The sequence below is a fragment of the Cannabis sativa genome, chromosome 1, assembly GCF_029168945.1.
Source record: "Cannabis sativa cultivar Pink pepper isolate KNU-18-1 chromosome 1, ASM2916894v1, whole genome shotgun sequence".
Classification (NCBI taxonomy): Eukaryota; Viridiplantae; Streptophyta; class Magnoliopsida; order Rosales; family Cannabaceae; genus Cannabis; species Cannabis sativa.
The window spans coordinates 41,151,007-41,264,730 of NC_083601.1; the positions used below are offsets into that span (position 1 = coordinate 41,151,007).

General features: G+C 30.9%; 11 protein-coding genes, 1 long non-coding RNA gene and 7 other non-coding genes across 29 annotated transcripts; 8 read left to right on the forward strand and 11 right to left on the reverse strand.

The window, feature by feature from the left end:
• Positions 1-5,040: 5,040 nt before the first annotated feature.
• Positions 5,041-45,444, forward strand: LOC133033539 (uncharacterized). Of its 2 annotated transcripts, XR_009685658.1 has the most exons (3): positions 5,249-5,547; positions 41,867-41,956; positions 44,592-45,444. It is a non-coding gene; the product is annotated as an uncharacterized LOC133033539 (long non-coding RNA). The 2 variants fall into 2 exon arrangements; XR_009685657.1 differs by lacking the exon at positions 44,592-45,444 and having other exon boundaries at positions 5,041-5,547; positions 41,867-42,142.
• On the forward strand, positions 15,919-18,193 carry LOC133033538 (polyphenol oxidase I, chloroplastic-like). The gene has a single exon (XM_061108370.1). It carries the CDS (start codon positions 16,052-16,054, stop codon positions 17,900-17,902), a length of 1,851 nt encoding a protein of 616 aa, XP_060964353.1. The 5' UTR covers positions 15,919-16,051; the 3' UTR covers positions 17,903-18,193.
• LOC133033753 (small nucleolar RNA R71) lies at positions 21,674-21,780 on the reverse strand. Its single transcript, XR_009685820.1, has one exon. It is a non-coding gene; the product is annotated as a small nucleolar RNA R71 (small nucleolar RNA).
• On the reverse strand, positions 28,187-31,877 carry LOC115698926 (very-long-chain 3-oxoacyl-CoA reductase 1-like). Of its 4 annotated transcripts, XR_009685656.1 has the most exons (4): positions 31,461-31,869; positions 30,332-30,362; positions 29,201-29,365; positions 28,187-28,511 (listed from the first exon to the last, which is right to left on the reverse strand). XR_009685656.1 is itself a non-coding variant. In XM_030626126.2 (3 exons), the coding sequence occupies exons 1-3, from the start codon at positions 30,410-30,412 to the stop codon at positions 28,455-28,457; spliced, it is 303 nt and encodes a 100-aa protein (XP_030481986.1). In that variant the 5' UTR covers positions 30,413-30,636; the 3' UTR covers positions 28,187-28,454. The 4 variants fall into 4 exon arrangements, 1 of the variants encoding a protein (XP_030481986.1); XR_009685654.1 differs by having other exon boundaries at positions 29,201-30,957; positions 31,461-31,877; XR_009685655.1 differs by lacking the exon at positions 30,332-30,362 and having other exon boundaries at positions 31,461-31,836.
• Positions 37,264-39,247, forward strand: LOC115704969 (polyphenol oxidase I, chloroplastic). Its single transcript, XM_061108369.1, is given in 3 exon segments — positions 37,264-38,080; positions 38,083-38,283; positions 38,285-39,247. Coding segments are annotated over 3 exon segments (1,869 nt in total). The 5' UTR covers positions 37,264-37,375.
• A 2,356-nt stretch (positions 45,445-47,800) lies between the features above and the next one.
• Positions 47,801-49,710, forward strand: LOC133029066 (polyphenol oxidase I, chloroplastic-like). Its single transcript, XM_061109894.1, has one exon. The coding sequence runs from the start codon at positions 47,801-47,803 to the stop codon at positions 49,577-49,579; it is 1,779 nt and encodes a 592-aa protein (XP_060965877.1). The 3' UTR covers positions 49,580-49,710.
• Positions 49,711-60,123: 10,413 nt separating this feature from the next.
• LOC115707615 (ESCRT-related protein CHMP1B) lies at positions 60,124-61,421 on the forward strand. Its single transcript, XM_061108371.1, has 2 exons — positions 60,124-60,468; positions 60,593-61,421. The coding sequence occupies exon 2, from the start codon at positions 60,634-60,636 to the stop codon at positions 61,243-61,245; it is 612 nt and encodes a 203-aa protein (XP_060964354.1). The 5' UTR covers positions 60,124-60,468; positions 60,593-60,633; the 3' UTR covers positions 61,246-61,421.
• A 3,662-nt stretch (positions 61,422-65,083) lies between these two features.
• On the forward strand, positions 65,084-70,580 carry LOC115707618 (anoctamin-like protein At1g73020). The gene is made up of 16 exons (XM_030635631.2): positions 65,084-65,971; positions 66,165-66,234; positions 66,387-66,502; positions 66,966-67,092; positions 67,171-67,271; positions 67,358-67,449; positions 67,552-67,656; positions 67,766-68,035; positions 68,256-68,388; positions 68,467-68,580; positions 68,665-68,732; positions 68,847-68,977; positions 69,252-69,334; positions 69,420-69,527; positions 69,687-69,845; positions 69,982-70,580. Exons 1-16 carry the CDS (start codon positions 65,792-65,794, stop codon positions 70,156-70,158), a joined length of 2,034 nt encoding a protein of 677 aa, XP_030491491.2. The 5' UTR covers positions 65,084-65,791; the 3' UTR covers positions 70,159-70,580.
• A 2,176-nt stretch (positions 70,581-72,756) lies between these two features.
• Positions 72,757-78,958, forward strand: LOC115707619 (ras-related protein RIC1-like). Its single transcript, XM_061108372.1, has 8 exons — positions 72,757-73,030; positions 73,434-73,506; positions 73,634-73,681; positions 73,778-73,825; positions 77,380-77,451; positions 77,551-77,706; positions 77,791-77,894; positions 78,014-78,958. Exons 1-8 carry the CDS (start codon positions 73,017-73,019, stop codon positions 78,108-78,110), a joined length of 612 nt encoding a protein of 203 aa, XP_060964355.1. The 5' UTR covers positions 72,757-73,016; the 3' UTR covers positions 78,111-78,958.
• On the reverse strand, positions 78,658-81,731 carry LOC115707620 (large ribosomal subunit protein eL28y). Of its 2 annotated transcripts, none has more exons than XM_030635633.2 (4): positions 81,574-81,731; positions 81,332-81,490; positions 80,812-80,975; positions 78,658-78,957 (listed from the first exon to the last, which is right to left on the reverse strand). In XM_030635633.2, the coding sequence occupies exons 2-4, from the start codon at positions 81,477-81,479 to the stop codon at positions 78,817-78,819; spliced, it is 453 nt and encodes a 150-aa protein (XP_030491493.1). In that variant the 5' UTR covers positions 81,480-81,490; positions 81,574-81,731; the 3' UTR covers positions 78,658-78,816. The 2 variants fall into 2 exon arrangements, with proteins under 2 accessions (XP_030491493.1, XP_030491494.1); XM_030635634.2 differs by having other exon boundaries at positions 81,589-81,728.
• On the reverse strand, positions 79,133-79,216 carry LOC115708477 (small nucleolar RNA R24). The gene has a single exon (XR_004009976.2). It is a non-coding gene; the product is annotated as a small nucleolar RNA R24 (small nucleolar RNA).
• On the reverse strand, positions 79,351-79,442 carry LOC115708474 (small nucleolar RNA R24). The gene has a single exon (XR_004009973.1). It is a non-coding gene; the product is annotated as a small nucleolar RNA R24 (small nucleolar RNA).
• LOC115708475 (small nucleolar RNA R24) lies at positions 79,536-79,627 on the reverse strand. Its single transcript, XR_004009974.1, has one exon. It is a non-coding gene; the product is annotated as a small nucleolar RNA R24 (small nucleolar RNA).
• LOC115708476 (small nucleolar RNA R24) lies at positions 79,818-79,909 on the reverse strand. The gene has a single exon (XR_004009975.1). It is a non-coding gene; the product is annotated as a small nucleolar RNA R24 (small nucleolar RNA).
• LOC115708472 (small nucleolar RNA R24) lies at positions 80,014-80,105 on the reverse strand. Its single transcript, XR_004009971.1, has one exon. It is a non-coding gene; the product is annotated as a small nucleolar RNA R24 (small nucleolar RNA).
• Positions 80,531-80,622, reverse strand: LOC115708471 (small nucleolar RNA R24). The gene has a single exon (XR_004009970.1). It is a non-coding gene; the product is annotated as a small nucleolar RNA R24 (small nucleolar RNA).
• Positions 81,732-83,999: 2,268 nt separating the features above from the next.
• On the reverse strand, positions 84,000-88,529 carry LOC115707622 (uncharacterized protein At1g51745). 4 transcript variants are annotated; one of them, XM_061108373.1, is made up of 5 exons: positions 88,256-88,529; positions 87,473-87,834; positions 86,817-87,114; positions 86,063-86,708; positions 84,000-85,509 (listed from the first exon to the last, which is right to left on the reverse strand). In XM_061108373.1, exons 2-5 carry the CDS (start codon positions 87,661-87,663, stop codon positions 84,404-84,406), a joined length of 2,241 nt encoding a protein of 746 aa, XP_060964356.1. In that variant the 5' UTR covers positions 87,664-87,834; positions 88,256-88,529; the 3' UTR covers positions 84,000-84,403. The 4 variants fall into 4 exon arrangements, with proteins under 4 accessions (XP_060964356.1, XP_030491497.2, XP_030491496.2 ...); XM_030635637.2 differs by having other exon boundaries at positions 87,963-88,519; XM_030635636.2 differs by having other exon boundaries at positions 86,063-87,114.
• An 8,344-nt stretch (positions 88,530-96,873) lies between these two features.
• Positions 96,874-101,256, forward strand: LOC115707624 (uncharacterized). The gene is made up of 11 exons (XM_030635641.2): positions 96,874-97,178; positions 97,958-98,023; positions 98,139-98,206; positions 98,466-98,496; positions 98,592-98,661; positions 99,193-99,250; positions 99,418-99,546; positions 100,017-100,108; positions 100,333-100,411; positions 100,614-100,695; positions 100,852-101,256. Exons 1-11 carry the CDS (start codon positions 97,172-97,174, stop codon positions 100,929-100,931), a joined length of 762 nt encoding a protein of 253 aa, XP_030491501.2. The 5' UTR covers positions 96,874-97,171; the 3' UTR covers positions 100,932-101,256.
• A 94-nt stretch (positions 101,257-101,350) lies between these two features.
• On the reverse strand, positions 101,351-108,130 carry LOC115707623 (uncharacterized). 3 transcript variants are annotated; one of them, XM_030635639.2, is made up of 17 exons: positions 107,812-108,130; positions 106,964-107,092; positions 106,273-106,858; positions 105,789-105,918; positions 105,488-105,689; positions 105,237-105,323; positions 105,024-105,083; positions 104,855-104,941; positions 104,389-104,460; positions 104,141-104,196; positions 103,621-103,706; positions 103,211-103,301; positions 102,976-103,133; positions 102,761-102,852; positions 102,345-102,425; positions 102,117-102,190; positions 101,351-101,855 (listed from the first exon to the last, which is right to left on the reverse strand). In XM_030635639.2, the coding sequence occupies exons 3-17, from the start codon at positions 106,832-106,834 to the stop codon at positions 101,780-101,782; spliced, it is 1,914 nt and encodes a 637-aa protein (XP_030491499.1). In that variant the 5' UTR covers positions 106,835-106,858; positions 106,964-107,092; positions 107,812-108,130; the 3' UTR covers positions 101,351-101,779. The 3 variants fall into 3 exon arrangements, 2 of the variants coding, with proteins under 2 accessions (XP_030491499.1, XP_030491500.1); XM_030635640.2 differs by having other exon boundaries at positions 107,778-108,120; XR_004009759.2 differs by lacking the exons at positions 101,351-101,855; positions 102,117-102,190 and having other exon boundaries at positions 102,341-102,425; positions 102,953-103,133; positions 107,812-108,121.
• Positions 108,131-113,724: the final 5,594 nt, after the last annotated feature.

Sequence of the window (113,724 nt, forward strand, 5' to 3'; positions counted from 1 at the left end):
ATATCATTAAGCCGCCAATGAAGATGATTACTAAGAGACACTTTTATGAGTTCCCACCAGCATCTTTCACTCCTCCGAAAGATACACACGAAAACGCCATAAAGGGAATGACGAAACGGAGGGTGAAAGGTGGTGAAGCAGAGGAAGACGATATTGAAGCTGATCCTAGTGAAACTCTTCCTCATCGGCAAGTGCGTGAACTGAATTCAGCTTTTGCCATGTAGACCATGAATCTTGAAGCCCTTGATCATTTTTCGGCTCCACCACCATGGTAACCGTACCAAATTACCACTTCTGGCCTCCGCCGCCGTACTGATGTGGCGCTCCGGTAGGATCTCTTTCTTACTCCTTAGTGAATTCAATTTAATTTTTTTTTCGTTTTAGTTTTATTAATAATTTGCTTGTTTGTTTGTGTTATGAGTCAAGTTTTTGAATATTAAATATGAGTCGATGAATTGAGTATGCAGCATGATTTGAGGAAAACTTTGATTATTTGTAAAAGTTTGTGTGCTTGGAGAGATTGCATTTTTAATCAACTTCAATTTTGCGCTTTAAGGAACATGTAATAATAATTAATTGGTAATTTTTTAACAATTGAAGTTGGTTTATGCATGCTAAATGTGAAATGTGAAAAGTTAGTTAGAAAAATTTAGAATTTGCTTGATTTCTATTTAAGGAGAAATAATAAATGATGCATAATTAGGGAAGTGATTTAGGAAATTTTTGGACGAATTGTACCTTTTAAGCTATAACCTTGATTAAATTTTTCCTTAGTTAATTTTTTTTTAACATAAAGATAAACTTTTTATTGTTAAACACCTATTTCGAGCCTAATTGAATACTTGGTATTTTTCAGTCCTAAATTAGTATCATGGGCATATAAAAAAAAAAATGAGATTGAATTGTATTGGGTGTTATTCTTTGTAGAGTGGCATTGGCAATAAAGAAGTTCAAGTAAGGATTGAGAAAAAATATATATAAAAGTAGAAGAAAAAAAAAAGAGAAACACAAGAACGAAAAGAAAAAAAAAAAGATTTTCTCTAGTGTCAATTTTTCTCAATCCTTCGAAATAAAAAGGAACTTAGGGTATGTTAAATTAGGATGTTAATGTCAAGATTGGTTTTATATTTATATATTTATGGTATATGTGAGCCTAAATGACTATTTTATCCACCTGTGCCTAAGCCTATTATTACAAGCCTAAAAAGACCTTTTGATTCTTGATTATGCATTTATTTAGTGGAGAATAGTGAGCATTGCAAGCATATGGAATAAATTTTGTTAGTTGATTGATGGTTGTATTTGGCATGCATAAATTGTCTCAAATGTTCGTCGAGTAATATGGTACTGATTATGGTTTTATGAGATGAAAGAAAGAATTGAGGCGAGTTAATGAAGTAATTGAGCTGAAATTCTGTATTAGAGCATATATTTTTAATTTTTGTACAAACCATGTTACTTGGCTTACATGAAAGATTGTGACTCATGCTCGTTTGATTGACTTGATTCATTTATGTTGTGTCGTGTTTAGTTGTTTAGTTCTTTACTCGAGGGCGAGTAAATGTCTAGTTTGGGAGAGTTTGTTAGGACTTTATTAGTATATTTTTAAAGTATTTTTGAATAGTTTTAGATGTATTTTGTGCAATTTTACGCTTTTGCTTGTCAATATTTTACAAGTTCAGTATTGAAGAAATAAAAGTGAAGGAATCTCGAGAAAAAAATTTATAAAAAGGTTATTTAAATAAAGTCTTGCCACTAGAGCACCATCAAATTTAAATCCAAAAGATTTGGTGCGAGTAGAGCTTCTAATACCAAGGAATTAAAAAAATATTGATTAGCGCCTCAACATGAAAATTTAATGTCATGGCCCTAAAATGGCAAAATTTGGCAGCAACGTCGACTTTTGACAAGTCCATAGGCTCCCCTCAATATTTGGGTTCAATATTGAGGCATTGAAATCTTAATCGCTCTTTGCCTAAAAAACAGCTTCAAGGGTGGCGACATTGGCTTGTAGTGTCGCGGCCCATGGGAAAATGGCTTGTAGTGTCGCGGCCTTATGGGAAATATTGCAAAGGAAATGCTTAGAAGACACGGGCTGCAACACTACAGTTGTAGTGTCGCGGCCTGCCTAACAAAATTTCGAAAAATAGATGTTTTCTATTTTTTAGCTAGATGAAGGGGTCTTCTTCAACAGTTTTTGGCAAGAAATTAGAGAGCAGAAGCGACATAGAAGACTTTTTAACAACATTTTTTTGATGAGTTCTTTTCTTCTACTTTCTTCTTATGTTCTTATTTAATCTAGACTTTTATTTAGGGTATTAAGGGAGATTATTTGACATCTTATTATTATTTTAATATAATTTAATTCTTCCTTTAATTTTTTATGTGCATCTATTTCATTAGTTCTTAATTTTATTTAATTGTCTATCAATTAATTATTTATAATTTCGATACAAAATCTAAGAAGTGAGTGTTGATTATGCTCTAGTGAAATATGGATAAATTTCGACATAAGATGAGAGTACATGTGTAGTTTAGATAGCATTTATGGTTTCTTAACTTAATGCCTCTTATATGTTTAAATTTATCACGAGTACAAAACTTACATATAAGTTAAGATTTATATATCCTAGCTAGTCCGAATATAAGTTACTTTAGTAAACTTCTTATTGCATAGAATTTGATATTTAGGAATTAAGTTATATTAGGCTATATAAGATAGATACAATTGAAGTTAATAATCCTAAACTCTAATCATTGTTAATTTTCTTTCTAAATTACTTGCTTTTATTTGCTTTAGATTTTAATATTATTCCTTTTTTTTTTGGTAGATAGAATTAAGAATTTAATTTATTAGTATTTAAGTATAATTCTCTGGAGAACGATACTCTACTTAATATTATATTACTTAAAATCGATACGTACACTTGCGTAGAATAATCTATAACAAGTTGGCAGATGGAGTAGTAAGATCAGGAGAGGCAATAACAAAGTTTAGCTGATAAATTCGCATTCTTGGCTCTGGAGAAGAAACTGAACTTCAAAGAGAGTGATGCGATCCCCCTTGGATTTAGGATTGATAGGGACAGAGCCATATTCGGGTCTGAGACCGCCTAGAATATAGAGAATGAGATTACCATCACTAAATGCTTGACCTGCAGCAATGAGAGACTGTCAGCCAGAGTTTTCATCTTAAGGATATAATCATGGATAGAGAGGGGTCTTTTTTTGAGAGATTGAAAGTGAAATCATAGCTAGAGGATTCGAGCACGAGACTGGGCGGTGAACAAATTCTCTAGCAAAACCCACAAATCACGAGATAATTGGCACTGAAGTACATGAGCCATCATTTCTTATGAAATGATCAGTCTAAGAGCCAACTCAAAACAGCCATGGTAATTTCTAATCCTTGAGTATTTACTCCCTTGGTAATATATGATTTTGATTAGCCTAAATGTTGAGATATTGAGGAAGACAGGGCCGGGTTTGGTGCCCAACAGAAACCCAATGTATTCATGAGTACAAACCGCGGGCAACACTTAAGACTACTAATAGGTGTAGTTTTCCATGTCGAGACGAATGGTAATGAGTGCTGGCAAAGGGACGACTGGAGGTTGAATCGTAGGGATAGTCGGAGTTGGAATTTTGACGACAGACGGAGTTGGAGGAGGAATTGGAGCATTGAAGCCTAAACCTACTGCTTCTTGTCGTGGTTGACTGATTGAGGAGTCAAATTGAGACCCAAAGGAGGCCATTATTAGGACTTAGTTAGTCCTATTTTAATTAGAATTTTTAAGTGTTATTAATTAGTTTTAATTGTATTTCGTGCAATTTTATTTTTTTGGTTATTAATATTTTCAGGTTTAGTATTAGAAAAGAATAGAGCAAATTTGAGAAAAAAAATGTGCAAAAAGTATTAATTAAATGAAGTTTTGTTGATAGAACACAAAGAAAATAATCCAAAAAAGAAATCCAAATGATCTAGATTGATTGGAGCTCCTTCTAATGTTGAAGAATTAGAAAGTAAGGAGTATTGCCTCAACATTGGATTTCAGCGCCAGGTGCAGAAATTTGGCAGCAAGGTCACATAATGCTGGAATCGTCTCTGCCAAAAATCGGGCTTCAAGGGCCACGAAACTACCTTGTAGAGCCGCGACCCGCTATGGAAAAAATTCGAAGGGATCTCGTGCTTACAGGATACGGGCCGCAACACTACAAATGTAGAGTCGCGACCGGCTTGCTAATATTCTAACGAAAAATAGGGTTTTAACCTTAACCCAAAGCTATATATAAATGCCTTTTTGAAAACTTTTAAGGGGTCAATTTTGGAGTACGAAAATTAGAAGCGAGAAGCGGTTCTAAAAATTTGTAATATTTTTTTTTTCGAAGAGTTTTTTCTTTTCCTCTATTTTTTTTATTAATGAAGATTGTTTAACACTTTGTTTTAGTTTAATATAATTATAGTCTTTCCTAATTCTCTTGTGCATTTATTTCATTCATACTTAATTTCTTTAATTATCTGGTCATCAATTAACTAGTAATAATTTCGATACAAAATCTAAAAAATGAGTATTGATTATGCTATAGTGAAATAGACATAGATTTCGATATAGAACGAGAGTGTCTATATAGTTTATGTAGCTATTAGAATTTTTATATTTAATGCCTCCTATGTGTTTAAATTTATGACAAGAGTAAAAAATTTATATATAGGTTGAGATTTATATGTCCTAAAATATAATGGTTGAGATATATATTAGTGATCTCTCACCTAAAAAATAAATTCAAGCTAATGAAATATGTGCTAATATATAACGATCGAGATATATTTTAGGGAAATTATTTCATATATACATTATTTTTAAATTATTTTTTTAAAATTTACGGTTTGAGTTTTTAAAGTGGTTCTTCAGTGATTTCTATGTGGGTTGCTATACAATTTTGGTTGCGATTTAATTAGGTTGCTCCATTAGTTGCAATATAGATTTCTACGTAAAATTCCGTAAAAATAAAAATATATATATTTTAAAGTATAAAAATAAAAAAATCCCAATATTCTAATTAACCAAATCTCAAGGTAAGTTAACAATATTAATATTAGGTAAATACTTTCCATAAAAAAATATTAGGTCTAAGTAATTAAAGTACGTAGTCATGTGTGTACTGCGGATGCATATTGTACTGCATTATAGAAACTGTACTTCCTAAAAGAGGACTTAATTAATACAACGGAAAATTTCTTCATATATATATACACATAATCATAGAACTATTTATATTATTAGCATCAAATCTCTATCAGCTCTTGTTTCTGGCCGGCGGTGGATTATTTTGGATTTATGGTCAAGTTAGCTTCCGAGATAGGTTGGCGTCCGGTCCACGGGACTGTACAGTGCAGTGCTATATATCAATTCTTAGTTAGTTCAATTGTTTTGATCAGCATAATTAATATTTTTGTATATCTATATGTATACACACGTGTGTATATTAACACACGTATATCTACAGTAAATTTCAGCGGCTTAGAAGATCATGGCGTCAGAAAAGGTTTGGATACATATATACAGCATCAGTTTAATTAATTAATTATCGTAATTTTATATCTGTTTTTTTTTTTGAAGAAATTAATTATATATTTTCCTTGACTCTCTTATTATTACATAGGAAAATTATTTGTAGTTTTTATATTTTGCAATATATAACAGATACATATAGCATAGTTATTACAAATTTTACATTTAATTAATTATAACATATTATATATATGTTTAGTATTACACAGAATCAGATTGAAATTACAAAATAGTGTCTAATACTACTATTAAACAATATAAATAATATAATTACTATTTTCTTCATCCACCATATTGTCCAATATTATTTCTAATTTTTCCAAAATCCTATACACAAGTAAAAAACAGAAAATACAGTTGCAGTACTTATTTTGGGCATGACGTAAAGATAAGACAAAGACAGTAACACAGCAAATTTGAGAAAAAAAATAATGAAAATTAAATGTGTTTTAGAAGTTGAGAAAAACAAAATATTTGTTTAACTTGGCACACACATGTACAAAAAATAATGAGAGTTGAATAGTGTTCTGCTACTCTTTAATTATTAGTTTATTATCAATATGAAATAATTCAATTTTTGTTTTGGATATAATAATCAGTGTTTTATTTTGGCCAGTTAAAAGAAGAAAAACAAAGTGGAGTGTAATATGTACACACCGTCTAGCTTTTATTTCATTCCTATCAAGTCATAATTTTTATATGGGATATTGACGGATAAATCACCTGAATTTTACGGTTTGTAACATTTAACCATAAAAAACGAATTTTTGGCGGCTAAACTACTTAAATCCTGGTTCTGTTTTGCTCTGCACACTTTCGTCCAAAAATCATATTTAATTGTCACGGTGGACTGTTCACGTGTACACACTTGTACACGTGACAAGTTTTTAGTAGTCTACGTAATATTAGTTTTAAAAAATAATTATAAATATTTAAAAAATTATTTTTTTTTTCTATTTTTTTTTTCTTTTTCTTCTTCTTCTTCTTTCTTCTTCTTCTTCCTTTGGGTCATTTGGGTCTGTGAACCAGGCGCCGAAGCTGAAACATACAAATCAAAGACTCCCATTGATTTCGTCCAAGTGAATCACCAACAAACATCACTGTTTTTCCTTTCATTTTGAGCAAAATTAAACTCAGCCCCATTAAACCTACCATGAAAACGCTACACCCAAATGACCCAAATGGTGGTGAGCTGAAATACCATATGTACACTTATTCAAACGACTTACTACAATCTGATAGTGCATGCTATGGTGAGCTTTGAATGGACAGCAGCTAAATTCTTCTGGTTCTTCTTCGTCAATTTCTTTTCCTTCCTATATTTCACCTACTACGGCATGATGACCGTTTCCATCACTCCAAATCACCAAGTAGCCGCCATCTTCGCCGCTGCTTTCTATGCTCTCTTCAACCTCTTCTCTGGTTTCTTCATCCCAAGACCGGTAAGTAACCAAGACAAGACCACCATTTTAATTTAAAGAAGAAGAAGAAGAAGAAAAAGAAAAAAAAAATTAATTTTTTATTTTTTTTAAATTAAAAAAAGAAAAAAATTCTGATTTTTTTATTTTTTTAATATTTATAATTATTTTTTAAAACTAATATTACGTGGACCACTAAAAATTTGCCACGTGTACAAGTGTGTACACGTGGACAGTCCACTGTGGCACTTAACTGTGATTTTTAGACGGATGTGTGCAGAGCAAAACGGAACCAGGGTTTAGCTAGTTTAGGCGCCTAAAATTTGGTTTTTGTAGTTAAGTGTTACAAACCGTAAAGTTTAGGTAGTTTAGCCGCCAATATCTCTTTTTATATTTATTAGGTTTGCATGGGTATTAGTGATGTACTTTGTCTCTCTCTATCATGCGGTGATGATCGTAAGACTATTACACATGGAAAATTTGAATTTCTATGCATGCATTACGGGATAATTTTTTCCCTAAACTTAAAATAGGGGGTATTGGTAAAATTAATGGGATAACATTAACTTAATTCCCACAATACCCCCCATTTGAAACATGCTGCCCTCTCTCTCTCTCTCTTTCGCCTCTGTTTCTCTCTTTCTCTCTTTCTCTCTCGCTCGGTGCCGCACCCACACACGTAGACCACCCACCCACGGCAGACCACCCACGACCGATTGGCCTACGTGACCCACGGCCGACCGCCCCCCTCAACCCACATCACCCACGCTGACCGCCCATACCACCCAAAATGTCTAAGATAATTTTTTTTTTTCAATTTTTTCCTTTATTTTTTTGTGCTTAAATTCATGAAATAGAATAATATGTTGCAATTTTGTGTGAAATCTGTTAGTTAAGGTTAGATTTAGGAAGATTAGGAAGAGATTTGTCGAAAATAGAATTTTTCTAATCGGGCACGATGCCCGTCCGATGGTCGAGTCCGATGGGGGCATGGCTGGAGGTTGAAGATGACAACCCGATGGGCCCGATGGCCCGACATAGGGGGTCCGATGGCTCGATGGCCCAATATATGAGGGTCCGATGGGCCCAACGGGTCCGATTCTTTGGTCCCGATGAGTCTGATGGGTCCGATGCCTTGGGCCCGATGGGTCCGATTTAAGTTTAGGTGAAAAGATGGGAAGAGGGAGTTGATGTAATTGGGGGAGGGTATTTTGGGGAAAACAATAAAGTTATCATATATTAAAAATATTAGTGAGTATAAGTTTAGGAAAAAAAATTAAGGTAATGTAAGCATAGAAATTCAAATTATTTGTTTTGTTGAGTATTGTTATATTGGATAATATCATGCTTATTGCTTAATATTTTCATAAGTAGCGTTTTAAAATTGGTTAGCAATATTTTTCAAAATATAATTTAATTAGGGTAAATAGTGGTATAAGTACTCAAAGTTTTAGGTTTGTAAATGGCATAAACCCAATGTTTTCTTTTAGTGGCATAAGTACCCAATATTTATAAAACTGTAATTTTCTTTCAGTTTCATCAGTACAGACTCTGTTATTGTCTTAAACATGACACATATAAGACCCAAATTTTAGATTATTTGGTGTGGACGAAAAATATGTAGTATCAGTTACTTCTAAATCTTTTTTTAATAAATTTAAAACGGAGACGAAAATAGAGAAAAATTACAGTTTTACAAATATTTGGTACGTATGCCACTAAAAAAAATTATTAGGTTTATGTCGTTTACAAACTCAACACTTTAAGTACTTATGTCACTATTTATCATTTTTAAAATATATAAAATTTAATATTTAATTAGAACAATAATAATTTAAGACTGAAAATAATATTAAAGACTAATAGTACATTTTATCAATTATCTATTTTTTTTATTATTACTAATAATTATAAATTAACAATAGTGAGGAGAGACAGATAGTACAATCCTCACACGTGATTCATTACTACTGGGTAGTTGTACATTCATTAATTCATCTTTTACATTTTTTCTTTTCTATTATTAATTAGAGTTCTGCACCACACTGATTTTGCAATTGGCATTATCCTTATGGAAAGGGATCTTACATATGCCTACTTTTCTATTTTCACACCATATCATAATTGCTGCCATCAATTACACCATCTTCAATCTTAATTTTACTTTAAATCATCTTTACCTTCAATTTTTTAACCTTTTTATTCACTTTAAAGTATCATTTCATCTCCCATCACTAGCTACTTTCAATTTTATCAAAGATATTCTTTTTTTATTCTCTTTATTCATCAATATTATGTAATAATTAATATTTAGGATTTAAGACATGTTTATTATTAATAAATATATTTAATTAATAGTAATTTAATTATCATTAATTTAAAACATACAATATAATTATTGTTGTTGTTGTTTTTTAATAAACAAATAAATATGTTTCTAGCTAGTTTATATTTGTAATAATAGTAAGTGTATGCTGTGTTATTTTTTTTTAATATTTTTGTTGTTTTTTAAGGAAATTACTCATGTATTATTTTTTAACTTTTTTTTTTCTAAATTTACCGTTTGGGTTCCTTCGATAGTAGTTACTCCAGTGATTCTTATGTGGGTTGCTCCGTTAGTTACTATGTGGATTTCTATGTGTACGTAAAAATACAAAAAAGAAAAAAAGAACTATTTTAAAATATAAAAGTAAAAAAAAAAAAACCCCAAATTTTTATTTTATTTTATCTCACATATTTACATTACATCCTATATATAAACTTACCTATATCATCTCCATATTATTTAAAAACTAGGGAACTAAGCCGCGCTTTGCCCGATGTTGCCCGATTTTTGTAATTTTTTTTTTTTTAAAATTTGATTGTTTTTACTAATTGTGATATAATAAAAAATGTAATATTCTGATGTGTGTTTTCTAAACAAAGTAATATTTTTTAAGTTATTCGAAACATAATTTCGTAATTTTAAAATACTAAATTATAAGTTTATAAATTTATAATAAACTGAGCTTGTGATTAATGATGTAGTTTTTTTTTATTTAAAAGATTATTTTCTTTTTTACCTCAAAAAAAATAAATTACGTAAAGTAGTTGAGAGATGACTCAAAAAAAAAAACTAAAAAAATTTATTCTATATAAATAAATGAAGAATTTATTTATTTTTTATATAAAATTACAGTTTGATAAAAATAAATATTATAAGAAATTTTAATGACAGATTAGAAGTATAAAATAATAAAAGTAAAAAAAATATTAAATATAAATAAAGAAAATAAATAATATAAAAGAAATATAGATATAATTGCTACCTTCTCTCTTTTATTTAAACAAAAATGTATTGTACTTTGAGTATTTATTTAAAGATAATATAAAAAAAATTTACATGAAAAAAATAAAATTGTATCTTACCTAATATGCTAATTCAATAAAAAAAATTAATTAACAAGTATAAAATATTAAATTTTGGTCTTTTATTTTTATAAGTATGATAAATATATAATTTTAGGCATATCGTAATTAATTTTATTTACTACCTACTACTACTTGTGCAATTAATAATTTAATAACTCTTCTAATTCTTTATGAATCATTTGTTAAAAAAATACTTCATAATTCTTATAATTAATAACTAATTTATATTGAAAAATAATAGCCAAGTTCTTAAATTTATTGGTATTAGTTAATGATAAAAAAAAAATTAAAATTATGATCTTATATAATATTGTTGATCCTTTTTATTATTTCATTATTTAGTATAGAAAAAAATTATATGCAATAATAGCAAGAAAATTAAAATATAAAATATTTTTTGAAAGACATTATATATAGCAATTCTTGAACGATTATTAAAATAAAAATTATGATTGAAAATATTAAATATTTTTGATAGATAAATGCGTAATTAAAATAATTAAATTACACTAATCAATGTTTTAATAAAGATGAATGATATTAAAATATTATTTAGACTTATATATATACTCATCAAAATTATTTTATGATGATGTTTTCATAATTTTTTATATTAATAGTTAAAAATTATTTATTGCAAGGAGAAAAAACTGGAAATATATAATATATTTGAAAAAAGATTATATATATTTATAGAGAATTGCTAAAAGATACTCCTTATTCTTTAACACTCATTTTGATTGGTATAATTAAGTAGCAAGTCCCATATAAATTAAAAAAATAACTTCTAAAAAATATCTTAAACTTATCATAACTTGTACCCAATAAAACTATGCTCATATTTATATCTATTCTATATAAAGTGTGCCTATATAACTGAATTCTTAGTTTATAAGAAATTGTTGACTGATTTTTTTTTTTTAAAAAAATATATATTATTGTGTATTTTTTTTTAAAAAAAAAAAAATTAATCATACATCTATCTAAAATCTCTCTCTATACTCTATTATTATTTTCTAATTTTTTAACCCAATATCAATTTAAAAAATATACAAAAATATCATCCTATAAATCGTGTATTTAAATAAAACTCAAATTATACTATATATAATATTATAAACTCTAAAGTTAATCTAATTAATTTACACGATTTCTCTCTCTCTCTCGGTTAGCTATAATAAAAATTCAACTCAATGTTTTCTCACCGAAGACAATTATTCGAGGTCTTCTCTCTTTTGATATCTTTGTATGAACTTATGATGAAAGGCTCCAAATCAGGTACTCAGACTTTTCTTAATTGCACACAACACACTTTGTTTAGACTATTTTTTTCTTCATCTATGTTTAGTAAAATTTTGTAACCCACCCCAAATTTATTTCTTTATTTACTACTAACAAAATATTATTTTATTTTATGAAAATTGTCTTTTAGTTATTCTCTTTAGTTGATGAAAAAATTGGACAGAAAAATAAAACTAATTAACTTCTTGAATTTATGTGGTAGGTCAAAGAAATTTTTGATATGCATTGGTTCATTGTAAATGAATTTTTTTTATAGGGACATACATGCTTTTGAGTTTGGATGTATGTATATGTGGTAAATTGATTATTTTTTTTTTTTTACTAATGAATTTATATTAATTGAGTTTTAAATTTTGTTTGGATTTAGTTTGAAATTGAAATTTGAGTTTTGAGTTTAAAGAGAATGACATAAGATATACTTTTGATCATTTTTCTTTTCTTTTCTTTTTTTTAATCAAATTCTATTGATTAATTAATATGTAAACAATATATATATAACACCTAAAATAGATTTGACACATTTATTTTGGTGTTGTCATATAAATTGATTATACTGGATATTTTATGCGGATAGATGGAGAAGTTATTATTAAGCGTAATGATGATTTTTGTTGAATGATCACAATATATTTGATACAATGTATTATAACACTACAAAAAACTGATACTTTTAGTGACAATTTTTTAATCACAATATAATTTTTTTGGTGACTAAATGTGACTTTTAGTCACAACAAAATATTATTTGTGACTAAAACATAGTATTTAGTTATAAATTGTTACTAATTTAGTTTTAATCACAACGTGTTGTGACCAAAAAATACATTTAGTCACAACAAATTGTAATTTTTGTGACTAATAATACCTTTAGCCACGGACCTTTTAGTCACAACATAAGAATAATAATTTATAATTAGTCACAATTTCTTCACTTTTAGTGCACAAATTTTGTTGCGACTAAAAGTAAAAAATTTTGTAGTGCAAGAAATAAAAATAAAAATAACTCTATAAAATAGTTAATATTAATCTATACTGACTTAATTACTTTACATTAAAACAATTCAATTAAACTATAAAAATAAATTCAATTACATATATCTATATATAATATGTTATATCATTTATAATAGACTTATATAATACCTAAAATAAAACTAATTATATGTGGAGTAAATACCATTTTGGACCCTGTGTTTTGCAAAAGTTACAGATTGGATCCTGTGTTTTGTTAAATGACAAAATGAACCATGTATTTTCTAAAATAGTAAAAATAGGATCTTGAGCTTAATTTTTGACAGCTTTTTTTTTTTTTTTTAAATACAACCAACTTGAAGACAATGCTTAATACGAACAGATACAAAAAATGTAAACAATTTTGTCATAGCACTTTTAGATCGGATTATAATTAAACTTTATTTTGATAAAAAATCAATTCAGGGTCCTATTTGTACTATTTTAAAAATTACAGGGTCCATTTTGTCATTTAACAAAACACAAGGTCTAATTGGTAACTTTTGTAAAACAGAGGGTCCAAAATAGTATTTACCCTTATATGTGTCTTGCACATAGGGTTGATCTAAAATAAAACTATAACTCGAAAAGTGTTAGATCTCGATTTCAAAATATAATTAATAAATTATTTTTATTCAATTATTTATTGTATCATTGTACATAGAATAAAATTAAGTATACGTGCCAAATACCTAATTTTCTTCTAGTTTATATTTATATATATATATAGACATTCAAACTAATTAATGAATAAGTAATAGGTGAATTGCTGAATTGTCGAGGGCAATTGCATTCAAAGCAGATGTTCATCTTCTACACCTAAGAGCCGCATTCCATGAACATGCATATATTGGGGATGTGTTGGGTGCTTTACGAGACTGTCGAGAGCTGCCCTCTCAGTGGACCCAAGCCATCAAGAAATGCTGGAACTTCAGAGTCGTGTAAACAGCCACGAGCCCTGAATTGTGGACTACAAAGAAGAAAAAGGACCAAAAAAAATGTATCACCTGTATATTAGCAGCAAGCATGTGCATGCAAGGTACATGTCATATGCGGCATTCTGTTTTATTGGGTCCAAGTTTTGGTAAAAGATTTTTGTAACATTATTTATAATTGTGCGTCCATGTTTCCATCGTGACATTATTGAATTCATATGAAGATGCCTCCAGAGCTTGTATATTCATCAAAAAAGAAAAAAAAGAATAAGTAATAGGTAGGAAGGCGAGTCTTTCCTTCCAAAAAGAGTAATTGTTATTACGGTCATGAACAGAAGTTATATATAGTAATCCATCGAGGAGAACAGTACAAAAATAGTACATAATATATTTAAGGATCTAGGTCTTTATCATTGATAAATAATAAGTAAAAAAATGGGTGAATGTACAGACCGATTCTATGGTGCTAAATTCAAAATAATATAAATCCGTGATGAACGTGCTGAAAAATGGGATACGCACAAATAGATGACTATGTATCGTACAATTATTTCTTGCTACCTTATCCGCCTTAATGCATGTGGGTCAGACTGTCATCGTACTATAAAGACTAAATTTTTCTTAATTTACTAGTGTAAAACTTGAAGCAATGACCAAAAACTGTGTTGTATTTTGTAAAAGTTACTCTCAAGTTAAATCTCATTATGAATTCGACACAAACAGTTACAAGACTAAATGAAACAGTAACTACAGATTTACAACAATAACAAACTCTCAACCTCACTTACAATAGAAATAACAGAACTTCATGTACATCTCATAAATCCTAATGAACCCTAGATTTCTAAATATTGAAATGTAAAAACTATATATATACCTGTAATATTGTTCAGTTTTGAGTTGAACCTTGTAAGAGAGAGAAAGACTTCGGGAGAGTGATAGAGAGAGAAGTACATCACTACAACAAAATATTAAAAATAGGAGCGGACGTTCCCGCCTGCAGTATTAATAGGAAATTTTGCTGGTATTGATTATTACCAGCAGCGCCTGCTGGTAATCGCCCAGTCATCAGTAATGAAGGGTTGCAATAACTAATTAAGAGCAGTCAAATCCGATGTCTTGGGGATTAATAGAACAGACCCCCGGTATTAAGTTGCCTCTATTACGTTACAATATATCGGCTATTAAATAAAATACATGCTAGTTGATTCCAATCATGTGTCAATACTTATATAACTTATATTCATTTATTATAATATATATTACATATGCTATTTAAAATTCATAAATCATAATAAATATTATATATACAATACAAAAAATTTTACTTTTAGTCACAATAAAATTTGTGATTAAAAATAAAAAAGTTATGACTAATTATAAAATATTATTCTTACATTATCACTAAAAAGTCTCTTGCCATATGTATTAGTCACAAAATTACAATTTGATGTGATTAAATGTATTTTTAATCACAATAATTGTTGTAACTAAAACTAAATTAGTAAAAATTTGTAATTAAATACTATATTTTAGTCACAAGTAATATTTTATTGTGATTTTTAGTCACAAAAAATTTATATTTTAATTAAAATATTGTCATTAAAACTAACTATTTTTTGTAGTGATAATTATGAAAGAATAAATCATTAATATAATTAAATAAATATATTTGATAATTTAAACATATTACAATTGTTTATATTGATTCAAGTAGATAAAATATTATATACGAAAGAAGTCATCACCTGAAAAACAAAACAAAGTCAATAATTTATATTTGACAAAACATAATTAATTTATAAATATTTTAAATTATGAAAATAAAAGAAAATTACTAACTTGATTTATAACGCATGCATTTATAAATGCTCTCAAAATCAATGAAAAATCAATAGTCAAAGTATTTGATAATGCATCAATAAACATTATATAATAGTAGAATAAAAATATATATAAATAAATTTTAAAATTAATAAAAACAAAATAATGAAAAGTTGGGATTTTTTTTATTTATTATATGTACATATATATTTACGTTTATCAAGTGATTTATTATAGATTATTATATATATATAATTTTTTTAATTAATGAATGAATTAATATTATAAGTTTAATAAAGAATTAAAAACAAAATTAAAAAAAGAAAAACAAAATTTAAAATAATTTTAGAGTGTGATCTCACTATTTTATATCTTTCTTTTATTAAAAGAAAACAACAACAAATATATCGTTGAGTGAAATTATGATATTACTTTACTGTATTTATGCACACGATCATTTGAGTGAAATTATGTATAATATAATTAACTTGCACCAAATGCCAAATAATTATAAAATACCTACGTTGTTTATTGTCTACCTACTTTGTAAAAAGCATATATATTAATATCCTCATGCATGGTGAGTATCTTGCACCAAAACACAGCACTAAACGATATGGCTTCTCTCTCCCTGACTCACCCATTGGCGATCAGTACTACTCCTTCTGCTCCCACTATTCGAATCCCATTTTCCACTAAACACAATCAACTTGGCTTTGTACGTAGAAAACATGCATGCAAAGCCAGTACTAGTACAAGTAACAGTGCTACAACTGATGACGATGAGAACAAAAAAAATCCTAAAAAACTTGACAGGAGAGACATGTTGATAGGCCTAGGAGGACTCTACGGCGTGGCTGGCCTGGCCACAGAGCCGTTCGCCTCCGCAACACCAGTGGCTGCACCTGACCTCTCCACTTGCCACACCCTGAAGGACCCACCACCTTCTGCACCACTCAACCCGGGTGATGTCAAATGTTGTCCCCCATATAGCGATAATATCATTGACTTCAAACCAGCTCGATCATTTACTAGATTACGAATTCGCCCCGCCGCTCATACTCTCGACCCAGACGGCATTGCCAAGTACAAGAAAGCCTTAGAGCTAATGAGGGCTTTACCTGAGGACGACCCGAGAAGCTTCGCTCAACAAGCAAAAATTCACTGTGCTTATTGTAACGGCGCTTATGATCAAGTCGGGTTTCCAAGCCAGTACATTCAAGTTCACAACTCCTGGCTCTTCTTTCCCTTTCACCGTTGGTACTTGTACTTTTACGAAAAGATCTTGGGGAACCTAATCAACGATCCCACTTTCGCTTTACCATTTTGGAATTGGGATCACCCATCAGGCTACCAGATGCCCTCCATATTCGTCGATCCTACCTCTTCGCTTTACGATCAGTATCGAAACCAAAGTCACTTGCCGCCAGCCTTAATCGACCTTGACTTCACAGTGTCTGAAGTTAAGAACCCCACGGCTGCCCCAACAGATGCAGAACAAACCGCCACCAATCTCAAAGTCATGTACCGCCAGATGGTCTCTAATGCCAAAAACGCTACCCTATTTTTCGGCAAACCTTATCGGACTGGTGATGCCCCAAATCCGGGACAAGGTAGCATCGAGAGCATTCCCCACACTCCAGTACATATATGGACTGGCGACAACAGAAGGGCTAATTGGGAAGACATGGGAAACTTCTACTCAGCTGGACGAGATCCCTTGTTTTACAGTCACCATGCTAACGTTGACCGAATGTGGAATATTTGGAAATCTCTACCCGGAGCCAAAAGAGTGGACATAACCGATCCAGATTTTCTCAACACCACGTTCGTGTTCTATGACGAGAATGCTCAGTTGGTTCGGGTCAAAGTCGGTGACTCACTTGACAGTAGAAAATTAGGTTACGTTTACGAAGATGTTGATCTTCCTTGGCTAAGGTCAAAGCCTAGAGCTACTAAGTCAAAGATAGTAAAAATGTTGAAAAAATACGGAGTGGCTTGTGCTGCCGATGCTACGCCGGTGACCCAGTTCCCGATAACGTTGGATAAGACGGTGACGACGGTGGTGGCGAGGCCGAAGAAGTCAAGGAGTAAGCTGGAGAAGGAGGATGAAGAAGAGGTTTTGGTTATTCAAGGGATTGACTATGCCAATAACGTGCCTGTTAAGTTTGACGTTTATATTAACGATGAGGATGATGATGCCGTTACTGGGCCTGAGAAGTCGGAGTTTGCGGGGAGCTTTGCTACGGTGCCACATTCGACTGATTCTGGTGCTACTAACATCAAGACTGAGCTGAATTTGGGGATAACTGAGCTTTTGGAGGATATCGGAGCTGATGATGATGACAAGGTGAAAGTGACTTTAGTTCCCAAGAGTGGTAAGGGCAAAGTTAAGATCGATGGGATCAAGATTGACTTCATCTCTTGAATCTATTGGTTTTATTATATATGTGTATGTTCATGTTTTCCTTCCTACATTTTTAAGCTATGTGATGAACTATGGTTAAGTTTTTTATAAATAAGTGATTGAAGTCCTGGTAAAGTAGAGGTGAGAGTGGATCGATTAATGATGTACCATTCTATAAAGCGAGTCACTTAGTTTCTCTACTGAAGAAAAACAATATAATTATATTTTAGTATGAGCATTATTAGTTACTTTGCCGCCTAACACATGCATACGGATACCGCACGCTGTGATATTGATTAGCGGTTTCTTATATTATTTATTAAAAGTTAGTTAGGATTTTTGTTTTCGACTTTTGACATGTACCAAATCATGCTCTTGGCTTAAACTTTTAAGACCGTTAAAAATTCTCTCTAAACTATTTAAATTATTGAATTTAATGACTTTTATCCAATTTTAGTAAGGGAAATTTAACATGAATGAAAGTTTTAAGAAATATAATTTGGTACAAGTCAAAGTTTGAGAGCATAATTTATTACATAGAAAATTATCGAATTAGTAAAATTAAATGGAATTGGACAAAAATCTTTCAATACAATAATTTCAAAAGTTCATGATGAATTTTTAATGACAAAAAAAAATTAAAGGACATTTGTTATATGTCGAAGACAAAAATTCTAGTTAGCTTTTATTAAATTAAATTATGTGATACCTGATCATGATATTAATTTATACTAATAATAATAATAGTACTTGCGATCATACTGTTAGGCTAGCTCCAACCCTAGTTACATTGGTGAATGTCTTTTTTATTTTATTTTTTAAAATAAAATATTAAAAAACTGACTAATTGAAAGAAAAAAAAAATGACAGAAGCGTAGCTCCTTATATCTTATATTTAAGGTTGAAAAATTAACAATTTTTGGACACTTGGTCCCATTTTTTTACAGCCACCTTTCAATATCAATTGGATTTGGAGTTGCACTTATCAATTCTCCAATTTAGTATAATATGAAAGAGAATTGCTAAAAGTTATAACTGGTGTGTAGAGTTTTGGTGTTTTATTGCATACTAATAATGTAATTAAATATTAATTCATATAATTTAAGAAAATATAAAAAATTTACTGTAATTATAAATCGTAATTAATATCTTTTTAATGTGAAAAATATATCTATGGTATACTGATTTAAAAAAAAAAAAAATGGACATTCATATTTTCTTATAGTTGAAAAAGTATTAAAATCATGAGGATAATAACGTTTAATCTATGTGGTTTGAAAAGTAACAATCGGTAAAAGGTATTGCATGGGGTTCAATTAATAATTGTGAGTAAAATATTATCCCAATATATTTTATAAATAGTATTATTGTTTTCACACAGTTAATGTTAGATTAATATTCTAATGAAACAAACTTAGCAGAATTAGCAGGAAAAAGAAATTCTTAGCATGATATGTATAAAAAAATCCTTGAACTTAACATTTTAAATGGTGTGGCATTAATGTTATCTGGTTGCAGACTGCAGGGTTTGGAAGTACTAAATCTGGATCTGAGTCCTAAAAATATACACAAAAGAAAAATATTAAAAGGTACTAGTTGTGCCTAACACCTTTTTATGTGTCAATATCGCTATTGGTCTAACTAAGTATCGAGTCCTATATAATTTAATATAACAGCTTTTAGAGAGTATCGCTACCCAATCACAACGCGACATATCAAGAAGGTGCTAGGCATCATGATGCCTAAGAACAGCTCCAAGGAGACTGCAAATTGATAGTTTAGTGTATATAATTGATCCAAAGAGGCATCAAATTGAGCAGCAAATTGTAGGATTCTCTACAGTTGTTAGGTTATAATTAACCTATATTTCGAGTCTTTAAAGTTAGCATTATCTCGTCTATTGGTGTCTTTTGGAGCAGTTTTACGCTTGATTTTCATTATTTCAGGTTCCCGGGGTGTTAAAGTTCGAATTCAGTCAAATGGCAAAAAACTGGGACAAACTTGGAAAAAATTGGAAAATTCGGTTCCTGAAGCATCAGTAGTCGCGACCTCCAGAGAGCCAGGTCGCGACCCTTTTTCCTGGTCGCGACCCTGGTCGCGACTTCGTGAGTTTGGCAGAAACTCGGTTTTTCGAGTTTTGCCTGTAGTCGCGACCAGCTTAAATGCTAGTCGCGACTATGTACGGAAATCGCAGATTTGACCTAATTTTGATTTTTCACTCAATTGGAGGCTCACCACTCATCCCTATATAAGGAATACGACATTGAAGGTCAGATGGAAGCAAAAACAGACCTAATAGTGGAGGCAAAGTGGAGAGGAAGCTATCTTGAAGACCCGGAGCGATACCACCTTCTAGTTTCTTTCTTTTACCCTTTTTATTCATCTTTATGTTTGTTTTTATTTCTGAATTAATCATGGATATTTTTAGAGTTATTATGAACTAAATTTCCCAATAAGGGAGGATGATGATTGTTGTTTAAGTTTATGCCTAGCTAATAAATAATTGCCATTCCTTCATCTTATGTGTGAATACTATCTTTATTTGTGTTTAATTTCATGTGCAAGCTTGATCACCTTTTTACATGTTCTATGATCCTAATTCGAAATCTGAAAAGTGAGAATTGGGAATGCTAAAATTTGGATAGTCTAGGTTTTGATGTAAAACGAAAGTATTTACATAGCCGTAGTGACTAATAGATTATTGCTTAATGCTGATTTTGTGTTGATCTAATTAAGAAGTTAATTAGAGAACATATTATTTAGAACCTAAAAGATCTGAACAGAGTTAGGTTAATTTATAATCTGTCTTTCACATTGAGATAAGGATAGTAATTAGGTATTAACATAGGTAACTTATCAACAGGATTCACCTCCCTAATCTCTCATCTTGATTAATCTTCGTTTATTTTCTCTTTAATTTCTGAGTTATTTACTTTTAAAATTGCAAACTTATTATTTTACCAAATAGAATCATAAGTATAGTTTAGTAATACTTAATCCAATTCCCTGTGGTTCGACCTCACTTGCGTGAGATACTACTTGATACGTACACTTGCGTGATAAACAGAATTTTCGTAACAAGTTTTTGGCGCCGTTGCCGGGGAATTGTTTAAAGATTGATATTACACAAAATTATACTAACTTCTACTTTGGTATATTTTCTCTTGCTGATTTTTCTAACCTTTTTCTTGCAATATTTTCTTGATCTATTTCAGGAATCATAAGTGTATGCGCCGTCAAGGACAAGCAGTGATATTACCAGTTGATCCCGAAATCGAGAAAACTTGTAGGAGAAACCGAAAGAACAATAGGCAAGAGGGAGTTTCAGCAACTGCTGAAACTTCAGACATCATGGCTGCCAATGCTGCAAACAATGGAGGCAATAACGGTAACAATGGTGGCGCAGTAGAAGATCAAGCTAATGGCCGCAGCTTGAGAGATTACATTCTCCCTACTCTGACGGGAGTGCAGTCATGTATCAGGCCACCGGCAGTGGATGCAAACAACTTTGAGATCAAACCTGCCATACTTCAGATGGTGCAGTCTTCAGTTCAGTTTGGTGGCCTCCCTTCTGAAGATCCTAATCTGCATCTCTCTAACTTCATGGAACTTTGTGAAACCTTTAAAGTTAATGGAGTCAGTGATGATGCTATTCGACTGAGACTGTTCCCATTCTCTCTTAGAGAGCGAGCCAAGAGTTGGCTAAACTCCTTGCCACCCAACTCTATTGCCACCTGGAATGATCTGGCAACGAAATTTTTGTCAAAGTTCTTTCCTCCAGCCAAGTACGCAAAGCTGAGAGGAGAAATTAATAACTTCTGCCAACAAGATAATGAATCTCTCCATGAGGCTTGGGAGAGGTTTAAAGATCTGATCAGAAAGTGCCCTCACCATGGTATAGAGAAGTGGATGCTGGTCCACAACTTCTACAATGGGTTGGTAGGAAATACAAGAACTTTAATAGACGCTGCAGCTGGAGGAGCCTTTATGAGGAAGAGTGCTAATGAGGCTTATGATCTATTAGAGGAGATGGCTCTAAACAATCAACAGTGGCCAACTGAGAGGAGTCAATCAAAGAAGGTAGCTGGTGTGTTAGAGGTCGATGCCATCACCAAGTTGACAGCACAGGTTGAGGCATTGACAAAGATAATTGCAGGGCAAGCTAAACAAGCCCAAGTTGTGTGTGAGTTATGTGGGGGAAGCCATCACTTTTCAGAATGCCAAGCTGATGTGGATGATTTGCCAATGGATGAAGCTAAAGCCATTGGAAACTATTCACAGAACAACAACAACAACTATGGGTTCAACCAGGGTAATAACCGAAGAAACAGTGGGTTCTATCAGCAACGAAATCAGAATCAACAGTTTAATCAGCAACAAACCTCTGGTGGAAATTCTGGTTTACAGACAGATTTATTGCTACAATTCATGACTGAAACTAGATCTTCCATTAAAGACCTGCAGACTCAGATGGGCCAATTAGCAACTCAGGTAGCAACCCGTGCTCAAGGAAATTTGCCTAGTACAACTGAAATTAATCCTAAGGAAAACTGCAATTCAATTACCCTGAGGAGCGGTAAGAAGTATGATGGGCCTGAATTGACACAACCAATTGATGTAAATAAGGAGATTAAAGTTCAACCAAAGGCTAACCCCAACACCAACAGTAGAGAAGGCTACTGATAGCTCAACACAACCACAACAGTCCCCACCAATCAGTATTGAGCATCATGAAAAGATACCTTATCCTCAGAGACTCCGTAAGACCAATCTAGACAAGCAGTTCACAAAATTTCTAGAGGTCTTCAAAAGACTACACATCAACATTCCTTTTGCTGAAGCCTTGGAACAAATGCCCCGTTATGTGAAGTTCATGAAGGAGATATTGTCTAAGAAGAGAAAATTGGAGGACTATGAAACAGTGGCATTAACTGAGGAGTGTAGCGCCATTTTGCAAAAGAAACTACCGCCCAAGCTTAAAGATCCGGGTAGTTTCAATATTCCATGCTCTATAGGGGGTTCGGTGGAAACTAAAGCTTTATGCGATCTAGGAGCAAGCATTAATCTAATGTCATTGTCTGTCTTCAAAAGGCTAGGATTGGGAAAAGCAAAGCCTACAACAGTGACTTTACAACTGGCAGATCGTTCTTTGACTCATCCTCGTGGGATAATTGAAGATGTACTGGTGAAGGTTGGTAAGTTTATCTTCCCTGCTGATTTCCTAATTCTTGATATGGAGGAAGATTCAACTATTCCCATTATTTTGGGAAGACCACTCTTAGCCACGGGCCGAGCAGTAATAGATGTTCAAAAGGGGGAGTTAAAGTTGAGAGTGCAAGATGAAGAGGTCAATTTTAATGTTTTTGCCCCAACTGACATTCCTACCTGTTGCAAGATTGAGATGGTGAAGGATTCTTTTGTTAAAGCTGATAAGAAGAAAGCAAAGCCTAAAGAGCGACTTCGAACGATTCAGCGTCGTTGGAAAAGATTGATGTGTGGTAGTTCTGAAGGTGAGCTTACTCTTGTGCAAAAATCTGAAATCAACACTATTGGTGGTCAATTTTCTTCATTTAGTACGAGGGCTCTTTTGGATGAAAAGGGTCCACCCAACCCTTTTTGAGAGGGTCTCAGGTAAGTTTCTTCTCTCTGCATATTACTGTATACATTGGGGACAATGTAATATTTAGTTTGGGGGGAGAGGCTTAAAAAAATTTTAAATTCTGCACTTTAATTTCTGCATTTTAATTTTCTGTTTTAGTTTTTTTGTTTTAGTTAAGGAATGGCAATAAGCTTGATGATAGTTGTATACTGCTGATTAGTGTGATGTGATGCGAAGCTCGTAAAATAACTGTGTGCTTGATTTTGTTAACTTTTTGGATTAGTTTGGATGCTTAGAAACCTGTGTTTTTCTGCAAATACTCAAGTTGTGAAAATTGTTATAACTGTTTTACTATGGTTTGTGGTAAGATTGACAGGATAGCTTAGAACTTGTATGTTTATTCTTTTGAGGCGAAATCCTTGATAGTGTTCAATTGGAATATGACTTAGGCATTTGTTGGATAGTTTGAGCCTTTCAAGCCTACCATAATGTATATCCCTAGTTACCCTTTTGAGCCTTAACCTGTTGTGTTTTCACCCATTGATCTGAAATGTTGCAACCACACTATTAATTTTTATTCTCACCATGATTATCAATGATATCATAAGCTACATGATTAGTTTGGGGGAGGAGAAACATTTAGTGTGAGGAAATAGTGAGAGGGAGGAAAACTTGCAAGATTGAGAAGAGAAAAAAATTGTGTAATTCAATGTCACTGAAAAAATATGAAACAAAAAAAAAAAAACAATGAAAAAGTAAAAATATGTGTTCAAAAAAATAATAATAAATAAATAAAGTATATGATTTCAGTGATGTTGGAAAATAGTAAATATATCTTCTCTCAATCTTGGTAGATGTGGGAACACTATGGGGTATTGAAAAAGAAAAGTAAGAAGCCTGTGGGTTCTGTTTGTGCGCTTATGATATTTTGAGCCAAAATTATCTTTTGCCTATCCCTGAATATCTGAGCCATATTACCTAAACTTTGAAAAGACCTAATGATTCCAAAGAATACTGTCAACATTAGTGGAGAAAGGTAAGCATGCAAGCTTATGAGTTATCGGATTGTGGAATTAATGGAAAGAGTAAAACTCTTATAACAATGTTTCACATTTGAGTAGATTGTTGCAGTTGTACATAGTGATTATAATTGAGCATCCGAGTTAATTGTTAGAGTTAGTAAGATCAAAATTCTAGTTTATGCAAGGAAGGAAACAGAGCATGAGTCAGCAGTGTAGTGATTATCTGTTAGCGTAGTTAGTTTTTTTATCTTACTCGGGGGCGAGTAAGAATCTAGTTTGGGGGATTTTGTTAGGTTATAATTAACCTATATTTCGGGTCTTTAAAGTTAGCATTATCTCGTCTATTGGTGTCTTTTGGAGCAGTTTTACGCTTGATTTTCATTATTTCAGGTTCCCAGGGTGTTAAAGTTCGAATTCAGTCAAATGGCGAAAAACTGGGACAAACTTGGAAAAAATTGGAAAATTCGGTTCCTGAAGCATCGCAGTCGCGACCTCCGAGAGCCGTGTCGCGACCCTTTTTCCTGGTCGCGACCCTGGTCGCGACTTCGTGAGTTTGGCAGAAACTCGGTTTTTCGAGTTTTGCCTGTAGTCGCGACCAGCTTAAATGCTAGTCGCGACTATGTACGGAAATCGCAGATTTGACCTAATTTTGATTTTTCACTCAATTGGAGGCTCACCATTCATCCCTATATAAGGAATACGACATTGAAGGTCAGATGGAAGCAAAAACAGACCTAATAGTGGAGGCAAAGTGGAGAGGAAGCTATCTTGAAGACCCGGAGCGATACCACCTTCTAGTTTCTTTCTTTTACCCTTTTTATTCATCTTTATGTTTGTTTTTATTTCTGAATTAATCATGGATGTTTTTAGAGTTATTATGAACTAAATTTCCCAATAAGGGATGATGATGATTGTTGTTTAAGTTTATGCCTAGTTAATAAACAATTGCCATTCCTTCATCTTATGTGTGAATACTATCTTTATTTGTGTTTAATTTCATGTGCAAGCTTGATCACCTTTTTACATGTTCTATGATCCTAATTCGAAATTTGAAAAGTGAGAATTGGGAATGCTAAAATTTGGATAGTCTAGGTTTTGATGTAAAACGAAAGTATTTACATAGCCTTAGTGACTAATAGATTATTGCTTAATGCTGATTTTGTGTTGATCTAATTAAGAAGTTAATTAGAGAACATATTATTTAGAACCTAAAAGATCTGAAAAGAGTTAGGTTAATTTATAATCTGTCTTTCACATTGAGATAAGGATAGTAATTAGGTATTAACATAGGTAACTTATCAACAGGATTCACCTCCCTAATCTCTCATCTTGATTAATCTTCGTTTATTTTCTCTTTAATTTCTGAGTTATTTACTTTTAAAATTGCAAACTTATTATTTTACCAAATAGAATCATAAGTATAGTTTAGTAATACTTAATCCAATTCCCTGTGGTTCGACCTCACTTGCGTGAGATACTACTTGATACGTACACTTGCGTGATAAATAGAATTTTCGTAACAACAGTGCATGGCATATATGCCGTGCACTGTAGACACGGCATGTTGTCGTTTTTTTTTTTTAGTTTTTTAAATAATTTAATTAATATTTATATATATATTTATATTATTATATTTGTAAAATTAAGAATTATTTTTTAGGAAATTTTTTAATACACATTTTTAAAAGTGATGTATGAATTTACTCCTATTTATTTCGGCACCCGACAAACTTTTTTAGTCTATTTTTTTTATATAGTAGTGTATATTATAGTTATTTAAGATATTTTTCAAAATTTTAAAAATTTTAAAAAAATCTAATACGCCAAAAAGAATGCACTTCTTTAAAAGTGGTGCACTGATATACTCCTACCTGTTTCGGCATTCGGGAAACTTGTTTAGTTTTTTTTTTTTTTTTTTTTTTTTTTATGGTCGTGTACATTATAGTTATTTAAGACAGCCTGCAAAATTTTAAAAAATTTTAAAAAATTTAACATGCCGAAAATAAAATTCAAACTTTCTGTTGCGTGACTCTTTTGTTTAGAAGAATACATTGTAAAAGCACCTTATAATATTTTTTTTGTGTAAATTTAAATGTGAATATCATAAATTATTTTTTCTTTTAATTATAATTTAAGTAAAAATTTATTATATTTTTTTTATTTTTTTAAATTAAACAATAAAAATAATTTTTAAAATTGAACACATATTATTTTTGTTAATTAATATGATATTATTTTTTTATTTTATTAAAAAATTAATATAATAATAAGAAATATTTTTTTTAGTGTAATTTTTGGTGTTGTAGTTGGAGTAGAAATAATTTTTTGACACTAAATTTAATGATAGTGTAACACCAAAATTTAGTGTCTCCTTGAAGATGCTCTAATAGCATACAAAAACATGAAAATTAAATTGTTTTTTTTTTGCTGAAAGGAACTCATATATTAAAAGGCTCTAAACCAGAGCAAAAACCAGCAGTTACATGGCCACAAGAGGGGCCAAGTCCTCAGCAGAGAGCACACCAGAAAAAGGAAAATTAAAAGCCCATTGGCATACATTATGAGCCACCTGATTCAGAGTACGTGGGAGCCAAACAAATTCGGCCTGAGGGTGCAAGTCGATAGCATGCAGCAGCAGCCAAAAAGATGACGCCAGGCGCCAATTAGGGGCTGCACGACTATGAATTCCCCTCACCAGCGATTGGCAATCGGAGACAAAAACAACTTGGCGCCAGTTTTGGGAAGCACACCACAGGACAGCATGGTACAAGGCTAAAGTTTCCGCCTCAAGTGGGTTAGAAACAGCCAGCTGAACCGTAAGAGCACCGGAGAAACTTCCATCCGCCTCCTTCATCACTATACCCGTTGTCGCCCGCAAGTCTTTGCAAGCCGCATCAACATAGACAGTTCTTCTTCCATTGAGGCGATCCCTATCAGAGTCCCAACTCACCTGGGCATCGATCCGGACCGGTTCCTCCCAGGCCCTTCTCATAGCCGAACACGCAGAGTTAACTTTCGCTAACACTCCCAAGCAAGTTGGAAACTCCTGTTCATGATATGCTTTGTTTCTAGCATTCCATAGCTCATCACACAGACAAATTTCAAACCTGGAAAAGGCCTCTCTATCCTCTGTACTAGCACTTCCTAAAAATCCAGGATCAAGCAACCAAAGGATAAAATCTCTAGGACAAGAGAAGTTCAGATTCTCACCTCGGATCGCCCATTGGCTACCAAACCAGGTAGCCTTAGCTAGCGGGCAATGGCAGAAGAGATGCAACCAGGAGTCCACACTCTCACCACACAACACACAATTTACACTACTACAAAAAGAGGTATTTTCGTCGGTTTTGAAGTGACATATAAAGATTTTGCGTCGGTCTACAAAACCGACGTATATACCGTAGTCGCAAATAGTTTTTTATTTGCGACGTTTCTTAAGTGACGCAAAAAATAATTCTCTTCATTTTGAAACCGACACAAAATATACAATATTCTTTTTAATATTCTGCGTCAGTTTAGAAATGACGCAAAATCATTTGTGTCATTTCAAAATTGACACTAAAAAATTATATCGTCAGTTTTTTAAATGACGCATAAGTTGCTGAAATGCTCCTTTTTTTTCACCTATTGTGTCTGTTATAAAATGAAGCATACATATAGGTAAGGAAAAATTGTAGATTTCCATGCAATTTTCCCTTTGTGCATTTTCAAATTTTAAAAAGATTTTATATAATACAAAAAATAAAATAAAATAACATTTATAAAACTTACACTCCATGTATCATAAAAACTAACTATAAACTAATTACATTTCATAAAAAAAAAACTATAAACTAATTACATAATGAAAAAGAGTTAAATAGCAATAATCATAAAACTTATTTCCCATGTGTCATAATAAAAAGTGGTAACCTTGTACTCAATTAATAATTAAAGGCTTCACAAATTTAGCTCACTCATCCCGTACTACATTGATCTTCTCGTTAATGTAGGGAGCGTCTAACTTAAACTGTAAAACAAAAAATAAAAAATATTAATCATAATTATATATGCATATAATATATACATTTAAAGAGATCGAGTATAACACATAGATTAATTTTTTTATTAAGCATTAAAAAAATTAACAACTATAATATTGTTTCTCCAATAAAATAGTAAGCAATAATAAATAAACCTACAGAATTCCTAATCTTAAATCACATTGCTTGGTTAATAACATATAGCATAAAAAAATTAAAGTAGATAGATTAGACTAGCTTAAAGGGAGACATATATATGGATTTTGAGAATTAAACTACAGAATCATGATTATACATCACGGAATTAAAATCACCAAGTCATAAATACATGGACATAATTTCTAACTCAAACATAACTTGAAAAAACTTACACTGAATAAAAAAAGTCTCTAAAACAGAGAGCAATATTTCATACAATCAGTCAATCACATACTCCATGTCGATAGACACTTCATACAAACATTGTAAAGTGTAATACTATTTAGAATTAAATCAACCAAAATAAATTAACACCATAAAAAGTCTCAGCAAATTATTGTACAAAAGAGATGAAAAAGAAAGGCCCAAATCTTCAAGTAACAAGTGCAAATATACTCTCCAAATGAGAACATAAACACTTTTTTTTAACAAGGCACACATAATATTGACAACTATGACTGTAGGAAAATGTATGTACCTTTCTGGCAATGCATTTGCCAAAGCCCATAAAAGGGAATGAGGCCAGTAAGTGAGGTTCGTAACCTATCCAACGCATGGCTGCTCGAGCATAGCCATCAATCGATGGAACAAAGAAGGAAGATCTCTTGATTGATGCCATCTTTGTTGCCACATACAATGGAACCTGCATAAAAAAAAGAACAACCTAAGTTCGACATGATAAATAAAGTCCTAATCTTTTGGCAAACTTCCAAAGCATTGTATTTACAAACCAAACTATGATATAGAATAGCAAGCAAGACATGGAATTTGGAACCATATTAAAAGCAAGAAACAAAAATTCTTCAAAGTGATGAAATTTACACAACTGATCAATTTAAACCACAAGATTAAGCATTAGATGAATTTGTATTTGTGCCCTTATCCCAAGTTCAAAGCAAACTTTTAGTATTAGTTCCATTACCTTAAAAAACCAGTCATCAATACAATAAAACAATGTTAATTAACATTTCGTGTGTGTAATATTAACAAATTTAACAAGTCAACCACCAAGAACTTAACCGCAAATTAGTATTATATGCTCCAATAAATTAAAAAACACAAGAGCTGAAATGAGGAATGAATATGCATGCACAAAAAAAGGTAGAGACTCAACACCACCATGAACTACCACAAATGAACATCCTAATAAAGAGTAAGAGAATAGGCAGGCCTTATCCTCATTAAAATCAAAGAGGCTAAAATTTACTACCAAGTCAAGTCATAGCACAATATACTATTAACAAACACAAAGATAAGCACAATAACAAACCTAATAGAAGTATAATATCTCATAAGGGGAGAAGAAAGAATCTATAATAAAGAAAATGATACAACTCCCAACAAGAATAGGTAACCCCTGTACACTCATTCAGTTTACCACTATTCGAAACAAACTAGCTCATGAAACAATTCTAAAAATCTCCCCTAAAATCTTGAGTCCTAACCAATGGACTTAGAAAATCAAGAACTCAGATCAAACATGATTTTCTATTCTAACAAGTAACTAATTTGTTATTTATAATATGTCTAACTATACACACACACAAACAAGATGATAATTTACGTTCCGAAAATGTTTTTGCAGTAAAAGATTAAAGAAAATTATTACCTTGTAATGATACCGAATTTGACATGCCCTGCTGAAAAACTCATTTGAAAAAAACAAATTATAGAAAGAAGAAAAATACATTTCATAATCTCATTATAATTTAGTAACTTTATCCCAAGTTTGATAACTTTAATTCTACAAAAGTTGGTATCGAGCAGCCTCCATCTAATTTATCCAACCATATATTTTACTTTACGTAATGCACAAATAGGTGGCATATTCCAGCTTTTCCTGCTATCACAACCATGAAAAGTGACTTATTGAAAATAATTAGCTTAACAACAAAAAAAATAAAGAGACATTACATAATGGGGTAATCAAAATGATATATCTACTTATATTTTACATATAACTGATTGTTAAGTGCAAAGAAGTTAAACTTATTGATGATTTTTAATTGACCATTTTTTTAGTCGAAACTTAATAGCCATGTATATAATATATATATATATTAATTAGGAGATACTTATCTTTTCTAAGAGCTTAAACACTTATTCCAAAAAATGTCTCTCATCCTTTGGTACTGTACTACCACTTCATCAAGCACAGGCTAGCAATTGCCTCAACCACCACTATTGTTTATCTCCAATCAGACAATACTTAAATTCATTTTCTAAATATTTCTCCTAAACATGGACACCAAAACTTCATTCATAAAGAGACTTGTCATGAGAATCAACAGGGATTTCAATAATAAAAAAGAAAAAAGTTAGGTACAGAAATGATATTGATTTTTTTTATGGATATGAGGATTTACCAAGAACAGTTTGAACTAGAATTTAGATACAGTAAACACATGTATAAACCCTCCTAAACTAATCAACAGATTCTACTGCATACACAATCAAAATACTATTTTAGTTCAAAAGAAAACTACAAGTAGTGTACAATATATATATATATAAAATTATAAAAATATATAAAAAAAGAATTGTATACAAAAATTATTTTTTGATATAAAAAAAAGAAAACTGCCACCAAGATTTGATACAAGATTCAAGCTAATGTATCTACTATTATACAAAACACCCAACTTTTATTATTGTTGAAACAAAAATCAAATCTTCAAAACTTAAAACAATTAAAAAAAAAAAGAATCCAAAAGCAATTGAAAGTGAAGAATACGTACCCATTCAATGTGAAGCCACCAAATACAGTAGAAAGTGACTACTAACAACAGAGGAAGTGTGAGATAGCGAGAAGAGAGATCTGAGAGAGAAAGAGGAAAAACCCATGAAATTTGAAGAAAATATAAAAGAAAGAAGAGAAGGGAAAGGGGAAAGGGGAAAGACTAGAGACTTACTGAGTTGGGTTTTTGTGGAATGGGGTTTTGGTTGGAAAGATCGAAGAGGATAGAGGAGAATCGCTAGAGCGGGGGAGAGACTTCGGAGGTTGAAGACGAAGTGAATAGTGTGTGAATCGATTTGGGGTTAAGGTAGATTATATAAGATTAGCGTAGAAGGTTTGCTTCCCTTTTAAACCGACGCAAAAAAACAAATATATTTTTTTTAAAAAAATATCACTATTAGCATCGGGTATTTTATTAGTGACTAATGAATAACCGACGCTAATTAATAATTTTTTGCATCGGTTTGAAAATGACACCTCAATGTTCCTCTATACTATTCACGTCGGTCAACGCAATGAACAGTAGCGTTGACCGACGTAAAAAGTACTTTTTGTAGTAGTGTTACCGGGTTACCAAAAATCCTTTGCAATCGGCTGCCAAAAGGGAGGGCATCCCTACCCAACTTCCACAGAAACATCTTCAACCTCTCAGTAATATTTAGCTTCCAAATACGATTCCAAATCACATCTAAGTTGTTACCTCTGTGTTTTATAATGGACTGATAAGCAACTTTAGGGGAGAACATTCCATCGGTTGCATCCTTCCACACCAGAAGATCATGCTGAGAGCTTGGGAGACTCTTAATCAGGTGAAGAGAGCTAGTGAAAATTAAATTGTTATCAGTCACTTAAATGAATCGACCAAACTCATATTGACACGCGGGGTCGTCTCATCACATCATCAAACATAACTGTCCAAATGTGACTATGTACTATGTTTAGACATTAAAGCAGATACAATACATTTTTTTAATATAATTTACAATAATAATTACTTTTCAACAAAAAAAAAAATAGAATAATACGTCGGCTAAATTTGACTCATTTAACTTTTTTTAATTTTTGATTTGATTTTATTTATCTTTTATATTTTTAAGTAAATTTTTAGTTACTGTTAATAAAAACTATTTAATTACTTTTTTATATAAAAAAAATTCATTTTTATCACAATAACATTTAACATTATTATCGGTGGGAATATTCGTCGGTAATAATCATAAAAATCGCCAGTATTTATTATTATCGGCGAATACTGCTGGTAATTATTCGCCGATAATAATTAGTCGTTGATACTATTATTAGCAAAAAATCACATTTCCATCAATAATAGTATTAATGCCGGTGGATTCTATCGGTATTAAATACTGTCCTTTCCATGCTAACAGAACAATATCGACAGACCCACTAAAAAATTCAGTCGGTATTAACATGTTTTATATAAAAAAAAAATCATTTTCAGTTTTTAATATTCATATAACAGCAATAATTAAAACACTATATATAATAATTATTTTTTAAAAAAAAATATTATTAACCAATTTCATTATTTAAATTTAAGAAACCAAATATTAATAATAATTATTTGTCCATAACAATATACACTACTATTAACTTAAATAAAATTATAACAGTGTCTTGAAAAAACTTTAAAACAAATACTTTTTCTTAATTAAAAAACTGAATTATCATTGTTCAGATCACTAGATTTTATAAAATCATCTGTATAGGAGTCAAGTCTTGAACTGTCACGATTATTATGAGACTGAGGCGCCGGCGAGATAGGATATAATAAGGTTGTCTAGATTGTTGCGCTGGTAAGATCTCAACAAATTGTCGAGTCTGCGAACGAATCAAAGTACTCTGCGGAGTGAAAATCTAACCATACATAAGTTGTTGTGGTTGTGGAGATCCTCCCATTTAACTATACTCTATACATTGGTTTATTACTACAACAATGATCCAAATTGATCATACACAAGTTGTTGTTGTGATGATCCAAATTGACCATACATATGGTATTGTTGTTGTTGCGATGAGCCTCCAAAATGGCAACCATAGGTTGTTGTCAAATTATTTTTGTTAAACCTTCTATAAATAAAGTTATTCATCATTATATTGATTGTATTCATCAGATCACAGTATCAGTTTAGATGATATTCCAACTAATTTTTTAGCTATTGTAATAATTTGAATTTATTTGATTAATAAAGTTATCCTTCCTTTTAAAATATGTATTCATTATTATATGAGTAAAACTATATTTATGACAGCTAACAGCTACATTCTTTGTGATTAATTAAAGTGGCTCTTAATCACCAAAAAATTATATGATGTAATAAAAAAAATAATAGCTTTATTTTGTTAGCGTGCCTATGAAATTTGTAGGTAGTATTTCATCTTGAATTTGACTCACATAATTACATATATAGTCCATTTAGATTTACGCACGATTTGAACACTATAATTAATAATAGGTTATTATGAGATCATATCTGATGGTCGATCGTTAGAGATAACACATTGACCATGTGTGGGAGCTTAATATAGTATATATCTGAGATGTATAAACTATTCTTCTCTTTGTCAATATATATATACTACTTTCTTCCAAAAAAAAACATATATTCTACTTTAGTAATTAATCCTGATTAGGTTGTTTCACGTTTTGAAATATATATTATACTATCGTTTAATACAAACCTTTTACACTATTATTTTGAAAGATCCTAATCAAATCTATTATAGTATGGAGTAGGTAAAACTACTCTGATGATATTTTATAAAAGAAATGTACATTTTTTATTTCTTTAAATTGGGAAATAGTTGTAACTTTATTATTTTAATTCATATTTTCTTTAATTGAAATGTATAATGAGGGAGTAATTTGTTGTTGTCTATAATGCAAGTACAATATTCTCTCTATATGAGTATATGAATACTTACAATAAAATTATTGAATAATGGACAATATTGAATTATTGAGGAAAATGATTGAAGAATACAAATAAAAATTGTTTAAAAGAATGTTGTGTATGTATGTTACATACAAATTAATGAGAAAATGATCAGGAATGTACAAAAAGTTACTTGTGACTAAAATATAGCATTTAGACACAAGTTTTCACTAATTTAGTTTTAATCACAACAAGTATTGTGACTGTATAAACACATTTAGTCACAACAAATTGTAATTTTTGTGATTAATACTTTTAATCACAGACTTTTTAGTTACAAAGTGAAATGATAATTTATGATTAGTCACAACTTTTTTACTTTTAGTTACAAATTTTGTCGTGACTAAAAGTAAAAAAATTTGTAGTGTGATATTATGCAACTATTTCTAACTAACAGTAGTTAAAAAATCAAAACTTTCCACTATTGTTGTCGGTTTTAAACTAACACACTAATAAAAAAATCTCAGATCTCATATATTTCTCATATATCTAGCTAACCAACAACTTATATCTAACAACGATAATCTCAGATCTAACAATAACACTTAATCATCAATACACAATACGTATATTTTCAATGTACAGTAAATTAATAAAATATATTAAAACCGCTGGCGACTGAAGAACATGAAAACCCTACAAAAAGGACATCTCGCCGTGAGAGAAAAACAGAGAAAGATCTAGATATATATAATAGGGATTTTTTCAATAATATACTTAAAATACAAATTAATTTCAAAAATACCTTAACAAATCTCATTTACAATAATACCTTGCCACGTCTTCAAAAAATACCTTAATTTGAAATTAATATGCCTGAAACGAAATTAATCTCAAATTCTACTTTTTATTTTTAATTTACCTCCGTTTTCAAAAGCAACTATTTGGTTACTTAGTTATAATGTTGATAAGAAACTAATTAGTTAATTTTACATAAAAAAAAAAAAAAACTTCATTTTTATATCATATAATTTGAGATACAATTTGGTTACCTCCAAACTTTATTTGTAAACATCTTAATAATCAATTAATTATTTTTAAGTTATATTATTGTATCTTATTATTTAAAATATATTTTGGTAATCTTAAAATTTATTGAAACTAATGAGTTGTTATGTAATATAATAAGCTACCACTTTTATATACCAATTATTTTGTATACCTTTTTGATACTTTAAAATTTATGTGTTTATTTTTAAATCATATTAAATTATTCAATTATTTTAAACTTTTACGTTACTTTTTATTTTTCTTTTGTAACAACAAGTTTATTTAATAAACTAATAAATTATAATAATAAAAAAAAAAGCTCACATAATTTATTAGTAAAATTAGTAAACATTTAAATTATTAATTGCTTATTTTAAAATTACATTTTTAGTTACCTTTTAAGTTTATTGTAGAAACTAGTTAGTTTTCATATATATAATATAAGAAGTAAGCACAAATATGAAGTAGTTTTATTTAGTATACTTCATAGTTTGAATATTATTGGTAAACTAAATATAAAAAAAAAAAAAATTGAAAAAAAAAAAAACTAAAGAAACTTAAATGTTACCTTTGATTTCGGCTAGCAAAAAAATATTTGTGTCTCACATATCAAAATGATTATCTTAAAGTGTAGATCACAATATGTAATTTTTGAGATCAAATAATTATTAGTGTAGCCAAAAAAAAAATAAATAAATTAAATATAAAAAAAAAAAGAAGAAAGAGAAAATATTTTAAATCTAAATATTTATTAAATATATGTACAGTAAAAAAATATTAGGTGTAGAAGACATGATAATTGATACAAACATTGAGATATATTGTACAAAAAAAATAAAGAATGTACATCACAAGGATAACCAAGAAAAGAATTTATGAACTAAAAACAAAACCAATATTAATGAAAACGTTACAAATATAATAGTAACTTTGATTATTTTAAAAGTCACGTTATTTATGTAATTGAGATGTATTTTAAAGCTCTAGATGTAAATTTCCCTATATAATATATATATACATAGAGATCGAGACATATAAATAAAAAAAAAAAAAAAAAAAAAAAGAGAGAGGGGGGATGATCGAGATGGTACCTATGGTGAACGTACGACACTGAGGACTAGGTTTGTGTCATCGTCGATGTGTTTTCGTCGTTATCGATCATGCATTGTGTGTTGTGGGGGCTAGCCATGGATTATGGAGAGAGAGAGAGAGTGATAAGGGTTGGGGGTTGTTTAGAGCAGTTGAGTGTAATTAATATTGTTTATATATTCATAGGATTTGTAGATTTGTTTGCATGGGCAGAGCTTTTCATTTGCTTTTCTTTTTCTAGCGTCAGTTTTAAATCGACGCTAAGAAGTGGCATAGGCGCCAATTTATAATATATAGCGGTCACTCAATTTTAATAGCGTCAGTTTTTTAAAAAATCTGACATTTTGACCGATGCCCTATGGCACTTTTTGTAGTTGTGCTTAAATATAAAATAGCCAAACGTGAAATCTATCAAATCTACAATAACAGAATCGCAAGCAGACCATTAGAATTGTGTTTTCATATAGTCCATAGCCACATTTAGCTCCAAAACCTCTCAAAAAAACGCATGCATGATCTGTTATATACACAACAAATCTGAAGCCACGAATTAAGAAATACAATAAATCTATTTTTGACCATGTATAGACATATATATTATTCGAATATATATTTCTGAATTCATTCTCTTTATGTAATTGCCATTAAATATTCAAAATAAATTAAATAATATTTTGAAACCAAAATTGAAAAAAAAAAAAAAATACTTTAATTACAATATACAATTATCATAAAAAATTCACTACATTGATTTTATATATAACTAATTTTGAAATTTATATTATAAAGTACACACATTTTACTAACTACCTATTTATTTTGTTTAGACCCACGTGAATCACCTAAATAATTTAAAAAACAAAGCACTAAACCCTAACTAATAATGAAGCTATTTGCTATAAAAACGTTGTGCTGCGCATACCTCTTAAATTCTTGCACCAAAACTAATTCAGCACTAATTAAGATCATGGCTTCACTCTCCCTAACACACCCGCTGGTAATAACCAGTACTTCAATATGTGCACCAACTATTCGAACCGGCCCATTTCCCACCAACAATATTAATCAAGCTAGCTTTGTACGTAGAATTATTTCATGCAAAGCCAGTACTACTCCATCCGAGGGCAGTAGTAGCAAATTTGATAGGAGAGACATGCTGATAGGTCTTGGAGGACTGTACGGGGTAGCTGGCCTTGCCTCAAATCCATTGGCCTCCGCAACCCCAGTTGTAGCACCTGACTTATCAAAATGCCACAACCTGAAAGATCCGCCCCTACATCCACCCTTAGATCCAGCTGACGTCAAGTGTTGCGCCCCATTCTCCGATAAGATTATTGACTTCAGACCATCTCGGCCTAGCCGAAAATTACGTATTCGCCCCGCGGCTCAGTGGCTGGACCATGAAGAGATAGCCAAGTACAAGAAAGCCGTAGAGCTCATGAAAGCACTCCCTCAGGACGATCCGAGAAGTTTCATTCAACAAGCCAAAGTTCATTGTGCTTACTGTAATGGCGCTTACGATCAAGTCAACTTTCCTAGAGAGTACATTCAAGTTCACGACTCCTGGCTCTTCTTTCCTTTCCACCGTGTTGGTACTTGTACTTTTATGAGAAAATCTTGGGGAGCTTAATCAACGATCCCACTTTCGCTTTACCATTCTGGAACTGGGATGACCCTTCTGGCTACAAGATACCATCCATATTCGTCGACCCTACCTCTTCGCTTTACGATGAGAACCGAAACCAAACTCACTTGCCTCCAGCCTTAGTCGACCTTGACTACACAGAAAAAAGAAGTTGGCCACGACATACCCACAACCGAAGCAGAGCAAACTAAAACCAATCTAAAAGTCATGTATCGATCCATGGTCTCTGGAGCCAAAAATCCAACGCTATTTTTCGGCAACCCTTATCGGACTGGTACTCCCCCAAATCCTGGAGCAGGTACCGTCGAGAACGTTCCACATAGTCCTGTTCATATATGGACCGGGGATAACAGACGGTCTAATGGAGAAGACATGGGACACTTCTACTCTGCTGGACGAGATTCCGTCTTTTACAGTCACCATGCTAACGTTGACCGAATGTGGAACATCTGGAAATCTCTCCCGGGACCCAAAAGAGTGGATATATCTGACCCAGACTATCTCAACTCCACCTTCGTCTTCTACGACGAGAATGCTCAGTTGGTTCGCGTTAGGGTCGGAGACTCACTGGACAGTAGAAAATCAGGTTACGTTTATGAAGATGTTCATATTCCGTGGCTTAAGTCAAAGCCTAGAGCTACTAAGTCAAAGATCGTTAAACTGTTGAAAAAGCACGGTATTACACGTGCTGCAGATGTTAATATAACGCCGCTTAGCCAATTCCCGATAACGTTGGATAAGACGGTGACGACAGTGGTGCCGAGGCCAAAGAAATCGAGAAGCAAGTTCGAGAAGGAGGATGAAGAGGAGGTTTTGGTAATTCAAGACTTTGCTAATAACGTGGCCGTCAAGTTTGACGTTTACATTAACGACTAGGATGACGAAGCTATTAGCGGTCCTGAGAAGTCTGAATTTGCTGGGAGTTTCGCTACGGTGCCACATAACCCTGAAGGTGGTCATAACATCAAGACGGAGCTGAATTTGGGGATATCTGAGCTTTTGGAGGATATCGGAGCTGATGATGATGATAAGGTCATAGTTACTTTGGTTCCCAAGAGTGGTTTGGGCAAAGTTAAGATTGATGGCATCAAGATTGATTTCATTTCTTGATGATATATATAATTAATGTGTAACGACGTTTCTGTGTTTTCATGGTTTAATTAATTTTTTTCCCTTCAATAATAAGCTAGAGCTCTCAGCTATTAGCTAAGTGTGATCATGATCATATTATTATGTAATATGTTTTAGTTTATAATATAAATAAAGAATGTTAATTAGTTATTCTATATTGTTTTATTAATAATGATTTAAGTTCTCTATAGAATCTAGACACACAAGTCGAGCCAAATAAATTTTAGAGCTCAAACAAAAATTAATAACTACTTAACTTGTATCTGTTTTCTTTAATTGAATAACATAATTTCTTATATATGATACGATCTTATATTCTTCTTCTTTTTTTTTTTTTTTGGTTTTGAAATAATACGATCTTATATTCTTATTCTCGCTTAGTTTAATTATAAAATTAATCTCCATTTTAATTAGCTTAATTAATACTGTATATATACATTAATTAATTAATTTAATTTGTACACATATGCATATATACGTGATAATTAACATTCAATCCTAAATATATATGCCACAACAAATATTTTGCCAGCACACTCAAAGAAAGAAGAATATCAGAGATATGAAATGGATAAGTGCATCGATCTGATGATTTTAATCATGAATCTAGCTATTATCTTTTCTAATATTTAATTATACATATATCTATATATTATAAATATAATGAGGAATTCAAACATATATATTTTTAAATTTTTCTTAGAAAAGAACATATATTTTTATATCCTTTTCTTAAGAAAATATTACTAAATGTATATAACTAAAACTAGTATATAGATATATATATATAGTATATTGTTACGTGTGATGCACGTATGTTATGTTTTATATTAAGTATTATATTATGAGTTCGGAAGGAAATAAATGAATAAAAAATAAATAATATTTAATTTAGAGAGATTTGAATAATAAATTTAAATTAAATTTTCATGTCCAGTAAAAACATATTGGAAACAATAATAATAAGGTTATAATATATGTTGCATTTGTTCCAGTTCTTAAAATAAGAAGTATTAAAGGTGTAAATTTTACCAAAAGCAATGAGAATTAACAACTGATGATTGCATTCTGATGAATGGGTTAATCGTAAAGATTGTTTAATTTTTTTGGGTTTAATTATTGGGTTTATTTTTTGAAATTTGAATGGATAAAAAAATTTCAAAAATTGTAGTTTGTTAGAGAGATATGTAAGTTAATCTTAAATATTTTTTAATTTTTTTGGGTTTAATTATTGGGTTTATTTTTTGAAATTTAAATAAAAATTTCAAAAATAGTAGGATTTGTTAAAGAGATATGTGGGTAAGATATTTTTTTTTAATTTAAAAAAAGATTGTTTAATTTTTTGAGTTTAATTATTGGGTTTATTTATTTGTTAACGTTTAACGTTAACCGTCTGTTAAGTTAATCGTGTAAGGCTAAATAAAAAAAGAATCGTTAAAGCAAGAATCGTTAAACCAAGAATTACCGTTAGATAGACACTTTTAATATATAAAGATATTAAATGTTTTATTTTCTCAAAAAAAAATTACTCTATTAAGCAAAAAAAAAAAAGAATAAAGAAATTATATTGTATATACATTTTATTTTATTTGTTTTAATTTTTATCTTTATTTTTTATATTCTTTTACGATATATATATACTCACTTTTATAAATAATATCTTTATTAAACATTTTAGGTTAATGTAAATTAGTAGTAGACTTAAACGGTGAAAAGATATATATATGTACAGGTAATACATCTATAAAAATAAGTATATTTTAATAAAATATAATATAAGAGTATTTTTAATTAAAAAATAGAAAAATAATAAAAAATCCTCAACATTAACTACTTGTCTGCGCGTGGGCCACTGGGCGGTAAGTGGCGACTTATAATAATTATCAATAGATTATTACAACTATTAATAATAATCAATGATAAAGAAAATTGGTGGTGTACCCTACTGATCCCCTTTTTAACAATACTGGTAAGAGAGCACATGCAAGGCATTTGCTCCCATTTTCATACAATTTCAAAATAAATTTAATTGACCATATAAATTTTATGAACAATTGAATTGTTATATTGTATTTTTAGTTAATTATTTTTTAGGTTACTGGGTGTGTTTATTATGTTTACTCATGTTTGAAAAGAAAACACATATTTTCAGTGTTCTAATGACTGTAAAATAAGTAATGCTCCGACGGATATTGAGTTTGTCAAAATTCATTTGAATAAAATCCAAGTGAGACTACGTGTTTAAAGTTGGAATGGATCGATAAAACTCGTCTGTACGTATTAAAAAATTAATAAACATAGAATTTTAGTTTTTAATTTAGTATAAGATTAGAAATTTGAGTATCATGTAAACGACACATAATTGTTAATGTTAAATGAAAATAATTTTGAAAAAAATTAGGAATAAAAACTTGTTAGATTGATAAGATATATATGTGCTAACAAGTGATATATGGTGAACACAATTTATAATATTTATCATGTATATCAATAATTTGCAAAAGAATAATTATTATACAATTAATGAAAATAACTGTAAGTAGAGTCTCATGTTTTTGGCATATGTGTTACTGTGTTGGTTTTTGTTTTATTTTCCAGAGAGGACACTCATTAATTTAAAGATTCAATTGGGGTATATCTGTCTGAGCGGTAGTGTTTGCTAATCGTCCAAATCGTTTCGATTATGAGGTTGGTTTCTAATATTTGAATGTATTACAATGTCAATATTATTGTTCTTTGTTGGATGATTTTATTTATATTTTAGGGCTTTTCTGCTGTCATTTATGGAAATGGTTAGGTTAATTAATGAATTTTTTGGGGTGTAAATTCTTATTTAATTATATATTTTCAGCCATTTCTCCATCCTCTTTTCCTCCCTCTAATTCCCTGGGTCGCCAAAAGTATAATTAAAAACATAGGGAGGTGAAATTCATCAACAGGAAATTCTTCTTCTTCTTCTATTTTTTTTTTTTTTAATTTGGTTCTGAAACATATATATATAGGAACGTAAGTTTATATTCCAAATATTAAGTATCGTACATTACAAATATCATATAAAGGAAGGTAAACTATTCAAAAACATCTAATTAATTAATATTGTGGATCACATGAGGATGCTTGTCTTTTGTGTGATGCTAGATCAGAAACGGTGGATCACCTATTATTTGAGTGTGAATTCAGCAGGAGAAACCTAGATCAGATTAAAGATGGCTGCAATGGAGAGAACATCTGAATGTTTTTTGATGAAGCTACTGAGATGGATCTCAAGAACCGAGATATCAAGTCCTTGAATAGGCATTATAATTAAAAAATTATTTTTTGTTTTTAAAAACAAAAAATTATTTTTGAAAACAATTTGACTTGTTTGGCCTTGTTTTTTTAAAACAGTTTTCAAAAAATAAAGTTACAAAAAACAATAATTTTGAAAACAACAAAATGTTATTTTCTATTTTAAAAACCAATTCACTTTTGGTCAATACATATTGTTTTTAAAAAACACTAACCAAACGTGACTTGTGTTTTAAAAACTTCAAAAACTATTTTTTGTTCTTATTTCTAAAAATAATTTTTTGAAAACAAAAAACAAAAAACAATACCAAACATGCTCCAAATTTTCAAAAAAAGTGTTTTCAGCTACTATTATATGGGACTGGTTTATCAGATTTGGATCAATAGAAACGAGTGCTTATGAAATAAAAAAATACAAACTATTAATAAATGTGTTCAAGCAATTTAATTTAATGTGAAGAATAAAATTGTATATGTTAGAAAAGGAAAGATTTCACAAGTGGATATAAGGTGCTTTGAGTCATTGTAAATGGGATTTTGCTTGGCAAGTTAATTAGTCAATGGCAAGCTAGCCTTGTTATGAGCGGCTGTGTAGGTTGTAAACAATTTTAATGGATACAAGAAATAATGTCACTTTTATTAGTAGAATAACTTTTATCGGGAAAAGTCATTTTTGTCAGCGCTTTTTATTTTATCTTGACAAAAGTTCTAATAACGACGTTGATTTGTCAACCCCTTTTTCCAACACATCACAAGTAAATTCTATAATTACCAGCGCAATACCAACTTTTACCAGTACAAAATTGTGCTGGCGAAAGTGATATTTCTTGTAGTAGGAATACAATATATATAACCTGATTCATACAAAAAAATATTGCGGATCACCTAAAGATAGACAATTTTTTTTGGGTAAATACCATTTTGGACCCTCTGTTTTACAAAAGTTACAAATTGGACCCTGTGTTTTGTTAAATGACAAAATGGACCCTGTATTTTCTAAAATAGTACAAATAGGACCCTGAATTGATTTTTTGTCAAAATAAAGTTTAATTATAATCCGATCTAAAAGTGCTATGACAAAACTGTTTACATTTTTTGTATCTGTTCGTATTAAGCATTGTCTTCAAGTTGGTTGTATTAAAAAAAAAGTTGTCAAAAATTAAGCTCTGAGTCCTATTTTTACTATTTTAGAAAATACATGGTTCATTTTGTCATTTAACAAAACACATGGTCCAATCTATAAATTTTGCAAAACACAGGGTCCAAAAATGGCATTTACCCATTTTTTTTTCTTTCCTTTTCATCATTTCAGAACGTGATCACTTAAGGAGGAAAGAAATCCAATACGAATCAACCAAGTAGTCGATGAATAAAAATAAAATAAAAAATCTTTATTTCAGATGGTGATAACTAGGGCGACTGAGAAAGAAGAGCAAAAAAAGAAAATTTAATTTTGATAAAGCCCTAGATACTTGAAAAAGAAAAAGAAAAAATTAATTAACACAAATGGTAGAAAAAATAAGGCAGATGTACAATAATAAGATTTCAGTTGAGAAATCATGATGGTACGTGAGAGAGACAAAGAGAGAACACTGTTAAAAAATAAACATAAAATACAAATAAGTTAAATTAAGAATAAACACAAGAGTACTACGTGTATAATCATTTGTACTGATTTCTGTTAATGAAGACTTTATGTTCAAAAAAAAAAAAAAAAAAAAAAATTTACACCTTAATTATACTATTTTTTCTATTTTATATCAATTTTATTGTTGTAAGAAAAAAAAATTTGAGGATTTCACTCAAAGTGACTAATTTTTTATGGTGTGCCATCTTTAGATCCCTTCCCACATGCATTAAAATCTTATTACAAATTAAACATGTGCAAATCTCAGCAATATGCCATGTGTATAATTCTCATGCTGAAACTACCATCCATATGCACTGCTCACATATATATATGTACCTTTGCTAAATCGTTTTGGTCCGTCTTTGGTACATCTCTAAACACAATTACCTCTTCCTCTGTTGGCAGCTGGTTTGAGGTTCTGCAGATCACAACTAATGCAGATCAAGTTTGAGCTAATTTTCCTCTTTCGTTGGCTGATATCATATTTTACTTTACAAATAAAAAACTAGTGGATGCTCTAATCGATCATGCATAATAGTATACTTCAGAAAAAATAAAAATGAAATATCATGTATAATAGTAAGCAGTTACAATATCATAATAGATTTTGTAATAAGTGTTAATCTAAATGCACACCGTATACCTTTAAATGTTTGTCCTGATAGCATATTTAATTTTTTTTTCCTTTTTATCCTTCCAAAAAGAAAAAAAAAATCTTTTTTATATAACGGAATATTTTTATATATTTAGAATTATTTTGTTAAACCAACAAAAAAATATTAGATAATAACTATTTAATATATAAAGATTTTAAATGTTTACTATTACTTTATTTTTGTATAATAAAAAAGTCATTGAATTTTATAAATAAATGCATTACAAATATATAAAGAGAAAAATGAAAATATACATATAATCATAAGTTTTCTTTGGGTACATAAGTGTGTTTAAAAAATTGGTTATGATTTGTGAAAAAATTAATTAATATTAAACGATAAAAGAAAAAAAAGATATAATTGTGCCATGCATCAAATAAATAAAGGGTGCATGTGCATTGATTGAACATTTCAATTTCACAATATATTATTTCAAATTTAATTCGTGCTTGTTTTTAATATTATAATTTAATTCGATTAATTAATTATTAATTAAATGGATCATCATGCCTTCAAACTAATTATTTATGTCTACCAAATAATTTAAAATTTACTTATCAAAAAAAAAAATTATTAATTTTATTTTATTTAAAAAAGTTCGGGCCGACCATCGAAAAATATAACAATTCCTCGTACTTAATTTTATCTCTTTTTTTTTTGTTTTTTGTTTTTTGTTTTGTTTTTTTTTTTTTTTTTTTTGAAATTTAATCAACTCACCTCATTTTTTAATCAACTTTATCAACTTTATCTCATTGGTATTACTATACCAAGGATTTAAATATTGAATGGATATAAATACTTTAATATATATATATATGTGGCGTGTTAGATTAATTAATATAATTTAGATTGATAAATAATCTTAAAATAAATATACTTTATTTAAAATTTATTTAGTAGACTATAAAAAAAGTTGTTCGAGTAGATTCTTTATCTGTTTTGATATTTATGAGAGCTTTTAGTCTATTTTTTTTTTTCTCAAAATTGCATACGTCACTACAAGAAATGTTATTTTTGTCAGCACATTTTTGTGCTGGCAAAAGTATGTATTGCGCTGGTAAAATAGAATTTACTTGTGATGTGTTGGCAAAAGGGGTTGGCAAATCAATGTTAGTATTAGAACTTTTGCCAACATAAAATAAAAAGCGCTGGCAAAAATGACTTTTCTCAGCGCGTAAATGCGCTGATAAAAGTTAAATTTTAGCCACTGCAAATGTACGCTGGTAAAACTTTGACCTCTTTGCCAATGCAGTTTGTGAAATCCGCTGGTAAAAGTTACTTTTACCAGCGCAGTAGCGAACTGTGCTCGTAAAAGTGACATTTCTTGCAGTGCGTTGTAGTTATTTAAGACCACTTGTAAATTTTCAAAAACTTTTAAATAGTGCAATACGAAAAATAAGGTTTAAACAGTTACTTACCTCGCGTATTAAAAAAAACAATCGTGCATACAACAAAATATGTAAATTTTATTTTTGGCAGCGTAAACCATTTGAAAATTTTTAAAAATTTACAGGTGGTCCTAAATAAATACAACGTACATAATCATGAAAAAAAAAATAAACTAATTAACAACTCTCATGTATGCCGAAACATATAAAAGGTCTACCAAAACATTCCATTAAGGGGTGCACCATAAACTTACTCTATTTTGTATATAGCATGTTAGATTTATATTTTAGATGAATAAAGAATGTTAAAATTAATGCAATTTAGATGAATCAAGAATCATATCTTTTGTGAATGGCAAATTATGAGTTTTTTGTCATCTAAACACACGGTAGTTTCATTTGAACATGCTTTTTAGGGCTCGTTTGGTACATCGTTATGTATTGTATTTGTTTACTCAGAAACTAATCCTGGTGATCTGGACATCAATCTTTAACACATGGTAATAAAGAAAATATTTGAGAGTTGAGTAGTCCTGAGTCATAGCAGTCGACTTGGGAGGGATATCCCTAACCCTGCGCCTAGGTTGACTCTGAAAACAATAGAATGGGTGTTTAGATCGCGCTAAGTTATTTCCAACTCGCCATATTTTAGCATTTTGTACCACGAAGATAAGAAGAATCCAAATCTAAGGACTGGCGCTGAAAATATACAAAACAGCAACATATATGAAAGTCAACCCGGGCGCCTAGCCCCTAAGAAGACATTCACACTAGAGTTTTGGTTTTCAGGTTCATCTTACTGCAAATGGCTCAAATTTTGTACTAAAACATGAATTAGACCTGTCACGAACATATTTGAAACAACAGAATAGATAAGCTTATGATCAAGTCAAAACTCCGAGCGATCAATAACCACATGTAAGTTCACTATAATTAAATTAAATGTGTTTAACTTAACTTATAAGCTGAGAATACAATGCTCTCATTTTTACCATTATATTGCTCAGAAAATTTTTCTAAGTTTTTCTTAGGTTTCATTTTCTAATACTTATACACAGAGTTTCGTTCATGCATTTTTGCCGCCAACATATATTTTAATTTTGAACATTATTATCCTAACATTATACCGATTTGTTGTATTGTGAATGGTTTAACATTTTTTTTTATATTTTATTAAATCAACCGGACCTAAAAATATAATTTGCATCCACTTTAACCGTTATGCGCATGTACATGTTCTTGTGTTATATAAATGACATTTATATATTCACGACCTTCAATTATTTTCATAATATACAGTACTCTATGATGATAAAATATATAATTAATTACTGTACAATCAATTTTAATGTAATTAATTTAGAAAATTCATATTTTTCAAACATCATATACAATAACCCTATAACCCTACTATCCTTATTATTTATTGATTTTGTTTAAACCACGTGAAATAAACTTCACCTACTTAAATTAAAAAAGCAATAACCCTAATGAAGCTTTTGCTATAAAACCGTTGTTCATCCCTCATTGATTTCTCGTACCAAAACCAATTTAGCATTAATAGCCAGCCATGGCTTCTCTCTCCCTCGCTCTCACTCACCCGCTGGTTATAACCACTACTCCATTTGCCCCATTTCCTAAAAAACAGAACCAAGCTGGCTTTGTACGTAGATTTTCATGCAAAGCCAGTAGTCCCTCCGAGGGTGGCAGTAGCAAATTTGATAGGAGAGACATGCTGATAGGTCTTGGAGGACTGTACGGGGTAGCTAGCCTTGCCTCAGATCCGTTGGCCTCCGCAACCCCAATTGTAGCACCTGACTTATCAAAATGCCACAAACTGAAAGATCCACCCCAACATCCACCTCTTGATCCAGCTGACGTCAAGTGTTGTGCTCCCTTTAGCACCAAAGACGCTATTGACTTCACACCATCTCGGCCAAGTGGAAAATCACGAATTCGCCCAGCGGCTCAGTGGCTTCACCATGATGAGTTAGCCAAGTACAAGAAAGCCGTAGAGCTCATGAAAGCCCTCCCTGAGGACGACCCGAGAAATTTCATTCAACAAGCCAAAGTTCACTGTGCTTATTGTAATGGCGCTTATGATCAAGTCAAATCTCCGAACGATCAGTACATTCAAGTCCACAACTCATGGCTCTTCTTTCCATTCCACCGTTGGTATTTATACTTTCACGAGAAGATCTTGGGAAAGCTTATAGGCGATCCCACTTTCTCTTTACCATTCTGGAACTGGGACGACCCTTCTGGCTACACCATTCCAACCATATTCAACGACCCTACCTCTTCTCTTTACGATGAGAACCGAAACCAAACTCACTTGCCTCCAACCATAATCGACCTTAACTACGCAGAAACTGACGATGGGCACCCCTCTAAGCCTCCACTACCAGACCCAGAACAGATAGCCTCTAATCATTATACCATGTACCGCCAGATGGTCCATTGCAAAATCGGTACGCTATTTTTCGGCAAACCTTATCGAACTGGTAGTCCCCCAAGTCCTGGAGCAGGTTCCATCGAGAACGTTCCACACAGTCCGGTCCATGTATGGACCGGAGATTCTAACAGACGGGCTAATGGAGAAGACATGGGACACTTCTACTCTGCTGGACGAGATCCCGTCTTTTACAGTCACCATGCTAACGTTGACCGAATGTGGAATATCTGGAAAACTCTTCCGGGATCCAAAAGAGTCGATATATCCGACCCAGATTATCTCAACTCCACCTTCGTCTTCTACGACGAGAATGCTCAGTTGGTTCGCGTTAAGGTCGGAGACTCACTTGACAGTAGAAAACTAGGTTACGTTTACGAAGATGTTCCTATTGACTGGCTTAAGTTTAAGCCTAAAGCTACTAAGTCAAAGATCGTTAAAATGTTGAGAAAGCATGGAATTGCACGTGCTGATGACGTTAATATAATTCCACTTAGCCAGTTCCCGATAACGTTGGACAAGACGGTGAAGACGGTGGTGGCGAGACCAAAGAAATCGAGGAGCAAGTTCGAGAAGGAGGATGAAGAAGAGGTGTTGGTGATTCAAGGGATTGACTTTGCTAATAACGTTGCCGTCAAGTTTGACGTTTACATTAACGACGAGGATGACGAAGCTATTAGCGGTCCTGAGAATTCTGAGTTCGCTGGCAGTTTCGCTACAGTGCCACATAACCCTGAAGGTGGTCATAACATCAAGACGGAGCTGAATTTGGGGATATCTGAGCTTTTGGAGGATATCGGAGCTGATGATGATGATAAGGTCGTAGTCACTTTGGTTCCCAAGAGTGGTTTGGGCAAAGTTAAGATTGATGGCATCAAGATTGATTTCATTTCTTGATGAACCCATTAATTATATATATATATACACACATGTACACTAACGTTACGTATATTACTGTGTAACGAGGTATATATATATATTTTCATGTTTTTTCATTTCAATAATAAGCTAGAGCTCTAATTAAGCTAGCTAAGTGTGATGATGATATTATAATATATTATGTTTCAGTTAATAAAGCAAGTTTATTATGTGGATTATTATTAATAAATTAATAATTAAAATCAATTTTATTTTAAAAAAAATATAATTATAATAGCAATATACCCGTACTTATAACCATTTATGTTAACATAATTCATTCATCTTATATTATTTTATTTCCACACATTAATAACTCTAATATAGGTTAAAGCTCGGCAACACACCCATCCGAGAATCAAATCCCTATTAAATAGTGGTGTTCATACTGTATTACACCAATTTAAGACTTATAAATCAATTAATTAGCAATAGGAATTCAGTCAACAAAAATAATTAATACAGTATATTTAATATAAATTAAATTAATTAACGTATCAATCTGAATAGCCATTAATTTTCAGTGGCATACAGACATGTATAATAGTGAATTTAAAATTTACCATTTATTATCTAAAATTTTGTGAATTTAATTTGTACATAATTTAGTTGAATCCCAAATTTAAAACAATCTGCACCTCTTTCAATATAAAATGAAAAATAAAAAAAAATGTCGAATTGCAATTGTTTCAACTTCATATTAGGTTAAATATTTTTCAATTTAATAAATAATATATAAAACTGTTAATCACTAATAATACACTATATCAGTATATGATGTTCAGCACTTTAAAAATTAATAGCAGTACTCCATTCAAAATTATACTCCTAATTAATTTAGTATATATTTTTCAATATTCAAATATATAATTAAAAATTATTAATAACCCTTACCGGACAAATAAAAAAATTGCAAGGGACAAGAATTTAAACCTGAGGTTTTTTTTTTTTTTTTGACACAATTTGAACCTGAATTTAAACAACCTTAAATTTGATGATAACAACGACCAAATATTAGACATTAATTAAACATTTGGAAGATACAAACAAAAGAATATCATACAACAATTTGGAATTCAACTCACTTGAACAAAAATATGGTAGGTATCGTTTACAATAATTAGAAAAAATACCTAACACCTTTTCAAAAAGAAAATATATACCTAACATTTTCAATTAATGGGTGATCAAAATTAATGAATTAACATGCAATATTTGAGAGATTTTAGTCTATTTTAAAGGATACGCGTAGTTCATTTAATCCAACTCATAATATTAATCATAGGGTATCTGATATTAAGTCTAAATTTTATTTTAGATTTAATTTAATTCGTACAATAACTCAAATATAATCTAATTAAATCTACAAAGTGTGAATTGAATATTATTTTGGATTGATTACTTTTTTAATATTAAATTATTGAATATTTATGAAAAATATTTTTATACATAACCAGTAACAAAATAAAACAAATTATTATTATTTTATGTTTTTAACAACAAATTAAAATAAATCAAATAATAAATTCAAAGGAAAAAAATTTATGTGTGAGTAAATGTTTAATTTTATTTTAAATTGTATGTAAGAAAAAATTATATATAAAAATGGAATAAACATTTGATGTATATTAAATTTTGAAATATATTTGTATTATATGTATTAGGTTTTTAAATTATTATTTTCCTTACATTAAAATATTAATTATATATATAATTTTTAATTTTTTTTATATAAATATATGTAAATTAAATTGAATCAGTTATTTTTATATATAATCAATATTTAATCGCATGCACAAGTACAAATTTTGTATTTTTTAATCTAATTCAATTCGCACTTGTGCAAATTAATTTGGATAGATTATTTTTTAAACACTCCAACTAGTGTAATAGTAATAAAGAGAACTATGGATGTGATTCATTTATAAGATGGTATTGTTAAAATTTTAGATCTATAGGCATTACTTCCCAAAAAAAAATAAAATTGGTGTGCATTTATTAAATAAATATAACCTTATTTAGAAAAAAAAATGATACTTTTCGGGAAAAAAAAAAAAAACCAGAAGGTGGTAACCTAACTAAATTAATAGTTACATATTATATTTAATGTTTTAAAAAATAATTACATATGAATGCAGTGGTTATCTATCGACATATTTGATATTGACGTGTACCACGTTTAAAAATATTTATAGTGCAGTGGTTACATATTTTATTTTTATTTTTAAAAATAAAATATTTCAATATAAATATTATATCTATATATCAAAATTACATTATATTATTATAATAATACACTATAAAATGGTTGTCAATAAAAATATTATATTATATTTTAGTACAGGGTTTTTTTTCTTAAGCAGAAAATAATCAATTTCATTAACACTACCAATAAAATGACAATAAACTCAACAGGGACAAATCACTCAATGATAATACGATCAGGACTAGAATATGAAGAGCGAGCTAACCAATAAGTTACCTCGTTCCTCAGACCGCGTTTAATAAAAGAAACAACAACATCAGAGAAGTTTTCAAGTAATCGTTTACAATCTGAAATTATTAAACCATTTGGACAAAATAAATCAGTAGAACAAGCTAATGCTTGCACCAACTCCCACCAAAAATTTGATAGCAGACTGCTGGTGAAATCTTCCTGGCACATCAGTTCTCCTCTTAATCTAGCTGGGAACTTGAATTCTTAGTCAATAGCTTCTGCAATCAGAGGACAATCAGATCTTCCCACTGTTGCAGCAGCTTTCAGAATAAGTTGACCAGAATGGTCTTGGGCAATCCATCCAAATCCAAACAAGTTTTCTGCATTAAAAATGGCGAGACATCGATCACAATTAATTTTAATAGAACCAACTTCTAGTTTAGTCTAACGCTCATTCGCATCACTAGAGGCTACTAAATTTGAATGGAGATCTCCTTCATTAGATTGAGCTAACATTCAACTACCAAGATAAGTAATTGCATTAACAACCACCCTTTCTCATTCCAAACACGATCATTTCTCTGGCTTTCCAAATTGCCCAATAAACCACCGAGACCCTCCCAATGATATCTGCAGAATTATTTGCACAAAAGTCCATGAACCAAATATTGTAAATTTCAGCCATATCCATTCTGAAAAAAACCAGAAACTACCTGAGATAATGTTATATTATTTATAGTAATATAATATATAGATTAAATATGTGTAATAAACTAATAATATGTAACATATGACAATGTATATTAGTTGTCATCTTTTTGTAACATTTGAGAGTTACTTGTTACTATGAGTAACCTCCACTATCATCACCAACATTAAGAGTGTAAAAAGATGTTACACATCTTAATTTGAAATTTTTAATGCTATAGGAGTTATGGTGTGTAGGAGTTACATTTGAGTCCATAACATCTATGGGGTTATGAGTTTGAATTTCAAATGGTGATGATATCCTAAACACTATATAAAGAGGTCTAAGGTGCTCATTTTAGAGATGTCAAGTTTTCTATCAAGAAAGCACTTTGCTAGAAAACCCTAAGGCTTGATAATTCCCAAAGCTATTTCCTAGAGAGTTCCCTTAGTGCTTAGAGATAGGGGGAAATAAGCTTTTGGACAAAGGTGTAATACCTTGTTCAAGTCATGGTGATCCCCACTAATCTACACTCAAGGTTGTGAGTGAGTGTTTATATATATATTATTCTCTTGTTATATATATACATATATTATATTACATGTGTTGTAATCTTCTCTTCTACCTTTCATATATATATATAATATATATAGTGTATATATATGTATTGTAGCATATATTTAATCAATCTCTTATTTTAGTCCTTGTATTATTTTACAATAGAGTTGTAATAAATCTTGATTTTCTTCCATTGTTATAAAATCTCTAACAATCAAAAGCTTATTTCTTTTCAATGGAAGAGGTGATAAATCAAGATTGTGAGAATACAAGGATAAGAGATTTTATGTGAAAACCATTCATGGGTGAGCATGGTGGTGTATATTATGTGATTTACTATATTTTATATGATAGTAATATATATGATATATATATGAGTTATATATATATATATGTGTGATCATGTGTTTATATCAAATTATATATATGATATTTGAAATTTATATCATATTATTGTATGTATACATGTGAGATATATAATATATAACATGTATATATATGAGTAATATATATTATATATATGTAGAGCATGTGATATAATATATATTAGTGAGATTAAATATGTAGAAATAATTATTTTTATGTATTTATATGAGACATGCATACATAATATATGTTATATATGTGTATATAATATATATCATATATATTAATGTGTATATATATGTTATATATGTGTGATGTATGTAACATATATAGTTGTGTAATTAATGTATGTATTATGTGTATATGATATATATGTTTATTATAATATATGTTATATATATGAGATATGTAACATATATATATATATTTGTGAATTTAATATTGATATTATGTGTATGTTACATATGAGATGTTATTTAGTAACATACATACTATATTAATATATGAGTTATATAGTATGATAATAATGTTGATAGTAATATAATAGTGTTTATTACTATTGATGTGAAAATTATTATCATCTATTTTGTGAATATAGAATAGATTTGAATTCTTATTCAATTTGGTGGTGAACATCTCACTTTATGAGATAATAAAAGATGAATTTTGAGAAGTTACATCTTTTATTGGATTATAAGAGATAATCATCTCATATTATGAGATAAGTAAAAGTGGACTATGAGAGTTATATTTTTATTGGACTTGCATTGTGATCATAAGCAAGAACAATTAGGATCAAAAGTGGATCCAAACTTGTGAAATGAGCCATAAATTGGATGAGCAATTTTGGACTCAAAATAAAGTGAATCAATGTGGATTCAAAAATAGTGAAAAGATAACAAAATTGGAGAAGCAATTTGAAATCTTAAAAAATCAAAGTTGTGAACAACATTATGAGAATTTTGTTAAATTTGGTATAATTTTGGGCTAATCTCAATGAGGAGATAACCTTAAAATTATGAGTAAAAATAATCACATTATTTTATAAGTGGTGATGTGAGTTTGATATTTTAGTTTTGTTGAGAAAACTAAAAATGTCAAATGGTAATTTTTAAGGTGATCTTAAAAAGTCATTTCAAGAGGAAATACAAAAAGGTGATATTTAATATACACTTTATGGTAAAAATGTGGGGGTGAGCCACAAATTTAATCAAAATGTGTTGGGACATTATTGATTAATTTATTTGATTTTGAATTCAAATTCTAAGTCAAATTTGGCTATGTGCATATGTAAAATTTTGACATATTTTGGTGTCAAAGTTAAGTGAAAATAATTTCAAGAAGGAAATTAATTAAAAGAGTTATAGAGACAAAGTGGTCTTCTATATTTTAAAATTAAGATATTGTCTTGATAATGAAATGTGAAAGTGTGGGGGTGTATACTCTAATATGAGAAAGTTTAGACATACTTGGTGTCTAAAAATAAAATATGAGAATTTAGACATGTTTGGTGTCTAAATTGGTGTATTTTTGATATGTTTGGTATCAAAATTATTGAGAATTTGAGTTGTGTGAAAATTAATCTTTTATGATTGAATTTTCAAAGCTTAAGTACTTAAGGAGAAAAGTGGTCACAAAGTGAACACTATATTTTGGCATGCATGATTCACATGGAATCAATAGTGAGAGGTTATAACAAATCGCTTAATCTCCGTACAAGATTAAAGCATGAATTTTCGAGGGATGGGACCTAAACTCCCTTAGTGTTTCTCTCATTGATGGTAACCTATCTTAACACTAGTAAACATCTAGTCTTAAGTTCAATAGGTAATAACAAGTCAATAGAGTGAATATTGTACTCAATTGTCCCATCTATGGATGAGTACATGTTGTGAAAATTGAGGGTTAAAACCGAAAGGTTTTTTAATGGAGCTTAAGCTTAAGAAAACTCACTTAAGCTTAAGAAGTGTCTAACAAGTGGTGAGACACTAAAACTCCACCTATATGGACTAGAGGTGGTGCCGCCTCTTATGAGAATTGGGAGTTATTCTCTAGAGAGTCCATGAATTGGAATTTTGCACATGGCCATTAACGGTGCAAGAGCGAGACATGCGGTCTCAAGTGAGCATTAGCGAGGGTGTGTGTGTTATCACCGGTTTGTATTAAAGGAATAATGGTTCAATGCTACGGCAACCAAAATTTCATCAAACTTTGTGGTAATTACACTAAAATAAAATTCAAGTCGAAAGACATTTTATCTAATGCACCTAAGCAAGACTTCTTAAAAGTGTGTATTTAGTCAATCAAAGTGGGGGAATGTTATATTTTGATATAATATTTTTGATTGATTAAATAAATGTTACAAAAGTTACAAGTTTGTTACTAAAGAGATAATATTTAATCTAGTGGGGGATTGTTATATTATTTATAGTAATATAATATATAGATTAAATATGTGTAATAAACTAATAATATGTAACATATGACAATGTATATTAGTTGTCATCTTTTTGTAACATTTGAGAGTTACTTGTTACTATGAGTAACCTCCACTATCATCACCAACATTAAGAGTGTAAAAAGATGTTACACATCTTAATTTGAAATTTTTAATGCTATAGGAGTTATGGTGTGTAGGAGTTACATTTGAGTCCATAACATCTATGGGGTTATGAGTTTGAATTTCAAATGGTGATGATATCCTAAACACTATATAAAGAGGTCTAAGGTGCTCATTTTAGAGATGTCAAGTTTTCTATCAAGAAAGCACTTTGCTAGAAAACCCTAAGGCTTGATAATTCCCAAAGCTATTTCCTAGAGAGTTCCCTTAGTGCTTAGAGATAGGGGGAAATAAGCTTTTGGACAAAGGTGTAATACCTTGTTCAAGTCATGGTGATCCCCACTAATCTACACTCAAGGTTGTGAGTGAGTGTTTATATATATATTATTCTCTTGTTATATATATACATATATTATATTACATGTGTTGTAATCTTCTCTTCTACCTTTCATATATATATATAATATATATAGTGTATATATATGTATTGTAGCATATATTTAATCAATCTCTTATTTTAGTCCTTGTATTATTTTACAATAGAGTTGTAATAAATCTTGATTTTCTTCCATTGTTATAAAATCTCTAACAGATAAACATTGTTTAATAAAAGGGCATTCCACCAAACAATGGAAGGTAGTTTCCTTTCCCTCTCGACACATATGACAGATATCTTCCAAAGGAACAAACTTAGCCTTCAGGCTGTTATAATGGGCAAACAATGAGTAAGAGAGCTCTCCACATGAAATTTTTTATTTTTGGTGGAATCTTGAGATGCCAAAATTTACGCCAAAAACTCACTATCTCATCTGCAATTTGAATCCTGAATAAGATTGTAGTCACTCTTACTTAAGCACCAAACGATTCTTTCAACCAATACCAAGAGTCTATATCTTCGTACACTATAAAAAATTTTACTTCTAGTCACAATAATTATAAATTATTATTCTTATGTTGTGACTAAAATATTTGTAGCTAATAATGTATTAGTCACAAAAATCATAATTTGTTGTAGCTAAATGTGTATTAGTTATAATACTTATTGTTACTAAAACTAATAGTAACAACTTGTATCTAAATACTATGCTTTAGTCACAAGTAACTTTTTATTGTGACTAAAAGACACATTCAGTCACAAAAAAATATATTGTAACTATAGTATTTTTTTTGTAGTGATACTATCGCTCGTTGGGATACTAAGAATAAGTAATCTATCCCTTTCCTCAAAGAGATCATCAATAATTTCCTCATTTGACTCTTTCAAACCAATTTTGACATATTGGAGACTTTATTGTCTTGAAGAGTAGGATGTGTAGCATGCACATAAGGATTACTTAGATGAGGAATTCGCAAGGATCGAAATGTCTCGAGCTGAACAAGTTCTCCTTCGAACACCAAGTTTAACCACCCCTTGAACCTCTATAACACTTCTCCATATAAAGCTCATGATAGAACCCAATTGAACATTTAGAGAAGAGTCTCTAGGATAATATCTGGCAGCAAAAACTTTTCCCACCAAGGAATGCAGTTGAGTGATGAGTAAACGTCTACCCTACTTGCCATGACTAAGTTAAAGTCTCGAGGATTCTTAAACCCCAACCCTGTTTGTTCTTATGCAAACACAATGGCCCATTTCTTCCAATAAATTCTTTTTCCACTAAAAGAATTAGAACTTCAGCTTATAACATTGAAAAATTAACTGAAACATATTAAAATGATAAAATAATATATCAATGAAATATTAAATTCTCTTTCCCAAAAGGTCGGCGCAAAATTGGCTGGGAGTTGGGGTTTGGCTGAAGGAGTATCAGGCTTGGAAAAATTGGTTGGTGGTCATCAGCAAAAACAAGAATTGCAGAGAATTTTTATTGTTGTCATGGCTGCCATGATTTATTGGTTGTGGTCAAACATTAATAATTGTGTTTTCAATGGTTACTCAGCACAGTCACAAGCATTGTATAGGATATTAAAAAAATCATGTTTTATAGATTAACAATAGCTAAAAGAGGAGTTTGAATAGACATGAGAGGAACTTCATAGAACATTTATTTTGTAAGTAATTGTTGTGGTAGCAGCTGGTTTTTATTCTTCAGCTGGACTTTGTTTGTAATTGCTTGTTGATTAATAGAGTTGTTCCTTCTTGATAAATAAAAAAATATATATATATAATAAATTTTCATACTCTACCACTTATTCTCTCGAGCAAAAATTAATGAAAAAAATTTAAAAATATCAAGCTAAAAGTATTATCTTTTGGCTAGTAGCAACATATCAACTATTTCTAACTCACCAAAATTTAATAATTATGCTATATTAAAAGGAAGATATAATTTCTTAAATTATTATTAAGGAGCAGATCATTTTTCGAAAATATAAAGTTATGTTCTTTTCATTCCTATCTTAAATCCAATATTGAAAAATGATCACTTTCAAAGAAAAAAATAAAAAATGACAAACCAAACATAATTATTATTATAGAGAAGAAGCCACTTAAGCTCATAAAATCAATAAATCCAATATTGAAAAATGATTACTTTCCAAAAAAAAACAAAAGAAAGAAAGAAAAATGACAAATCAAACATAATTACTATTCGTATAAACAAACAATCAAACAATTTAATTTGCCCAAATAAATTTATATACACATAATTTTTTTTAAATCTTTTATTTTATTAAATTATGTATTTTTTTTAAAATAGTACAAGATAGTGTCCTAAACTTAATTTTTTATAATTTTTTCTAATATAACAAATTTAAAATTTTTTCTTTCAAGAACAGATGCAGAAATATAATCAATCTTATCATAACACCTCTAAATTAAGTATTATTAAATTTTATTTTAATAAAAATTAGCTCAATATTTTAAAAAATACAGAATCAAATCTATCATTTATTATAATAATAACTTGAGCAAAATGCAAGTCCAAAATAGTATTGAAAAAAAGGTCTACTGATGCACTCTTATTTTTTTCGACATGTGGAAGAATTTTTTAGTCCAATTTTTTATGGTTGTTTACATTGTAATTATTTAGGACAACATGTAAAATTTTGAGAAATTCAAAAAAAAAATCAACACGTTCAAAATAGGGTTCAAACACTCTATTTTACACGATTATAAAATGGGGAGTTTTGTTTGCACCCCATTAAATGATAAATACACCTCATTTTAAAAAAAAATATATAAACTTAAATAATTTTAAAAATTACCCCTAATATTTTTTTTAAAATTTTTTCCTCACATTATTTTATATTAATTTTAATACTTATTTTGATTTGATTTTCATAATTTTTTCTAACTCATGTATATATTTTTTTATTTTTTTCTAAGAAAATTTTATATAATTTTTTATTTTAATTTTTTTGTCATAATATTTAAAATATAATTTATTTTTGTTTAATAAGTATATTTTTTAAGAATATAAATTAGAAGAAAAAAGTTAAAAAAAAACTTAGTACAATTAAAGATATAAGTTTTATATAAAATAAAAATTATTAAAATGGGGTGTTTTAAAAATTTTTGGGGTGTAAATAAAATTTTCCTTATAAAATAAAAGACTCTCGCGTGCAATAGACTATTTGAACCCTATTTTTAGAATGTTAAATTTTTTTAAATCTTTTAATATTTTGCAGAATTATTATAACATAGACAAAGATAAAAAAAGAAGAATTTGCAAAAATACATTTCTTTTATATTTTATTTACAATTTTACGACTTAAAATTTTTAATTACAAAAATACTTTATAAAATTTTAAAATTATAAAAATACACTTTACTCGATAAATGATAAAAAAACAATAAACAAAAAATTAATTTTACGACAACTATAAATAAATTATAAAATAATTAAAAATAGTTTATTATTGTTATTGGAGATGTATTTCTATCAATTAAAAAGTAAAAATAAAAAGAATTGTAACTTTTTAAAAAATTTGGATTCATTGTGTAAATTTTATTTGACTAAATATTCTCTCATACCAAAGAGGTAAATGGGGGTGAACACCAAATGGTGCAGTGTTGAATCATCCTATAGTAATTACCTAATTCTTTTATCAAAATTTATAGACATAATTACACAGCAATGATCTACTTTACCACATGAAAATTTTGGTGGTGGTGGTTCCGAAAATTTGATAGACCATCGGACTTTTCGACGGCGGCGGTCATTGAGGAAAAATCGTTTGTAAAAAAATTAACAGCTGAAATAGACAGTACAGTAGATGACGGCCCTTATCGACCGCGTTATGTGATTCGAAATTAGGTCATTTCTTTCTTAGCCGCGTTTCTCCTATTCAATTAGAATATATACTATTTAGTCAATATTCACATATCCAACAAACAATCGCATCTCTTCTCAGCAATTTCAATTTCAATTTCTTCAGCAGAAACCTAGAATCCCAATTTGAAATCCTGAGTAACGATCGCCATGGGGAACACCGAGAAGTTGCTTAATCAGATCATGGAATTGAAATTCACATCCAAGTCGCTACAACGCCAGGCCAGAAAGTGCGAGAAGGAAGAGAAGTCGGAGAAGCTCAAGATCAAGAAAGCCATGGAGAAAGGCAACGTCGATGGCGCTAGAATCTACGCTGAGAACGCCATCCGCAAGCGAACCGAGCAGATGAACTATCTCAGGCTGTCTTCACGCCTTGATGCCGTTGTGGCTCGCCTCGATACCCAGGCCAAGATGTCCACCATTAGCAAGTCCATGGGTTCCATCGTCAAGTCTCTGGAGTCTACTTTGGCTACAGGAAACCTACAGAAGATGTCCGAGACTATGGATCAGTTCGAGAAGCAATTCGTGAACATGGAGGTGCAGGCCGAGTTCATGGAGAGCGCCATGGCTGGGTCCACTTCGTTGTCCACTCCCGAAGGAGAGGTCAACAGCCTTATGCAACAGGTGGCCGACGATTACGGCCTCGAGGTCTCGGTGGGTCTGCCGCAGCCGGGAGCGCACGCTGTGCCTACAAAGGAGACCGAGAAGGTCGACGAAGACAATCTCTCCAGGCGCCTTGCAGAGCTCAAGGCTAAAGGTTAAGACTTTTAATGAATTCCATCCCCTATAAAGAGGACACAGGATTTCATATGCCATCTCATTACATATATATGACTATTAATGTGTATCAATTGAAAACGAAGACTGCTTTTGAGAAGTTGAAATTTCATATGTAAATTATATTGCATTTGGGTATTCTCATTTAATCTTTTTCTTAACAATGGTGTCAATTTTCTCCCATATTGGCCTGACATTTTCTATGACTTTTATGGTCTTTGTGAATAACTTAACATGAATGGAGCAGTGTCTATGAATTTCTTTCTAGGCTTTTAGCTTTGATTAGCTAATATGTATTGTGGATATAACTTCTGCTTTTCTATGTGTTTGACTATACTGTAGTGCTCTGTTAGTTCTCAGTACAGTATTCATTTTAAGTACTTGTGTTTGATTCAATTGCTGGCTTTCAACATGATTGGTATCGTATTTATATATATGTCTAACCTTATCAAACGAAAATTTTCTCATGGTCTCTTTTTCCTCTTGATTTTGTGGTCTAAATTAGTTTCTTATCTTCATAGTTCATAGTTCGTACTTTTGTAGAAAGTTTTTAATATTTGGAGTGAGCCTTACAATGTTACCTTCTATTTATATTTGTCTGTTTAGCTTCGGAGGTTTTCTCCTAAATGCTATGGTGTTGTCTGTCAAATTTCAAATATGTTATGAAAGCTTGCCTTTTTATCAGTTTATTTTAGTACCTCTTAGATTAATTCTAAGTTGGATAAATCTCATTTGATGGTAAAAAAGATAAGAGTGGATTTGAAGAATGCTACTTTGTGAAGCCTCTCTTAGCAGTTTTGAAAGTTCTCTTTTCATCAGATATTTTGAGGAAGCAGAAACTATATTTGATTCTCATCTACGTCAAGTGGATTAGCAATCGGGTTGGGTTCTGTATGTATAAGCTTTGAAGCTAAGTTTGCTGCTCTTTTGGATCTTACACCAAATCAATCAGTTTATGAGTCCGTTTTGTTTTCTCTCTTTGGTACTGTTATGTTCTGGTCGGTTGATTTGGGCGTTTGGTATAGGGTTAGACTTGGTAGAAATGGTAGGAATAGGAATCTGAAACTCAACCAATGTTTCCAGGTGAATCTCACATTTAAGTTTTATATTTGCTTAATCTTTAATCTAAGCACCTTCTAACTCTACTTCCAAATCAAACTCATATAACAAACACATTTTAGTTTTTCGAGTTCAAAAGTACAAATATCTTTGTAATTGTTTGCAGTACAAATAAGCTTGTATAAAATTCACATTTACCAAAAATGTAAATTCTTAGAATTTTGTGTTTAAGAATTAGTTCCTCTTGACATCTAGAATCTGATTCATATCATGCAGTTAAACATTCTCGTAGGGATGCGTAAGAATATCGTGATTGTGATTTGTGGTGTAGATAATCTTTGTCTGCCTTGTTTTTTTTCTCTCTGAATTCCTTATCTGCGGTGTTGTTTTTGGTCAAGAGTCAACACAAGTGAGAAGTCCATCAAAATGAATAATAAAACTGAAAAATGTATCTTATTGAACAGACTAAACTGAACTTAAAAAAATAAAAAAGTAAAGTAGCCTCTATTGGCTTATTTCACAGTTTCATCCTAATTCGTAATCATTTATGATACTTTTGCTGTCAATTTTATTATGTTAGAATAATGAAAAAATAAATAAATCAGTTTAAAATATAAAAAAATCATAAATAATATTTTACTGTAATGTTTATAAAAAGTAATAATGTTTTAATTTAATTTAATTATTTATTTTTAGAACAAGTAATTAATTTTAATTTATAAATTTTTAAAAACGTGTTTATTTTTTTATATTTTTAATTAATAAAAAAATAATATAAAGTAAGTTAAGAAAGAAAAATATATTTTCTACTAGAATGAGGTGTAATTTTTCTTTTTATTTTTCTCTTAATTTGTATGAGTCCCACAAGATTTTTTCTTTTCAAAATTTAGTAAATAATTGTGTGAAAAAGAATACTATACAATCAAATTTTATTCTCCTCAATAAACATGTCATTAATCTCATCTGACAAATATATCAATAAATGTCTATATCTAATTTCTATATGTGGTCACAAATTATAGAAATGAAAATAAAAGAAAAGACACCTTGAATTTATATATTCTTTTCAAAAGAACTGGAAACATTAATGGCGAGGTTCTAATTGAAATCAATCGAAACAAACAAAATAAAATGATCACCACATTTAGGAGACAAACCACACTTCTAAATTTGGTATTTTTAGTATTATTTTTTCCTTAAATTCATTCTATAATAAATATCTTAATTAAAGAAAATGAATTTATTTAAAAATATCCAAATATTAGTTACATTATTATAACAAGTGGATGGATGTTGTTCCAATGTCTGAGGTTAGAAGAATAGATTGAGAATTAGACAAAAGAAAATGCAAAATGCCATAGCAAAGTAGTGACAAGGAAGAAACCACCACTAAGAAATGGATAAAATGTTGTTGGCAACAGCAGCAGAGCAGAGTACTACATAGTAAAACGTTCTCTCCAATGCTCACTCAATATAAATAATCTCAATTTTTCGATTTTATCGCTACATACATACCCTTTCCTTATCTTCTACATCTACCCACTTACTTAAGTATTATTAACCAGTCAACTCATGCATGACCCAATTGCTATAATAACTTTGCAATAACACCATCTAACTCCTGCCTAATTTTCATTATTACTAGGCTTAAATTTGACAATCAAATAATGGAAATTCCAAGTTTTCCTTGTATCTCCACAACAAGTTTTCCTTGAAAAACTAACTTTAGATCCTCAAATTTAAAGGAGAAAATATAAAATATGCTTGAAAAATATAAATCTATATATGAACCCAATTTAAACCACTCAGAAAAGCTAAAGCTTCTAGCTGAAAAATTGCAATTCCTTTTGAAAAAATAAAACCAGAATTAGTAACATAAACAAACATAAAAACATATTTTTTTTTTTTAAAAAAAAAAAGCAAAAATGCTAAAATGAATGAGAATGATGGTTTTTAAACTAATATATATATTATATACATATAAAATATGTATATATATATATATATTTTATAACATAAATAAACTTGCAAATGTGTAATTTATTAGTAGTAGTATAATTCCTTTGAATGAGAAGTTCTAAAGCTAAATCTTGTGGAAAACTAGTTGTCATCTCGAAAGGAGTTTCGGAAGACTAGCTTATTCATTTAGAAGAAGTCTTTAAGAAAATTAATCGTCCTTTAAAAATAAGTTCTGAAAGACCTTTCAAAAAAAAAATTCTTGGATAGTTTGTTTCAATTAGCTTTGTGCTTATCTAACACGTCCTTTTAGAATACGCCTCGTCAGCTTGTAACTTACGTCCAAGAAGCAGGAATCAGCATAGTTTATATTCGGAGAACTCTTTGCCAAAGTTGATTTGAAAATCTCACTTAAAAAAACTAGTTAAACTGATTAAATCGTAACCGAATTAATTATTTAGTCGTTACACCCACAGCCTTAAAACTCATCAGAAAAAGCTAGAGCTTCTAGCTGAAAAATTACAATTCCTTTTGAAAAAATAAAATCAGACTTAGTAACATAAACAAACATTAAAACACTATAGAAAAAAAAAATGCTAAAATGAATAAGAATGATAGTTTTTTTAAAAAAAAAAAAATATATTCTACTGCATAAACTCGCAAATGTGTAATATATTTATTTATAGTCAATCTCTAAATTATTCATTATAATCGAGTCGCGCTAGTCTTTATTTATCAATCAAAAAAAAAAGTAAAGATTTTTTTTTTCTATACAAGAAAAAGTAAAGATATGTTCACATGTTTATGAAATATTTTGAGAATAAATAATAATAATAACAGAAAAAATTTGAGGTAAACAATAAAACTTTTTACTGTTTTACTTTCTTAAACCACAAATTAATTTTTCCGAAATAACATCACTATTTTTTTTATTATTATTAGTAAGTAATGAAATCCATAAGATTAGCAATAAAAGAAAGAAAAAAAAGAGACAAAGGTTGCCGAGTTGCAGACAAGTGAACAGCGTGTCTAGTAGTTTGATTCATCATCATCATCGTATTCGTATTCATAATCGTAAGTAAAGTGTGTCTATTCCCCAATACACGTCCACTTAAACACCTGTACTGTTCTGTTCTGTTCTGCCTTTTGTTCTTTTTCGTTACATTCGAAAATCCCAAACATTTTTCAAGTCCCATTTATTAAATTAATAAATTTGCCTTTACAACATTACATCTCATCAGTCATCTTAATATTAATAAACCCCACCACGGAGGTAGATAGATAGAGACCCATAATACACCCGTTAATACAGAAAGTGAGAAACTGTTGAAAGGCATGGACGTTTTTGAGTTATTTCAACCCAAAACCAAAAGTCTTGTTCTTTCCTTCCACCTTTCTCCGATCCATTAATTAAACAACAGCCTTTTGTCCATTTGTAGCTCTGGGGGTTTGTAAATATTGGTAAAGTTATTTCCTTTTTGAGACTAATAGTAAGGTTGTTGAGGTTTGGCTGGAGATGAAGGAGCCCGAGGAAGAAGAACAGCCTGCGTTCGAGATTGGGGTAGTGGTTCCGAAGAGGAATAATGTGAAGGCAGAGGATTTGAATTTTGATTCTGTGGAGGTTCTTGTACGTGAATTTAGGAAACTGGGTCTTATAGTTGAGAGAGTCATTGGGGTTGCTGATGAGTTTCTCAAGGTTTTTACTATTCTCAATTCCTTTCTTTCTCCATTAAAGCATTTTCCTTTTTCTTCATGGAATGGAATATTCACTTAGTGATATATATAAATGTTTTCCCTTTATTGATTTAATAAATTTTCTAAAGGAACATATTATGTTTTCGTAATTGGCTAACGATAAAGTTTCTAAATTTTTAACTTAATTATTTTAGTTAGCTGCGCCTTTGGAGACTTTGGGGAGAGCGGCAGTCAGTTTGCAAATAAAGAAACGAACCCATATTGGTAATAATTAACATAGCATACAAAGATCATCTCAACTCTTTTATATATGTATTATGTTGTTACAATTTTAAAAATTTGTCCTGTTATACCTTTCGATTTGCATAATATTATAGGAAATATGTGAAGAAATTCATCACAATACCTGATTTCAGGAGTGGATTTGCAATTTGAATGGGAAGAGTTTGAAGCTTTTGTGAGACAACCTGATGGTTCATTGTTCAGTTGGAGTGAGCGGTTTCACTGCTATCAGCACTTAATTTATAGAATTGTAAGTCATTCAGTCATCCTTAGTATGAAAAATACTCATTTACCTTCAGTGTTATAGAGTTTGATATGCTCCATCTTTGTATTTTAATCAATATAGAATCATTCAATGATCCTTCTTTCATATTAAGACATCCATTATTTATTAACCAATCACCATCATTACTTTAGACATGGTTATTCTTCTCCTTATTGCCACCTTTTGGTGTGATGTATCTAATAATTGAGCTTTAGATGGTGACTAATCAATACTTACTAACTTTAACTTGAATCCTTTAATGATGATTAGATGTTTTCCATGCTGTCATTGAATCTGACATAATTTGAAACATTGAATTGTTATGACTGTCATATTATGTATTTGTATGCATACTTTTGTCTATGATCAATAAAATCCTATCAAGGTAGAAGTACAAATTTAATATGAGCTTCTCTTCTATTTGCAAATTCTTCAAAATGTTTAACAGGAGAATAAGAGCCAGTCAGCTATAATACTAAAACATGATGGTAAGGAATTACAGTGGGAAATCGGGGAATGTTTGCTGCAGAAGTTGAAGTCGGAGAGCATTGTTAAAGATGTCTTTCCATTGCATGGTAAGCATTATCCTTTAAGCTATGCATGCATATTCGATATCAACTTAACTGAAAATGAGTGAATTTTTTGGTTCATAGATGAAATAAAGAGAAAGAAACTCATTCACAGTTGGGCCTTACATTGGCGGGACTTCACAAGGCAGCCGATAGATGAGATTTACTCGTATTATGGGACGAAGGTTAGTAATTATGTAGTAAATTATTATGAGCAGATTATTGAGGTACTTGTTTGCGTAACATCTGAACAACGGGAATTTTTTCACAGATTGCAGTCTATTTTGCTTTCCTTGGAATGTATACAAGATGGTTGCTGTTTCCAGCTTTCTTTGGTCTTACGTTGCAGATCATTGATTTCGGGTAATTCTGCTAGTCTACTTCTTAATATCCTATGGACTGTTATCACATATTTGTGCATCTGGTGTGATATTTATCTGTAAGAATGGTTTCTTGCTCTCTTAGGTCATTGCAGTTACTGGTGCTTCCCATTTTCTTCATAAGCATTATACTATGGGCAATCATGTTTTCCCAGTTCTGGAAACGTAAAAATGCTGCCCTATTGGCCAGGTAAATTTTTGGGTGAACCGCCTTTTCATAAATTTCAGTTTACTTTGTCTTAATTTATATAATGTTTTCCTTTCATTTCTTATTGTCTCTATTGGTTTGGGTGTTGTAGATGGCAAATTAGTTATCCGATTGGAGCTGATGATGGATGTAAAATTTTGGGCATGGAGTGGGGTTCCTTACAGTCACCTATAGAAATTATAAGAAAATGGGGAACTGACAACACAAAAGAGAAAGAAGTTTTCCAAAGGAATGAGTGGTTTGGACGAATAAAGAGATTCAGAAATGATGCTTTCGTAATCTTAAGTATTATATGCCTCCAATTGCCATTTGAATTGGCCTATGCTCATACTTACGAGGTTATGGAGTCTGATCTTTTGAAGTAAGGAACCAGGTTATCTTGGCAATGTTTTCGTTTCATACTTTCCAAATCAACATTCAATATTTCTATTTCTTCAGTTTAGGCTTTTCGTTCACAGAGATGGACTAAGTTGCTTCTTTGTTGTATTCTAAGAATTAGTGCATATAACATTCTTTGTTTCGGCTGTGTTGATTCTTATCTGTGTCACGAGAATTGACGTTTCGATTCCCTTTGTGTTCAGATTTGGGCTTACAACTATTTATCTTTTTGCCATTCAATATGTTACACAAATCGGCGGTAAGATCTCTGTCAAGCTCATTATGCATGAAAACAATGAAAACACAGAAAAAAGAGCTGACAGCTTAGTGTACAAGGTATTTAACAGAAAGTCGGGTTTTCCTCCTCCATAAACAATCATTTTCATATACTTAACAGGCCTAGTTTCCTTGCAGGTTTTTGGTCTGTATTTTATGCAGTCATATATTGGTATTTTCTATCACGCGCTACTGCACCGCAGTTTCTTAACTCTCCGCCAAGTCTTGATACAGCGCCTCCTTGTGTCTGAGGTAAACTACATAGATAAATCTTCCTCTTCCTTTACTTTCTTCTTCGCATTCCTTTACTAATGTGCTTGAAATATCTTTTACTAGGTGTTGGAAAACCTGTTGGAGAATTCTTTACCTTATCTTAAATATAGTTATAAGAAATATAGAATCAGGTAAGCTTTCTATTTGACTATCCTCCTGGTACTTCTACATTGTTGGTTAACTTTCTTTGCCTGAACTTCAGCTGATGCATATATTATGTATTTTTTAAATTTTCTCGTATCTAGACGCAAGAAAAAACAAGAGAAGGGATCACCATGTGGGAAGATTCTATTTTCTTCCAGAGTAGAGAAAGAGTATTTGAAACCTTCTTATTCTGCAAGCATAGGCGACGAGCTTGAAGATGGACTCTTTGATGGTGAAATTCAGAAATCATCTTAATACATTCTAATATAATGCTAATCTTGTTTCTTATATTTCTAAGAGTATGATTCCTATAGGTAGAGGGGTGTTCATGTCACTTTCAGAAAACAAGCTTTCTTGGAGTTAGCAACTGAGATAATAATCAGCAAATTCTTATCCTTAATTTTATTGTATGATAATGTGGATCCTGGGTGTAATATGAAAATTAGGAATTTCATGGGATAATTGGATACGTGTTTTGACTAATCAGATCCTTGAACCACTTGCAGACTTTTTGGAGTTGGCATTGCAGTTTGGACTGATCATGATGTTTGCTTGTGCATTTCCACTGACATTTGCCTTTGCTTTTCTGGTATACAATTATCTTAATAACACTTGTATCACCGCTCAATCTGGTTCTTGTTAAATTTTGTTTTCTGAAACTCCACTCCTTGCAGAACAACATCACTGAAATCAGAACAGATGCAGTAAAACTGCTTACCATGTTTAGGAGGCCTGTTCCTCGTGCTGCCGTAACTGTTGGAGCTTGGCTGAACATTTTCCAGGTACTTGGCCCAAAATAAGATACTCTACATGGCTAGTATGTGTAGATGTTTCCATTGTTGTCACAGTACAAGATTCTGGACTGCATATATTTCATTTTTTCATGTTAGTATAATTGTCTTTACTAATGTGAGGATGTTATCATGCTATCCAATTTTCAGTTTCTGGTTGTGATGTCAATATGCACCAATTGCGCACTTTTAGCATGGTTATACGATCAGGAAGGAAAATGGAAAATAGAACCCGGACTTGCTGCTATCCTTATCATGGAACATGTTCTCCTCCTGATAAAGTTTGGATTTTCTCGTTTTGTTCCTGAGGTGACTTTTCTCCTCTTGTGGAGGCATTATTTACCCAAACCTACGTGTCTTTGTTTACAGAGTAGAACTTCATTTGGTGGAAACAAAAGCATAAAACATTTGGGATAATCTAAAATCTGAGTCTGGTTTCCTGTAGGAACCGGCGTGGGTGAAAGCTAACCGAATGAAGAATGCTACGCAGGCTCAGAACATGTGTTCTAAGCAGCTTTTGCGGACCATGTCTGGAGGAGAGAGGGCATTTGCTCAAGGAAAAAATTCGAATCGGGGGAGTAAAAATGTACCCTCATCTGAACCCATTCAAGAAGATCTTTAAACTAACAATAGTATGGAAGAATCAGATATTTCAGTTGTCATGAAGGTGTAGTTTTTATCTAGAAGAACGCCTTTAATTTAAAGAGATCTTTATATGTATACATAGTCTTGGTTTTGTTCATAGCTAAATTATCTACTATGATAATATCATATATAGGATAGATCATTTAAGGGATTTGCCCAAGTTTCTTACCACTAACCCAATGAAAAAGGGAGCTCATTCAGAATCAGAAGGTGCTCTAAAACAGCTTATCCGAACCATTTTTAGAGGAGACACAGGCATTTGGATAAGTTAAAGATTAATGGTTGATTCACATCATCATGTCATATGAACAAATTATTATATGGTTGAATTGCTTTTGCCTATGTAAGTTTTGACATTTCTTGAGACCTGTTGTATCAATCAATACAATTTTTTTTGTACATTGTTATTTTACTATCATGTAAACAATATGTGAAATCTAGCAATGAAATCCTATTATTAGACCGGACAATAATAGTTTGAGCGATATGAAAATCAATGAATATAACACCTAAGAAAGCTTTAGCAGCAAGAACAATAGAACAATTAATGGAAAATGTCTGTAATATACATATATATACATCAATTTGTGGCAGAGCCCTTTATTTTTATACATCAAATACGAGCAGAGAGTCCCTTTTTTTGTACAGTTGAGGCAGAGCTTCACCATTTCTAATACAAATCTTTCCAATTTAAACCAATGCAATAATTCAACAAAACAATAAAAGAATCAATCGAAGTTAATCTAATCCAACTCATATATACATCTGAAATTTGCATGGTGACTATCCAATTTAGATTACCAAAAATATTGCTCTTGTTTAGGTACGGGAGCCTCCAAAACGACCACTGACTTGGCGAGCATAAGCAACTACAGCCTTAGCCCATCTCTTGATATCATATTTCAACTTGTTTGAGTCCATTTCTTTCAAAGTTTTGCCTGCTTCCATCCTCACCTCCATGAAAGAGAAACAACGGCCATATTTCTTACTACGTTTTTCTGAGATTTCACCGCCTTTTACAGCTTCGCCACGGTTTAGAGAAAGAGTTTTCTTGACAGACATGGTGGTGTTTTTGGAAGCCTTTTACTTCTAATGAACCTGGTTAAGTAATTTGATGCGTATTATACGTATTGGGTCTACATTTATATAGGTAGAGAATTAAACCAAGACAAGTAACTTGGTGTTTTAATACGTGTGGCAACATTGACTTGACCATTTCAAAATTCCCATTACATAATTCCAATAAACATAAGGTTTTGGTGTCTAAAACACTTATTACTTTAATACACGGTTGTTTAAAGAAATATATACAGTTCTGTACCAAATGGTAAGTTGTTTAGTTTTATGTTTTAGGTGACTATATTGTCTTTTTATAACTTTGTACTACTTTAAAATATTCCTGTACTAGTAATCTCTGGCTTCTTCCTCTTGGTCAAAGGAATAAACAGTTAGATAAAACATCACACGTTTCATATTACAAATTTACAATGCATTATTAATAGTTAGTTCAAAAAAACCCCATTTGAATTTTCATATGGAGAAAAGTAGATACGTACAATGTATTAATCAAAGAGTACAAGTAATTTAGATCGATAATTTGAAAGGCTTCTATTTCAGATATTCTTGACTTAAATTATCTTTCTAGGCCTAAGACCATTCAAATCAAATCAAATCAAATATATATAATATTCAGTGTAGCAACTGCCAATGATTATAATGATTTGACTTTTTATTTTAATTAAAAAAAACGTATTTTTATAAAGTTCAGTGCATGATTTGGGTGTGATTGGTTCTTACACAAAAAGAAACTTCTCAAAGAACTTGCTGCGGAAGTCATTTAAGTACTTTCTGATGTAGTAGACTAGTAGACTAGTTTTATTTTTTATTAGAGAAAACACCAATATAAAAGTAAACCAAATATTTCCTTTAATTTTAACTCAAAAAATATTCGGCCATCTTTTTACAGATATGTCCTAAACAAATAGAGGGCAATAATATTTACTACATTACAAAAAAAAGTAAAGTGATTGAATTTTTAGCTTTTTTTAGGTCAAATTAGTGAATTCTACCAACACATATTTACAATAAAGAGAGAACATACACACATTAGGAGTTTAGAACTGAGAATCTGAGATCACCTGTCTCATTTACGGTAATTTTAGAGATAATAAAACAGAAAAATATAATAAATGAATAAAACTATATAGTAATTATATATAAATATGTATCTTATCTCAAATAATTTAATTTCATAATTATTATAAAATATCACTATCCAGTATACACTTCTAAATTAAATTTGACATAACTTTGATTCTTTGAATATGTCAAATAGATATTTAAAAATTATGGTGGGTTGGGTTCTTGCATAGGAAACATCTCAATGGAGTTTGACGTCTGTACTTTGGCAAACGTATATTTTTTGCATCATTTTTATGTGTAAGTAATCATCGTATACATTTATATTAGCAAGTTGACCACCAACTACAACATTAAATTAAACTAGTTTTAGTGCTTACATCATATCATATCATATCATCAGTGTCCTTAACCATTTTCTTTAATTCATCTCAAACAGAACTGTTGCTCATATATTAGACAGTACTAATTGGACCTACAAACCAATTTAACCAAATCATTAACGGTGGTCCATAAAAACTCCCAACAGAGAGACTTAGCTGCGTTTGATTGAGTATCAAGTCCTTCAAGTCTTCTTCAACTTCTGACTTTGTAACTTCTCATACATATTACCCAATAATATTTTTGCAACTGGAACGAAATAATTCAACGATTCCTGAAGCGAGCAGCTGAAAATCCTTCATCCGTTACTAAGCTATGAATCCTGAATAGTAATAATCTCTTTTAACACTAAATATATGGCTTTATTGATGATTGATTTGATCAATAATTTGATTTTGTAATTTGTAACAAAGTCAAACCCAATGGTTTTCAAATTTTTAGTATCTGGGTACGTAGCTTGATTAGTTTTAATGGGTTGTTGATTAATTAATATATTTTGTCAAATGAAAGTTGATCATTGTTGGTTCTGACTTTGAACAGTTAGCTGAAGAACCTTGTTTGTTCCAAACATTAATTTAGTACTTTGTGAGAAGAGAATTTACAGAACAATCATGAATTCATGACTAGGAATAACTTTTTTTGGCATAAATATTTATTTCTTATCATGTTATGTTTCTTATGACCTTAAATAATATGATATTTAAAAAAATGATTTTTTTTTTCCTATTGCAGTGATTATCTTTTTAAACTTTTGCTAATCGGAGATTCTGGTGTTGGCAAGACATGTCTTCTGCAGAGATTTGCGGTATTCAATACTTAGAACTTTCTTGTAAATGAAAAACAAATTACTAATGATTGCTGATAGAATATGTGTAGATTGATTAGAGTATTTGTTTAAGTTATGTTTATTTGTTTTCTGTCATGTTTTGTAGGATGACACCTACGAAGAAACTTATATCAGTACCATCGGAGTGGACTTTGTAAGTACAGTAAAGGGCAATGAGTGTTGGAGGTTCCATTTCATGATTATAAGCTCAAGATTTTATTTTTGTTAGAACTCTGCTTTTTCTATGTAGAAAATTCGAACAGTGGAACAAGATGAGAAGACCATCAAACTTCAGATTGTAAGTACATTGTTTTGGTAAAGAAATGATTGTTCTCCATCCTGTAATGAAATTGCTTCACTCTAATACTCAAGAACTAAACCTTCAACAACAGAAACTATAAAACCAGAAAAATTAACATAAAATTGGGAAAATGAATGAGCTTTTATTGAATGTGATCAGCACTTTTACAGTTAGAGATTACAACACACACTTCAAGGCTATGGTGATAAACACCAATTACAACAAAATCACCCTGAGAAACACATGATCAAACACACATATGTTCTATTTACAACCCTCATTCACTCTTGTTTCTTGGACAAAATTATACTAAGGAGAGTTTTATCTAGGCTAGGCTTAGATTCATCTAAGTAAACACTTGGTCTCGAGTTTAGTGTGTCGAGGTCTATGTATAGACTAGGACAATTAGTTAGTTAAGTCTTAACCGTCTAAACTTTCTAAAAGTAGTAAAATGTTGATGTGGCATCTATTAAGTGAGTCAAATTTTTAACAATTCCACCTCATTTGGCTCAATAAACAGATGACAAGAATAGATGTAGGGGAGAAACAATGTTGAGCATATTCAAACATTGCTGAAATTTGTCCTTGGTGGCACTCTTAGTAAAATTATCAGCAAGGTTATCGTGAATGCTAATCTTCTTCTCAACTTGAATCTGTTTTGATGATAAAATTTCTCTTATGAAATGTAGCTTAATATTAATGTGCTTTGACCTTTCATGAAATATTGAATTTTTCATGAAAGGCAAGGCACTTTGATTGTCACAATAAACTATGTTGTCCTAATACTTGAAGTCTAACACTTCTTTTAACCATATGGCTTCCTTGATGGCTTCTGTAGCAGCCATGTGTTTAGCTTCAATTAATGACAAGGCTACTACTTTCTGCAAATTAGATTTCCAACTTACATAACCTCCAAAAGTAGTAAACATATAGCATGTTAGGCTTCTTCTGGTATCTAATTTGCAGCAAAATCTGAATCCAGGTAACCAATTACTTTCTTCCTTGAACTGGTTCTCCTTACTGAACACGATACCATTATTTAAGGTTCCCTTTAGGTACCTCATTGTCCATTTTAGTATTTCCTAGTGTTCAGAATCAAGGTCTAAAATGTACATGTTTACCACAGTCATAGCATGAGCTATATCATGTCTTAAACATACCATGGAGCACATAAGACTCCCAACACAACTAGCATAGGAAACTTTGCTCATCTTGGCTCTATCTGGATCTTCGCTTAGTGATTGAGTTGCTAACAGCTTAAAATGTTGAGCAAGAAGAGTTGCAACTGGTTTGCATTTGATCATGCCAAATTGATCCAGTACTTTTAGTAAGTATGATGCTTGAGAAATTATTAGCACACCAGGTTTAGGTCTCTTTATGTCTATCCCAAAAATACTTTTAGCTTTGCCCCGATCTTTCATTTCAAACGCATCTTTGACAATCTCTGATCTTTCTTTGCTAAGGATCAAAGTGTCATCAACATAAAGTAGCTTATAAGTTTGATGACCGAAATACATATGAATCATACTTGCTTTTAATGTATTCACTGCTTAACACATAGGAATCAAACCTTAAATTTCATTGTCTAGGTGCCTGTTTAAGGCCATATAAGAATTTCTTAAGTAAACATATACCTCATATGGATCCCCATGTAAGAAAGCATTTCTTACATCCATTTGGTTGATTTCAAATTTTAGTTGCCTTAGCCATCATAGCTCTGATTGATGCTTGCTTCACCACTACAGTAGAGAAATCTCATTGTAGTCTATACCCTCCTTTTAAGTAAGCCCTTAACAACCAGTCTTGCTTTGAATCTAGTTGGTTCATTTTCTTATATGCCTTATATTTGAAAATCCATTTGCATTTCGATTTCTTCACTATCACCTAGGTTTTGTTCCTCTTCCAAGATTGCATTTCTTCTTGAATAGCCTACAATCATGTTGCTACATCCTTGCTTCTCATAGCTTCCTGATACCTTTTAGGATTTGAGCTGTCAATTTCTTCTGCAACCATAAGTACAAAAGCAATAAATTCAGCATACCCAAATTTGATTAGGGCTCTTACTTTGTCTCATGTCTCTGTCTCAAGCTAATTAATAGCTACCCAGCTCATGTTGATAGGTATCTGCTATGTCGGATGGCCATCTACTCAGAAGAAATAAATTCAGCATAGCCATCTATTATGTCTGCAATCTCATATTTTTTGGACTTGTGATGATTTTTCCCTCTCAGTTTAGCCTTCAAGGCCAAAGACTCACTTCTAAAGTGGTCGTCCTTCTTGCAATAGTAACATTTCTTTCCTGTAGTTCCATTTGAACTTGATCCTCCATTGGAGCTTCTTGAATTTGACCTTGGATGGTTACCCTTGTAACCATTAGAGTTTTGATTTCCTTTGTATTCCCTCTTTGGAAATTTTCCTTTAACAATAAGTAATCCTTCTCCATTGTTTTCTCCTTTCTCATCTCCTTTCTTATGAATATTTTTTGAACTCAATGCAACCTTAACCTCTGTCATGGTAACTCAACAGGAATATGGCGGCCTAGTCTTCATAATTTATATTCACTCCAAGATAATTCAAATCAAGAATAATTTTGTTGTAATCATCAAGATGCTTTCTTAGTTCCTTTTACTCATCCATTTGAAGTGTATACAACTTCTTCTTGAGATACATTTTATTAGCTAGAGATTTCTTCATGTAAATTGAGGCTAGTTTGTTCCAAAATCCTAAAGCCTTTTTTTCATCAGAGATTTCTCTTAACACCTCATCACCAAAACTGAGAAGAATGGCACTATTTGGTTTGGCCTCAATCTCAATTTTCCTCTTCTTATCTTTGATCAATTTCATGGCTTCTTCATCAAGACCCTCATAGATCTCCTGGTAAAATGGGAATGCTTTTATCTTTATTCTCCATAGACTGAAATCATTTGATCCAATGAATTTGTCCACCTCAAACTTTATTGTTACCATTTTATTCTTGTTCTTGATTGTTCGAATTTGACTCTTGAATTGATGCAGTTGTTTCTTGATTGGTTGGATGCGAATCCTGAAAATTCTTCTCAATTCACCTTTTCTCTTTTCTCTGATACAATTTGCATTGCTTCACTCTAACTTGTTATGATGAATAATAACTCAAGAACTAAATATAAAATTGGGAAGAGAACTTAGCTTGAGTCAATAACAAAATGAATGAGCTTTTATTGAATGTGATCATCACTTTTACACTTCGAGATTACAACACGCACTTCAAGGCTATGGTGATAAACACCAATTACAACAAGCTCACCTTGAGAATCACATAATCAAACACACGTGTTCTATTTACAATCCTCATTCACTCTTATTTTTCGGACAGAATTATACTAAGGAGAGTTTAGATTTGGTCTCAAGTTTAGTGTGTTGAAGTCTATTTATAGACTATGACAATTAGTTAAGTTTTACTGTCTATACTTTTTAAAAGTAGTAAAATGTTGATGTGGCATTTGTTAAATGAGTCAAATCTAACACATCCCTTATTAAATCATTATCTTTTTTTTTCTTATTTTTATTTGTAGTGGGATACCGCTGGTCAAGAACGTTTCCGTACAATCACTAACAGCTACTACCGCGATGCTTATGGCATCATTGTATGTATTAGTATTAACCTCTTCCATTCTTAATTTTGGACCTTATTTCTGAAAGAAACATATACGATTTTTTGTTGTGGGTTCTTTTCTCTCTGCTAGATTGTCTATGATGTAACTGATGAAGAAAGTTTCAAACATGTCAAAAGCTGGCTGCAAGAAATTGATAAATATACCAATGGAAACGTGAAGAAGCTCATAGTTGGAAACAAGTGTGACTTAACTGACAAGAAAGTGGTTTCTTATGATACAGCCAAGGTATTTTAGTTGCTAACTTTTCTTGTGATGTTGATCTTCTAATATATATTTATCAGAAAATTATGATCTTTCTTTTTTCCAAAGGCATTTGCCGATGAGGTCGGGATACCATTCTTGGAAACAAGTGCTAAAGATGCCACTAATGTTGAACAGAGTTTCCTGAATATGGTTGCAGAGATAACGAATGGGTGAGTCTAATCTCTTGATCGTTCATACCATGTTTTTATCCTAAATACTAACTGAAGAAGATTTCTTTAAAATTTTCATTTGATTGGTAAATCAATAACATTTTTTTCCCCTTGCTTAGGATGGTCCGTAAACCGGAAACTTCTGACAAACCTGCTGTTGTGTTGCCTATGCATGGCCAGCCAGTTACTAAAAACTCTTCCTGTTGTTCCACTTAAATTAATACTCTGTGCTGTTGGAAGAAGAGTACAACCAATATAATCTGATTTTTTTTTTTTTGAGTCAAATATAATCTGATTTTGGTTATCCTTGAAGTCGTAAAATTCAGCCGCAAACATTGTTTTCCCAATTGTTGATTTAATTATGACTTGAAATAAGACAGAGAATCATAAACAGTTCACACAGCCTAAAGAAACTCTAATTAACTTCAAATGAATGAAAAAAAAAAAAACAAACAAACAAAAACCTCCGTTTAGCAAGTACAAGAAACTCCTTTATTACCTTCCTGTATGACCATTTGGTGTTGTTGTCTACTTATTCAAGGTGGAAATTTACAGAAACAAAACCTTTGGCACCATACTGTAAGGAGTTATGAACTAGGAAGTTAATTGTGTTCAGTTAGAAAGTCTAGCGTCTAGTTTAGGCAGTCAGTTACTGAAGGTCAAGTAGATTAGTCATGGAAGCAAAGGTAAGAGACAAAACATAATTTGTTTACCATGTAAATTTAATTTAGTATTCTCCATTAGAACAAAAAGACACATTAAGTCGAGAAAAAACATAATCTTTATCCAAAAATATCCTAATACTGAAAAACATAATCATATCCAAAATTAAGATTAACAACCTTAATAAAGAAATTCCAAAATCCATTCAACATCTGGAAATAAAGGACTCAAAATCAGGTAAAACACACTAGGGCATCTCTCACTTTCCACCACGGATTTTCAGAGCTTGTCTGTTCCTCTTCTTCACACCAGACTTGGATACCTTGAGGCTTCTGTGCACAACGCTCAACCTTGCAAGGGCTGCTTGCTTTAAATCAGGTCTGTAGAAGTTATCAGACACCTGCAAATAGAGGGTGCAAAAAACACAATTAATACTTCCACAACTTGAGATGAAAATTATCAAGATAGACAAAGCAAATTGTTACACAGGTAAAAAAACGTACAAACTACCACCAGGGACAAGCTGACATTATTCATAAAAACACAATATGCATAAGTGCCAAAATCCAATTTCATATGCTCACAAGCCAAGCGTAACAAGAAAATCTCATTGAAGAAATCATTTGAGATGGTCACAAGTTAAAGCTCATCACTGCAGAAGAGGCAAAGATGTAGTTCGCTAAAAGTAGGGAATGATTCATCCTTAAGATGATGGTTTGACTAAAGTGTGAAACAAACTAAATAGACAAGCTGACACAATTATGTAAAAGGGACCGGAAACAACCAAATAGCGTATACTCAGAAGCCAAGCGTAACAAGAATATCTCACTGACAAACCATCACAAAGATGGTTTGTCTTACATGTTAAAGCCTCATCACCGCAGAAGAGGATTTAAGTTGCAAGATGTGAAGAAGCCATAAAAGAAGAGATTGGAGCAACCAATCTACAAAATAGGGACCGGAAACAATCAAATAGCATATGCTCAGAAGCCAAGCGTAACAAGAATATCTCACTGACAAACCATCACCAAGATGGTTCATCTTACATGTTAAAGCCTCATCAGTGCAGAAGACAGTTTAAGTTGCAAAATGGGAAGAAGCCATAAAAGAAGAGATGGGGGCAACAGTATATGCTCCTAAAGATAATAACAGATTAACAGAAGTGCTAAATTAACTAGAAATAAGCTGACATCTTTCCTACAACCACACTATCTTCCCAACTTTCTACAAGAAAAGAAAAGCCTGGCACAATCAATAGCATATGCTCAGAAGCCAAGCGTAACAAGAATATCTCACTGACCAACCATCACCAAGATGGTTTGTCTTACATGTTAAAGCCTCATCACCGCAGAAGACAATTTAAGTTGCAAGATGGAAAGAATTAACTAGAGAGAATAAAACCACACTATCTTCAGAATTTCTACAAGAAAGGAAAAGCATGACACCATCAATAGCATATGCTCAGAAGCCAAGCGTAACAAGAATATCTCACTGACAAACCAGCACAAAGATAGTTCGTCTCACATGTTAAAGCCTCATCACCGCAGAAGACAGTATATCAGCTAGACAGGGTTCAGTTTAATCCAGAAAAAGATATGGTCCTCCAAATATAATGGCTCAACAACAGTACAAACTACCAACAGAAACAAACTGATGCCTTTCCTACACCCACACACTATCTTCAAAACATTCAACAGGGCAAATACCAAAACCCTAAGACAATCAAGAGCATATGCTCGGAAACCAAGCTAAGTGTAACAAAAGTACAAAGCTATCTAGGAATCACAATGACACCATACCTACAATGATAACTATCCCCCAAACATTCTAGAAGGAGGAACCTAGATGCCTCTGAAGACATGCCCAAGTGTAACAAAAGTACAAAGCTATCTAGGAATCACAATGACACCATACCTACAATGATAACTATCCCCCAAACATTCTACAAGAAGGAACCTAGATGCCTCTGAAGACATGCCCAGAAGCCAAGCGTAACAAGAGTATTTCATTGAAGAAACCATTCAATATGGCTACCCCTTAGATGTTAAAGGCACATCACCGCAGAAGACAAATAAATAGCACATGCATATAAACTTGAACGGCGAGCATTTACTGCACCTCAATTCCTAACTTGACATTCTATTTTGTTAACTAGAGAACAAAAAAATCAGGCCCAAATCATCTATGAAAATGACATAGTGATTAGTAAAAATAAAAAAAAATAAAAAAATCCAAGGAGAAACATGCATTATACCTGATTTTTGACAGCTTCAGCCATCCTACCGAACTCTTTCTTCATAACAGACTTATGAAGCAAAGCAGCAGGCTTGTTCTGCTTCTTGGTCTTAGATGTTGCAAGCAACACACCTTGATCTTTACCAGCGGGTTGAACAGTGACAGTCTTCTTGTTAGACAAGCCTAATAGAAGAATCCAATCATAAGTCATCTAAAAATATTTCGAATAACCAAATGTTCCAGCTTTGAACTTAAAACAAAGAAAGCAAAAAATAAAAGAATTTACATTTCATCAAATAAACTTTCTTATCATTAACCCCATCCATTATTTGAACATTATATGACAAACAGGTTTAAGATCTCATCAAACATAATTAACAGTTTCCAGTACTCTACGAATTGACAAACATTAGATATTAAATCATAAAACAAACGCAAACGAAAAAGAAGAGTTACACAAAAATAAATCTCGTGAACCAAACAATGAGCAACATAATCAAATAAAACGGCTTCAGGCTAAACAAAGACAAGGCAAGTACCAGAGTGCTTGTACGAGTTGAGATTGCACAAGTTGTTGCTCTCCTTGCTGAACTGCACACTTGCGTTACCTCTCCCGAATTGCTTCACCAGAAATGAGTTGTTGCTCTTAACGATCTCCCAGATCAATTGCCCAGGTACGGTGGCCATTGCTTCCTGCCCTGCAACACATAATAAAACATAAGATCATCCATAACAATCCCATCAAAACCACCAGTTAAGAACTTTGAAGAAGAGAAAGAACCTCTAGGGTTTTTACTTGGGGATCTATCGGCGGATCTTCGAAAGAGAGTGTGAGAGCAGTTAGAAGAAGTAGGCGCCGATGTTAGGTTTTATATACTCAAAAACCCTAATTGCCTCGCGCTGAAGCCCTGGAAGTACTTTATTACATTAAAACCCTTCGACGAAAAGACCATAATACCCATGCTCAATATACATTTTTCTATACGACACATCATTTGTTTTGAAAGTGACAAGTATAATGTCGCTTGAAAACTCAGAACTGTAGTTAAAGAGTATAAACGACATACTTTTTCTTTTGAGATAATATAAACGACATACTTGAAAAGATAAGCAGATGGATCTATATCCCCTAAATTTGGAATAAATTGAGTAATACTTTTTTTTGTATTAATTAATCAAAAATACTTTATTTTATTAAAATATATTCACTTTTATAAGTGTGTTGCTTAATATACCATCACCCTCCATAGCACATAATTTACATTAACTTAGGAGTATAACAAGAACATCATTTATAAAAATTGGTATATCTTAAAAAAATATAAAAATGAAGGTAAAAAGTAAAACATATAAAGTAAAGTGGGTATACAATGTAATTGTTTCTCCAACTTTGCCATTATTTATCTCAAAAACGAGTTATCATTTTAGATTTTATATTTTGCAAAAATTATTTATTGGATTTTCTAATTTGATAAATGACACATTAAATCTAGTATTTTTTAAAATATTACTAAATAGTACACTAATTAATAATTTGTCAAAATTAAACTAAATAATAACATAATTTAGAGGTATTATGACAAAACTTATTATTGCATTTGTTCGTATTATAAATTATCTTTAAGTTAGTTATATTAAAAAAAATATCAAAATAGAACTCGGGGTCTTATTTATACTATTTTAAAAAATACAATGTCTATTTTATCATTTAACAAAACAGAGGGTTCAGTATCATTTATTTTATCAAAAAAAAAAAATTAAATAACATCTAAGGTTGTTGTGTAGTTATTGCTATTATTATTATCTTTCTTTTTTTTTTTTTTTTTTTTTTTTTGAGGGTTGTGTAATTAGTGAGTTATTTTTCTTTAGCAAATTATGATTTTTGTCTTCTCAATTTTGATATTAGGCAGGCAAAATTTCTCTTCGAACTATTGAGAATGAGATTGTTAGATTTAAGAACTTACGTCCAATTTTATTAATGTAACAATTGTACATGTACTAAATTGTGCCTTTAAACTTTGATATCTACCAAATCGGGTCCCCAAATTTTAACATATATTAAATTATGCCCCTCAAACTTTGACATGTACTAATTTATTCCTTTCAAACTTTAACATGTACCAAATCGTGCTCCTCGAACTTTTATATCTACCAAATAGTGTCCCCAAACTTTGATATATACCAAATCATGTTCCCTAAACTTTCATCTATGCCAGACTTTTGTTAGTAAAATTAGACAAATGTTCTTGAATCCAACAATCTTAATAGTTCAGGAAAAAATTTTAACAGTCTAAAAAATTCATAACACATGATTTGGTACTTGTTATAGTTCAAAGGTGAAAATTCTAATTAGCTTTTTTATTTTGTCAAAATAAATAGTGTCACAGTGACTACTTTCATGAGACTTTTGTTTCTTTATAATTTATTCATATCGTGTCACTCTATTTATTTAACTATAATTCTTATTTAAATAAGATATTTGTAAAACATTTTAAAATAATATTCGTAAAGTAAAAAATTAATGGAAAATTCTACAATGCAACCCTTAAAATAGAAATATTAATGCACCCCTATCTGTTTTAGCATCCGAAATAATTTTTTAGTCAAATTTTTTCTCTTGGTCATGTACGTTATAGTTATTTAAGACATCCTGCGAAATTTTAAAAAATTTAGAAAAGTTTAACACGCCGAAAATTATGTTCAAACAGTGTGTTCCACGCGTGACTATTTTATTTTATACGCGTGTAAAATAGACTGTTTGAACATTATTTTCTATATTGTAAATTATTCCGAATTTTTCAAAATTTTGTATGATATCTTAAATAGCTATAACGTACATGAATATGAAAAAAAATTAGACTAAAAAATTTTTCTGGATGCCAAAACAAGTTAAGGGTGCATCAATACACCCCTTTTAAGGGGTGCATTGTAGAATCACCCAAAATTAATTATCTGATTTTTAAAATAAAAATTTCTTTTCACCGTAGTAATATTTAGAAAAAATGAAAAAGAAAAAAGCAAAACCTGGTTTGCTCCTCCTTCTCACAATAGAGAGAAGTCAATATAGAAAGTGATAGGAATTTTTTTTTCCAAACAAGCTTCTTATTCGAATTTCGAATCATAATAGAGATTACATTATCTTAAAAATTAAAATTACATTCAAAAGAAAAAGGAAATAGTTACCCAATAATTAACTTGGATTGGAAGTGCAGTAGTAAATGTAGTTATTAACCTCAGGAAATAAAATTCATCGAAAAAAGAAAAAACTAATACCAGGTCGTCAACACCTTGTATTAGATTAGATAATCTTTACAACCTCAACTAATGTTACAGTATATATACAGAGCCATAAAAAAAACAGCCTCCATTAATCGTAATACTACCAGTTTTCTTTCTACAAACTACTAGGAAAAAGGTGTGAAATTGTACAAATGGAAGAGAGGGAAGCAAATGCTGAGAGAACTGAACTGAATCCACACCCCACCATTTCTCAAGGGTGAAATCAAATCCATGGCTACCAAACCCAACCAACCATGTAGCAGTCCTCCCAGCAGCACCTATTACATTTTCTCAAGAAGACAGAACCAACTTTCATGAAATGCCTGCTGCTCTTAACAACGATTTGTTTGTCGTGCCGAGCCATTCACTGCTTCGTTTATTCTGCTAAATACTAATTTGAGGGGAATGCAAGCTATTACAGGCCCCTTTGGTTTCAATACCACTGCTTTCCTCTCTTCAGATTTCTTGTTACCTGTCAATGAAGATAGTTTCCTTATCTTTTTGGGCAATAGCCCAGATTTCTTTGTTTTGGTTGATTTACTTGATTTAGACCGCCGCTGCAAAACCATATGATGCTTTGTTGGAATTCTTCCACGTACTGAAGTCCGCTTATCATAACCCACTCGACCACCACCTTCCACCGGATTGCGCTCCACTCTGCTCAATAGAGTATCACAGTGGCCATCCTCCAACGCCTCTACCGCAAGAGGGTGGCCTACAATAGCTTTACCATTCAATTTACTCATTAGGGAAACCAATGGAACATGAGGTGGCCTATAGTTCGCTTTCACCTCAACTTTTACGTCATATAATGAGGAATCAGATGGACCATTTTTGGTGGAAACATCTGACATCCGATATCTAGAGTGAACCGTAAAACGGGATTGACGATAAGGAAGTAATCTTTGAGGTGGCAATGAGCCATCTTGCAAATCCTTCATTTCAGCAGTTGGCCCTCTCGCGTTCAGCTTCATTTCAGACAGATTTTTGCCCCAGACATGGGCACCATCTCCCTCATCTTCAGCAACTGGTTTGGACTTAGCTTGTAAACCACAGGTGTTGGAACCTGAGGATCCACTAACGCCATTGCAATCAATTTTTTTGTCTAAACCCTGAGGAAATCCATCCGGTTGCTCTGTACCTGCTGAATAGACATTGGATTCATCATCCATGTCAACATGCTTTTTTGACTCTTCTTTTCTATTTTTATTCGTTTGTCTTGAATTCCTCTTGCCTTTCAACTGCCACTTTGAAGTGCCTTTCTCTATCCTCTGCTCCATATCAGTATGGACAGCTTCTGAACTGGTAGAAACAGTCTCGTTAATGCCCTCATTTCTCAATGATACAGCTTCTACCTGACTACTTTGACTAGATTGCCTTTTCAGTGCACCATTTTGAGGTTTTTCAGATAAACAAGAAACAACTACAGGAGAAACACCTAACAAAGAAAGAAATGAAACCTGTTTCAGAAGAAAATACCATGCAACTCTACACAAAACCCTATAACCACTGTTCAATATACAGTTACAAAAAAGAAAAAGAAATGCGAGAAAGATATGTGTAGACCTATGAGTACTTGAAATGCTTAAAATGACATGGCATAATTATTCATGATTCATCATCAACATCCAGGACACTCGCCTTGTAATGATACAAAGATGCTCATGAGGATATGCATACTGACACAGCTCAAATAATATTTGTTGATGTATGATCTGAAAAAAAAAATATGGTTGATGTAGGACTCCACTAAACATATACAAAAGAATATTGAATACAACTAGCTACAAACAAACCAATCTGACATGTACACAGGTATAAACCCTAACTCAGTATTTCATAAAGAATCTGGAAACTTTAATGCAGCAGAAAGTAGTTTGGAATCCTCCCAAGTCATAACAATTGGCACATCCTCATCAACCATGTAACAAACTTAACATGGACAAAAATCTGGCAAACTCTTAAATTATAAACATCTACATCGAAGATACCTGCAGACTTCTTTTGCTCTCCACAGAATGGCACCTCCAATAACCTTTCAGAAGAATCATTCTCAACAAATTCAGATAGGCTGGAATTTTCATTTTCTTTCAGCTTGTTGATATGGGAAGTATCACAAGCGAGTTGTGAAGTATTTAAAGAGGTCCCATTCTCACATGAACCTCCATTACAGTCTGCATTGTTGTTGGCCACCACAGAGAGACTTTTCCTTGATTCAGCAGATTCTAGAGCAGAAACCTTGCCATCAGATAATCCCTGAAGAGGTGAACCACATGAAATGGGAGCTTGGTCACAACTAACCGGAACAGAAACCATAGCTGTACTCTCCAAAACCTTTGTCAGTGGACGCCGGCGGTTTTTCTTTTTCAAGAACTCATGGACATTTGCTACTGGAGTTCTCTTTCTTTTCAAAGAAGAATTACCTTTACTACCATTTGCAGTACTTCCATTGGACACACAGTTCCCATTGTTTGAATCTGAGAGTGAAGCATTGTCTTGTTGAACTAGCTCAAGCAGACCTCCAGCCTGGACCTTTCTTTTTGAGGCTGCACCAACTCCCAGATCCTCAAGCCCTCTCATTCGCTTTACTCCTTCCGTTCCATCATCTTCTGAATCATTTGGTGTTCTCCTCCTTCCCTGCACAGATTGCACTTTAGAAGAACTGATATGATTGGGCTCTTCAAAAGATATACCAGATTGAGATAATTCCGGGGCTGAATCTGAATTCTCTTTTGAATCACTCACATAATCATCCATAGTGCCATTTTCATTGGCAGAATGAGACATGGAAGGTGATTCCCTGGTTGAACTACCAATCTCACCACCCAAACTATCCATTATAGGACTACAGTCCATACGATCTTTCCCCAGTCGAGTATGCTCAATCTCAAGAGCATGGAGAATGGCGTCTTCCCTCCGTGCATATTTTACTGCCTTCTTATTAGAACTAGCTGCAGACGCTTTTGCTTTTTCAATACAGTCATCATATTCTCCACATCGAAAAGCTTTCACTCTCTTCGATTTTTCAAGGTTATACCAATCTCTGAACCAAAAGTAACACCATCAGATCAGGTTTATAACGAAGCATAAATTTAAAGCAATTCATCAGATGAGGACACATCTAAAAAAATGTGTGACAATGTTCATCATCAAATAAAAAACATAACAAAGTTAATAAAAATGGATATGAACATAGACTGTTAACTTTCATCACTATTTTGGAAGAAAATGTCATTCAAAAACTGGTACATATCACATATATCTACAAATCACTTAAGAACACAAACAACAACATTATCAAGTGAGCCGAATATAAGTTATACCGATGAACAAAGTCAATAAACAATCAAAACTAAGTTCTCATTCAAAAAAAAAAAAAAAACTAGGGTGAGAAAACTTACACGCTTGCGTCCTCGCGACCCAGAAGCTTCACGGGGGTACCCGATCTCGGCGAAACTAAGCAACTCTCAGATAACTCATCGAGACCCATTATTCTACCGGGCCACCATGACCCGTTTCTGCGGCGGACCCAAACCAACCCGCCCACCGACGGGTCAATGCCCTTGTTACTGGTTTCACCAGCGCTTCCCATCTCAACCAAACCCTCCTACCCTAAAAGAAAAGCCCAAAAGAAATCGAACCCTGATTCACCCAAACAAAAAGCCAATGTTAACCCTCCATTTTCAACCGCCCCAAAGTCCCAAAAATCTCCCCGAGCCACCGCCTCGCCTTCACAAACAAATGCACATCCCGTTTCTTCAATCTGAAGGGAACCAACCAAAAAAAAAATCAAATACCGATCTCGCATACAGCAAAACTCCAACAAAACTAATAAATAAAACAGAAAAATAAATTAATAAAAATTTTCAGTTCAGTGGAAAAAGGAATGACCTTATAAGAGGGTTTCTAGCATATAAAATATGTATTAAAACAGGTACAGAAGATCTGGTATCTTCTTCCCTTGAAACCCCAATAATTATTTCTTTAATCTGAGCCTTTTTCTGATTTTAACGACTTGATTTCACTCTCTTTTTTCTTCTGACTATTGTTTATGTTGGAGCTGAGCTTCGTTTTGACAGTGCACAGAGTTGAGGAGAGAGAAAGAGAGAGAGAGAGTTTTGGGGAAGAGAGAGAAAGTGTGTTGTGTTTGTGATTAAGTGTTCTGAGTTTGGATCAAACCGTACCTTTTTGGTATCTTTTATGCGCCGAGAGGGATTTTTCAGGGATTGAGGGAGCGAGAAGATGCAACAGAGTAGAAAACCAAGTGAAATTAAAAAACAAAAACAAAAATTAATTATCAAAATATATTTTCTTACTAAGAAATAAATCAACTATAAAAAAATGATAATAAAAATCATCAAAAATTAATGTAGCTCGTAGCCTACAACTTCCTAATTTTCGCATCGTCTCAGCATAAAACGACAAATACACAAATAATTAAAAGCAAAAAAAAGATTTAATGTACAAGTTCATCCACTTTATGCTCTTATAAAATTAATCAAACTTATTTTATTTTGATAATGTTGTATTATTCTATCAAAAAAATGTTTTATTAGGATAATTATAGACCTGCATATTATAAATTATATTTAATGTAGCTCGTCAGATTTTTAAACTCATTTTTCTTTTAAAGTTTTTTTTTTAAATTTATTAATTATTCTAAATATATTTTATAATTGTTCTAGATTTTAACATTCTTTATTAGTGAATATGAATATATATTAATATTATATATTTACAATTAATTAAAATATTGAAATTTTTAAAAAATAAAATTTTAGTGGTGCATGTATAAAAAGTGAGATTTTTTTTTTTTGAAAGAAAAAATTATTTATATAGTGATGTATAGTATAATATAAAAATTTGAAAAAAAATAATAAATAAATAAAGTATATTAACGACATTTGAAAGCATACCATTTTAATAAAATAATAAATTGAATTGTGATAATAAGTTAAAAAATAAATAAAATATATGGTGTAATTTTGGAGATATATATAATCTGCCTAGTTGCTGTAAAATAATGTAATTATGTAAGTACACAACAAACTACCTAACATTAGGTTAGGGATTGCATGCATCAACCTTGGGTTTTTAATATTTAACTTTTTTATTTGCAATTTAGTTTATTTTGTTATTTTTTTTTTATATTTATACTTTTATTTTGTAAATAATTTTATATTTATACTCTCTTTGCCTTTATTATTTTATTTTTATAAATTAATTTGTATTATATCTTAATTTTATGTCTATTTCTCTTTTGGACAAAAATTCTTAAGTTCGCCCTTGACCATTTAAGCTACCCTCTCTTTAGAAAGAAAAAGGATGTCATTCTAAAAATTTGCATGGATGATATGTTATGGTATTGATGTTATTCATTTTTTTAATAAAAAAATTGAAGTAAAAAAATTATTGTAGCTAAAAATTAAGGTATATATAAAATAATATTGTGTAAGATTATAATATAATATTTTTAAAAAGTGATATACATTAGAGTGTTTTTAAAAGTAAGAGTGCTAAAAATAATATAGAATAAATAAAATAAAATATTATATTTTAAATAATATGTAAATTTTTAATATCTTTAAAGAATGCTATGCTTTTAGGTGTAAAGGATTAAACAATATCATCTAATTTCCTTATTTTTTAGCACATATCAATTTTTTTTTTCTTGTTTTGTTATTTGGAGAAGGAAAAAATTGGAGAAGTGTTTTAATATTGTACAGACAAGTATTAACATTTATGTTTTACACTTGTCCCACATGCCTAAGGTCCCCACCAATCTACGGTTACCAAATAATAATAAAAAATAAAAAAAAGTATAAATCCTTTTTTGTCCAATTACAAAATAATTTTGATAAAATGAAATAAAATACATATGTACATAACTTATATAAGTGTGATATATATCAATGCTATTTTTTTTAAAAAAAATTAATATCAATTCTACTTTAGCTACGAGGATTCTTCATGTTTCACGAGACTAGAAAAAACTGTCCTTTTATATTATTACTAGAGAACTAAGCCGCGCTTCGCGCGGTCTTGTAATTTTTTTTTTAAATTCTTTTAATTCATTTTTTTTGCTTAATGTACTAATTCAATTAATTCAACTTTTATGTACTAATATGATTCAATACAAATATTAATAAAATTTTAAAATAACATATAATAATCTAATCCAATTTGTTTAAGTCTCAAAATCTAATTCCATTAGTAATTTGATTGATTTGTTTTTTTAGTTGAATTTTTAGTTCTAGAACACGATTTTAATATTAACTTAAACATATACAAAATACCACATAAAAATAAAACATTAACAATCATTTAAGTAATAGTTGTACTACATAAAGTTATCAACTTTTTACTTTTATTGTATATAATTTTTGTTTTAAAAGTAGCTAATAAATTAAAAAAAAAAAAAACAATTAAAATGTCTCAAAATATTCTACACAACAATTAATAAGATGCACTTTCTTTTCTAGAATTTTCTAATTAGGTGCGAAATAGTATAGCAAGAAGTAATAAATAGCTAATAGTATTGGAATAGAAATAGTTTACATATAAGTATAATTATAATTTATGTAGTTAATTGAATTCGTTCTTAATCAAATTCTGATAACATCATTTGTCATCTGATCAGATCCAATTTAAATTTAATTCACTCTAATTATAATTAGATATCTAATTTATGATGAAACTGGATTAGTTTCTATGTAACGCAGTCATAAATAGTTTAATTAAATTACAATAAGAATTAAGATTATATACAATACAATTATTAAGCTTTTCATATTTAGATAGTATCTTTTTGTTTCTTTAATTTCGAATCATTTATAATTAATTATTTAGTTGTAAATTTGCAAAAATAAAGTATTATCTCTTCACAAAATCATAAGTAAAATGACTTATCGAGTAATTATTTATGATAATGGATAGTATATATTTTATTTCATAATGAAATAGTATAATACATATATTGGAAAAAAAAAAAAGCTATTTATGTTCCAATAGCTAAATATATACCGTCTAGGTATATTTTTCTTTTGACAAATAGATGTTAATTTATTTTTCTAATAATTATAATTATACATATCTATAATTATTACTAAAAGATAATAAAATAGATGCTGGGATAATAATTTCACACAGAATACATAAAATTAGAAAGTTTATAAGAAAACTATTGAAAAATTAATAAAAATTAACTAAAAGGTTTTTCAAAATTTATAATAGATGATCGTTAAATAAAATAATTAAAGAGGAAAAAAGATTTTTAAACTTGTATACATAACTAAAATCTATGTTAAAAAAATTGGAATAGTATAAATTTTCCTCTTTGAATTAATTTATACAAATATTAATAATAAAGAAAATAAAAAATAAAATATCATCACTATATTTTATTTTAATAAAACTGATCATTCATAACGTAATTACTCAGTTACCACTAATAGTTTAGATAGTTTTATAATCAAAATATCATCATCTTCTTCTTGCTTGATTAATCATTTGTTTAAAAATTCAACACACACATATATATATATATATATATATATTATATATTTTTAAAAAAGAGATAGATCTCCTCCAAAACTCTTCACTCACATCTTTTATTAGTTCAATGAATTTAAAGAAACTCATAACAAAATCATCCTATTAATTTTACTTCCAAATCAAAATAATTTTTCATAAAAACTAAATAATCATTTCATTATAAGTATTGAGTTGATATGTAATACATAATGAATAAAAATTAAATATATATAAATAAACTCGCGAATAAGATTGCAAAATGTAGACTCTCTATAGTAATCATTCCTATTATATACACATTGAGGATTACTCCACAATATCAATTTGAAAAATAAAAATATCATATATGAAAATAAAAAATATGATATCTATTTATACATTATGAGTTGATAATGGATAAAAATTAAAATATATTAATATATATATATATATATATATAAATAACCTCATGACTAAGATTAAAAAATGTAGACTCCTTTCATAGGAATCATTCCTATTCATGCATATGAATGATTTACTTCACATCATCAATTTAATAAACAAAAATATCATATGTGAGATTGAGAAATATGATATCTATTTATAGTTAGTTTACATAGAGAGGGAGAGAGAGGTGGTGTGGTGGAAAATGAATAGTTTTTTTAATAGTGTAATAGATATTAGTTATTGTAAATTAAAAAATTGATGTTACATGCATGAATAATAATTTTATTGGAGAAGATGATAGGTTTGGTGCATAGTATAATAGTTATACAATAAATTATATTATATATTAAATTAGTGCTATTAAATTTTTCGGTTATTCTGTAATCATATTAATGGTAATAATGGATTGATATTATTAATAAATTATAAAAGTTCAAATATGAAATAAAAATCTAAAATAACTACAAAATAGATAAATTAGAAAGAAAGAAGGGGAGTACGCCACATAAACTCTTGAATGCTTTCCTTTATATATATATATTGATATTGATACTAAGAAGAGTATTGACTATCTTCAAAAAAAAAAAGAAGAGTATTGATTTAACATATGAAATTATATATGGTCAACGTTTGTAAAACCCATTCTAAAAAAAAAAAAAAAAAAAAAAAAAACATTTTGTAAAACCCATTTTTATTTGAGATGTAAAAAGTTTTATTTATTTGTCAAAAAAAAAATATAGTGAAAAATATGTATTTATGCTGGTGTTTCGACATATCTTTATCTGTTTAAATTATTTTAATCTTTAGAAGAGTTTTTTAATATAATTTTTTTTATAATTATGTATGTTGTAATTATTTAAAATTATCTGTAACTTTTTTCAATAAATTATAAATAGTTTAAAGTATCAAAAATAAAATTTAAACAGTTGTATATTATATGTATAAGAAAAAATAATTATCTGTGCAACAAAAAAAATTGAACATTATTTTTTACACTATTATTTAACAAATTTTAAGACTTTACAAATGGTCTTTTTTTGAGAGAGAGAAAAATTTTGTCATCATAAATTAAAATCATAGACATTTACAACTAGAGATAGAAATTTATACCGTGGGGATGGGTAATCGCGGAGATCCGCCCCCCTAATGGGGTGGGAATTCCCCATCTTGGTGGTTAATGGGGCGGTGGTGGGGGACAATTTCAATACCCGAAGCGGGGATGGGGCGGGGGCGGGGATAATACTATCCGCACCATATCCGACCCCGATATAGATATATATAATTTTTTTTGTTTTTTTTTTCAAACTTTGAGACATATTTAGTTTTTATTTTCTACTAGGTTATGCTTTTTTTAAGTAGGTTTATCTTTTATCTTTTATGAATTATGAATTATGAATGCATAATAAATATTTGTGAGAATATTGGTTTAATTTATTTTTTTCAATTATTTTAAATTAATTTTTTTTAATTTTACTTTAATGGATACCCGATGGGTTCCCCATAACCGATGGGTATTCCCCTACCCCGAATCCGTTGGTTATTAGACGGGGATGGGGCGGGGATGGGGGTATAAATACGTAGCGGGGATGGGGGCGGGGATTGCATTTCCCGTACATTAACCAACTAATTTCCATCTCTATTTACAACAACAAAGTATATAGGTGGAGAACATGTCTTTAGCCAAACACAATCTTCATCCAACTCTAGTTCATACTTTGCCAAACCGTGAGCAGTCATATTAGCACTACGTTTGACATGAGTAACAATAATTCTAAAAAAAAAAAAAGACTAGATATATCTAAAATTAAATCATTAAAAGCAGTGAGAGTAATAGTTGGTGTATTACGAGCTTTTGAACCATTAAGGCATCCACTTCTATGTGATCAATTGACAATTGCATTTAGAGCCGTCAGTTCAAACTATGAAATAATGGTAGATTTTTATGTGTTGGAGTGTCTGTGAGGGGTCACGTGATCGTAATGTAATTGAAATATGTAAGGTAAAGAAGTTTCTTTTTTGAAAAAAAAAAACAAAATTATGTGTGATTTTTTTTTAAGAATAATAGGATTAATATTTTTCTTATAATGGGAAAACTTCATTTGGCCAAACAAAGATTACAAGGACAAAAAAAAAAGTAGGCCAAAATAATAACACTCACAACACATTTGGAGTAACCCAATGACGCATTAAAAATATAAAATCAAACATGCTTAATTATTTAAAAAATAATAATTTTTTGTTTTTAGAAACAAAAAAATAAATTTTTAATTATGATGATAAAGATGTTTTTCTTAGTCTCTATTATCAAACCTAAAAAGAAAAAAAAAAACAAGCATATTTTTGATATATAGTAAGCATGCATTCAAATTAGAGCACACCTCCTCTTTATCAATCAAATTATTCTAGGAGGAACTTATGCAGGCCAAGCTCCATCCACCGTAAACCTCGCCTTCATATTCATAGCAAGCATCTCTCAACCCCAATTGGACTAATTAAGCCTTTGATGGAGTAGAAGTTGGAGAATGCGACCAAGAGCTTTCCCTCAACACTAACACCATGCGTTTCATCATCAAGGATGTTGAAATCAACATTTAGAATAATGAAGACATGATCAATACTAGGGGTAGGGGCTTGCTCACATATAGATCTATCAACAATTCCCAAGACTCAACCAAGGATCCAAAATAGGGGGCAATTCACCATATGCAAGGTGAAGAATGAAGATTAGGAATCAAGATGTCTAATTATATCGGTTAATTAGTTAATTAGGATTTTTGTCTCTCGAATTTTAACATGTCTCTTAAATTTTAAGGTCGTTAAAAATATTTTTTGAGCTATTGAGATTATTAGATTTAAGGATTTTTATCTAATTTTAGTAGAAAAAATCTAACACAGATGAAAGTTCAGAGACATGATTTAGTATCAAAGGACATAATTTGATAGATATCAAAGTCTGGAGAACATGGTTTAGTACAAAAACAATCACTGGAATAGTAAAATTGAATAAAATTAGACAAAAATCCTTAAATCTAACAATCTTAATAGTACTTCGGGAGGATTTTTTAACAACAAGAAAAATTCAAGAAGCATCATTTGGTACATATTAAAGTTTAGAGGGTAAAAATCCTAATTAACCAATTATATATATGTCAATGGTTTCAATTTTGATTTCTCATGACAACATCTAAACAACCAATTTAATACAATTCAATCCAATTACAAAAATTTACATATCCAATTACAATTAGACATAATTCGATTTGAAAATTTTGATGTTAATTAGATTGGATTGATCGATTATTAGATGATATTGTTAAAATTTAACTAAAAACTATATAATATATATTGCAAAATATTTATACTAATTTATATATAATTATATTGCATTATTATTAATTGTTATTTTGAATAGCTTGAAACATTGTCATTATTGTTTGTATATTGCTTTTTTTTTTAAAAAAAAAAATAAAATAAATTAAGCAACTACTTTAAATTGTTAATTATATTAAACTTGTTAACTTGATAATTTTATATAGTATTAACTTAATAATTATGTACATTTTTAAATGATTTTCATTTTTGCATTGAATTATGATAAAATATTTATTTTTATTTTAGAAAGAAAATAATGATAATAATAGTAAAATTGAAAGTTAAAAAAGAAATGAAAAATATAATTTTACAAAGTTTTTAATATTATATTTTACAAAATTAACTTATTCTTGCCCCCTCTCTCTCTGAAAGGGTGCTCTCTCTTAATTTAATTGATAAAATCACTTTTTTTAAAATCAATAAATAAATTAAACTCCAAAAACCTAAGTAATAAAGGATATCCTATGAATATTATTTAGCTCTACTTAGGTTGAAATTATTACATCTCTAAGAGCATTTTTGATTTTTGAAGATAGCTTTTCTAAAGTCTTTATCATCTAAAATATATTGTTAAAAATCTTTTTTTTTTTACCATACACTTATAAATTATATCATACATCAATTTTTGTTTTATATTTTTCTATACATTATTAAATTAATATTATTTTATTTTCTATAAAGAAAATATTATTTTTTGGCTAATTAATAATTTTTTCCCCCGAACTTTGACATGTACCAAATTATACCTCCTGAACTTTTTTGGTCGTTAAAACTTCCCCCTGAACTATTGAGATTGTTAGATTTAAGGACTTTTGTCTAATTTTAATAAAAAAAATTCTAACATAGATGAAAGTTCAAGGGGTATGATTTAGTACATATCAAAATTTGAGGGCATGATTTAGTAGAAATGAAAGTCTGGGGAGTATGGTTTAATACATAAACAATCATTGAAACAGTAAAATTGAATGAAATTAGACAAAAGTTCTTAAATTTAATAATTTCAATAGTTCGGAGGGAATTTTTAACGGCCAAAAAAGTTTAAGGGACACGATTTAGTACATGTCAAAATTTAAGGGAAAAAAATTACTAATTAGCTTTATTTTTTTGTAATGATCACTTAGTTGATCAGAAAAAGAAAAAACCATCAAAGACAAGGGGTCTCTTCTATCCAAAAAAACTTATTATCTATTCTAAGAGCATGCTTAGCCAATCTATGAGTCACAACATAAAATTACGACTAGCATAAAAGAGATATCCTAAAAAAGTTAGATAATAAAGTTTTAATATCTGAAAATAAGATACCTTGAGCCCATCTTAATCCTAACAATAAACTTTTACAAAATTAGCGAAGAAAGATAAAATTAATAAGTGCATTTAAAGAATATCTATTAATATTATTTATACTACATATCGAGCAAATTGTATTAATTTGAGTGCATTTAAAGAATATCCATTAAAAAAAAAAAACTTGGAGTGCTCTAATAACTCAACTCAACCTAAAAATAAAAAATTACGGTTAGGGCGAGAGCGACAATCAGATAGAGAAACGACAGATCCTAGGAAAGAGAAAAAAATATAAAAAAAAACCACAGAACGACGTGGTTTGATACGAGGGGAGAGGGGGTAGGGTTTGCTCAGTTGGGACTTGGGAGAGTAGGGAGGAGTGTTTTTGGCTAAGAAGACAGTACATTGTTTGGGAAATTACGACACTCAATTTCAAATTCGGTCATCTGAACTGAAGAGCTCAATCCAAGAATTGCAACGCAACCATGACGGGTAATTGATCAAATGCCTATTTTTCTAAAAAAAATAAATTTCCCAAGTACTTCAATTTCGGTTGATCAAGAAATAAAGGGGTTTCCTTTCAAGTATATATTTTGTTGATTTTACGGAAGGCGTGAAAATTTATGCTTATATATCTCAATCTATTGAAGAACATTTTGTTTTGAAGTTCTAAATTTTCATCTGTATGAGTTGGGGTTGGGATTGGGGATGGAGTTGGGGTTGGTGAGGGGCAAAGTGCAATTGGATTTGTTACTTTAATTTTTAATGTTGTGTTGGGATATTTATGGATCTAGGTTGATAAAAAAAATAGAGTTTGTTTTGTAATTAGAATATTTGAAATTCGCTTCTTTATATTCAATCATTCTAGAACATTTGTGTATGATATCAATTGGTGTATTACCGTGTGGCGTGAGTTATTTCGTTTATATAGTCGTTTGGACTATGATGACCTCTGAGAAATAGTTGTCCATGCTCAATTTTCACCAAAGAAAACCAGTTGAATTCCTTGAGCACCAAACCCAGTTCTGACCCACATGGAGCAAACACAGCTGAATATTGGATAGAGTGCTGAATATTTATCAGTGAGCTTGATACCAATGTGCTAAACTTAAAATATATTTTAAATTCTAATTCATCTTTTAAGGTTTTGCTCAAATAAGTATTTCATTTAGAGATTGGTATATAATTGAGTTTAGATGTAACCCTTCATTGTTTGTTCTTAAAATTTTGGACGCTCTTACATTTAGTTGCTGTGAACTATATATCTACAGACTATGCACAGGAGCAAGAGATGGAAATCGAAGCATTAGAAGCAATTCTTATGGATGAGTTCAAAGGTTTAACGTTTACATATTACTTCATATATATAAGATTGCAATTTCTTGCCATTTTCTTCTTCCCAGTACTTAGTTGTCTCTGCTCACTTATTTTTTGTTTGATTTTTCATGCTAGAAATTCACTCTGGAGAGAGTGGATTAAATACTTCCAACCGGTGCTTCCAAATAAAAGTGGTTCCACAGGTATGTAATCCTCACTATGTTTTTTTTATAGTTGTACTAACACTGTTATTGGGACTCATCACAATTTTTGGAGGAAGTGATTAGAATGATTCTATCAGATTTTTTGTAATTTGTGATACTCTTCTCAATTATACTTGTTTATTTGTGTTTTTTTCAACTATGAACTCCCATTTAATTGTGGCCCTTTCCTAATATGACTTAAAACGGCATGAAAATGAGTATTCTTATATGTAAATATTTCTTTGCTCTATTTCAACAGGATGATGAAGCAGATTTTGAATCTTCTCCAGGTTATTAACTTACAAAATTAAACTAGCTCTTTTCTTTTAATTGTTGAATCATTACACTTTCTTTAACCTTGTGGTTTTGAAATATTCTGTTGCAGTTCAGCTAGGTTTGATTTTTTCGCACACAGAAAAATATCCTGACGAACCTCCACTTTTAAATCTTACAAGGTACATTCTGACTGCTCAAGTCATGCTTATTCTAGTATGATAAATTTTGTAATTCAGAGGGGGTAAGCCTAAACGATCAGGCCTGTGGTATGCTCCCACAAGGTCTGAGATTGAGTGGTACCTACACAGAGATTATAGTTCCTCTCTCCTCAAATGTTGTAGGGTTTGGCAAATAGCCCTGATTGAAAAATAATAATTAATTTTGTAAGAGTACTTTTAACTTTGTTATCTATCATATAGATAGTATATCAATTGAAAGTTGCTTAAGGGGGAGAACCCATGCTTTCTAAAAAAATATACAAAAGTTTCAGCTAAATATACACAACACACAGTAAATAGGGAAAATGTTCACATTGTTAAAGAAGTGGAGGAACAATGGCTCACTGGTTTCGACTTAGATCTTTACTCTTTTTAGGAATGTTTTATTTTGCAGATAAATCAGTTCTCCCAGTCTTATGCCGTTTAGTTTAATCATTTCCGAGAACATATTTTGGTTTCTGCAATAATAGTTATTTACTTTTCTCCATCCAGTTTACGAGGAATTCGACCTGACGATCTTAGAATATTGAAAGAAAAGCTTCAACAAGAGGTTTATTTTGCACTGCCCCCTGTTCTTAAAGCATTTTTCTTATAAAATTTGTCTTGTCCAGTTAATGCTAGTAATGATTCCTACTCTTTGTAAGTGTGAACAACTGTAAGACATGATGTTGGGTCCGTTCATATAAGGCTGACATAATGTCATACTAAATTCTACAGGCAACTGAAAATCTTGGTATGGCCATGATGTATACCCTTGTCTCATCAGCTAAGGAATGGCTCTCTGAGCGATTTGCTCAAGAAACTGACATTGATAATGCTGAAGCAGAAGAAGCAACTAAAGACGATGTATGTTCTTTATTGGCATTTTGATATCTTTTATTCTTAAAGGCTATAAATTTCAGTTTATAATTGTGTGTGAAGAATTGAGTTTCATCTCTAAGCTAACCTTTTTGATGCAATGCACTAATTGATTGATTGCGGAAAGGGAAAGAAAAAGCGTTGTCACTTGACTCTGTGTGTTTGCTTTCATGATTAACATCATTACTTGAATCAAAATTTGAGGTTTAAAAGCCAAAATATGTTTTCTAAAAGCATGCTAAGCATTTGCAAGCTGCTTGTCTCCATGTAAATTAAACTTGACATGTTGCGGAATTGGCACTTATTTTCTTTCACTATTTGTAACTTTCATTGGGAGTTTGTGCTTATTGTACGTGGAAGTGTTTTATATTACATTAAGGTGTTTCATTTGTTATGTTTTTTTAGTTAAAAGAGGAGTTACTTTGCTCATTTCTTTATGTTTCCTTTCTTATTTTCAGGTAATCATCCCTCATGGTGAACCAGTGACAGTTGAAACATTCCTAGCTTGGAGAGAGAGGTTTGAAGCGGAGTTAGCACTCGAACGAGCTAAGTAAGTAAATTATACAATTTCTTTATAAGGTTTAGTACACAAACTCAAGTACGAGTATGATTGTAATGCATACTTCCAGTTGGAAAGCTTGTTATCCACTCTTTTCTTGTTTAAAGTCACACTATTGATGCTTCCCAACCCTACTTATTAGCTTATTCAAAAAGCAGATAACTCTGTACAATGTTGTGTTCAGCCTTCACCAGCAGATGTGTTCTAACTTTCAGGCTAATGCCCGAGGCTGCGCTTGCAGCACCTAAGGATAAGAAGCTCTCAGGAAGACAATGGTTTGAAAGTGGAAGAGTGGTACTTTTTTATCCTTGATTTGTTCCTTGACGACAGTGAAATTTTTGCAGGAAACAATTCAAAAATCAATATGTACTTGGAAACAATAATATATACATGTACATAGAATTGGCCTCTAATATCCAATAATTTAGTTAGTTTCCTGGTATGTATACGATCTCTTTAATGAATGAGCAATACTAAACGTGTATCTTTTTTGCAGAAAGGTACAGTTACAGCCACTGAAGTTTCTGACGAAGAAGATCTTGAAGATATCGACTTTGATGATGATGAAGATTTTGAAGGTGATTCTCTCTATATGATAATTTTTTTGTTCTCCTTTGTATAATATAATAGTATAATCAGATCAATCATCTTGGTTACATAGAGGTTTATACTCATTTATCATCAAAAATTATCTAATGTTGAAGCCATATTTCTCTACTTGTTGTGATGACCAGACGACGAAGAAGATATGCTTGAGCACTACTTGGCTGAGAAATCGGACTCATCGACACATTCATCCAAGAGAGCCAACTAAAAGATAAAGCTTGCTTGTGGAGCGTTATGGACTGGCTTGAAAAAGATGTGTACCCCTTTTCTTGGTATCATCTTTGGTTGTAGTCATGGTGATACATGTGTCAAAGGCTAAAAGTGTAATTGCAAAAGTGGGGTTAAGGAAAGCATGTTGTAATTTGGATAAGCTATTAAACAATTAAAAAGTCTTTATTTTGCATGAGGAGAAATATACGAAGAGTTTTGTCATCAGACTTCAGACATGTATATGTATCTGCCTTCCAAGCTTTATACTTTTTGAAAGATGTTTCATTTTTGTGTTTATAAATCAGAAATCAGAAATTTTATCATGGGCCTAAACTATTCAAAATGAAGTTCATTAATCATTATACGACTGTTTTCACTTTCTACAACACTAAATAATGTTAACAGAGGGTAAATAAATTACAACAAATGACTAATTTTATTTCAAATATTTTAAGCAGTCTGACAAGAATGCGGTATGCGCATTTACATCTCAACTGTACTCCATGAATTTTGGAGAACTTACAATCTTTTATAGGCTCACTAAAGTTTACAACTACACAATTTTCTTGCATTATGCGTATATTTCAGTTCTCTTCCCCACAAGCTAAAGCTACCCCTTTCCACGCATAGCTATTATGCTTGCATGTGTGTGTTACAGAGGGATTTCCTATAACTTCCATTATACCATTACCTGGTCTGAACAGACAGACACATAGATCCCCAAACCTTTTAAACACAATTCCCGCAATGTTCCGCAGCTGGTTGCTTGCATCAATATCTCTCGGTTAACAGAAGCAATCTTTTGAAGACTAATCGGGTCCTCTACTACATATGCTTGAGCTTTTTCTATACACATCCTTGATCAGTCATGGCTTGAGCAACAGTTAGAAAAGCCGCGATCACAGCTCCGTGAGCCAATGCCCTGGTGAAATTGTTGGTGAGTTAAGAGGAGAATAGAGCAATCCAAAGTGTGTATAGAATGAATTATTGGCTTCACCACTTGAGGCTAGCTCAAGTGGCCATATAGAAGGTATTGGGGTGTGTGGAGGGGTTGGTCATGGGATTGAATCCCAGGTATGTAACTCAAAAATGTAATATAAAGACACTTCTATCAGAAAAAGAACGAATTATTAGCTTGGCTGCATGTTCATTATGCAAAGTGCGAAGAGAAAAAAATACTTACTCGGGACTCTCTTTCTGATATCCAAAATCGGTTGCTGCTTTGAGTGCTCTCTGGTAAGTCTGTTTCATTGCTTCCTGGAGATCGCCAAACAAAATGGAATCAGAAATCATAAAACAAATAAACCACTTCAAGTTCCAATCTGACAGAAACACTCCAAGGGGGATTTTTGGTGTATAATCATGTTTATTTCAAAAGCTACACATCTTGTCAATAGAATTTTAGAGTCACCTGCAACTTAGATTCAAAATCCTCAGGTGACCAGTTCATTGAATTGCACTCGTGGTTTAACTCAAGTTCTCCAGCAACAACCTACAGCCAAGTAGATAAAACATAACTTTATCACTGAGAAAATAATAGGCAAAGCCAATAGCAATGTAGACGAGGAAGAGTATCACAAAACCCTACTATCTTAGCTACTCCAAACACTTTAAGGTCAATATTCTAAATCAGACATCCCATGGAGATAGTGTTCCGCAAGTCATAGTCCATGTTTATCCAATGTTTATAAAATAGTAGTTCCGGATATCAATGTTCTTATAATGACGGAGCCTGTACTCACTAAAAACTATCTTTTTTTACTAAATTTACGCACAAATTGCACAGTTCTGATTATGAAAATAAAATAATTGAAATGAAAGTCACACCCCTCCAGCACCAGCAGCCATTGCAGGAGCAATGAGAACATTGGCTTTTCTCAAACAATCAATAGCTTCAGGAGTGCACGGCATGTTTGAACCTACGACATTCAGAAACAAAAAAAAATCATATCTGCAGTTAATCTTGCAATAGTGAACATCCATTAACAGAAATAAAAGAATCAAAACAACACTACGCACATGTGCTGAGAACTCCCACCCACCTTCTACTACTATACGACAACCTGAATTTACCAAATTAATGGCATCAGCTTGATCGATTTCATTCTGTGAAGCACATGGAAATGCTACATCACATCTCTCATTCCAAGGTTTTGCTTCATCATAATACTTGGATCTAGCATAAGTCTTTGAATAGTCTCTGCAAATGCCACACACAATATAATGGGGCCGAAAAGTTAATGCAGCGATTTGGTATAAAATGGGTTACACACACACCTCAAGCTTCTCTGTTGTGCTTTAATATCTCTCAAGAAAGATATTTTCATGTAATCAAATCCATCTTCATCCACCAAATATCCTTTCGAATCTGCAGAAAAGATTTTCATCACCAAATGTATCTAGCTTTAAACTGATAATAAAAGCTTCACAAGATATGGAAATTCGAGTTTTCTGAATAATTAGTGGTTTTTTTTTTCCAAAAAGAAGTATTGAGTTGGAACAATATTCAAAATCATGCATAACTTGCACTTATTGAAAATAATTGAAAGATAATATAGAAGAAAAAAAGAAAATAATCAGATCCACAAATACAAATTTGTATCTTAGCCTATTTAAATACCTACAAAGTAAAGACTGATGTCACTTTAGACCCGACTCTGATGAAAAATGAATGAATGATTGCATACCTGACACTGAGATTGGAAGAGCACCATAAGCAATAAGCTTCTCCAGAACATGCAATGCAATTTTTCCAGAACCACTTACAGCACATCTGAAGATTGAATTCATAGAGTGCTTCAAATGTGTGTTTCAAAGCTTAAAACAACAATACAGAAAATATTAAGGCTTCATTTAGTTACTTATGTTCCTAGCAATTTCCATACTACACTATGTGAGGTGGAATATGTTGATACAAACAGGCTATGTTTTGCACAATCTGGAAAGATATGTTATTCAAGCCATCATAAGTTGATTAAAAGTTAAATTAGACTCCTTCCCTAACCTACAGCAATTGCCATATAGGTACCCAGGAGGGACTCAAACCTCAGATCTTGTGAGAGCAAACCACATGCCTGACCATATGAGCTACCCCTCTTGGGTGAGAACAGGATAATTCCTAGTTTGGTAGGGATGCTCCTAGACAACATAACTGGCTTCTAGATACGTGTGAGTTGTAAATATCTTCTAAAGGTTGAGATAACAAACCTTAATCCTTTAAGCTCCTTGTTCATGTCAGAAAGGATGAGCTGGGCAAAGAATACCTACAAAAGCATGGGAACTTTGTCAGCTTCTAAGCTAACCCTGACAAAATGGAAATTTAAATCCACAATTAATAGAGACCCTAATAAAGAAAGTAAGCAATCGTGGATAGTTGTCATAAAAGAAACTTCAATTTCAATCCCATTTCCACCCACTACATGCTGAGTATATGAGAGAGTAATGAAAGTGCTTACCAGCCCATATCCAGTAGCTTCAGTTCGAAGGCTAGAGCCAGACCAAAATATCCTTGGCCCTGTAAAACTTCCCTGCATAAGTAGCGCATAAATATGAAAACAAAACAAAACTCATTTCTCATTCTCTAGCAATACTTTAAATGGAAATCCATAACAAAAAACACTGATATTCAGATCTGCTAAAATAAGGTGAGATCCAAAAGAAACTACTACATAGCTTAATAAAATGAATACCACTGCTACGAATGGGCCAATACTGAACAAATGAGTATCCCCTTTAAATGAAAACAGATTTTTATACGTTATAATGAACACATAAAAGCATATGAATGAGTATCTATATATGTGGTCTTCATGAGCGCATGCACATACACATCATTACAAAATGATATTCCAAGACATTGCCTAGCCAAAAAAATATATATAATTGGGAAAGTAATGATTAGTTGAACAAGAATAGAGATACCTGATAATGACCTGCTAAGCGTCTATATTGTCCGAATAGATAACCCATTTCCCGAGTACCAACACCCATTTCTTCGGAAGGGAGGTCCTAGTTGGTAAACCCAAAAAAATTGTCAGGCTGACATGAAAAATATTCACATTTACAGAATACCAGGATCTTCTCAAATTACCTTGTCAGGACCCAAATAGCGATAGATCTCATTCATGAAACTTTGGCAAAACCGCATTACCTGCCAGCTTACATAATAATACTTCAGTAAATTATTATATAAAGCTCCTGTTATTACTTATAATTATTATTATTATTATCCATATCAGTAAATTTATGATTGTTATTGCTATTATTGAATGGAGATAGCGACATTCGATACCAAAAGACTTACCTCATTATCACTTTTTCCTTTTGGATCAAAATCACTTCCACCAGCTGCCCCTCCTATTTTGTATGGTGATAGCGCATTCTTTAATGTCTGAAGAAGAAAATATCAGTTTTTACTGAAACATTCATAGAACTGAAGCCCCTAATCTAGTGAATTCCAAGTAATTGTGGTAGATTGAGGGATTTAAAACATATGAGATTTTTATTTTATTCTGTCATAATGTAGAAGATAAATCAAACAAAATACAGTAGTACCTGTTCAAATCCAAGAAACTTTGCGATACTTAAGTTCATTGATGGATGAAATCGTATACCACCCCTACAGGGACCTAAGGCCTGATTAAATTGTACTCGAAAGCCTCGGTTTACATGTGTCTCACCTCTATCATCCACCCAAGGAATTCTGAAGAGAACCATACGTTCAGGTTCTAACAAGCGTTCCATGATGTTGACATAACTGAAAACATGTAAGAGACACATTCTTAGAATTCTTAAAATCCTCCATTAAAAAAGAAGAAGCAGAAGATGACAAAGCCACATCTTTTACAGAACTCACTGAGAATTTTTTGCAATCACTCTTTCTAGGGCATGAACAACTTCTTGCACTGACTGCACAAACTCAACCTCGTGAGGGTCCCTTTTAAGTGCAGCTTCAACAATTGATCCAGCAGTTTTTGACATAAGAGCTACATTTAAACAGAATCCAGGTGCATTGTCAAAGAGATTGCAATGGAACGTAACTAATAAATTCTAACATCTGCAGCTCATTCAACAATTACAGGGGAAATGTAATAGGTATACAAAAATCAAAACTATAATTATTTAGCACTGGTCAATATATATTAGCATCCCAATAAATTTAGCATGATAAAAGGTTTTTTGTACAAAAATACATCACACAACAACAGATTATAAGAGCATTACTCACAAGGATCAATTTCTAAAAAGTTTAAAACCAGAAGCAACATCAAAATAATGCCATACAGAAGGAATCTCAAAATGAAGATTAGTGTTCAAACTTCAAAGCATACTGTACAAACCTTTAACATAAATAGGTTTGTCAACAATAATTTTATCCTTGGAAGCCATCTGAAGTCGAAGAGCCTCTTTGTGAAGTAAACTGTTGTTGTGCTCTTCCAATGCACTCATCTGCATATTCCGGCTGCCCTCATTTCCATAAGGGTTCCGTCTATGCTTCCTCCCATATTCTCTACAAACTGAGCAAAAAATCCTTGCTGTCCCCTCCTTGACATCAACATAAGCCCATTTATAGGTATCAGCCCATTCCTCTCTCCATCTTTTGACCACCTTCTTCTTCCTCTTTGCTGGTTGTGATTTCGACATATCTTGATCGTCGCTGGGAAGTTGAGATACCATCACCATATGCTTACTATCATCTTGTTCTTCAGCCGAAGGTTCTCGAGGTGGGCCACCAATAAGTGGCGTGTTAGAAAATGAAGGATCGTCATCGCCAGGACCAATTTCTAGATCAATTTCTTCCCCAATCTCTCTGACCACTAAGTGGTGCCTTTGAGCCTGCTGAATCAAGTTCATGTCATCCATCGCAGAATTCATCCCTAATCCACTGACTGTAAGCAGCATTCAGCATGGCAATCTTTGAAAAGCCTGTTAAACATAAGCCAATAAATTGCTTTGAATAAACTACTCTAATTTTTTTATGCAAATAGTTTTCAAAACATGACAGAAATGAAATCTTAATCTTCAAAGTACCAATGTTGCAAACTTCATTCGTTGGGAATTTTCAAAATAACCATCCGAACCAAGCGCAGAGTTGACAGCTGGCTTAGCTAAGGTGAGCTATAAAAAGCATGTATCTTCAATTTTGCATTATAACTTACCCTGCAGTTTTTTAGCAGCTAATAAGTGTAAGTATACAAAAACATACCCGCAAATCGAATCCAGTAATAAAACACATAAAAGTTTAATTACTTAGCATTTCAGACATACAACATGATTTCCATCCTCTAAATCTAATAAGAGATTCAGAAACAATCAACCACCAAGGTGTAATTCCATAAATACATGTGTCCATGGAACTGCAAAATCCTTAAATTTCCTGCTACTCTAGCAGTTAGTACTCAACTTCAGTTACCATTCGAGAATTCAGTCTATTAAAACAAGGTTTATCTTGACAGAATAAGCTAAGCAAGTAATTCATTACACCAAAACAAACTTATATTTATATAAACTATTTTCTGGTACGAAAATCAAGAAAACAAAGTTGTACGGATCCCAACAGCCAAAAATAGGAGAGTGAAGAGACCCCATTTCTAGTAAAGCATAATACCTTTGACTCTTTGAGACTCCCCAAGCGCAAACAAGACAATTATCGATTTACACAAACTTTAAATTACGCCAAAAAGAAAAAAAAAACAAAATTAACACGCATAAAGTTAATTCTTTTAGCTAATATTCAAGAACCCAGAACTACAACTTCAACAAATTTTCGGCTTTTATAAGAACCATGCTATATCTTTCGATTTTAAACAATACCCAGAGGCTAATTTGCAATTTAAAGGCATACCCAGAAGTCAAGATCAAGAAAGATCATCTTTTACCGTAGAAATGGAAGAGAAAATAGATGAAGTTAGCGAGACTGAGTTCAGACTGAAACTGGCGCTTATTAAAAAACTCTTCCTTCTCCAAAACTTGAATTCACAGTAAAACCTTAGCCAGGTGGGAAATTCCCGAACAGAACGAGTGAGGGTGAGTGAGATCTTACTCCGACGGTGGATAATTTAGGCCTTTGATCAGATTCTTCAGGGAGAGACTGTAGATAGTTTAACGACAAAAAAGAAAAAAATGGAAACTTTATTCGGCTGCGAGAGAAGGAGGTGAGTTCTACTAACTGCAATTATTTTCGTGCATACGTAATTATAATTATAATTTATAAATTAAAATGCTAATTTATATTAACTAAATATGAAATCACACATTTTAATTGTAATTTGTCGCGCGTGTTCTGCACGCTATTTTTCAATTAAATTAAAAATTATAATTTACCTAAAAAAAATTATAATTCAACTACTACCAATAATTTATAGTAAGAAGAAAAAATATAAATTAAGTTAAAGATTTACGTTTTTTTTATATATTATATACGAAAAACGAATTTCATGTGTGTAGGTATATTTATTGTTGTAGTACAGTATTAAATTATTGATTTTTCAAAAGGAAAATACGTAATGTAAATAAAATATCAGATTATTTTCTAACACCACTTAAATTTAAAGCATGAGCATCTATGACTAATTGAGTATGAGCATAATGCAATTTGAATATATTAAATCGTTATTACCATCATTCATATTATGTATGATTTTTTTATAAGACAAAATTAAGCAATATCATTTTTTAATACAAAAAAAAAAACAAAACTTTATGTGTGGTGTAGGTAGTAATGAACTATGTTGGTTGATAATATGGTTATATTTACATCATTGTTACTAATATTAAGATTTTAAAATATAATTTAAATAACATTATTAAATTAAAAACTTCAATGCAGCCTCTTTAAGGAAAATAAAACAATTTGTTGTCAAATATAATATTTTATATTAAGAATAAATCAAATAAACCTTAAGAAAACAAATAACACTTGCAAGGAAATTGACAAATTAAATAGGATCCTAATTTATTAAATGACTCCTTTTTTTAGTTAGTATATAGTAATAGATTTTTCTTTAAAACAATAAATATATGTAATAGAATTATTAGTTTAATGGTGTCTTTTAGTTTTCTCTATTAATTTTAGCCGATTATACTACTATTTAATAGAATATTGTTAACTGATTTTATATATTTATATATTTAAAAATAAAAATTATATAAATATTTTCATATAAAAATATTTTAATTTAATATTTAACCACATAATACGATACATTTTATCGTGTATGTACTTCTTCTATATCCACTCAATCGTAAATTATTGAATCTCATTTGTATTTTTATTATCTAATTAGAGAATTTATTCGTAGACTATTTAATAATACTCCAAAATTGTTGCGGTTAATTTTTATAAAATGAATTTAGTAGCGATGCAATATTAGTTTCTATATAGAATGAATCAATAACAAAGTTTATATTTCTAAGTAAAATTTATTTTATTAACTGGTTAATGTAAGAATTTAAGTTTACATTACACAAGGCAAAACTCTCTTATATTTTTAGATCAATGTTTGAAGTAATAAACAAAGAGTAATTATATAGTTTTTGATTCTAGAGTTCATCTAATTTTAGTCAATAAACAATTAGAATGAAAAAAAATTGTTATTATTATATTATTTTCTTTATTTAAAATTTTATATAGGAAATTTGTTAAAATATATTTAAAAATTTAGATTATTCTTTTAATATACCACCTTTAAACAAATACTTTAAATATTCTCCACACACCCTAAAATTCAAATTATCCTTACAATTTAAAAACTCTCTTCTCCCACTCTCTCTGTCTAACTTCCCCCCCCCCCCCCCCTCTCTGTTATTCTCAGCCCCAAACCTTTCTAGCATCGACTGTTCACGAGCTCCGACCGACCAAGACGACCCACGACCAAATCTTCCTTCGGTCAGGACCAAGACTACCTACAACCCACGACCAAGACGACCCACGACTGAGAAGACCCATGACGACTCGCGACGACCCACGAGAAGCATCCAAGACAACCCACGACCACCACATTTTTTTCTAGTTTTTGACCCATCTAGCGCTTGTTTTCTGCATTTTTTTTTTTCTAGTTTTCGAGTCTTTGACGATGTCGCGAAACATCGCTAGATATCGCGAAATCATGAAACATCTCTAAATGTCTCCAATTCATAACAACGTTTGTTTTTTGCCTTTTTTTTTTTAGTTTTTGATGATGTCGCAAAACATCGCTAAATGTCGCGAAACATTACGAAATCGTGAAAACATCTCTAAATGTCTCCAATTCACAACATCGTGAAACACATTGTGAATATCATCGCTAAATATCACAAATCATCACTAAACTTTATCCCTGACCTCAGATTTGTTCTACCATTGCAAATACATCATAAAATATCACAAAAAACTGGTAAACCAAAAGAAAAAACACAAAAAAACGAGAGAAGTTTTTTTGAAATATAAGGCGGCCGAACAACACTAGCTCTGGTGATGGGTCGTCCGACTGGTAGAGTGTGTGTGTGGTGTGAGTATCCTAGAGAGAGAGAGAGAGAGAGAGAGAGAGAGAGAGAGAGATGTTTGGTTTTTATTTGTTTAGGGGTAAAATTGGATGAGAAAAATTGTGTAAATATATTTTGCATGATGCAAAATATGTTAGCATATTTTTAGTGGATAAATTAATTTTAAGCATATAATATCAAATTTCCCTTTTATATTAAACATTTAATTTCTAATACAATAATATTATTTATTTAAATAAATTACATATAACTTTATTTAATATAACAGTTAAAAATTAAAATCATTACTTAATTAAAAAAATTAAATTTCTCAAAAAAAAAAATTAAAAAAACTAAGCATACTCACATTACACTAAACCTAGTAATTAATGAAGCTCCTTGTTGCGATATTTAGCACACGCAAGTGTACGTATCGTTTCAAATAGTAGACTCACTAGGAGTGAGGTCTATCCCACAGGGAGTGTAGTTAAGTACTTTGAAATTAAACTTTTACTTCTATTTGATTAAATAAAAGATAGAAAAAAAAACAATGAAGTATAAGAAAAATAGTTGGAAGCAACGATTCGAGAAAATTAATAGTTAATAAACTAGGGTGTCGATTTCAATTGTTTTTATTGAATATGGTCTAATATGATTATTTTTCTAATAATTAATTCCTATGCAATAGCAGGTTTACTAAGGTAATTTATAGTCTTCTCAGATATATAAACCTCAATTACATGCAAACTTTCTACTCTCGTGATAAATTTAACATGCAACAGGCATTAAACACAGAAACCCTATAAGCTATCTAAACCATATAGGTACTCTCGTCCTATATCGAAATTTAGTTCTATTCTACTATAGCATATTTGACATTCACTTCTCAGATCTCGCATCAAAATCATAAACAGTTAATTGGTGGCCAGACAATTAAAAGTAATTAAGCACAAATAAAATAGAATACATAGAAATTAGGGGGAAAATTAATCATATTAAAACCATAAACAATATCAAACAATATCCATCTAACTCTAATAAAGTGTTTAGTTACTCATGTTCAATGAAGCATAATTACACATATTAACTTAAAGAAAAGAGATGAAAATAGAGAAGAGAAGAAAAGAAGAATGCTGAAAAACCCTGAGCAGTATGTCTCCAGTATTGCAGTTGATCTCTCCACTATTCTCTCTTTTTTTCTCTCTAAAATTGCTCTGAGATTGGTTGCTGAAATCAACTCTCTTATGCTCTTTATATAGGCATTCAGGGCCTAAAAAGATGGAAAATCGCACATGTTAAATGCCCATTCAAACTGGGAAACCCCCAACACCCACGTGAGATAAAAATACGATTTTTGTGCTGTTTAGGGAGGCGGGCCGCGGCATGCTAAAGCCATGCCGCGGCCCGTGTTGGAAGCGATTTTTCTGCTGCGTCGACTGATAGTATTTTGGCCATAACTCTCTCAATATTGCTCGGAATTGGATGATTCAAGATGTTCCGGAAAGATAAAAGAGAGATCTAGAACTTTTATGTTTTGACTTTTTCCAAAATCCAATCAGAACACCGTCGAATTCAGGCTTTCGGCTTCCACAATTTTCTCTATTTTAAATATCATGATATTTTTTATCTTTTTCCCATCTTTTTCTCTGATATTTTTCTTATCTTCTTCTATTTTAAATTTGTAAAAATAAAAGATAACAAGCGTAAAAATGCTCCAAACACGATTAAAACTTAATTAAAAATATACTAAACTTAATCTGAAATTAATACCAAAAATAACCTAACACTCCTACAAGTAGAAATCTGATAAAAAGCATTTCATAAAAAATTGAAAAAATAAAATAACAAATACTTCCTTTAATTATATAAATCCTTTACTTTTCAAAAGAAATATATAAATCATTGACATTAATTTTTAAAATTTAATTTTTGACGTTTAAAATATTTTAATCAGTATTTAAACTACCAAGGGCCGCACCAAAATATTCTTGCCCAAAAATAGTAGATATCTAAAGGGAAGGGATTACTATAACAAGTATTATAGCATGTAATAGTATTATAGTACTACACCAAATAATTTTGTTCCAACCAAGCTAATGTTAATTAATCAAAATAAAAAACCCTTATCCAAACCCCAGCATCTCCGTAAGAGAGCACTCCCAACTAAATTTGTAAATAAGCATAAGAATTTTTATTTTTTTTTTGATTTAAAAGCATAAGAAATTTTAACATGGCACGAAATGAGATCAAATACACTATTCTAAGTTTTTTTTTAATGAAAATTCAATTTTGTTAACCATTAATTTCTGTTACTAAATAAAATAACAAATTAGTTAGAACAAACTCCAAATTAAAGAGATAATTAGAAGCTCTAGCAAATATATAAACCACTATATTACCTTATTGTTTAACAAAAACAATAGAAACATTTCTCAAAAGAACAAGCAAACACTTACAGTCATTAATTACATGTCTAAATAAAAAAATCATAGAAAATAAATTTCGTAAGGTTTAGATTTAGAACAACACAAAGACAATCAATCCCCAGAATTTTGTATTGCTATTTTAAGTTTGATCATAATAAAATGAATAATTATAGGTCATTAGATATTTTTACTCAGCTAAAAAATGTGTAACTAAATTCCAATTGAAATTAAACCTTTAAATAACTTAAGTGATATTTTTAATTTATTGAGGTTAAATTAAAAATACTTAAGTCTATTAGGTTATATATTCGTAGTAGTCTTCAATAGGGATGTTCGTGGTGCGGGTAATGCGGTTTTTGACTATTTTTTCAAACCAACCCGCACATGCAGTTTTTTAAATTTCCCAAACCGCAATCGCACCGCAAAATTAAAAAACCGCACTGCCAAAAATAGTGCGATGCGGTGCGGTTTTTGTAGTTTATGCGGTTTGGACTATCACTAAATAATTAAACTATCACAAATACAACAAACTTTGAGCAAAACTTGTCAAAATACCATAAGGCTTGAAAATATATATGAAAAAAAAAATTAAGTGTCAACAGTACAATAATTAGTAGACTTTAAGTTGAACATTCACATATTGAACCTAAATAAATATAAAAATTGATATTTTTATAATATGCGATGCGGTGCGATTTGAACTGCATATTAACAATTCAAAACCGCAAACCGCACTGCACCGCGCGATTTAGGAAAAATTCAAACCGCGACCGCACCGCAAAGAATTTCAAACCGCATTTTTTTTACGGTGTGGTGCAGTACGGGCAGTTTGATGCACCCCTAGTCTTCAACTAGAAATACTCTATTCTCATCTTTCCTCATCAAAAGAGAAAATTAAAATAA

Coding starts and splice junctions, on each gene's coding strand:
- LOC133033538 (XM_061108370.1), top strand. CDS start 16,052: ATGGTGAGTATCTTGCACCAAAACACAGCACTAAACGATATGGCTTCT.
- LOC115698926 (XM_030626126.2), bottom strand. CDS start 30,412: ATGTATTTTTCTTCTTTCTATAATTTGTTTTTTTCAAATGAGTTTTTC. Junction 29,366..30,331: donor AAATTCGGTATCATTACAAG/GTAATAATTTTC, acceptor TTTTTTATGCAG/GTTCCATTGTATGTGGCAAC. Junction 28,512..29,200: donor GCAAATGCATTGCCAGAAAG/GTACATACATTT, acceptor TTTGTTTTACAG/TTTAAGTTAGACGCTCCCTA.
- LOC133029066 (XM_061109894.1), top strand. CDS start 47,801: ATGGCTTCTCTCTCCCTCGCTCTCACTCACCCGCTGGTTATAACCACT.
- LOC115707615 (XM_061108371.1), top strand. CDS start 60,634: ATGGGGAACACCGAGAAGTTGCTTAATCAGATCATGGAATTGAAATTC.
- LOC115707618 (XM_030635631.2), top strand. CDS start 65,792: ATGAAGGAGCCCGAGGAAGAAGAACAGCCTGCGTTCGAGATTGGGGTA. Junction 65,972..66,164: donor TTGCTGATGAGTTTCTCAAG/GTTTTTACTATT, acceptor TAATTATTTTAG/TTAGCTGCGCCTTTGGAGAC. Junction 68,389..68,466: donor CTGACAGCTTAGTGTACAAG/GTATTTAACAGA, acceptor GTTTCCTTGCAG/GTTTTTGGTCTGTATTTTAT.
- LOC115707619 (XM_061108372.1), top strand. Junction 77,452..77,550: donor GCGATGCTTATGGCATCATT/GTATGTATTAGT, acceptor TCTCTCTGCTAG/ATTGTCTATGATGTAACTGA. Junction 77,895..78,013: donor GTTGCAGAGATAACGAATGG/GTGAGTCTAATC, acceptor CCCCTTGCTTAG/GATGGTCCGTAAACCGGAAA.
- LOC115707620 (XM_030635633.2), bottom strand. CDS start 81,479: ATGGCCACCGTACCTGGGCAATTGATCTGGGAGATCGTTAAGAGCAAC. Junction 80,976..81,331: donor CAACTCGTACAAGCACTCTG/GTACTTGCCTTG, acceptor TTCTTCTATTAG/GCTTGTCTAACAAGAAGACT. Junction 78,958..80,811: donor CTGAAGCTGTCAAAAATCAG/GTATAATGCATG, acceptor CTCTATTTGCAG/GTGTCTGATAACTTCTACAG.
- LOC115707622 (XM_030635636.2), bottom strand. CDS start 87,663: ATGGGAAGCGCTGGTGAAACCAGTAACAAGGGCATTGACCCGTCGGTG. Junction 87,115..87,472: donor GGTCGCGAGGACGCAAGCGT/GTAAGTTTTCTC, acceptor CTTTTGGTTCAG/AGATTGGTATAACCTTGAAA. Junction 85,510..86,062: donor AGAGCAAAAGAAGTCTGCAG/GTATCTTCGATG, acceptor TTTCTTTGTTAG/GTGTTTCTCCTGTAGTTGTT.
- LOC115707624 (XM_030635641.2), top strand. Junction 98,497..98,591: donor AGATTTTGAATCTTCTCCAG/GTTATTAACTTA, acceptor ATTCTGTTGCAG/TTCAGCTAGGTTTGATTTTT. Junction 100,412..100,613: donor GGTTTGAAAGTGGAAGAGTG/GTACTTTTTTAT, acceptor TCTTTTTTGCAG/AAAGGTACAGTTACAGCCAC.
- LOC115707623 (XM_030635639.2), bottom strand. CDS start 106,834: ATGCTGCTTACAGTCAGTGGATTAGGGATGAATTCTGCGATGGATGAC. Junction 105,690..105,788: donor GTGATTGCAAAAAATTCTCA/GTGAGTTCTGTA, acceptor ACATGTTTTCAG/TTATGTCAACATCATGGAAC. Junction 102,853..102,975: donor TTGTCGTATAGTAGTAGAAG/GTGGGTGGGAGT, acceptor TGAATGTCGTAG/GTTCAAACATGCCGTGCACT.